The 134,000-nt window shown below is 41.8% G+C and overlaps 1 protein-coding gene, 1 long non-coding RNA gene and 1 other non-coding gene across 6 annotated transcripts; 1 reads left to right on the top strand and 2 right to left on the bottom strand.

Moving 5' to 3' along the window:
• Positions 1–14,435: 14,435 nt before the first annotated feature.
• Positions 14,436–44,530, top strand: LOC140700621 (uncharacterized). 2 transcript variants are annotated; one of them, XR_012079068.1, is made up of 7 exons: positions 14,436–14,546; positions 37,745–37,796; positions 37,911–38,045; positions 39,186–39,398; positions 41,468–41,521; positions 42,963–43,099; positions 44,397–44,530. It is a non-coding gene; the product is annotated as an uncharacterized lncRNA (long non-coding RNA). The 2 variants fall into 2 exon arrangements; XR_012079069.1 differs by lacking the exon at positions 39,186–39,398.
• On the bottom strand, positions 21,937–22,009 carry TRNAT-GGU (transfer RNA threonine (anticodon GGU)). The gene has a single exon. It is a non-coding gene; the product is annotated as a tRNA-Thr (tRNA).
• On the bottom strand, positions 39,875–77,676 carry MYSM1 (Myb like, SWIRM and MPN domains 1). Of its 3 annotated transcripts, none has more exons than XM_072974335.1 (21): positions 77,587–77,676; positions 73,837–73,912; positions 72,238–72,308; positions 70,307–70,384; positions 70,190–70,213; positions 68,977–69,055; positions 66,194–66,292; positions 63,890–64,656; positions 59,960–60,090; positions 58,717–58,820; positions 57,293–57,370; positions 55,747–55,835; positions 53,200–53,254; positions 52,774–52,824; positions 51,983–52,057; positions 51,188–51,376; positions 50,591–50,723; positions 46,368–46,473; positions 46,133–46,190; positions 44,921–45,098; positions 39,875–44,506 (listed from the first exon to the last, which is right to left on the bottom strand). In XM_072974335.1, exons 1-20 carry the CDS (start codon positions 77,649–77,651, stop codon positions 44,931–44,933), a joined length of 2,496 nt encoding a protein of 831 aa, XP_072830436.1. In that variant the 5' UTR covers positions 77,652–77,676; the 3' UTR covers positions 39,875–44,506; positions 44,921–44,930. The 3 variants fall into 3 exon arrangements, with proteins under 3 accessions (XP_072830436.1, XP_072830437.1, XP_072830438.1); XM_072974336.1 differs by having other exon boundaries at positions 44,935–45,098; XM_072974337.1 differs by lacking the exon at positions 70,190–70,213.
• Positions 77,677–134,000: the final 56,324 nt, after the last annotated feature.

The following is a 134,000-nucleotide window of genomic DNA, read 5'->3' as shown; positions in this document are numbered from 1 at the left end:
GAGAACATTTGAAGGCTGAAAATGACAACCCAAATCAATAATATCAAAGAACATAAAAGCTGGAGACGACTTTCCAAGAAAGCTGGTCTAGTAGTTCTGATCTGTTTTGAGTTATGGAATCCATTTCTGAGGAAAGTGATGGATTCTCTCCTCAAATAAAAGCAACTGTGTACAAACACTGAACTTTGTACAGTTTCCAGGGGAGGTGTCACAAGGTCCCTGAAGTTTATTCATTTCCAAGACCCTCCCACTCCCAGTTTGGAATCTCTGATACAGTTCAGTGCTTTCACCTCACTTAACAGAGACAACAGAATGACTTCTTCAAGGTCATGCAGGCAGTGAGTGGAAACATCAGGCAGTTTGGTTTTCAGAAGGAACTTAAAAACCAGCTTCCTGGGTTCAAATCCTGACTTGAGTACTTGGAGAGGAAATGTTGCCTGCCATTCCAGTAAACAACGAAGGATCCCTGCGTACAAGCCCTCAGCTACTGCAGCTGTGCCTCCCCGCCCTCAAGGAGTGCCCTGAGGGGAATTCAGGATGGAAAAACCCAGGAAGCATTCTGTGCTAGATTCTGGCCCTAGATAGTTAAGATGCATATCTAAGGAGTAATTTCAGTGGGCCCAGATTCTCGCATCTTCCCGTACAGAGAAGAGCCCTAAAATCATTAACCTGAAATGTCTGTTTTTGTGATTAGCAGCAATCTTTTAATGTTCAACTACATGTTTGTTTGGTTTTTTCCAGCAAAAACTCCTGTATCTCCCGGCTCCTCCTTTACCTCTTTGGAACAGTTCCTCAGAGCCACCTGAGAGGCTGTCTTCTGGGCTATAGTACCCAGAAAGACCCCCAAATAAAACTTAACTGTCACCTTTTAGGTTGTGCATTTACCAGCTATTTGACTTTCAATAAGCCACTTAACTTCTCCATACCTTTGTCTTCTCACCTGCAAAATGGGGATAATAGTAACCTCCTTCACCAGGTTATTATGAGGAACAGGAGTTCATCCTTGCTAAGACTTTGAGCAGGGGTTAGCAAACTATCTTTGTAAAAGGCTAGATAGTAAATATTTTGGACTTTGTGGACTAAGAAGCAAAACTCAAGGCTATTGTGGAGATATTTATAGACTTATTTAAAAATGTAAAGTATATTCTTAGTTCATAAACTGTACAAAAACAAGCCATCACACAAAAATGGGGTTTGGCCCACGAGTTTATAGTTGGCCATCCCTTAGCTGAGAGCAGCACCTGGTACACAGTAAGTGCTCATTAAATGCTAGCTTCTGCTCTGCAAACCAGGGCTCTTGCAGCTGCCTGGGTCACTTCCATGTAGCGTAAATAACAACAGGAAACAAGGTGGGCTGATAAACTCCACCAACCTGTTTGTCACAAACATGCCAAGGGTACCAGGCTGTGTAGAGCCTCCCAGCCCCTCCCTGTTGAATAGGCCTTCCCACCCATGTCCACCTTAAGTAGGCAAAGTGGCCAAAGCTCTATAATTATTTCCAGGGAAGACCCAAGTCAGGTGCCACCACGTGAGGCAGAGACAGGTGGGAGGAGCTGGCATGGGGACCGCAGGTCTTGGCTTCTGGGCAGTTCTGCCAGGTCAGCCACCTTCTGCCCACACCTGACCTCCCTTAGAGCAGCCCTGCCTAGGGCAGCTCCAGACACAAACTCAGCCATAGTCTGTGGGTTAGGAGGGACCCCGTTATCTATTCCCAATTGCTTCATTTTACCGATAGGGAAACTATGGCCCAGGCTGCGGACGTGACTTGCCCGAGATCAGGTAGCATCAAGCAGAGCTGCACTGGGATTAGAAACCTTGGTTCCGGCCTCCCAGGTCAGTGCTTTTCCCTGCCTGCCTCAGTGCAGGTTTCTGTCTTTGGCACATAATGGAAACTACCCGAGCGGTTGCCCAGTCCAGTTTTTGGTGCTCATCAGGGTGCAGCTGGATTCATCCTGGATACAGGCCTTTGCAGAGTGCATTTATCACTGGTTTATCAGCATTTCCTGATCTCCTTCTATGGGCTAGGATCTGTGCTGGGTGCAAAAGATGGAAAAAGAGTGAATTTCTGCTTTCAAGGACTTCGACTTACAATTCAGTGTGATTATTGTTACGCATTAGCTGGTTTGTGCATCTGTTCATTCATTCAACAAACATTACTGAATGTACATGTTGTAGCAGGCACTGCGGTAGATGCTGGGAATACAGAGTTAATAAAGGTGCCCCCTCGATGGAAATTCTAATCTATTTGGGGAGAGAAACAATAAACAAATATCTGTACATAGTAGTGTGCTGGTAAGTGTTTAACAACAGATTCTCCAGAAAAAAAGAAAGAGAGACAATACCATAATTTGCAGCATTTGGTGATTTTCTTGGTGTAAATAAATATTCTCCCCATGGCTAATTTTAAACCACCACCATGGCATCGCTGAACACCAGTTTGGGAGAGGTGCACAGTTGCTTCTTGCAAACTGGTGCCAGCCAACTCCAGCACAGCATTGTGTAGACACTGCTACAGATGATAAGTACCTTGAAAGGAAAGAAGCAGGTTGAAGGGATGGAGATTGAGGGAGGGCCTGCTATTTTAGATGGGCTGTTCAGGGCAGCTGAGGAGGTAAGACTTGAATGGAGACCTGAATGAGGTGAGGAAGCCAGTTATTTAGTCAATGTTTAGGAAGTGAGAATCCCAGGCAGAGGGAACAGCATGTGCAAAGGCTCTGGGTAAGGACTGTGCTTGGCCTGCTGGGGGAAGGGCATGACGGCCAGTCTGCAGTGAGCACTGGATTCCTGGGAGCTCAAAGAAGTGGTGCTTGAACCCAACAGGTATGGGGCCGTAGTGGAGGGAAAGAGTTGGTGCAGTCTTCTTAAAGAAGATGACTTTGAAGGGAATCCTGAAAGTATGGGTAATTGTTACCAGAAAGGTGGGAGTTTGGGCAGCAGTGGAAAGGGAAGGAAGTTGTGGGGTGAAAGACCGGCACAGGCCAGGGCACTGAGACAGTCAGAGAGGGACAGAACAGCACGGCTGCAGTGTCCAGAGTACAGCCAGGGCCGCACAGGTGGGTGAGAGCCACACGGTGGAGGGCCTTGGGCACTAATGACAAGTTTCCACTAAGAGACAGACATAGATGCATTTTTGATTTGGAAAGATCACTGAGGCCAGTATTTATGAAGAACACATTTGATGGGGAGAACAGGAGTCAGAGAGATGGCTCTGGAGGCTCCTGGTGCAGAATAAAAAGGATGAGGGCCTGATTTAGGACAGAGAGGAAGGGATGGATTTGAAACAGCAATCTCATGTCTCTAGTGATTTACACTAAGCCTTTGGCATGTGCCATCTTTCCTGGTCTTCACAGCAGCTCTGTGAGGGTGGGATATGGGGGGCGGTGAGTTAAAGATGGCAGCAGATCTTTGACACCCCTCCCATCTCTTCCCCTTGCATCTAGCTGCTGTGTGTCCCACTTACAACCAATAGTATGTGGCAGAAGGGACACAGAGGGAAAAGGTGGATGAAAAGCACCTTTCCCTTTCTGCCTTGAACTCTGGAAGAAGCCAACTGCCCTGTGAGAGGCTGACTACCCTAAGACCACCGTGCTGTGAAGAAGCCCCAGCTAGCCATACAAGAAGGCCAAATGGCAGGAGAGGTGCCCAACCATCCCCCAGCTATCCCAGCCTCCCAGCCCAGGTACTAGACATGTGAATGAAAAAGCCATCTTAGACATCCAGCCCCCCTGAGCCTTCAGATGACTCCAGCCCCTGCTGCCACCTGATTACAACTGCGTGAGACCCCCAGCAGGAGCCACCCAGCTGAACCAAGTCAGCACAAAACCCCAGAGGTAATAGCTGCTATTGTAAGCCTTTATGTGTGGGGATGTTTTGTCATGCAACAATAGATAACCAGAACATGCGATATCATCCGTATTTGGGTGGGGAATTGATGCTCAGAGGGATTAAGAGGACTTAACCAAAGTCACATGGCTGATAAGTGGCAGAGCCGAGCTAAACCCAGGTGTGCCGACCTTTAGACCTGCTGTTTGAACTCTTTCCTGCTGTATCATTACCACCCCTCCCACGGCCTGGGGCCAGAAAGGTCCGGGATGGAGGTGGCCAGCCATTTAAGTTCTTTTCCAGCCCAGCTAGGAGGTCCACTCATGGTGTTTATAGCAGCCCTGTTTTGTAGGAGTGAAAGAAGTGTGCCTCCCAGAACCCTGATGCCCTGAGGTGCCTCTGCCTGGATTGTCCCCGTGTTTTCCCTCTCTCCATTCGAGCCCTGCTCTCAACCAGTTGCCCCACGGGAATGAAGGAACTCACGTTTACCGAGCATCATCAGGCTCAGCACCCTTAGTAGGGTTCGTTCATACAAAACGCACAGCAAGCCTATGAGATAGGAGCAGCCTCTACTGGTGGGGAGCTGGGGCTCAAGGAGGGGAGAACCTGGCCCAGACTCACATGGCAAGTGAGTTTCAGTGCCTGGGTTCCGACCCAGGTCTGTGCACCCTACAATCTACATTCCTGTCACAGGGAAATGGAGCGAATGTTACACACAGCAGCGTGGGCTGTCACGTGGTTTGCTGGGCATGTCAGCACAGTGCCTGGTACATCATGGGTGCTTAGTACATGCTACTTCCCCTTCCCCCTCTCTCCCTCCACCCCTGCTCCATCCCAGAGACGTGTGTAACCTACCAAGGGGCAAGAGGGGTCCTTGAGTAGGAAAATAAGACAATATTCATTGAAGCTCTGTGGGGTAGGCTCATGGATTATCTAATCCTCACGAATATGCTATGAAGTAGGCACCCTGATTAGCTCAGCTTTACAGATGATGAGGTCAAGGCTTAGACAGATAAATAACTTGCTCAGGACCACGCAGCTGCTAAGTGACGACTCAGGATCCAAACCCTGGTCTATTTGACTTTGAAGTCCATGCTCTTAAACAGCAAAGGCTGCCTTCGCCCCTGAACTGGGCCTCTTACGCTGAGTGCACGCCTGGCAGGCTGCCTGATGGAGCAGGACTGGGCAGGCTGCTTACTGACGGGACTGACCTGGGGAAGGAAGGAGGTCACATTCCAGGAGGCTGAGGCAAGGCAGTGCACGCTGCACCTCAAAAGACTCACTCTTTTGGAAAAATACTAGCAGGGTTGGATACCTATGTCAAATTAAAAACAACTGAATGCACAAAAGGGATAACAAGACTGAGCAAAGGACCTCAACTATCCAAAGCCAGAGGCGTAAAGAGGGCCAATCACCCAGCATCCCAGATGGCGGGGCCTGGAAGCAGACGCCCTGGGCATTGCCCTCCAAGAACTAATTCACATCCTGCCCCTTCCCATTCCCACCCCTAAACTCCAGAGAATCAACTGGCCTGTCCTTCAGGCTGTCACCCCTCTATGTATGCCCCTTAAGCACTTATCATTTTATTAATTCAACTATCTTAGAAACTTTTTTGAGCACTGACTTTGTTCCAGGCCCTGTGCTAGGAGCAGTGAATATGGTGTTTATCACCTCCTTGGACCTTACTACCTGGTGAGGAAGCCAGACTTTAAACAAGAAATGAACATTATGATAGTGGGATACAGGGTGCTGTGGGAGCTAACGTCCCTCTTTCCTCCCTCTCTCTGTCCCTCTCTTTTCCTCATCTTCCCTTCCTTCCACAAGTACGCATTAAGCACGTACTACGTCCCAGGTCTGGTCCTGGTGCTGAGGGTAAAGCAACGGACAAGACAGAGATGACCCCTGTACTTTTGGTTTACTTTGTTCAGATTTTCTTCCTCATCGCGCTGTCTCTGATATCTCCGTCTCAGATAGAAGCCTCTATGCCTTTAACCATTGTATTATTTAAGACTTAAATTGACTGAAAATAACAAAAAAACCTCAACCAAGTTTTACAGTTAGAGGTTACACACACACACACACACACACACACACACACACACACACACAAGCCAAGAAGTCTAGAGTTGCTAATTCAGTGGTTCAAAAAGGTCAGGACCAAGGACTCCACAATTTTCTCACCACCTCTCTGGTGGTTGCAAGGTAGTTAGTATTGTTCCAGCCACTACACCTCCATTCCAGACAAGAAGTGGGAGAAAGGAAAAAAGAGGAAGTAACAGCACTCATTTTAGGAATGTGAACCTTTCCCCGAAATCACCACTAGTCTTTTGCTTATACCTCATTGGTCACAACTGCCAAATGGCCATCTCGACATGAGAGGCTGGGAAATATCTATCTATCTATCTATCTGTCTATCTATCTATCTATCTATCTATCTATCTATCTATCTATCTATCTTAGTTGTGCATTTTGCTGCCCTAAATAAAACTGCAGTTGTGTTAGGGAAACATTGACTTAGGGTTGCCCATTAGCAGAGTTTGCTGTTTTTCTGTTCCCCTAGCCTGGGATGAAGTTTCTGCCTCTCCGTGTAATTGAGATTCCATGAAAAGTACCCTCTTCCAGGAAGTCATCCTAGATTATCCCAGTGGGAATTTTCTTTAAATTCTTAAGTATGAGAAGCAATATCTTGGATGCCTGGTAACTGCCAGGTACCTCTAGGATCTATGAATAGAGATGAGTAAGATAGAATTGCTCAGTTTACTTTCAGTGTCTAAAAAGCAGACTCACATGGTTTTGTTTAGTGGGTCTAGAGTTTCTGTTTGGGGTCATAAAGAAGTTTTGACAACAGAGCATGGGGATGGCTGCACAAAGCGTAAATATAATGCCACTGAATTGCACACTTCAAAATGGTTAAAATGGCAAATTTTGTGTTACATATATTTGATGTACACACCCCAGACTCAAAAACCAAAAATGTCAACATGAGGTGGCAGATGCAAAGACAGAAAGAGGGACAGGGTGTTGGGGTGAACAGCCTCATCTACACTGCCCAGGCATCGGGTCCTGGCTCCACCACCATGTCTTGGGAAGCAGACGCTGAGATGCAGTTAGGACCATGAGGTTTCTGGAGGAGTAACCTTGTGAAAGGAAAGGGAGCGAGCAGGACTGGACAGAGGAAGCTGCTAGACTGTGAAGCAGATTGGTACAGTCTGTTCACTCAAAGGGGAGCGCTGGGTGAGAGAGCCCACTAGAGGGCTTCTACTTTGGGTGGAAATGCCAAGGTCCTTGTGCCACTAGCTCGCTCAGTCACTAGCTGGGGCCACCTTGAGAAGAGGTAAGAGCTTCAGAAAGAATAAACAAATGGAGACTGTCAACTCATCACCTCCTTGCCTCTTGGGGAGGGGTCCTTTCTTGAAGGAGAATAAATGTAGCCCATCTCTGTCTTCCGTGGGCTCTGTGAGTTATGTGACCTCGTGGTATTTATAACTTCTGTGCCTCAGTTTTCTCATTTGCAAAATAAGTATTATAATAATCATAACAATCTCACCCAGTTGTTGGGACAATATACAAGCTAGTGAATGAATATTGCGTAGAAAAACTCTGGTTCATAGTAGGTGCTCATTCAGCACTGGCTACTATTATCAATATTTCTGTACTCATGTAGAATGTACATTATGAAATAAACATGAGAAATAAATTACAAAGGATATGCTATAATAAAAGTAGACGCTCTGCTATCTCTTGCACCTCAGTTGACTGAGATTTGGGCTGGAGATACAAGTTTGGGAGTTGTTGTCATAAGGATAGAGGTGAAGTTCATGGGAATTGACAAGATCCCTCGGAAGGAGAAGAGGGCCAGTCTGCTCCTCCTCCCTCACATCCCAGATCCAATCAAGCTTTGGTTCCAACCTCTGTCTTTGGACTGGACTCTTCTTCAGCCCAGTTTTGCTGCTTGGTCATCAGCTCTCACCTGGATGATTACACCAGCCTCCTTGGTTGGTCTTCCATGCCCTCGTTTTCCTCCTTCTCTCCCATGCCACCCTCCTCTTCTTCTAATCCATCCTCCAAAATGCCCACCAATCATCTTCCCAAAACCCTAATCTGATTATGTCGATGCAATGCTTCCACTGCCCTCAAGATGGAGCCCAACTTTCCGGCTGAGTGAAGCCCTGTTTTGGCTGTGTCTTTCATGTTCAGCCTCCAGCCTACCTCTCTAGCTCATTCCTTTGTGACCTCTACTGTTACGCTACAGTCCAATCATACCCAATTATTTATAAGTCCCCAAATGCTCCCTACTATCTCAAGTCTTGAAACTTTGGTGGTTTTTCTTCACATTCAGAACAAAATTCGGACTCCTAATCATAGCTCTCTCTGAACTGGCCTGAGAACTTCCCAGCCTAATTTCCTGTCATTCTTTCCTTCCCTCTCTGCTCCAGCCACTGTGAACTAATGACTGTTCTTTCACTTGTGAAGGCAGCTCCAGACTAGAGGTTTTGCATTTCGTGTTCCTTCTGCCTCAAATGCTGTTCCTCTAGATGTCACTCATTTCAAATGGAACCCCACTGAAATCTCACCTCATCGGAATGCTCCCCTCTCACCCTATTCAGAATACTCTCTGGCCCCTTTCTTACATCCCGCTAGAGCCCCCCTCTATCTCTTTATTCAACTTTATTTGTTCTTATTGCATTTATAACTATTTGTTAATATATTACATATTTATTCTGTTGCATTTTTTTTTCTCTCTCTCTCTCTTCTTCTGTTAGAACATAAGTTTCACAAGGGCAGGGATCTCATCTGTTTTTTTCCCCTGCTGTAGCCACATTGCTTAGGTCAGTTTTTGAATTTACTAGGCACCCAATAAATATTAATTAAATGAATGAATGAATGAACACAGAAATGAGTGTTGCCATTCCTATCTGTCATTTTCCACATGGTCTGCTCCCACTCATCCTAAAGACTCATGTCAGCCACCAACTCCTCCAGCTCGTCTTCCCTAATTGTCTGCCCTGGCTGGGCTGAAGGCCCTTTATTTTTCTTCTGGGCTGGGCTCTATTACAGCCCTTCCTACCCTTTCCACTCACCCCAATCGCAGAGATTCTTGAGATCAGAAAAATTCTATTCACCTCTCAGCGCCTGACAGTAAGTAAGTTCTCTGCAGGTGTTTGTGGGATGAATAAAAGAATGAATAAATGAATTACAGCAAAAAATTAAAAAGTTGTGTACAACTCTGATGTGCAAAATAACATCATTTTGCTTGACGATAACTGATATTATTTTGCTCTTGCATCCACATTCCTAATGATGGTAGAAAATAAACCTTAAATTTGCCAATTAAAGGCAACTAAGTTTATTTTGGTTTTAATCTTTCTGCCAAATCCAGTCATTCTTGGGTTGGTAATTTAAACTGAAATCCTTTAACAGCACTGCTTCTCTCCTCATTCAAAAAGCAACTCCTTTCCTTCTTTTCCAGAATGGTGTCTGGGTGCTGGCATGAGGTTAATGCATCTCCGTGGTCATGGAGGTGGCAGGGAAGAGGATGCACATGGGGAGGGACCCTGATCCAAGAGCTCCCATAATTCTCTGTGTAATCCAGAGGGCTGTCAGGTTTGGGCACTCTGAGTGGATGTCTGTTCAGGAGTTCCTAAAACCTGTGATGGTCTGGGTGTCATCCAAACATCCCTGACCCCTGATGCTAAACGCTTTGTCCCTGCTTTACTCTCTAGTTGTGAGGTCCCTGTTCTCTGTGAAATCTAGCCCCTCACCCCCGCCCTGGGGTCCAGGAATGCTCTCTTTCTCTGTCTACCCCTGCAGCCTCTGTGATACTGCCCTTAGACACCTCCTTAGCTATTATGCTTATAATATAATGATAATGATGCCTGAATCCATGTTGTGTGGGACATGGTGCCATGCTGAACCCAAGACTTGGAATTTCCCAGAGTTAGACACTGGGAAGCAAGAAGCAAACTGTTCTGCCCTGTTGTCTCCAACCCTCTTTCACAAAACAGTTCTTGCTTCAGAGAGTTCAGCACTCAGGATGGGCTTTCTTCTTTTCTCTCTGTGTTCATGTCCCCAAAGCCTGATACCAGAGGAGCTTTCCATTACCCGTTTGTTTCTGGACGGATATCCCTTTATTTCTAGTCTCCTTTCTTTCGTCCTCTACAGCCTTTTAGTTCCAGGTGCTTTCCTCTCTTATCTTACTTGGGTAATAATCAGCATCACCCAAACATAAGATATAGGAATGTGGGCAATTCAAGAGAAAAGAAATAACTGTGGAGATAGTCTGTTCAGATGCTGAATGGGTGGATGAATGAATGGATGGGTGGATGGTTTGATGGATGGGTACTAGATGACGTGTCCCATACCATCAGGTGTTTACAAAGAGTCAAGAACTCCAAGCCAGATCTTCTGACCACTCTTTCCATTGTGTCCTTTGGATTGAAAATCCAGTTCCTCAGCTTCCCAAATTTCCAAATTCCATTCACCCTGGAAAGCTTTCTCAGAGGGTAATTATGTGCCTTGGGAACGCTGAGCTGTTCAGATGTAAAGCTACACTTTCCAAAGTACATAGAGCAATAATTTGTCCTATGGGTCTCCCAGTGCCCAGTGGTCTGTAGAACCAGTTAATTAACAGCCATATTGCAATTACAGAGAATGACAAGGAAGCAGCTTGATCAGATTTTTACTGTGAAATTCTGTTTTATTTTCTACAGTTTTGCCCTGAAGTTCTGTTTTCATTCTTAATGCAATTCCCTCTTTTCTGAAATCTTAATGCCTGAATCCAAATGCTCAATCAACACTTGGATGTCTCCTTGGTATGTCAAAATTAAACATGTCCAAAATGAACTCCTGATTTCCAGCCCCATCCACAATCCTTTCCTGGTCTTCTCCATCTAGCAGAACATTCTTCCACATCTTGGAATCATCCATGACTCTACTCTTTCTCTCATACCTCACATTCACCCCACCAGCAAATCACATCTCCTGTATCTTTGCAATGTCTCCTGAACCACCTGAGCTTCTCATCGCCTCTGTGAAAATTAATAAAGGGGAACTTCACTAAAAGGAAGTCTCAGGAGGTCAGAAGGAACTCTCACAAACACACCACTTGAAGACAATACAGAACCCAACAGGAAGAGACATATCTTGCATCTCCAGCAGGAAGTGACACTACTTTATTACTGCCAGCAGGAGGAAGAAAGATTTTCTCCTTGCTTGGCAACAGCTCAGCCAATGAGAGATTGTCACTGCTCAGCCAATGAAAAGCTGCCCTACTTTGAACTCCCAGTTCCCAGATTCTTTGCTGCTCCCAAATAAACCTGGTTTGCTCATAAAATAACTGGCTGTTGTATTGTTTTAGGTTAATACCTGCAAAGCTACTAGCTTTCTCCAAACCACCATTATCTTTGTTGGACTATTTTAACATCATCTAACTGGTCTCACTGCTTCCATTTTTGCTCACTGTATTAGTTAGTATTGAGGGAGAACAGTTCATCGCTCCAAACTATGCCTCTTTGGCATAAGGATTATTTTGGACTGGTTATTTTTAAGAAGCTGCAGACACTGGAGAAGCTCAGAAAACCAAGCAAAATTTAGCCATTTTGTAAATATCTTTGTAAGAGACATTTACATATTTTATAAGGGAAATCTCCATTTGTAAGGTGTCTTCCTCTCTGTACCTGGAAGAGAAGGATGACTCTAAATCACTAGAAACTCTTTGGCAGTGGAGAAAGTGAAAACTTAAATCTGCATGACAACCATATTCTGCTGTGCCATATCCAGCTATGCCTTTCCTGGTAACCTCCTGTGCCTGGCCCTCCCCTTCCCCGTAACATCTTTTGTCTTTATCTGAAAATGGTATTTATCTGATGGCTTGGGCCATTTTACTGAGTTGTACTCAGTTTTCCTGGGTCTCTCCCATGTATACAGGAGGTATACATGTTATTAAACTTTTTGTTTTTCTTCTGTTAATCTGTCTTTTATTACAGGGGGTGTCTCAGCCGAGAATCTAGAAAGGTAGGGAGAAAATTATTTTTTTCTCCCCTACAATTTATATATATGTGATATATATATATAATATAGTATATGGTACTATATATCATATGGTATATGATTAATATATGCACACATAATACATAGTTTATTTATTTATATATATATATAATATAAAGAGAGAGAGATATATATATAAATATAAAGAGAGAGAGAGAGAGATTTGGATACTCTAACAGAGACCCAAATAAACAGTGGCTTAAGCAAGCCGGGGTTTTGTTTCTCGCTCCTGTAGCAACTTGGGTGGAAGCAGTCCAGGACTGTGTGGCAGCCCCATGGTGTCAGGCTCCCTGTTTCTGTGGCCCCACCCTCCATAGGGTATTTCCTTCGCTCACATAACCTGATATTGCTCATCACTCTGTTCACATTCAGCTCCTCCAGCTGGGAGGAAGAAATGGAGAAGGGGAGGGCACACCCCTTTTCTTTAATTGCCTGACCCACAAACTGTGCCCACTTCCATTTAAATGCATCGGTCAGAATTTAATCAAACAGCCACACCTAGCTACCTGGGAGTCTGGGAAACATTGGCCTTGCTCTGTGCAGCCTGGTATTCAGCTAAAATCAGGGCTCTGTTGCTACAGAAATAAGGTTGACTGGATATTGGGGTTTCTGTCACACATATACCTCTATGGTCTGTTTTCCCTACAGCAGCCAAAGCGAGTGTGGTAGAGCAGCGATCCCGGCAAGTCACTCAGCAAAGGACATGATAGCACTCAATAAATATTTGTTTGGTGCTCCACTTGATAAATCCCAATCAGGCCTGGAATCCTAGTCTGTAGCAGCTGGAAGGGACCTCAGATAATATTCAGCACAATGGTTTCCAAAAATATTTTGTAACAGGGAAAAACAAACCAGACTCCGTATTGGATCTGTGTCTTTTACTTTAATCTTCGTATTCTGTTACATTTGCTACAAGTTAATCACTAAAGGGATGTTGCCTATAAGCTTATATTACACATAATGGCCCAACTCTAGGCACCCTGCCTCCCAGGTAATAAGCATTAAGCTAAAATACCTTTGTTTAGCTCACAGGAAACATGCTGACCAGGGCCACCCGTGAATGACTGTAGGAAGGAAGAAATTAACATATCCCCTCTGCAGGCTGACCGGAACCAGGAAATGTTTGATTTTATTCCCTCCCCTTTTAGTATAAAAGAAGCCTGAATTCTAACCCAGGCAAGATGGTTCTTTGCTCTTCTTCTCGCTCTGATGTCTTTCCGAATAAAGTCGTTATTCCTTGCCCCAACAACTCCTCTCTTGATTTATTGGCCTGTCGTGTAGCAAACAGTGCAAGCTAGGACTTGGTAACAATTTTAGAACAAAAAGTTTTATATAAATATGTATTTAGAGGAAGTCTCATGTAAAATGGATGGAAAGCCCAGTGCTCTGGGTTGAAATCGAGGGCAGCACAGGGATCTGTTTGCCTTCTCTTTTCTGTCTCAGTCCAAACCCAGTGCAGATTCGGAGATTCGGACTGACATCGCCAAAGCTCTTTGGACCACAGTTTGTAAACAACTGATTCTGGCAGAACAACTTCATTTTCCAGATGAGGAAACTGAGGCCCAGGGAACAACAGGAATTTCGGCTTCCTAAGTGTCTCCGTGTGTGGCAGAGAGCTGAGTGCTTCACACACGGAACTCATTTAACCACAGCAGCACTGCAAGTGAGTGCCAGCTGAGGCTGGAGGCCAAGGCTGCAGGGGGTTCCGGCTCAGGGCTCCTCAGCTGGAGTGGTGAGAGCTCCCTGCCCTCAGGGCTGGCCGCTCTCCCAGAGGGGATTCCAGAAGATTGATACTTGTAATAACCTCATGCCCTCTTTTAAAGAAATATGTATTGTACCCATGTCTCAGCACCTCCAAACTGGTGGTGCGATTTTCTTTTGGGGAGAATAGGTGAAGATGTGGGAGTCTTGGGAGGGCTTCTTATCTTGATCTAAAGTAGCTCTGAAAACTTGGGCAAGTCTCTTACTGACTTAATCATAAAATCTACTTAAATACTTGCTGTGAAGCTCGGGATGAGACGGGGTCTGCAGGCAGCAGTAGAGGGAGGTAAGGGGTGTCTTCTGCTGCGTGGGCAGCAGCTATGCCGCCCTGAGGGGTTCACCAGCTGGGTGGAGACAGAACAAGAAAGAGCTCCAAGAATCCCAGGTGCCTGGCGAGGAACAGTGTGAGTTCTGGATGTTGCAGGAGCTCTCAGAGCTAAGGCAGCAAGGGAGGTGACAGTGACATATCTGCCAGTGATGGAACAAGAGAACCTGGGGTTAGAAGGAACTTTGGGGTAACCTACACGTGGTGTAGGGCAAGACTTCTCCAATGTAAGGACATTTGAATCACCTGGGAATCTTGCTAAGAGGCAGATTCTGGCCCGAAGGCCTGGGGTGGGGTCTGAGATTTCTCCTTTTTAACAAACTTCCAGCTGAGGCTGGTAACACTTTAAGTAATAAGCATACAGGAAGTGAGACCCCACTGGTGCAGGAGTCTGTCCAGCCTGCATTCCAGCCTCTCCTCCACCCCCCCCCACCAGCAGCCGACCTCAGTCAGGGCCTCAGGCTCTTCATAAATAAGCACGTATTACCGGCTTTGCACTTAGACCTCCATCCTCTAAAATCGACCTCTTTCCTCCTTGTGGGGCAGAAGACCGGACACACTTGGTGCAGAGTGGGTCTGGGCAGAGTGGGTAAGTGATGCCCTGACCCTTTCTCTCTCCTCCTCCTCCTCCTGCCCCATATCCTACTCAGCTTCTCCTGCCTCCTGTTTGGTTTGGCTTGGTTTCAGTATCCTCACCTCTTCTCTGAAAAGCAGAGATACTACTTGCCTTTCAGGTTTGTTGGGAGAATTAAGGGTGATATTCGGTGTTCTAGGAAGCAATTCCACGCTGCCCCAACCACCCTGTTGCCCTGCCCCTCTCCCAGCCTAGGGTTTGCCCTTTGCTCTCTATCACAGGACCTCAGTGTCACCCCTGCACTGACCCTCCCCACTCCCATCCCTCCTAAGAGAGGGATCCTGGGCATCCCGTCCAGGCTCGGACCTGGGCAAGAATCTGGGCGGGGCCAAACACCGACAAAGGAACCAGTCTCCCAAGGAGTGCAACTACACCGTCAGCCTGCTTCCTGCCTAAGGCACGGGCTGCTATCAAGTCATCCAAATCCTTAACCAGTGTGATGCTGTGCTAGTGGGGAGACTCATTTCTCCTGAGTCTGTCCATCTCTGTGATGGGGGAGTTATTATTTCCCCTTGGCAGGTGAGTAATCAATCTGAGGCCGTGGCTCAGAACCACACAGCAGACAAAGGGCAAGATTCAAACCCAGACCCTGGAGATTTTCTCTCTGGCCTAGAAATGAGCTTTTTGTCTAAGAAAGGATGCAGTAGTTTGGGGTAATTTGTGGATTTGCTTACGTAGTTTAGCTGAGGTAGGAATGGTCTGAGAGTATGGAGGCAAACCAAGGCTTTGGAGGACGGATGCAAAGCTGGTTTGAATCTCAGCCCTGAGATAGTGACCTCATCTACAAAATGGAATTTAAGAAGTGCCTACCACATAGGGTTGCGGTAAGAATTAGATGTGTTGTGTGATGTCCTTTTCCCAGGGCCTGTCACATAATAAGCACCTAAACAAATCTCAACCGTGATTACTAATAATACCATTGAATCCGGGCTCTCTCTCTACCACTTCCTTGATGTGCAATCTCGGGTAAGTGACTTGGCCAGTATGAACATTGGCTGCTTCTTCTGTAAAATGGGAATACTACCTACCTCTCTCTGCTTTGGTAAGGGATGAAAAAAATCCAACATAATCGAAAGGGTCTAGCAAAATGCTTGATACTGTCAATGAAAAAAATTAATCAACAGTCGATCTAAGAGAGAAATAGAAAATTGTATCTTCCAACCTGAGGATTATAACCCAGGAGACAATCTTTTAGAAAGCTCTGAGGACTGTTCCACCCATTAGAGGTCAAAGCGGAGTTATGTAAGTTTTGAAACAAAGGGTTATATGTCACAGTCCAGATCTGCACGTAAGAAGCTGGTAGTCAGTCATCATGACCCCTTGCCAGATGGATGTTATCTCCTGAGGAGTTACTGAGTAGGAGATCATCCTGACCCTTTACAAGATTTAAGAATGTTCTCTCCTAAGGAGGTCCGGTTAATGCAGATGCACAATACACACTCAAGGGAAGGGAATTTTATTCTTAAGTTTTTCTTGTCTTGCCATGAAATATGAATTTTATTTTGTCAGATGTGGATACAACATAGTTGATCATGAGGGACATTTCTGGCTGACGTCTTGTGTTTCCTTCCTGGGAAAGAGCCAAATTAGTGTATCTTCTATATCTGGGCCTCTTGTCCTCTTTTCACTCTCCTTGCCGCTGGGGAGGAAGGTGATGAGCTCCTGGTAACTTTGGGAGAATAACTGGGCATGCTCCATACAGCTCTGCCCACAGGAGCGTATACTCTGCTGTGACTCTCCCTACCCCCCTTCCTACTGGCCCCTGGTGGCCCCTCTCCTGGGCGGGCATCTCCCCAATGCTATGGATTCTTGACAGATTCATTTGGCCCTCAAACTAAGCTTCATCCTCCAACAGAGCATCTGGCACTACTAACGGTGATATTTGGCCTGTGTTTTTATTCTTGACTTATTTCTCGTATTGTCCAGATGTGTTATTTATTGGGACTCTCTCTGGAAGGATCCCATGAAGAAAATGGTTATTCAGTCAGCCTTTAACTTAGCATCTATTGAAATCTATTACACACTGGAACTGAGCTAGAGATTAAGAAATAAATGAGAAAATGCCTGCCCCTAAGATACCTGTCATTTACTGTGGGGAAGGCGGGCATGGTGGCCGCGATGGGCAGCGTGTGAAGTGCTGTGGGAGAGACGCTTATAGGATGCCAGCAGAGCATATAGGAGAGTTCCTAGCCAAGCCAGGAGAATCTGGAGAGACTGCCCAGAGGAGGTGATGTCTAAACTGAAATTAAAAGATGAATATCTGTATGTGTTAAATGCGTACTATAGCATCACAATTTAGTATCATCATGTGCTTAATGTCCGTTTTCCCTGCTGGACTGTGAGCTCCATCAAGGCAGAAGCAGCTGTTCACCACTTTGAGCAAGTGCCTGACCCGTAGTAGGTATTCGGTAAACAATTGTCGAATAAATAAAGGCATACATCAATCAGCGAACAAGATATAATGAAATTAGAAGTCGAAGGGGCAGGGGGTAAAGGGAGCAGGGAGAGAGACCTGGAGGGTAAGTCGGGGTGCAGGGCTGCTGTCTCCACCTCTGGTCTGAGTTTCTGAGAGGTATGGGGGATGGGCTCAGAGATAATATTGGCAGGGAGGGGTGAGGGGTGGTGCTTCTAGTGCCAGGAAAGAGTGGAGGATGGAGAGTCACAGGCATGGAGAGGGATGTGTGACATCATCAACACGGTGAGGGAGGGCAGAGGACATGATCGAATCTCTGAAGGGAGTTCAAAGGTCCTGAGGAGGCAGCTCAGGAATGAGCTCCTCGAGGGCAGGCAGGACCATATAGGTCCCCCCACTTGTCTGCATCCAGCCTCCAGAGGAGGGCTTTGAAACTGACATGAGGTCGAGGTTTTAAATGAACAGGATTTCTCTGGTTTTGTACATGTTGGAAAAGTTCCATTAAAAATTTTACAAATGAAAGGTCTGCCTCTCAAAAAAACTTGATTTTTAAATAAACAGAGTTGAGATTTTAAAAACAGAAGTAGCCAGTGCTATTAGTCAAAAGTTGTTGAAAATTCAGTAATCTGGCCAAGAAGCCATTAAGGGAGCCGTTACCCAGTGAGGGCAGGGTAGCATAGTTTGGAAGCAACGCTTGGAAAAAATAAAATCATTTCACGTGTATCCCCAACAATTTGAAACTCCCTCTAAACCAGGTGCAAACTGAATTTCAATGAGCAGAGAAATCAGCAAAGAAAAAAGCATGGTAAATAGAAACACAAAATAAGATGTAAGAAAGACAGCAGAATACCTCAGTATTCAGCCATGTGATTGATTTAAGTCCTCCATTAAAAGAAGAAGCACTTGATACAGTGACCATTTTAATCTCTTTTTTCTTTTTTTAAATTGAAATAGAGTTGATTTACCATCTTGTGTTAGTTTCAGGTGTATAGCATAGTGTTTCAGTTATATGTATTTATACATATTCTTTTTCATTATAGGTTATTACAAGATATTGAATGTAGTTCCCTGTGCTACACAGTAGGACCTTGTTGTTTGTCTATTTTGCATATAGTAATTTGTATCTGCTAATCCCAAACTCCTAACTTATTCTTTCCCCCACTTCCCCTATGATAACCGTCAGTTTGTTTTCTATGTCTGTGAGTCTGTTTCTGTTTTGTAAATAAGTTCATTTGTATTATTTTTTTCAAGATTCCACATGTAAGTGATATCATATGATATTTATCTTTCTCTGTCTGACTTCACTTAGTATGATAATCTCCAGGTCCATCCATATTGCTGCAAATGGCATTATTTTTTTCCTTCCTATGGCTGAGTAGTATTCCATTATATAAATATACCACAACTTCTTTATCCAGTCATCTGTCAATGGACATTTAGGTTGCTTCTATGTCTTGGCTATTGTAAATAGTGCTACTATGAATATAAGGGTGCATTCTTTTAGAATTAGAGTTTCCTCCAGATATATGCCCAAGAGTGGGATTGCTGGCGTTTTTATATCTTAAAATGCTTTCTTTTCTGGGCTCCCACACCCACCCTCTCCCGGTGTTCTTCCCACCTCACTGGCTGCTCTTTCTCACTGTCTTTCTCTCCATGAATCTCATCCTCCAGTTCTTGAGTTACTGCAGTTCCCCCATGGCTAATCCTCCCATCTCTTCTATCTCATCTGTACCCTCTCTAGCCTCCTAGCTTTAAATAAAATCTTACAAGTCCAGATTTACATCTTTAGCTCACACCTCTTCCTTGAGTTTCAGACATATTTATCCATCTTACTTGATATGTGCACAGTTATCTAATAAGCCCATCAAAACTGGTAGAAACAGCCTCTTGAAAATTTGCACCTGTCCATGTTCTTCCCAAGTCTTCCCCACCCAATAGACAGCACCACTGTTTTCTCAGATGCTTAAGCCCAAAGCCATGCAGTTATTCTTAGCATCTCTCTTTTTCTCTTGTGATTCTAGTCCATGCCTACCCCTTAAACCCATTTCCTATGATTCTCTTATGATTCACCTGAGTCACCCTATTCCAGTCACATTGGTCTTCTTTCTGCTATTCCTAGAACATATCAAGCTTGTGTACACCTCAGGACCTTTGCACATGTTCCCCCCCTCTGCTTTGTGGCCTGCTCCCTCACTTCCTCCTCAGAGGGTTCTTGCCTGACTCCCGTAAATAAGACAGAGCTTTCCTCCCCATGCCACTCTCTATGCCTTCGCCCAGCTTTCACATTTCCTTAACACTTTCCGCAACCTCAAATGAAATTTCACGCATATTTGTTAACTGGTTTTTCAGTCATTTCTTCCAATGACAATGTAAGCTTCATGAAGGCTGGGACTTTGTCTTATTCACTGTCAGCTCCTAAGTCACTGCAACAATGCCTGGCCCAGAGAAGATATGCCAGTCAGTGTTGTTCAGATGATGGATGCGTGGACAAATAAGTCAACGAATGAAAGGAGGCAGACCTGTTAGGAGCTGGAGAAATGGTCCAGGAGAGAAATAATAAGGGGCTCAATCAGGGCGGGGTAGCAGTGGTGGAGAAGGGAGGGAAGGTAAGGGAGATTAAGGCCCCTTGGGAGAAGTCATCAACTCAAAGTGTCTGGCCTGGGTGACTGGGCATTGGTGCCATATTCCTAAACAGAAAGCTGTCTTGCAGGCAGTTGGGCTCATCCATTCCTTCATTTATGTGTATACCTGGACCAACCACCTGTTTCACACATAAGATGCCTAAAAGCCAAACTGATGAGAGGATTTTCCTGGATGCACACAACAAATTGCTTAAATTTGAGGATTCATTAAAAATATATATACAGCTCTGCTAGGGAACCCAGTTTTCTTGATTTCGCCATTGCCCTAAGAGTCAGTTTTCAAAGGATTCAGCGTGTGAATATCGGTTAAGAAACTGCTCAGAGGCCTCCCAGTTCCCGGTGGTGAACCTCCCTTTTTGGGCCCCATGGGGGTGAGGCCGCGTTCTCTCCTCCTGGCTTTCCTGCTGTCTGACCTCGGTTTCTTCCCCAGGAGCAAATGGGCTGCGGAAGCTATGGGTGTGTTAGGATGTGTATCTCAATAATGACGGCCCAGAACTTTGGAAAAGCAAAAGGCTCAGTGAATTATTGTTATTAGTCCTTCTTCAGAAGTGTGAAGAAAGGGATGCTATCTCATGGGGAAGTGTGGGCTGCACCAGGTAAATTGTCAGAGATGCTGAGGTAAGCTCTATGTAGAAGTGATCATTAGCAACTGACAAGCCCATTTCTTTAGTACGCAGTTTACATAGTGCTTGAAAATACATTGTGCATTGTGGCCCCCCAGCTACACTTTGAAGCAGACGTTTTTATCGTTCTGAATTTACAGAAAAACTGAAGATGAGAGTCATTAAAATAACATCCCTAAATGCCATACCCAATAATTTACAGAACTGAATTCAAATCTGTGTCTTCTGATTTCTAATCTTGGGCACTTTTCTCTAGACCAGCAACCATCAGAACTGGACTGTCTAAATAGGACTCACTTGTGGAGTTTGTTAAAAATACAGATTTCTAGGATCTATCCTTAAAAAGTTCTGATTCAATAGGTTTTTGAAGCCCCCAACTCAATGTTATTACACACCTATCTTAGTGCGCTCGGGCTGCTGCAACAAAATACTGTACACTGGGTGGCTAATACAACATTTATTTCTCACGATTCTGGAGGTCGGGAAGTCCAAGTTCAAGGTGCCATTGGATTTGGTTCCTGGTGAGACCTCCTTCCTTGTAGACATGACCTTTGTGCATGTGTATGGAGAGAGATATCTTTTTCTTCTTATAAGGGCATTAATCCCCTCATGAGGCTCTGACCCTCATGACCTCATCTAAACTGAATTACCCCCCAAAGACCCCCACCCTCAAATACCATCATATTGGTGGTTAGACCTCAACATATGAATCTGGGGAGTGGGGACAAATATTCAGCCCGTAACAACACCCTATAAAATGTCCTGCGCAGCCAGGATGACAACCGATTCCCTACTATGTATCATGCACTATGCCAAATAACAGGGCCACAACAAGGGACAAGATAGTACAGGGAACAGATCTGATGTGGTTTCTACCTTAGAGAACGTTTAGTTTCTTAGGTGAGACAAACATACACAGTAATCACAAATAAATAGATATTTAAAAATTGATTAAAAACATAGGGACAGAATAAAAGGAGGTGATTAGAAAGTTAAAATACCTGACTTTGAGAGGGACAACAGGGAAATTTCTTGTAAGAAGATGACACTTAAGAGGGGATCCAAGAGGGTGAGATGGATCTGCTTAGGGCAGAGAGAAGGTAATACGCCCGTGGTCTGAGGCAGAAAGAACGTGGTGTGTAGCAGAAGTTGGAAGAAGACCAGTGTGGCTGAAGGCGATGGGCAAAGGGAATGAAACAAGGCAATCGCAGTGGGTGGAAACCAGGTAATCCAGGGCTTTGTGGACCATGGCAAGGGGCTGAGACTTTCAAGTATAATGGGAAGCCCACTGAGGATTTCATGTAGGAAAATGCATTCTCATTTTTTAGGCCTAATTTTAGGAATTCTAAGAGTTCCCCAAGCTAGGTTAAATCCTTTTTTTTGGGTGGTGGGGAGGGGTTGCTGTTTTAGCACCTTATGAAGTTATACTATTGATCACACTGAGTCATTGTCTGTTTATGCTTTTTCCCCAAAAACAACCACAAAAAATCTCGAGAGTAGAGTTCCTGCCTTACTGATTTCAGATCTTTGGACAGGGCCTTGGTTCCAATCCACATTTGTTAAATAAATGCATTAGTATGTAATGCTTTGTTTATACTTGTTTAACTTCAGGGGTGTGAAGTACCTTACTAGGAAGACCCATCCTACTACTTTTTTTACCCCCTTAATGGAGGTACTGGGGATTGAACCCAGGACCTCATGCACACCAAGCATGCGCTCTAACCACTGAGCTATACTCCCCACCCCTCAAACCATCCTGCTATTGGCCAAGTGAAGACATGCATGGCATCCAGAGCATAATGTAAATAGGAAACTTACACCCCTTACTGCCAAGTTCCTTTTTAAAGGACATGCTCCAGCAAAACTAGGGCCAGGAAAAGATATGAAATCCAGGCAATGGAGGATTTACCCAGGAGAGCAGCAAGAGAACCCCCCAGGTGGCAGTTGTGTGCTTGGCCTCGAGAGCAACCATCTAGTGCAGAGCAGGAGGACAGAAACTCCCAGAGAGAAAGAGAAAGAAGTAATGAGAGAAATAGAGTATCCAATATGAGAATGTTTGAACAGGAGAATCAAAAAATAGGTAGATGGAAGATCCAATGAAGAGTTTAAGAAAATCATGGAACTGTTCACATGTAAACCCTGATTTCCAGTTTTACTTAAACTATGGGGCAGATGGGGGAAGGAGGGCGTCATTATAAGAATGCTAAGAGCTTGGATCATAATAGAAGGTCAATAGATGATGTCTAAATTTGACAAACGGGAAACAGTAAAATATTTGTTAAATAGTAAAATATATTAGATAGAAAAATATATCTAGTAAAACAGTACAGTGCTAGCAAAATATATACAAATAGAAAAAATATTTGTTAAACAGTAAAAAAAATACAGTAACACATTGTTTAGAAATACAGAGGTAACGGTCTGGTAAATTAGCTTAATGAGCTATATGAGGTTTTCACTGGAATATGGAACCAAGGAAGAAAGGCTTGCTGTGTTTCATTAGAAGCCTCATGGTGCTCTTTTTTTCCCCCACACATGATCTATCCTATTTTTCACTCATGATCTGTATTATCCCACAGTATAAATGACCTTAATTCATTTAATCTCTGTTATATTTCTACAGGGTCATTTATCATCATTGTATCGTTCTGATCCGGATAGCAACCCTTCTGGCAGAGCTATTATTATCCTGGCTTGTAGAGATGAAAAACAAGGGCTTAGGCAGTTAATTCTTTGGTATCAGCCAATAACCCTACAAGAGAGGCTTGACAGGAAGTACTCACTGTCCAGAAACATCACCCAAGACTCCAAATAGGGCCCCTCCCTGGGCCTTGACCTTGGCCGTGGGGAGCTGCTCGCTGCTTCCCAAGGAGAGCAGGGAGCAATGCCTGGTGAGGCAGGGACACAAAGGCCCATCCACTTAGCCTCAATCTGACGGCGTCCCAGAGCCCTCCCCGTGGCAAGTTCTCCGGAGTGTCTACTGAGAGCTCAGAGGCAGTCCCGCTGAGGCTCGGCTCCTCTGCCCAGCCCTGCTGTCCTCCTTTTCTTCCAGGGATCTCTCCTGAGAGCACGTCCCTGTCGGTCCTCAGCACGCACTCAGGCTCACAGTGCGTCTCCAGGGAACTTAGACTACGATGCTCCTGTTTCGGAATTTAGATGCGTGCGTTGTTTAAACGGTTCTCCCTACACGCTCTGTCTTTACCTTGTTACATAGCATTTACCAATATGTGATATATATTTATCTATCCATTACTTGCCTTCCTCTGTCCCCCAGAGCATAGGCTCCATGTAAACACAGACTTTGTTTTACTCCCTCTTGGCTTTCCAGCACCTCAGACAGTGCCCACCACTATTTAATAATAAAGAACTGCTAAATTAATTGAATAAAGAAATCCTTTGAGAACTGTGGAGGCAGCAGAGAGAAGTGGATAAGATCACGCTGTTTGGTAGCAGACAGACTATTCTAGTTCAACCCAGTTACCAGGGGTAACTTTGGGCAAAATTCTTGACACAGCTTAGCCTTAAGTTCCTCATCTATAAAATAAGGCAAGTAAGTAATAAGGCAGTAGGTGAGGCCCTCCCTCCCAGGGTTTCTGAAACAATGCATGTAAAACCCTTAGAGTAGTGTCTGTACCAAAGTTAGCTGTCAAATCTGTTAGATAATGACAATTCTGAACTGACCTTTCAAAAAAAGATAATTACAAAAATCACAATTCCGAATTAAGACCATTGGGCTAAAGTACTGGGGAGAAATACAATCAGGCAGTAATTACCTCTCTAACCTGCTACAGGAATATTTTGCCTAATTACAATGTAGATTTCCTTAGCTGGTTCTGCAACATTCAGTCCAGAACCTAAGAAGCCCATTGGACAAATTACCACCTTGTGCTCACTGGGCACAGAGCCCTTCATCTGAGCAACCGGAGTGCTCAGGGCATATCATCATCATTTGTAGCAGCCTGTGATGGCAGGTGTCATTTGGGAAACTTGGGAAGTTGAAGAACTGGTTTTAAAGATCAGAGGTGCAGAAGTAAGAATATGGAAAGAGGTTTAGATTTGAGCCCTTGTTGTTTCATCTGCTAGCTATGTCATCTTGAACAGGGGACTTATCCATCTATCCATTCATCCATCCATTCAATTTTTTTTATTATCTTTTTTTTTAAATTTTGAAGGGAGGTAATTGGGCTTTTATTTATTACTTACTTTTTAATGGAGGTGCTGGGGATGGAACCCAGGACCTTGTGCTTGCTAGGCATGCACTCTACCACTGAGCTACACCCTCTCTCCCCCACTCAATATTTAGTAAGCACTTACTATGTGACATTCATTCTGCTAGACCCTACAGTTAGGGCTGAGTAATTTCAGTCCTCAAGGAAGCACACCCTCTAGTGGCAAAGAGAGAAAACAACAATTCCTATCTGAGTAGCAAGCTTGGGGGCTCAGTAAAACACGCTGTATGTGGGACTTATTCCTGTGTTGGGACCAGGGAAGTCAGGTGAAACTTGATGGAGAAGCCGATGCTAAGTCAGTCAGGTGGAAAGAGCAGGAACAAAATTCCAGGCAGAAAGAACAAAACACGAATAGGGATGGAGTCTGGAGAGCTGGGGCACATTAGTGAGCTCTGAATAGCTGAGTAAGACTGGGACACAGACTACAAGTTAGGGAATGAGGCGTGATAAGTCCAGAATGGAGAGCTGAGTTGAAAACAGAAGCAGCCATGATAAGCTAAGAAATTTGGAAGTTTTCCTAATGATAACGGGGCATTGAATGGTTTAAAGGAAAACAGGGACACCATCAGATTGGTGTTTATGAAGACCATGGTGTCAGCACTGCGATGTGTGGTCTAGGAGGGAGGGAATTAGAGCTGGTTGGAGTAGGAGTGAGATTGGCAAGACAGGAGGTCGAAATAGCATCCAGGTTAAGGCATTAGCCCAGGAGAGGCCATCAGGGCCTGAACTAACACAGGAAGAGAGGTCTGGAGAAGAGGGGCTGAGAGACACAGCACGGGGAGGAAACTTCATAGACAGACGGCGTGTGGGAAGGAGGGAGAGGAGGAATGTAGGCTGTCTTGAAAGTTTTTGCCTAACCAACTAGGTAGGTGGTGGTGTCATGAACTAAGATGGGCAATTCTGAAGGATAAGCAGGTTCTGGTTTGGATCAATGGGGAATGGGAGCTCAGTGAGTTCCTTTTTGGATACATGGGGTTTGGAACGTTCATGGGTCATCCAGGCTGTCTGAAACATGGTTTGGAAGGCAGAAAAGCAGTTTGGACTAGAAATGTTTCCTCACCTACAAAAAGGAAAACAATACTTTTCTTTATGGGTACTCTGAGGAGTAAATGGCACAATGGATGTGAGAGTTTGTTGTAAATTAGAACTTTGCCGTTGTACGAGATTGGATAGTTACTCACGGGCAACTCAGTTTTAATGGCCTCAGCTTCATATTTACTGAAAAGACATTTGCTGTGTGCCTGCCATGTACCAGGTACTGGGATGGGGGAACCATAAAATATAAAATTTTCTTTATCCAGGACCTCTCATAGTCTGGAAAAAGAATATTAACTGTAAAATGAAACAGATGAAAAGCTGGCTATCATGGAGGTGTGAGAGTGTTTCTCCCAGCTCCAGAGGGAGTGTCCAGCAGGTTCTCCCTGCGCACAGAGACGTGAGAGCAAGGGCTCTCCCTGCTACGCCTCCTCTCCCCTGACGGGTGTCTGAGATCCCCCCCTAGGTCTCTGGGGCTTATATTTCTCCACGCAGTAAATCCTTGTGTGCTCATAAAAGATGTACAGTCAACCCTTGTTATTAATGGATTCCATATTTGGGAATTTTCCTGCTCACTAAAATGTATTTGTAACTCCAAGAGCAACATTCCAGGTGCTTTTGGGTCATTCGCAGATACATATAGAGCAGCGAAAAATCTGAGTCGCCCAAACTGCACGTTCTCAGCTGAGGTTGAACAAGCTGAGGCTCTGCCTTCTTGTTTCAGCTCATGTTATAAACAAGTGTCCCTTTTGTCGTCTACATAGTGCCATATTGTTTATATTTCTGTGTTTGTCATGGGTGATTTTCGCTGTCCGAAACGGCCCCGGGTGTAGCGCTGAAGTGCTGCATTTTCCCTACGTGCAAGGAACTGCGACGTGCCTGATGGAGACAGTGCGTGTGCTAGATAAGCTCAGATCAGGCGTGAGCTACAGTCCTACAGGCTGTGCGTTCGCTGTTCATGAAGCAACTGTTTCTTTTAAATACTTTATTTAAAACAGAAACACACATACAACAGGGTTATGTATTGACTGGTTGATGAAGAGTTTGTGACCAGCGGCTTGTAGGAACCCAACCCTGCATTTCCCCGAGGAGTGACGATTCAGCATCCGCTAATTCAGTGTTCATGGAAACTTTATACATCGTGACTACTATGAATAATGGGATTAATGGTACTGCTTATCCTCCACAAGGTGGAATCCAAGTCCTTGTCCCCAGTTTCTTTCCCTGGGAGAGAAATTACTACCTGTGAAGCAGTATATAACTGGGTGGTGACATTTTCTCAGGCTCCCTGAAGGTCTGAGTGAGCCAAGATGTATGTGTACTTCTCGCTTTCTTTATCTGGTGCTGATCTTCACTGCCCGAGGCTCCCACTGAGTTGCCCCCACCTCTGCTTCCTACCAGTCAAGGTTAGTAGCGTTGCACGTGGGTACTGAGACCCTGGGACATTGGAGTGTTTGCCCCCCAAGACTGCCATCTCCCACATCTTCACTGTCCCTCCTGACCTGCTTCCCTCTGTGCTCCAAGTGAGTGAGGATGACAAGTCCTCAACTTATGCTTGGGGGCTGTTCTGGCCTCAGCTTTGTCAGGACCCACCTGCATTCGATCACATGGGGTCCTTCCGCCTGTACGTTCTCCTGTGAGCATTCATCTCATGTTGTGGGTCACCTCAGCTCCTTTTGTCTCCTTGCCCTCCAGAGGCATGAACCCCGGTGTGGTCCCTATCCTCCCTTATGTGAAATGTGTGTCAAACTATTAAGCTCTTACGTGGTGGATACCAGTTTTACATTGTGCTTTTCTCTCATGGAGGCAAGACTTAGCTTCCTCCTCTTCCCATTTCTTAAGTTTTAGCAATGGAAATAACTTGGGCTTCTGTCTGATTAACCCTAGATCAGAAGGTTCCAAAAAGAGTAGCCATTGGCCACACCGGGTCCAAGAGGAACTCATTCTCAAACTCTGGGTCTTGCATCCTTGGCCAGTGCTCTCTGTACCAAGGATGCCAATAGTCTCAATGTTTAATATTGGTTACTCTCAGTAATTGGAGGGAATTTCTTATAGTGACCTGAGAGAAGAGGCTTTCTTCCAGTCAGGTCAGGAAAAGTTTCTGACTCTGAACACCAAACTACCTACCACCTAGGGTGTCAGTCAGCGCTAGTCTAGATTTCTCCCTAGTTACCTACATTAAGAAGGTTGTGATGGGTTCACAGAAAACTTTCCTTGGTCCCATCTCCAGCAACTCATGGGCTGCTTCATTAGAAGCAGCGTCCTAGCATATCTCACATCTGTGTTGCTCTAGAGATTAAGACTGGAGACCAAAGGAATTTTCAATAGTTGCAGAAAACACACACACACGTGCACAAACACTCACACACACAATATCATTTTATAGCAGAACATTAAGACCAATTCTTTTCAAAAACAAGGTTTTCTGTTATTATCCCCTTTTGCCCTCAAAATTTTATTGAAGGTCCTAGCCAGCATGGTAAGCTAAGTAAAGAAATAAGAGGTATAAGAATTAGAAAGAAAGAAAAAAGTGTCACAATTTGAAGATGGCATGATTTTCTAAAACCCAGGAAAATCTATAAATTATTAGAATTAATGAGAGAACTTATCAAGGTTTGTATATATAAATCCATATATGAAAGTCATAATTGCATTTCTGTATACCAGCATCAAACACTTGATTATAATTTAAAAAATGAAATTTACAAAAATGTCAAAAATTAAGATACTGAAGAAAGATATATTATTCACACATATTAGTACTAAAATGTATGTAAGATCTTTATGGATAAAAGTATAAAGCTTAATCATAATATTTTAACAAAACTGATATTAAGGTTGCTGTAGTAAAGATAGGGACACACACCAACTTCATGGATAAGAATACTTAATATTCTGAAGATGTCAATTCTCCTTAACATCTTCTGTAGATTCAAAGCAATTTCACTCAAACTCTGAAAAGGTGGTTGTTATTTTTTCGTGAGACTTTTCAAGCTGATTCTAGGAATCACATGGTTTATTAGAGGATCAAGTTTAGCCAAGACAATCTTGGGGGAGAAAAAAAAAAAGAGGAGTAGAACTTGCTGCACCAACCATCAGGAATTATAAAGCTCTAAAACCAAAGTGGTGAGGAATTGTCACAGGAGTAGACCAACTAATGGAACAGAATAGTGAGCCCCCAATAGAGCCAGGCGCATGTGGGAGTTTGTACATGACAGTGGTGGCATTATGAATCAGTGGGAAGGTGGGGAGGGTATAGTGCCGAAGTGGAGCACATGCTTAGCATGCATGAGGTTCTGGGTTTGATCCCCAGCACCTCTATATAAATAAATTAATTAATTAAAAACTTAATTAATCCCCTGAAAATTAAAATTAAAATTAAATTTAAAAAATCGTGGGAAAAGGATGGACCATTCAATAAACGGGTTGAGACAATTATCTATACATATGGAAAAATTGCTACACAAAAATATTTTCTTGTAGAAAACATAAGAATGTATTTTTATGGCCTCAGTGTAGGAAATCAGCTTTTTCCACCTAAACCACATGTGATAAGGTAAATAATAAAATTATTTTCATTTTCATTGTAAGTGGCATATGTAAATTTGTATATGTAAAAATTATAGATGTGAAGAAGGATAAGAAAATTAACAGAGAAACCAGAGAGGGAGGTGATTTTGCCATGCAGATAACCAACAAATGGTCTCTGCTTAGTCCATATATAAAGAACTCCTACAAATCAATAAGAAAAGCCAGACAACCTCACAGGAGAATAGGCAAGAGATACGAACAAGTAATTCCCAGACAGGAATATGCCACCACCCTCCACAGAGACAAAAAGATCCTCGAGTTCACTAGCCACCAAAGAAATTATAATTAAAACAACAATGAAATGCCCTTTCCTTCCACCTGACTGGCAACCATTGAAGAGTCTGGCAGTACCTGGGCAGGTGTGGAGGAGCAGGTGCTCTGATGCAAGGCTGGCAGGAGTGCCGAGGGGTAATGCAACTTTGCAGAGAAGTTTGGTGACACCGCTAAGCGTGGAGCTGCCTGCACCTCTGACCCCACAGTTCCACCTCTCCAGGCACACACCCTAGAGACTCTCGCCTGTGCTCATGGAGATCTGTAAAAAGATATTTATAGAAGCACTGTTTAAAATAGCAAAAAATTGGACGTGAACTACATATCTATAAAAAGAGAAGAATAAGTGTGGAATGCTTGTACGATGAGAGGCTGTTAAGATGGATAAAAATAAATCAACACATCACACTATGGGAAAAAAAATCTATAAACCATCAATAGGAGAGTGTCCTAGTTCAGAGTCCCAGGAAAACAGACTCCAGTTCTCTGAGGTTTGTGTGTGGGAGGTTTACTGGGAAGTGCTCTGTGGACCGATACTTGGAGGAGTGAGGCGGGCATAGTTGATTGGAGATTGGAAATCTGCTCAGAGGACTTAGCCAGTCCCAGGAGCATCTCTGGAGCTGGCATGGCTCTACCGTGTGTTGTCTTGGTTGTCCAAGGGCTCTGGATGTCTGTGCTTCTGTATCCAGCAGTCTTGGATCCAGGCTGCCCCCAGGAAAGTGGTGCAGACTGGGGCCAGGCAGCTTCTTTCTGTAGAGGGCAATTCCTGTGTGAGACTCCCTTGTCCTATAGCTGGGGAGATTGGTGTCTCCAGTGTGAAGGGAAATCTGGCTGTGCACCATGGTATCCACAGGGAGAAAATCAGTTCCCGAGTCAAGGAGAGGGGATATTATTAGAATTTTCAGATATTGATAGAGGTTTTCCAGGAGGGTGAGGGAGAGAAGGCTCTTCTGACAAGGATACAACATACGCAACACACCAAGCTATGAAAAGCTTTTAGATGACCTGTTACAGTTAAATGTTTCAATCCTATTGTCTTTTTGAAAAAAAACTTACTAAATGGAAGTGCTGGGGGTTGAACCCAAGACCTCATGTGTGCTAAGCATGCGCTCTACCACTGAGCTGTACCCTCCCCCCACAACCCTACTGTCTTAAAGGAGCTCTTAATATACTATGGATATTAATCATTTATTTGAATTGCAAATATTTCCTTTCAAAGTTTTGCTTCCATTTTTAGTTTAGGTTTTTGATTTGGTTGAACATGTCAGTCTTTCTTCTTTTGGCTTCTGGTTTTTGTGCTTTGCCTAAAAGGCGAGCATTATAAGAACATTCTCCTGTGTTTTCTTGGGCGGTATATTTCTACTCATAACCTAGACCCAGCTTCCTGGTGAAGACCAAGGTAGTGAGATCACCGTCTGCTCCTACCTGAGTCCCTTCTTTATCCCCATCTGGTTGGATGGACCGAAATTGGGAACGACTGCCCCCTTCAGGTGAGGCCCCCTTTCTAGACAGAGGTGCCTTCTGCTGGATTGTGGACCGTCTCTCCCCGCTTCTGTTCCCAGCCCTTTTCCTCCCTGGAACAGTGGAGAGCTGACAGCTTAACCTCTCAGACTCTGGGAGTTCCACGTGCTAGTTAGGCTCTGCCATTCAGGTGTTCTGGAGACCTGGCAGGTGAAAGTAAGGGGAAAGCCATCTCCCTGCATCTTCGGGGATGTTTTTGTTGCAAGTGTGGAGATTTATCTGCCTCCCGGTGTCCGTCCATGGCTGCCAAGTGCTCCTTCATTGGCTTCCCGATCCCTGGGTGGACCCTGCCATGGCCTCCCAGCCCTCAGAGGCAGCAGAAGCAGCAGTGGTGGGATTTCAATTCCAGCAGGTCCTAGCTGTGGCCTCAGAGGTCCTAGCAACCTTGACTAATCACCCAGTGGTCCTTCCTGAACACCTGGGCTGGAACCCACACCGTCACCCCCTTTCTCGTGGTTTTGTAAGCATTTGATTTCCTGCGCCAAATCCCCTCTTGCACAAAACACCCACAGTGGTTTCTGTTTCCCCACACTGAAACTTGACTGATACGGCATTTAAGGAATATTACATCACTAACAATGCCTGCTTCATTCCAGGAACTATTCCAAGCACTTTGCATGCATTAATTCATTTAATCCTTGCAACAACCTTAGGGGTTAGGCACTCTTAGTTCCTGAGATGCAGGATGCTTGCCCGAGGTCATACCCCTAGTGAGTGCTGGCGGTGGGTTTAAACCCGGGCAGTGCTGGCATGAAGCCGCAGGAAGAGCCACAAGGTGTGTCTTTCTTAGATGCCTTGTCTGTTTCTCCGACCTGACCCTAGGATTCCCTGGCCCCTCACTGTCTTTAACATTTTAAAAGCACTTTATTTTAATGACTAATAGAGAACCAGCACGATCCATTAGACAATGTAATCTCACTATTACGGCTCATATCCAGTCTCCTCCAAATTTACATTGCAAAACTGGCTAAGCCAGCTTTCCATGGGGCCTTCCCCAGATCAGGTCCACACTGGGCAACAGGATGATGTGTCTGTTGCCATCGGGGAGACAGCATCAAGCTTTTAAGCACCCTGGAAAGCTGACAGAAAGACAGGCCAGCTCTGGGCTTAGCCTAAGGGTGGAGGTCCGTTTGAGGGTAAATCTGGGGCAGCTGTCTAGGTGAGACGTGCTTCTTCCTCTTCCTCCTGAGTCCTCACCTCAAGCCTCCCGAGGTGGAGATGATGCTGGCTCCTCGAACGTTGGTCTTGAATGTGCCTGGGTAAAGCAGCTCTTTGGTTCTGGATAGGAGGTGGTGGGGGTCTCGAGAAATGCCGCAGGGCATATCAGAGACGATTGGCAGCAGGTAACAGGCATCTAAGTACCAGGTGTGTGCTCTGGCTCGGATGTCAGGTGTTGGTGGAAGGCCCAAAAATATCTGGACCTGGAAGTGTGTCTAGGTCACCTGGCGCTAGAATTGGGGTGTAAGGTGGGACATTTCCCACTGGACGGTTATTGGGGTTGAGGTGTGAGTCAGGGGAATTTGTGGCTGGGCTGACTGAAGGCTGAAGGTGCCAGAGCGCAGGACATCCCATGTCTCACCCACCCCTATGGAAGTCTGACGAGCTCCCAAATACAGGGACGGGCTGCGCCAGGGGGAGGGGCGGCACAGTGTCAACTGGCTCCAGTTTCCAAGGTCAGGGGCACCGGGGGCCTTGGGTCAGGCCCTGGTTACACTGCACACCCAACTGGTCACTCTGGAAATTCAGTCTTTCCTCTTGTGTCCCACGGTCATGGCGCAAATGTGAATCCCTCCCTTAAGAACGGAGCCATGTAAACTCTGGGTGATCAACACTGAACCTGGTTCTGGTCTCTGACTGATTCCAGATCTCTGCCCATGTTCCCCCTGCCCTCCCATCTCTCTGAATTCCTGCCTCACTCTCCAATCTGTTGACAGGTTGCAAGTTCTTTTAAGTCCACCCCCAAAATGTTCCCCTTTTTCTCTCTTTCTTTCACAATTATAAAATTAATATGTGCTGATTGAAGGGGATTGAAGAAATATGGACAAGCATGGTGGACTCGGGGTTAAAGATGAAAGTTAGATGTGCACGGTTAACCTCCAGTCCCTCCTGGAGCATCTGGAAATCACAGCAAGGTGGTGGTGGTGGTGAGTTTGTACTGACAGATGTGATGGAGTGGGTAAATGGGAGATGCCTGACTTAGCAGACCCGAGAAAGTCAGGGGATGCAAGAAATGACTGTGTTACCCTGTAGAACCTCTCCTACCCTTCAAGGCTCAGGAGTTTACAGCACCCAGCACATCTGGAAGTGTAGATGAAGATGGGGCTAGAAAGCTGAGGGCTGGGAAAACGTAGGTTTAAGAAGCAGTAATCCATTCCGCCCTTCCCCAGTGCCTCCCTGCATCCTTGGCAGGAAGCTCCCCAACCCCACTGGGTCCCTGTCTGTTTGGTGTCTGGAGTGGGAAAAGCAGAACTTCACTGGCCTGGGGGAAAACAGGAGAAGTAAGTGAAAGTTGACCCTCTTTCTTTTAGGACCCTCACTTTTTCTCCTGCTTGGCTCCCCAGGGCTCTGGGAGTCAGGCTTGACAACGAGAGGTTGGAAGGGACCCTGGACATGACCAGGGAGCTGGGAGGGCCTAGAGCCCCAGGGGGCCTCCTCCCTTTACCACCTCAGTTCTGCTTTATCTGGCTTGTGTTTTGTTTTGTTCTATTTTTGAGACAAAATTCACATACCATAAAAGTCACCATTATAAAGTATGGTTTTGGGTATGTTCAGTGGCTTTTAGTATATTCACAGTCATTATCCTCGCTACCTAAGTCTAGAATATTGTCTTCACGCCAGAAAGAAGCCTGTACCCATTCCAGTCCCTCCCCATTCCTTCCTCCTCCAGCCCCTCGTGGTCACTCATCTACTTTCTTTCTCTATTGTTTGCCTGCTCGGGACATCTCATATTCGTGGGCTGTGATTGGCTTCCTTCCCTGAGCACAACAGTTTCCAAGGCTCAGCCATGTGGCAGCCTGTCACTACCTCGTTCCTTCTGACAGCTGGGTATCATTCCATTGTACGCATAGACCATGTTTTGTTTATCCAGTTTCCAGCTGATGGCCAACTGGCTGTTTCTACTTTTTGGCTATTCTCTGTTTGAAAGATAATACATGGTTTATCATCTGTCCTAATAGCTTGGTTTTTAGGTAAGCTTTTTTTTAAACAGAGCTCTCTAGCTAAATAAAGGCCTGAACATCACTGACTCAGTGGAAACTCTTCATTGTAGGATCCGAAGATGGTGGCTCTTGATGGCTTGAATCCCTTTTCATGAGGATCACAAATACACCTCTCTCTCAAATAGCACCTGACACCCTCACAATCTGACCCCCTTTCTCCTTCTTGTGTCATCGTGTGTGTGCCCCCTCACCCACAGCCCGTACCAGCCTCATGGAAACCTTCGCTTCACCCCATGTGGGCACTGTCTTCTCTCATCACTCTACCTCTGCTCCCCCGGTACCTTCTGCCCAGAATGCCTTCCTCGACTGTCCCAATCCTGCTCTCCAATTTCCAGAGAAATCTTTTGCTTGGAAATCCAGGGTTCGCTCCTCCTACATGGCCTGGCCCCTCAGCAAAACTAAATAAACCCTGCCTGCTACACAGAGCCTTGTAAGATGCACAGCTGGGTTCTGCATCTGAGGGCCAGGAGAGAGGGCTGTTGCACACCTAAACCTTGGGGGTACGGGTTGGGGCGGAGGGTGGGCGTGGCAGGATCCTTTTCCTTCTGCAACAATGAAAAAAGCCCTTCAGTCTTGCAAAGATCTGTTTTTTGTTTTTGTTATTCTGTCTTTTTTGTTATAGTTGTTCTTTCTCCCAAGGAGGAGAGGACAGTCCATTCTGGGTCCAGGGAGTCAGATCAGCCCAGAGCACACTCTGCCCTCCCTTTGCCTCTGGGGCTGTGCGGACTCCTTGGATGAAAAGATCGTGCCATTCTAGAGCGTCTCTCAAAGTGGAGGAAAGGCTTGGCTGTGAACTGGCACTGCCTCGCCAGCTCCACTTGGCCAGGTCTGAGGATGATGCCCATGGGGTCCCTGTTTGCACGACAGAGAAACACCACTTGCCCAAAGAATATGGAGCCTGTTTCACTGCCTGACCTCAAATTACCGAGGCCCCTTGGTCATCTTAAAATGGATGTGACTTCATTGCCTGCTGTTTCATTTTGAGTTGCTTTCTCCATGAGTAGGTGCCGTGGAAGAGAACACAAGGTGATGGATCAAAATGTTTGAGCACCCTCACCCTGTGCGCACTTCCAGTGATGAAAACACTCAGGATGCAAGACAGGCTTCTGAAGTCCCCTAATTACCCTAGTCCTGTCACACTTTTGATTGTAGAGTGCAATCAAGTGTGGAGTGTCATCATCTCACCTGCCTTTGTGTTTCTGAGGAAATTGCAGGAGGCTCCATCTTCTGGAGCAAACGGCCCTTGCTAATCAGTTGATTCAGGCCTCCAGAAGCTCTCCCGGCACTTACGCTAATGAGGAGATGCTGCTTCTCCCAGGCTCTCGGCTTCCGCCCGGACTCTGAGGCTCATTTTTCAGAACAAACGGTTCTGCCTCAGTTCTTAGAGGAGGAACCAAGAACATCTGGCATCTGAGTGTGGAAGAACTGATTCCCCCTGCAAAGGATCTGCCTTCTGTTTTTCTCCTTTTTGTTTCCCTTCCTTCATTCAATCCTTTATTCATTCATCAAACTGCCATTTGGTGTCTTCTTAGTCTATGCTAAGCATGATAGCAGGCACAGGGAATACAAAGTTTAAAAAGTTAGGGTCCATTTGATTCAGAAGCTCACAGTCCAGTGAGAGTGTGGAAGAAAACTAAAGAGACAAAGAAAACCCAATGTGCCTGGGGCCGTGATAGAGGTAAGATCAGGCTGTTAGAGGGGCTCAACTGAAAGGCTTTGACTCCTTCTGGAGGGGAGAGTAGAGGAGTGACGAGCAGGCTTCTAGGTAGGAGTGATGCTTGAGTTTTGAAATTTGCATAAATGAAGGCAATGGTGGGACCAGGGGAGGAGTCCCACGCGGAGGGAAGGGTGTGTACAGGCCTGTGGGGTCGAGCTGCATGTGTCTAGATTCACCAAGCAGTTCACTATGACTAGAGCAAAGGCTGCAAGTGTGTGTGTGCTGGAAGCGGGAGGAGGGTTGGTGAGAGGTGAGACTAGAAAATGGATTGGGGCACGTCACGAGGGTCTTCCAAGCTTCCATGTTGGATTTGTTGCAGAAAGCTTGGTAAGCCATTGGAGAATTTTGAGCAGAGAAATGACATGCTCAGATTTGTGCTTCATAAAAAAAGAAAATCCTTCTGGTTGTAGTATGGAGGATGAAGGGGACCTACTGGAGGCAGAGAGATGAGTTACTTTTGAAAATGCAAGGGTTTTCATGAATTCACTTCTCCCAGGCTTGGCCATCATGGGAAAGACAGAACCATGTTGGAGCAAAATTTCTATCCGTAAGGTCTATTTCTTCTGTTGTCTAAGTAACAGACTAAAAATCCCGTGGCTTTGTCTGCTGGGTTAGGTAGAGCGTGGTGCAGGATCTGTAATCTCTTTGGTTGCCCAGAGAAGGCAGGATTCCCATAAGGTGTGACCCACGAGCGCTGGGAATGGGAAGACCTCGACTTCCCAACCTGGCCCCGACTGGGTCTGTGACTTGGACAAACCACATCTCATCTCTGGGTCTTAATTCTCCCATCCAAAAATGAGGAGGTGAAACTAAGCTGTTTCTTAGCTTTCTTCCAGCTGTGAAACCAGTCACATGGTTTGCTGAGCTGATTGTAGAATCATATGGATCTCAGTTTGAATTGTTTTTGCTACATCTGACTGCATGACTTTGGATAACTTACTTAAAGACTCTAAGGCTAAGTTTAAAATAAAAATAATAAAACTTCTTGCAGGGTTGTTGTGGGGATTAAATGTGATACTGTTATGTATAGCATTTAGAGCTGTCTATAAATTGTTGGATGCTGTTACCTTCAAAATAAAATCTTCAAAAATGAAAATGGCTAACCTCAAGAGACCATGAAACAAGGAGACTCACCGAAAGATCACACAGTGTCAAGGAATTAGGCAACTGAATGTTTTATGGTGTTTTCAAAATCTCTCTGTAAGTGCAATCAACACTACTGCTCTGAGAGCACTGTGCTCATTGACTGTGATGGAGCGCCCTCTAGTGGTTTTTAGGTATAAACGTTTTCACTAAAATAAATGTAGCTCTGTGGATTTATAAGCAAACAGCGAGGATTTGGGGTTCATTAATCTTAGAGAAAGCTAATAAAGTGCCATTAATTATATCACTTCTAATAGTAATGCTTTAGTCACCTTTTCCATAAAAGTCACGTTCTGGGCATTTATTAGATCTTGCAGTCCTGAAAGATAAAATTATATTTTAAATTAAAACATAAATTATATTGAACATTTGAATTGTACATCAAATCTTCAGAGTAGTTCTTTATGCCATGAAATCAAAAATAATTTGGAATCACTCAAAAGGATGGTGCGATAGCAAAACTGGGGTTTTTCTACTTGCCTCAAATTTGACTGTGTGACTGGGCAAGTTGTTCAAGGACCTCAGTTTCTTTCTATTAGAAGTAGCATGACTCTAAGTCTAAACATTTCAAGGCCTTTTCGAACTTTAAGATTGATTTGAATGGGATATGTTATCCATTTTCTTTTAATATTAGGGCTCTGGCACAGTTTAAAGCCCATCTGAAGATGAATTTGTAACATTTTATAAAACCAACCCTGGCCATCATACCAGAGATGGCTGGTCACTAACAAAGACTCATGTTCTCCTCCAGAGTAGAATCTTGCGAAGCCACTGCCCAGTCAGCAGCCCCTCTCTGCATACAGGTGAGACCGCATGACTAATTCTTGACAAAGAAATGTGAGCAAAAATGATGCGTTGACTCTAAGCCAAGGTACACGTCAAGTGTGTGATCTTCCTCTCTTTCACCTGTCCTCAAGTGGATGACACCTGGGCTACCTGGAGTCACGAGATGACAGAGCCACATGTGAAAGGAACCTAGGTACCTGAATTACCAACTGGAATCCAGCTGCCCAGGAGAGCCACCCAAGCGGAACACCTGCAGTGCACTCTGTGTGAGTGAGAAATAAAGCTACCGTGTTAAGGCACTGATTGGGGATGTTTCATCACAGCAGCTAGCTTTAATTATCCTGACATACTCTCCAACTCCATGACGTTGCAATCTAATTGGAGATACTGCATAAAAGGAAGCTCTCTTTCTATCTACCTCTCTGGGGGTGGGCAGGGAGGATTAGGCCACTCATTGTTAATGTTTTGTGATTAGGAAGATAGTTCTGTTCTGAAAAAGGTCTTATCAAGACTTCCTTTGAACTGTTAAATTTTGTTATGCAAAGGGAATCTGATGTGGACAGTCTTCTGGTTATTGATGGTTGAAGATGTCACATTTACTGTTGAGTATATCAGGTGTTTTGGGGACAAAAGAAAGTTCAATAACCACTAATCTGTATACAATGAACTAAGCACTTAACTTGCTTTCAGAAAGTGTCCAATCCTCCTGCATTTTGAGGTGAACTTGTTAGTGGGGGAAGGTGGGAGAGGAATCGTTGATTATACCACTAACAGGTACCAGGGTTCTTAATTGATAAGGCTTGTTTTTGATAGCAGGAAATATATGGGAAGCAAAAGCAAGTGTTTTATTTAGCTATATCTCTCTGCAAATACTAACAATATTTTACTGAAGTTACTTGCATTCTATGGGAAGATAATTGAGAATCGGTGATGCAGAAACACATCAGCAACAGTAAGAAAAACCATTATTACAGTACAAATAGGATTGTGGGACAGCGCTGCTTTGGAGCCATAGGCTGAGTATGATGCAGGCCACTATCAGAAAATTACAGCAAATGCTTAATTAGCAAGACTCCATAACAGCTACACAGAGGAATAAAATTCCAATGAAATAAATGCCTCATGAAATTAGAACTCTTAGGATTTTATTATACTTTGCCACCTAAATTATTTTCGTTTAGGAGCCTGAAATCAAATTGGTTCTGTAAACAAGATGATGAACGTGGCTGTACCATGAGGAAAACTAGCTTGTGGAAACTGAATTTTTCCTGCAGATACTAACAAAATTTAAAGGGTACATAGATCTTGATCTAGCAATTCAGCATCTAAGAATCTATTCAGAGAGATATTGTGTGCAAAAAAAAATTTTAAGTTCAGCAGTTGAAACCTGATCAAATTAATTACAGCAAATCTGTACTACAGAATGCTACACACCTCCTGCCAAGAATGAATAGATGTTTATGTGCTGACATGGAAAGATGTCCTCAATGAATGAATAGAAATGGAAAATCCATACAGAAGTCTGCCCCTTGTTCTGTGGTTTTTCAATTGATAGGTTCTGCATATGCTAGAAAACAAGGCCTGGAATGTTAAAGACCAGTTAATGAGTTAATCGTAAGGTAAGGTTTTTCTCTTAAGTTCTACCTTCTGTATTCTTAGTTGACTGAATGTGAATTATCTTCGTAATTAATATCTTCGTATACTCTACCCTCTGGCCAAAGATTCACCATTCTCTAACTCTCATTCCTCACCTCCGTGCCTACACTAAGGTCACTTCTCTCTAGAACATTTTCCCCAAATGTCACTTAAGCAAACCCTGCCGGTCTGTTTAAAGGCACTCTCTGTTGAGAATTATTGCTCATTAATTTAAACACCTCTCATCTTGAAGTCCTACAGGCGTTTATCATCAGTTCCATTTTGTATCTCGGTGTCTTAGCCACCTATGTCAGCTTTTATGTGTTTCCCACTTATTAGGTAACAGGATTGTTGTGGAAAGAAACCAAGACTTACTCATCTCTGTGCCCTACAATGCTCAACAAGTGTTTGCTGAATTAATGGGGCACTGACTGCAATTCAGTGTGTATGCTGCCAATCATTTAGTAAGAGAACAAATGATTTACCACTTTATTTTCAAAATTTCATTTATACAGAATCTTCAGAATGTTTCCGTTTAATTTTCACAAGATAAAACCCAAAGCTTAAAATCAGGTATTTTATGTCACAGTTAAGAACAGGGAGGAGGGTTCAGTCATTCTGAGGAAAAGCTTTCATAACTGTACAAACATTGATATTTACAGTATTTTTAATATGGATACAGACAACATGGAATCATATTTAAATGTACAAAATAGTCTAAATCATAATATTGTATCACAGAACATTCCAAAATTCAAATTAATAAAAGAAATCCATAAACACTGATAACATTTGAGGAAAACAGCGACAGTTTTACCAATAATCATAATAAACTTATACATAAGACACAATTTACACATCAGAACTACAGATTTAAAGATATATATGACCTATCTGAATCATGCTAGAATCTAAATACTACTTTGTAATTCATAGGTTGAAGCAAATGTCCTGCGGTAACCTCTGAAACAGGAATACAAACTATAAAATCATATTTGTCATACTTAATTGCTAAGAGAGTACTCCAGGAAACCCCGAAGACATCAGATCAGGCTTCATTTTTTGTTTTTTGTCTTGGCTGAAATTAAAGTTCTTGTGAATATAGTCCTAAATATAGACAAAGGGATAAAATGAAACCACCCAGACATCATGAGTTATTTTGCCTTCTCAGATGTAGTTTGGTACAGAGGCCCTGGCATGATCACAGCTTCTCTGGGGCATTGTCACTTTCTCCTGATTTACGGGGATAACATATTTATTCTTTGCCTTGTTCCAGAAAGGATTTAAGGTAAGATTTAGAAAACATCAGAAAGCAAAAATTACAGGTTAAATGAAAAGCAGAGTTTGAGGCAACAACACACACAAAATTATTTAAGAAAAGGTCAGGAATTAAGCAAAAGCATATTACATTATTCTCCAGTGATTTTCCGGAAATATTGCAAAATATGGTATTAATTTGTAAGAAAACTATTAAACTACTGGTGCACCGGTGATGTAGATCACATTTCTTTCTTAAATTTTGTATTAACCCCGATGGAACAGATGATGATACAAATGTATGTGCTTTGTTTTTTGTGCTTGAGTGAAAAAGTTTTTCCTAAATGTCATAATGTGTGACTCTAAATTTAGTTTCCAGCTATGGCTAGAGGAAAGTATAGGTAAAAAAAAAAAAAAAAAAAACCAGCAAATTTGGGTACCCTGACATAATTTCTATGAAGAAATTCATCAAATGGATGCCCGCTGGTGACCTGAGGATGGGCAGCTACCTTCCAGGTGGTCGGCTGTCACCTGGGGCATCCTGACTGCGTCAGTTCCTCCAGATCCCTCAGCTCACTTCATCAGGACCCAGCAAGAGAAACGGGAGAAGGTGAACTGAAGAGCAGGAGGCCTGCCCAGGGTGGCCTGCTGGGCCCCGGTCTCAGCTGCTGCCCAGATGGTCTGCAGCCACGGCCCTCACCCCACTCCTGGGGTGAGGCCAGTTATGGAGAGAAAGCTGGGGCAGCATGTCAGCTTCTGGGAAATATGAATGGGTCTGTTCATCTCTATCCTTCAGGCCCTGCTTTCAAGGCATGACAGAATGAAGGACCTTGTACCTACATGCTGAGAGGTAAGAAATGGAGGGAACGGGGATGAAGTAAAGGGCTTGAGGGAAATGAAACGCAGGAAGAAAAGGCGACAGGACACGTGGCATGTGTTTCAAAACTACAGATTAAGAATCAGAACAAAATATCTACCTGAACACTAAAAGCAGCCACTAAGGCCTCTTTCTTTTAGGGATGAATGGTCCCAAGTAATACTCCTGAATGTTGGTCAGGTCAGTAAAGAACGAAGTTGAAGTCTATGGATCTGAGGCTGCAGGAATCGCAGTGTTCCTGGCCAAGCCCCCAGGGTCTGAGGGAGGCTTCCAGGGGAGAAGGCAGTGATGTCACTCCCCCGGCACCCCCTTCACAGTATGGGCAGGGCCAGCTTGTCTGCTAGGCACCACGAGGCCCACAATACTTTTAGAGACCCACAAAAATGTTTTAATTTCTTTTAAATTCATAAGAAAAAAACCCAAACTTTTAGAATGAAGTGTTTATATATAATATTAAATTCACTTTATATGAATGCAATTCTAACATGTTTTAAATTTTTATGGAAGAAGAGGCCTGAGAAGGCAAAAGTACCTAAGGCCCCTGAAAGTCATAATGCAGCTGTGAACACAGGGCCAGTGGGTCGGGGAGGGGGAAAGAGCATCTGGTCTTGTGGATCTTATTCCACTGATTTTTCTTTTTTCGAATGTTACTTTGAGGTTTGATTTTTAAAGAGAGTTAAGCCTGATGTTGGCAAACTGTGGCCATTCCCACTAGCTAAGATGGGGATGGGGGGAAGCAAACTCATTATTGTACAATATAAGAACCAAATCAGGATGAAGAGACTTGGGTGTTTTCAAGTCCTATCTCCACCCTGTAAACATTAGCAGAGGCAGGCCTTCCTCTGAGACCCTGCCTACGGAGCTTCCTGCATGACCCTGCCACTAGGTTTCCTCTGTCTTCTCCAACTGCCCCCAGCAGGCCAAGGTCGGCAATGACAGAAATGTGGGCACCTGTTGCAAAAATGTTTTAAGAACATAAGCGAAAAGGAGAATGAATGAGGGAGAAGGGGAGGAAAACATCACAGATTTTAATGTACTAATATTACATGATCCAAAAAATGGGGAAGGACTTATACTAAAATGTTAACTGTGGTTTTCTAGATAGTAGGATAGAGAGATTTTTGTTTTAAAAAAATTTTTATAAGATAAATGTACTCTATCATCCAAAAAAAAAAAAAAACCACTCAGCAAGTATTAATTTAAAAATTGTGCTCTCAAAGCTCTAAACCCTGAGCTCTCCCATCTGAGTTCCTCACAGTATGGCTTAGGTTAGTAAGTGTGGTTGGCCACCAGCATGCAGAAGACCCAGATTTGAGAACAGAACTTTTAACAATTTCCTCTCTTTTCCATTCCCAAGTTCATCCATAATATAGGAAAATGTCAATCAAGAAAGCTAATTAATACTGTTTTCCAGGCTCTGTTCCCAACGTACATGGAAGGCAGTTTATCAGAAGGACATACAAAGGAGTACAAAGGAATGAATTACTACCTTTTGCAGAATCACAGACTTTCTGCCCTTGAATTACAAGCGAAGAGCCTGAGGTCCAGAAGGTTAAGTGATTTTATCACTGTCACAACAAAGCTGGTAACAGAATTAGGGGAAAAACTCAGGGTTCCTGATTTTGGGTCTTACTGCATTTTTAACCCCAGTCTCAGAAGTAACTGCTTTGTAAGTTATGTTTCACAGTTTATCCTAAATGCATATGGAAAAATGGAAAATACTAACACTTTTCTTTAAAAACATTTGTAATTTGGGAAATGTACCATCTCAAAATGTAAGTTTCAGGTGAGCAGTCCAACAGTTAAAATGAATCATAAGATTTTAGACTTGGAATGATGCTAAGAAGATAATTTAGATGCAGTTATACAAGAATTTAGGACCCCAGAAGGAAACTATATCCCCCCAAATCACAAGGTTGGACCAAGACCCAGGTCATCCAAAACTGGCTCACTGCTCCTTCCAATACTGACTTATTTTCCTTGGATATTCATTAAACCAAAAAAGGCAGAAGTACAGAATTATACCAAGATTAGATGTAATAAAACTGTTATTAGTAAGAATGTGCGGAGAATGGATATTTGTCAATTCTAAAGTTAATAAACTCAAATCTATCAGAATAAATCAGGTAGCATGAATGCTGTCATCTGAAAATGTACTTAAATGTAAATCAAAAGTTTTAGTTTTATGATTGTTTGAAGCTGATGGAAGACCTTTCAGTATCTCAGGCTCATGCATGTGAAAATAAATTTTAAATGTCTGCAAGTCTCTGGAGCAGGGTTTGGAAGATAATGACCATCAACTTGTTTTTTGTGAGGCTCATGAGCTAAGAATGGTTTTATGTTTTTAAAGGGTTGCAAAAAAATACAGAGAAGAATGACTGATAGAGACAGTATGTGGTCTGCAAAGCCTCAGTTACTGACTAACTGCCCCTTTACATAGGAAGTTTGCTGACCTCTGCTCTGGATTCAGCAAGTATATGAAACTTGGCTGAATATATATAATATATCCCAAAAGGATTTTTTTGTTTTTAAAATTAAATCTCTGATTTATTTAAACTTTACTGTAATTTGCCTCTTTCCCCCAATAGCAGGTAGCAGGAAAAAAAAAAACAAACCTAGTTTAAGAGTTATGATTACCTGTGTTCTGGCTTCATCACACACACTAACGTCAGTGGACACATAGTTCAAGCTCATCCTTTTATGTATCTAAAACCCATACAAAATGTTTCAGACAGCTGAGAAAATGGTATATCCTATAGTAGTGCTGTTATAAACTAAAATGGAAGCAAATATCTGTAATTTAAAAATCGGTAATTTGATTCTCTCCTTTGGGTCTCTTCTCCATTAGGACTTCATCCGGATGTCTCCGCTGGCCTCCCATAGCATGTTGTTACATTTATTAAACCAGCAGTTCTCAGCCACGTTAATCACCTCAGTGACCACTCACTCACATCTCATCTGCAACCATAAACAAGCCTCATCAAAACACATGAAAAGAATGGAAGTGCTCCTAATGATACATGAGATACCCAACTGGAGTGACTAGTCTGGGGAGAAGTAAAAATTAGAGACACATTCCACGTATCCACCTTAAGACAGCAGTGAGGCCGCCGCTCTGCAGTCCCCAGGCCTGACTACTGGCCACGGCGGACCAGGCACTGGGGCAGACCCTGCTTCAACACAACACTCTGATAACCACCACGTGCAAACAAGTCCATCTCTTTCTTGTCACATGGTATATGTGGCAAAGTTTGGATTTCGTGAACTAGCAAAAAAAATGATAAAGCTGTGCCATTGTTAACTAACTGACAGTAATTTCAAGGCTATAATTTTGGAAGTAGGATCTACTGTGTCAAGATTAAAATGTCTTACTTTAAAATAATTACATTAACAATTCCTTTGGTCCCACAGTACAGTTCTCTTCGGCCACTCCATTCTCTGGCTTGCTTTTGTAATTGGAAAGGAATAAATTTTCTATTTGAGTCAAGAATTCTTCAGCAATGAAGCAATTGGTCACTTTGCTCAGAGTTTTCCTCAGACACTCCAAAAGCTAGTGGAAAAGAAAAGTTTTATATTTAAATATACAAAAAGTGTAAGAAGAAGGTCTGCATTACTATTATTATTTTAACCCTTTCCAAACCCATTTTCTAAAGCTCAAATGAGAAATGTCTTCCTTAAATGTGGCTGAGGATAAACTTGTGTTCAGTAACCGTGCAGCGGAAACATAGGAAGCCACTCTGAGGAATGTTTAGGTTATTTCCTTTCTGACTTTATCAACCTCTCAGATTGTATGAAGGATGCTTCTACTCTGGACAAATTTGTGACTCTGCTTCTTTTTTTAGTAGTTTTATTTACAAAACGAAAGAATTCTAGAGGGTAAAAGTCTATGTACACATGAGTACAGGACTCTACCATTTTAAAATCAGGATGCTAGAGGCTATTTCCTGGGAAATGTGCATACTAATCTTCTAACAGAACAAAGAAAAAGTGGCTATAACAGAAGGGGGTAAAAAATATCAAAAAAGAAACAATATATTTAGATTTTTTCTATTTCCAAATTGTTACCCCCAAAAAAGAAAAAAAAAAAAAAGGAAGATGAATGTTGCCAGTCTACCAGTCTTAATTCATTATACTCATAGATATAAAACTAGAAGTGAAATAGAAGAATTCAGGACTCTTACTTCCTACCAGAAAGTTAAATAAAGTGACCATTTAAATTTAATTGTTAGATTTATACTTCCATTCTCAAAAATGATCAACTGTGAAAGCTAAATGCAAAAAGGGTGCTTTTGAATTTAATAAAATGAGAAAAATGTTCTCCATTGTGTATAATAATAATCTAAGAAATTTTTCAGCCAGCACTGACAAATTTATTCTAAAATAGTATTATTTCTATATGCCAGCATGAGCAAAAAAACACATTACTAATTATCTCCTGGAAATTAATTTTAGAAAAGAAAAAGCAATAAAGGAAATACACAGAAAACGTATCCACAAAGTATTAGGCATCATGGGAAAACACATCCAGATGAACAGCTTTAGAATCTGTGAACAATGAAACCAATTAAAAAGAAGGCAGCTTACTTTCTGCAAACAAGTCAGGTCAGAATCCCGGTGAAAGATTTTATCCATGGGGACACTGCTGTGGGAAGCAACATGAAAACAACCCGATGAAACAAACAGTGTAAATGAATCAGTTCTGTAATAAACTATCGGTGATGCCATACATCACAATTTTAGATTTGACTTGGGTTTTCTCTAAAACCAGTTTAATGAGAAACACTACAGATGTGCAACCACCTCAAACCACAGCTCATACCTCCGGGATAGCTTGTATTTTTCTATTATCCATCTTGTCTTTTCAAACACTAATCCCCACCGAGGTTCTTCTAACATCTGTTGTACTTCAAATTTGTAAGGTAAACCTAGAAAAGCATAAAGAAGCACACTTTTACCGACTATTTCTTAAACCTCCAATCTCCCTTTAATTACTTAAAATTCCCTTCAGTGTTTTTAGTCGCAGCTTGGCACACCAGCTAAACAGCCCTTTGAACATAGTGGGCATTTATTAAATATGCATTGCCTGGCTGAACTTGGTCCAACAAGCATATTAATGCCAAGCAATTAATAAAGAAAAATAAGAGTGCCATTTGCATGACAGTTCTATGCAAGTAACTGTGACAGGTAAGATGATCACATAATTTATCATTCAAACCAAGAGACATCTTGAGTGGAAGTGGGCACTGTTAATAGTTGTGCAGAACCGCAGGCTGAAACTGGGACTGATCTAGGCAAACCAAGAAATATTCCATCTCATTGATTTTTTATTTTCCACAGAGGTTATCAAGCTTACAGCAATGCTATAAGGTAGGAAGCATTATTCCTATTTAACAGATAAAACGGGCTGAGACAAGTTGAACCTATTCCAGCTAGTAAAGCGGGAAGAGCTTGGATTTTAAACCCCAGCAGGCCTGCCTGACTTCTGAGCCCACATTCATTCCACCTCCCTATGCGTGGCTAACCTAAGACTAGACAAAGAAGAGGTTTAATTTGGGAAAGGCAGTAAGTGCACTTGAATCATGCTAAACTCTAGAGGAAATGAATCTAAGGGATGAATATCACCTACGTAAGTTAGAAGGAAAAAATACCAAAGGATGAGCTTACTTAGACACTTCTCACATATCCTTCAAAATCCCCATGTAATTTGTTATTTGTAGTATATAAAAAGCTCGGCTGATTCATCACCAAAGGCCAATTCCATAAGAATAATAGTTAACACTTACATAATTCTTACTGCCAGGCTTAAGGTGCTTTTATATATGTAAGACCACTTACATGAACTAGCTACCAGTACTGTCCCCAGTTTTTTTTTTTGGATGAGGACACCCAGTCACAGAGAGGTTAAATAACCTGTTCTTGGAAATATGGACATATGGACATATACAACTAGTAAGAGGCTGAGCCAGGATCTGAACCTAGACAGGCTGGCTCAAGTTTGTTTGTTTGTTTGTTTTTTTAATTGAAGTACTGTCAGCTACAATGTGTCAATTTCTGGTGTACAGCACAATGTCCCAGTCATGTTGAGTTTATGTTCTTAACCTTTACATTACACTGCCTCTCAACTGAGTTTCTGCCATCATAAAGCTTTTTGAGAAAACAAAATGCCAGCAAATCACAAGGCATTAGGAAAAAAAAAATCCTAACTACACTTCCTCACAATGTAAGTGTAATTTGTCAATTTACTCTAAAAAGGATCTCCCCACTAATATTTCTCAGATGTATGGAAGAAAGGGAGGGAACAGCAAGCCTGATCATAACTGATCTTTCTGCATTTCTCAATTCTCTACTTCATTTCCCCCCTCAAAGAACTTAAGAAGTGTCGCATTATGGTACACAGCTATTAAGCAAACTCCTTTTGTGATAATAATCATTTACTTGATATGTTTTGATTGCCTACTAAGCACAGACAACAGCCATAATCGTAACTATTTTAGGCCTGTTATTTACTAAGCACTCGACATACATTGCCAACAGTCTTTACAATCCCCCTGTAAGCAAGGTAATAATTTTCTCTCATTTTACAGATGTGGCAAAGGAGAACAAGAGGGTTAAGCAACCTGCCCAAGGTAAAATAACTAATGAATGTCAGAGCTGGGATCTGAGTCAGGCAAGCAACTCCTCCTCTTAATAAAAGTAAAAAATGAGACTAAAAGAGTGGTAAATGCATTTTCAGTCTGCGCTTATAAAAAAAACACGTTATATACTTCTAAGAATATTTTCTAAGTTAAAAATATGGCACTAAACCAGTAAAAACTTCCTTTTGTACTGATTATTTTTATCTACTATAACATCAGAATAAAACTAATCACTAAGTATATTTCCTGCTACAAGTAGAGAAAATAACCATTAGAGATGTTAGGTATGTAGGTTGGGTACATACCTAACAGAGGGGGGAAAAAAACGAATGAATAAATGAACAAAGGACTCAAAGTACTGTAACACAAGGTATCCCATGGCTTCTAGAAAATTTTAATTCTTGAGCCAGAGGGTTTCTAAGAGGAGCAAAGGGAAGAACCAAAGATTAAGACCTAATAAGCAGTGGTAAGGCCACACAAGGGGCAGCTCTGCCTGAGAGAGCTTTCTGCAATGATGACAGTGAAATACGGGTGTGCTGCCTGATGGTAGCTGATGCAAGCACCCAGCACTGTGCCTCTAACTTTTTGAGTGAAATTTTCCCATTTGGGGTAGTTTCTTCACAAACATGTGCTAGTCTGTATCTTGCTAAATACTAAATTTGAACCTTCTACGAATCTCTGGAGTTTGTTATCTAAGCGGCTTTCTGCTCTCTGGTACTCTGTTTTGCAAATTTAGTTGCCCTGGTCTCCCTGATCTCACCTCCTCCACCTCAACTCAGAGTCTACCAAGTTCTGGATGGGTTTCTCCTCCTTGTGCCACGCCTGGCAGCTCTTTTAAGTCAATAAACTGGGGTAATCTAGGCTCATTTCATTTGTTTCCCATCTCTCAGCAATAGTATTTCTTCACTGCCTGAGGTTATATTCTAAGTACCATTGTTTTATATATTTTGTCCAGTTTTCTGGTAGTTTCAGACAGGTCTCTGTTATTTCATTTTGGCCAGAAGTGGGATTCTAGGAACTGAATTTTAAATTTCATTTAATTTAATCAGTTGTAAGTAGCTACTTATGACCGTATTAGTCAGCATCAGAGTAGAAGTTCACTCCTAAAATCTAGCAAACTGATATTAGAACATGATTTAAATGATAACAAATTAATTGTGATTCTGCCTTTTGTAACTTCCTGTAAAATTATACTGGGGTAAAGAATGATGTATATGTGCTATGTTCAAAATGGGCATTTTAGACTAAAGTTAATGTCAGTACTATCCATCCGATAAAGACCTACAGAGCAATGACCATTTCCAAGGTACCAGGCAATTGATTAGGTGCTGCTGGGGATACAAAGTCAAGGAAGATAAAGCTTCTGCTCTTTGGGGCTCACAGTTTAGTGAGACAGGCTAAAGAGATCCATTACATTAAAAGACAAAAATGACCATGAAGGCAGCAAACAAGTGTTGCACAAAAGATAAAGCATGTAGTTCGAGGGGTCTATACCAAAGAGAGGGCATCTGGATGGCATTATTAAGAATGAGAAAGTAATTTGTTAAACATTCATTTAGTACCTATTTTATGCCAGGCCCTGTGCTAGAAACTGAGGATACAAAAGTGAGTACAAGATAATAGCTACCGTCAAGGAGCTTATGAGCTAATGGGGAAGAGGATAACGTAGACAGTATCCAGAGAGGACAGGGAATTAGAGTGGCAGTCAGGATGGAGAGAGGACATCCTAGAGATGTAACTGTCTCCTCTAATCTTTTCCTTTCCATCCACACTCCCTTCTTACACTCCCCTCCTCTTCCTAGTCTACTTTTTCCTAGACTACTTTTCCTAGTTTGCTACACTAATTCCCTATCCTGCCAGAGTGGACTGCACCACAGGTGGACATAAATCCCAAAGGAACCAAGTCAGATGGTGAGCTAACCCAACCAATTCTTTCTTGAAGTAGAACAGAAACTAAGAGATATAAAAATAGTCAGGCATTGTTAAGCTGAAACTGGGAGGTCGTGGCGAGATGGTGGTAGGGTGGTCATCATTCTTTTTATTTATTTATTTTTTTCATTTGAATGCCATCGCAGAGAAAGCCAGTCTGCATTTATCAAAAAGTTTCAAGAGAACAGAGACTTTGCCTATTTTGCTTACAGCAGTGTCTCCAGGACCTAATTTTCTCCAGGGTGTAATCCTTTTGCCTAGTGGCCCTGGTAACACAGTGGAGACTTACAGCTAGAAGGAAATCATAGAAGTTGAAATAGGGTGGCTGCACTATGGTATGCAAATAGTGACTCCCTAGTTGAGGACACAAACTTTTCTATCATATTGTTTTGTGTAGGTTAAATTCTGTGATTTATAGGAGTCAGAAAAAAAAAAAAAAGGTAGAAACAGGAGGAAGTTGTGTTTGTTGAAAACTTACGATAAGAGCCATCTGGGCTAATTTCATCACTTATAACCAGGCAGGTAATCTGAGAATAAGGTAAAGGATTATTTCGATTATAAGGACTAACAATCATTCCAATGAACTTTGCACCACCTCTGGAGAAGTAACTCTACAATTAAAAAAAAAAAAGTATAATTAGTTTCAACTACATATATTTAAAAGTATTTACCCATACCAACATTTTAAACATCTAACAGAGGAAATGGGAATGCAAATCTGTGTTAAAAATTTTACATCTAAACAACTAAATTAAATGTCTTTTACATTCATTCCATACCCTAAATTTTTCAGGCCCAAACACGTTCAATCCAACCCAAAAAGATCACCCAGCCTAGTTCTAGTTGTTCTCACCATCTTTAAAGGTGCTGGGAAGAATCATCACTGTTTCTTTGATGGTTTGTCTATATTAAGCAAAAGAGCTGATTTTCTAAATGTTTAAAGAAATATATATTACTCTTGTAATCACTTGCTAGAAATGGTAGAAGTATATTTATTTAATAGAAAACAGTGAGAGAGGAGAGAATGAATGTGCAATTATGTACAGAATATACATACAAAGACCTAAAAACACACCTGGTATTTGGCTTGAGTGTCAATATCTCGTAAGGAAGGATTAGGGTCAAAGGCAGGATGAGAATGATACCATCCAATAACACTGTAGCCCCTGACAGCCAAGGTCTCCGAGGCCTGTGTCTGTGAGACAGGGTCCATCTCACACTGCAGTCCTGTACTCAGGCTGTTGCACGGTTCTGCTGCACAGACCTGTAAACGATTAATCCTTACTTGATTACACTGAAATCCTGTTATTTCTATACTTCATTGTTTTAGTCCCTCATACACAGATACAGAAACTTTTTAAAGCCAAGCCTTTTATTTGCCTATATGAGAGGCAGCCTTTAACCTGTAAATGAAGTACTCTCCAAAAGTGTGACTGCATGCTAGGAACTCAAAATCTATTTTTCTACTCAAACAAGTTAAGTGTTAGTTTTCCAGGTCAGCCCATATAATATCTGTACTAACACAGTCTTTCCATGACGCCTATTATTTATGATAATAATTACTAGAGAATGTGTACACCAAGTTTCAGCTGTAAGCACAGGTTTCCCGGCCCCTTAGGAAGTGAAGGTTTTTACTGGTGAAGGCAATGAGGAACCAAGGCCTGGCAGCATTCCCTCTTTCTCAGTGGTAAAAGGAAACAGGTGCTCAATATATGGAATGTTTAGTCACCTCTAGGAATATATAACTTTCTACATTTGCATATTCTCATTAATATCATAAAGTCTATGTGTTAATTATATCCACTGAAATCTATAAAAATATTTGGTATGGCAGACTAAATAACTTAAAACATTTTAAGAGAGAACTTACTTCAACTATCTTATCAACTTCAGAGTATCTTCCTCCTAAAAGACCAATCACTTCTGCCATAGAAACGTGAGCATGCTGAAAGACATACAAGACAGACTTAGCCCAAACACACAAACCCACCTGACAAAAAATCAGAACAAAAGTCACTTATCAGAGGAGAGGCGTTTACAAATATGGTAATTATGCTTTTCTAAAATAAAGTAGCGTAGTAGAGGAACCAGATGCCAGGCTCAGCACTTAGGGACTTAAGATTTTAGATCTATCTTCCCTGCCGGCTGAGAAGCTTTGGACCAAACATTCAAACACTCTAAGATGCCATTTTTTTACTTATAAAATTGAAGATACCATTTGCTCTCCCTACTGAGAAAAGGTATCATAAGGACACAGAGTAAAAGTCACGCTGGGTCCACCACAGAAAAACACCATAAACGCGTGCACATACGACTATTGGAGGTCTTGGGAGCTTAGTGCAAAACAAGGAGCCTCCAAACTAAGAGCTGAGCTTTCCTGCAGTTATCTAGAAGGCAGCAGACAAGGATACCAGGAAATTAAAATAGGGTTAATGATATAAACAGTCTGCAAAAACTCACATTAATTTATTTTCTCTAAAATATGGAAACATGCAATTGTTTGGCTTTTCTCCAAAAGAAAAGACTTATTTTTAGATTCCTTGTAAAAGAGGATAGTTAAGATCCAAAATACACGTCTTCCATACTCTCTCTTATGCCTGCAATAAAAATACACAAGAATAGAAATCAGAATAACTAAGTAACACATTATAATATCCTTACCAAATCCATTATTAAAAGTGCTTCTGAAGCCACTTTCACCTGAAATGGCTCCTGAAATATAAAAAAAAAAAAAATGGGGGAGCATAAAAATAGAGATTTTGTTCTTCCCAACTGGAATGTCCACCCTTTCCTCCTTTATCCATCACACCAAGTTCCCACCACCAATCAAGGCTCAGCACAAACCAGACTTTAAAATAAACAAACAAACAAATACATAAATATTTATATATAAAATAAAAACCCAAGCATGGAGAAGTTCTTTCTCATTTTCGATCTATGCCACTCATCTGACCATTTGTGTACCTTGCCTTGTCCAACCTTTCATATATACATGCCTTGCATACACAGAAATAGAAGAAATGTTTCATGTCTTTGGGGAGGACAGGAGGACATTATTTGTGGTCATTCAGGGTGCATAAGTAGTACCTGCTTTTCTTCACTGAAAACACTACAAGGTATCAGTTGGAAAGGATCAAATGAGCTGAAAAAGGAAAAAGAAAAAAAAATCATTCCTAATATAATCTCAATAACAAATAATCAAGAAAATGCATTTATTTACAAATTTGAAAATGGTTATCAATAATCTAAACCTAAATTCTGCCTGAGTGAGAAAAGTATTAAAGAAGGAGAATTTCTTAGGATAGCCCATACAACCCTTTTGAAGGAAGCACTATTCTTTTGGATTTGATTAAAAATTAGGGAAATGACAGAGCTTTGGGAGAAACTAATTCTGTTGTCTTAATTTCTTTTAATACCCAAAGAGAACACTGAAAGCAGGTTTCAAAAGTTCAGTGAAAATGTAACCCTGACATAAGATAGGAAAGAAAGTTCAAGAAAGACGGAAGTTGCTCAAAAACACTCTGTCAGCACAATAATGTGTTCAGCATAGAGCAGGGACTAAGTATTTGTTGAATGAATAAATGCCAAACAGTTCTGTTACAGAAATTAATATATATCAAAAGTTCTATGATAAACTCATCTTTTAAAATGAAAAAGTATAAAAAGATGGAAGGAGGGACACCTAAACAAGGTTAGATATAAACGCATGTGTAAATCTGAAAGAAATGTTAGAAAAGCTTTGACCAGTAAAGAACTGAGGTTTGAGAAAGAATATTTTAAAAGTGTTTTTAGGCTATGTTCAGAGAGAAAACAAACGAGGAATATATTCATGTTAACAACTGGAAAAGAGCAGAAATGTTTAGTTCCTATTCTACCAGAGACTTAAGAGCTAGGAGAGCAGACACTTTGTTTTGCTGAAAACTGTATTCCCAGTGCCTGTAACAGTGCCTGACACTAGCAGGCTTTCAAAAAGTGTTTGCTGAATGAAGATCTTCAAGTTAGAAAGTGCTTAATCAATGCAAATAAAAAGAAACAAAAGGCCAAGATAGATGAGAAAATAGAAAGAGAGCATATGCATCCCAGAGCACTCTGAAGAGCCGGGATACGAAACCACTGTCAACCATTCTGAGGAGCTGTAGAGAATGGGAAATTACTGGAGGACTAGGAATAGGCAATTATTGGGCCTGTGTTCAAAACACTCAAAAAGCAGCAGAGGAATTAAATGTTAAATATTGGAAACATTCTAGAAAATATTATTGAACAGCTGATTTGTGAACCTTTAGCAAGTGAAGAGGTGACTACTAAGAATAGTAATGGGTTCATGACAATACATGTCATGATAAGTCCATTAAACTGCATTTTTGACAGGAATGATCTGCCAGAAACTGGCAGACTCATAAAGACTCAAATATACTGTTACTGAACGTAAGCAAGACATCTGCTATGATTACTCTTCTGCTTAAGATGAAGAAATATGGGTTAATTGTGGTAATACATAGCTGACTGAACAATGAAGTCTGAAGTTTACATTTACCTCAGTTAAACCTTTTAATCAGTAACCAATGATGGAAAAGGCAAGTTGACTGAAATGTTGATGATGTAAAGCTACGAAGGCTAATGTAAGACAAGTGGACGTGGATTCAAAAAAAACCCAACAAACTGGAAGAATGACTTGAAAATTACAATGTCTCACACTTAGACTCAGAAAATTGAACGTCTGGACACAAGATGAGGAGTCCTAGCTTATGGAAACTTTTTTTTTTATAGTTTATCTCATTTAATTTATCCTCACAACTGTAAGCTTTGATTTTTATTTTAGAGAAGTGATATATAATGTAATGGTTAGGCATTTAAAGCCTTAATGCTTGGGTTAAATCACACCAGCATCACTAACAAGTGTGGGCAAGTTACACAACTTCTTTGTGCCTCTGTTTCCTCATCTATAAAATGGGAATGATCATACTAACTTCTGCATACAACTGTTATGAGGATTACATGAGTTAATATATGTGAAACATAACTGACAGTGTTAACTACTATAATTACTTTATAAATGAGGACCCAAGGCTTATAAAGGCTTTATGTAACTTACCCAAGGACACTCAACTGGTTGAATGTCAGGGCACTTTTCAACTGAAATTAACCAAGTGTCATTTCTGGATATCTTGTTTTAAAAGGGACACTGACAAAACTATAGTCTATTTTGTGGGTCACGTGCAGGAAGTGTGTCTAGAAAAATCAAGGCATTTAACTTACTTGGTGACCCTTAATGTTACAAGCTATAGATTTTAGATTATTTAAAAAAAAAAATCTTGCTAACCAACTAAAGAGAAAGCTAGTCATTTCATGAGGTTACCTGTTCACAATGTCTAGGAAGTTAGATGTGGTCATAAACAAGGCGCATTCCAACGTATGTTGGATCCTATATTCACTGAACATAAACAAATTAAAACTTTTGTCCCAGGTCTCCCAAATTAATAATCACTGAAATAAAAACTTCAAAAAATTTCAGCAGTATTTGTAAACTTAATGTGAACAATATAATGTTGCAATATCAGATACTCCTTCCATATATTTCCTAATCATTTATGGTAAATTAAAAATAAATCACACTTATATAATCTAACACTATACCTTTTTGTTGGTCTTGGCACTTTTGAAGATTTACCAGGTTTACATTTTTCCTCTTCTCTTCTTCTTGCCAACTCCTCAGCAGAAAGATGCTGAAAAAAAAAACACCCGTTGATCAACCACTGCAAGGCAGAATTAATAAAGACACAACACAGCATAAAGATACAGAGCACAGGTTCTGCAGAGAATGCCTGGCTCTGCTACTTACTAGCTACGTCACCCTGGTCAATATATTACTAAAGTTTACTGTGTTTCAGTTTTCCTCATCTTTAAAATGGGAACGATGCTAGTAATAACAACAATGTCATGGTGTTATTGTGAAGATTAACTGAGTTAATATTTGTAAAATACTGATAATAGTGCCCAACATAGTAAGTTCCATATAAATATAAAATGAGTCTCTTTCATTTCATTTCTACTACCAATCTTGCACTCTAGTCCAAATGAACTATATCTCTTTTCCAGAATATGTCTCATATTTTCCCATGTCTGTACCTTTGCTGATGCTACTCCTTCAGCCTGGCATTCCCTCATCTACTTTTCCACATTTTGAGATTCTCCTGCTCATCTTTCAAGTCACAGATGAAACACCACAACTTTGAAAATTTTCATACCCTTTTGGAGGACCTTATATTTCTTGGGACCAATCTCATGGAACTTACCACAGGCTTTATCTCTCCTAGTAGAAATGTAAGTTCCCTCTAGGCAGGAACCATGTGTTACTAATTGTTGTGTCTAGAAGAATGCTCAGGTGTGAGGTTGGGGGCAGGGAACGGAGAAGAGAAAAATAAGGGAACTGACATTTATTGAGTAGCTGGTACATGCAAGGCTTATTGAGTACTGAGAATTAGGATCTTCATGTATTTTATTTCATTTATTTCACTTAATTCTCACAGTAATCTTTCAGGAAGGTATTATTATCCACGCTTTATAAATAAAAACCTAGGATTTGGTGCAGTTATGGAGGATAACAAACCCAGAAAGTACACATTCACATATTCTTTCCATCTGAGTGCAATGGCTGTTCATAAATCACATATACACAGAACGCACGTGTGTGTGTGCGCGCGCACACGTGTGCACATGTGTGAACATGTACACACACACATTCACTGCCTATATTTCTTTTTAGGAACGTAATTTTCATTAGTAGATGTAATACTTGAATATTTTTAATTCAACTTATGTCAAATGCTTGGGACAATATTTTTAATTAGTGTATCAAAACATCATTCGACGACTGTTCACTGAAATGAAGAGGGTATACCAACTCTCTGGCACCCTGGCCGATATCCTAGAGCCAGAGATCAGAATGTAGAGACAGATAATCAGAGTTCTGAAAATGAGCCCAAGTCCTAGCTAACTGCACCATCAACACCTTGTACTTTGTTGTTTATTGGTGATTTCTAGGCAAATTAACGTGGGAAAGAGACACACACACACACACACACACACACACACACATATAATATATGTGACATTATGATATATGAACATATACTGACAAAGCAACTTTCACTCTTGAGCCACTTGAAAGGCTCAAAGTTACCTCAAACGTCTGTCCTTCTAAGTCTTTTGCGTCACACCAATTTCCCCATGGATCTCGGACCCTACGTCTCCTTGTACGCTGCGATGAAATTAAAATAAAGCAAAAGGTAACAAGATTAGCTTGGAGAAATCACAGCACATTAATACACAAAACCAACCAAAATAATTTTCTAAATATCAATTTCTCCATTAAAATAGTGTAAACCCTGATCAGTAATGCTTGACTACATTTTATTAATTTATGTTCAATAGTTAGCACTCCACAGAAATAAATCAGTGATGATTTTCTAAATTTTACTTTGATTTCTTCTTTAATTTTCATTTCCTTTCACCATCTGGGAGTTATCACTCCAGGACAAAAAATATTTTTTTAGAGCAAAAAGGACCACCAAGAAAATGACTGTGGTAGAAAACTTAAAGAACACACAGCAAGAGGTGTAATATTGAAAACTAGAAATAAAATAATTATATCTCAGGCATAGAAAGGAAAAGATTGCCCAGTTAATACAAATAGTAAAAAATTATAAAGTTGGTTACTGGATTAGTAAAATCCAGTTTTACAAACATCAGTTCTGAAGCCTTTAAACTTCACCGGCTGCCAGAAGCCAGCGTATGACCAGCACCACTCCCAGCAACTACATATGAAAACATCCTTTCTTAATAAAGTAAACTAGTTAGAAATGGTTTTTCAGTCTAAATATTCTGAGATAAGTATCTACTCTATCATCTATACTTTTTTCCAGCATCGTACCTATTACCAATTTCACCTATTTTATTAGTAAAGCCAGTAAGACCACAATATGACTCTGCCTTTTAGGAGACTTGTTGGATCACTTACTTTTAAAATAAGATGCATACATTTAAAAATCTTGTAAAACTCCCTAACCTCAAGAATTTAAAAATAAAGGCTAAAATATTTTGAGTTATTCCAAAAAGCTGAATCTTCCAGTAAACTTTAAGCAAACAAAAAACAAATAAAGGAGAAAAAAAGAGCTTGATTGTTTAGTTTTAGAAGATACATTAGACATAGAAATCAAGACCAAGCAGTCTTGGGGGTGGGGTATGTAAAGCTAAGTGGTAGAGTGCATGCTTAGCATGCACGAGGTCCTCGGTTCAACCCCCAGAACCTCCATTTAAAACCAATAAACAAACCAAGCAGTCTAAGACCACTTTAGTGAAACATCATACTTCTGTGTAAAGTTTGTAAGTGAATTTTGAGGTTGTTTTGGGGTTTTTTTGGTCTTATAAACCAAAATGAAACTGAATGGAAACCAGAAAAGTAAATGGCTCGGATGAAACACAAGAGAAGACATGTCCTTCCACTAAACGGCCATTTGTTAAACAGGTGAAAAGAAGTAGGCACGCCTTCCTTAGGAGGGGAGGGAGCACTCTGGTGAGACCATTTAGGGAGAGGTGGCGGCTTACCATAGACTGCAGACGCTGGGCGAGTTGGTACGCTTCTACCGCATCTTTTCTGTCTCTGATTCGTACTTTATCGACTGGTTGTGGCCTGTTGTATATGGCCTGTTCTATTGGAGTCCAAGAAAAACAAAACAATCCATTATTTTATGGAACTCATTTGTTAAACAGAAAGACACATCTACACTGACTACTAATTGTAAGCCAATTTCTAAGTTTTTTTTTTTTTATATCTGAGCTTCTATCTTATTCCAAAATACACATTTGATGTGCTACTTGGTAGTTCTCACATAAAAGTAAAGCTATTCTAACAAAGAAATCTCAATAAAACACTTAGGAAACGGGTCAGTTGTTTAATTTCTAATTAAATGTTAAGCCCACTTTGCTAATTTTGGAAGTCTAATACAGAAAACATGATTTCATTTTTCTTACAGCGGAGAAGGAAACGATGACTCCTTAGTTTTCCTGTAAAGCCAGTCCTGATATACAATATGCTTTGGGCAAAAAGACACCAAAATAAAGGACAGATCCCAGGGCAGGCTGTAAATTCTATCTATCACTACATGAAGTGAAATAATCTCTGACAGGAAGTTTTCTGGTTGTCTTTTCATAGACACAGAATACAGAGTATACTTCTCTCAAACCATGAGTTACAAGATACTAATTACCTTATCACTTTGCAACTATAACTATTACCTTTCTTCAAAGTTCTCTGTCATGTTAATTCAATAAAAGGGGAGAATACATTTTAAATTATGCATATTCATTAACTTTAAATTTGAGAAAAACTAGGGTGAAAGAAATTTTCTATGATGAGAAAAATATTTTGGTACTTTTATTACACTTAAGTGTACAGGCTCATAAATTATTTTACTTAAACATGGCTAGCCAGTATTTCTAGCATTAATACAGTATTTCCAGATTAAATGGGCTTTGATTAGACTTTTCATAAAATTACTTTTCTGGACAAAGAACAGCATTCTTAAATCATTTCTACTACTTAGACTGAATATTTTTTCCTTTAAAATCACACCACCAATTTTCACAGTAGGTTAAAGGGAAATATCATTTAATCAACGGAAATCTGTTTTGCAACAAAATCTCAACAATACATTTATTCCATAATGTTACAGCATCTTTCTATATTCTGTATCTACCATTAAGTCTACTTGAATTCACAAAGGAATTAATGGGTGCTGTAAGGATAAAAAATGTCGAGTAAAAGATGTTGTTGGGTTTTTATTTTTACCACATCCAAAATTGATTGCTCCTATCAACTCGAGGTATGTATGAATCCGTCCAATACAATTAACATCCCCACAGTTCTTCAGGCCAGGACGCACTGAGGTCTTATTTAAGTATTTCGGTTTGCATATCTCCCTAATTAAGAGATGGAAGTACAATTATTTTGGATAAATAAAAACATGAAAGAAGATTTCTGGGGGAAATTTTTAATATCCAAAATATTTTTTAAATGTACACCCTCTCAATACATAAATGTGTAGTAAAGACAATGCGAATACATAATACCCGAATGTACTTTTTTCCTGAAGTATCTGTAAACGAAACAGTAAATTACAAGTATCATTTCTCCCCCAATATTAAATTCAATAGATTCCAGTTACCACAGGACTTTGAAGTTAGAAGCTTATTTATCTATAGATCCAAGTGCAAGTCTGAATCTCTGAATGAAAAGGGCACTTTCCTTATACGTTGAAAGTATTTAGTATTAGACACTCCAATTTTTAATACATTATTTTAGGTTCTCGTACTTTTACTTTGTTGGACAGCATCTTTTAATTATGAGCTACCTTATAAATGCTTAAAAGTTTTATGTTAATTTTTAATCGTTATACCAACAAATACTAAGTGCTTATTCTTAGTAGAAAACAAAAATAGATATTATAGAACATTCTAAAGGAATCAAAAAGTACCCAAAGACTATGAAAGGAATGAGAGGTTTACATAATAAATTAAACACATTATTTACTAAATATACTTAATGCACCATGCTAGATGGTACAACACAGAGTCTGAGTAACAGAGAACTAAATAATAGTAACAAACAATTACTGAGTGCTTATGCCAGATGCTGTACTGAGGTTACACATAACTCTACAAAGTAGATTTTATTATTCTTATTTTAGAGATGAGGAAACAAGAAGGTGAGAGGGATTAAAGCACTTACTTCGGGAAGTGACTGTATTCAAACACAGACCTTATAAACCAAGTATTCAGATATATCATATAACACAGGTACTTGTTAATCTTTATTTTATTCTACAAATATTTATTCTGTGTCCTACGCACCAGGCATTGTTCTAGGCACTAAGGATACCGAGATGAATCTCAGGTTCCCGAATGTACAGACCTTACAGTCTAACAGTCAGTAAATTAATGAGTAATACATACTCTATCGTCAGGTAGCAGTAAGTGCTAGGAAGACAAAGTAAGAAGGAAAAGGGGAGAGAGTAGGACAAAAAGGCACAGATTATTTTAGACAGGGTGTTTAGGCAAGGCCTAAGCAGAAACCAAATTTAAAATCATAAATTCTGTCAAAGTTCTGGGAGGTTAAAAAGTAATCTGAGATGCAGGAGAGTGTCAGAAGTTCCATTAAAAAGGTGAGTTTTAGTTGGTCTTGAGAGAAGAGGAAACAAACTGCAAATGAAGGCAAGAAAGCAGGAATGGGCATGATACAGCCGGCTACCAAAAAGCTGCAGGAATACAATAAACTGTATGATCTAATTCAAAATTACCCAAATCAAAAAGCTTTAAACAGAGTACTAGCACAGCACTGAGCAAATGGTAAGGCCTCTAGAAGTATCTTTTCATAGCATAATTATTTATTCTTTCAATCTGCCTCTGTATTCCAAGCATTGTTCTAAGAGACACAACAATGCACTATGTACTAGGGACGTAACAATGAACAAACCAGACAGAAGTCTGCCCTCGTGGAGCTTACATTATCATGGGGGGTGGGGACAATACAAAAATAAACATATAACATTTTCAGTGGTAGTAACTTCTATACAGTACATAAAATGCAGGGTAAGAGAATGAGAAGGGGGAGATATGTGAGCTACTTTAGGCACAGGGTTGTCAGAAAAGGCCTCTAATTTCCCTTGAGCAGAACTGAATGAGAAGAGGAAGCAAGATTCACCAAGAGCTGGTAGGCGGACAAGCATCCAAGGCAGAGTGAAAAGTCAGTCAAGGCCGAGCTGGAAGTGTGAAAATAATGGGTCAAGACTACAGACTCTGGACTCCCCTTCACCTAATGTGACCTGGAACAGGTCCCTTCTCCTCTCTGAACCTCATTTTTCTCATCTGTAAAATGAGGACAAGGTTGTCAAGAAGACCAGAGATGATTTAAATATAAGGCATGGCATTGGTAAGCATTCAGTAATGATATTGGTTACTATTCTAATAAAGAATTCCGCTAATCAGGGAGTCAACTGCATGTGCTTTCATGGAAAGGATCTTTTAGCTATGAACAAATCTAGTAAGACTTTTTTTTTTTAAACATTTAACTCTTCCTTCGTTTGTTTTTTGTAACACCACCTCCAGTCTCCAAATACTGTCTTCTATTTCTGAAGAGAATAGATTTGAGTTCCTGCTCAAAACATTCCTTTTTGCTTTCACACAGTTCTGCTAAATCATTATACTGAAATAGCAATATTTAACTGGTTTCATGAACTAAGGCAAATGACATTAGGAAACTAATACCATATAATTTATGCCAGCTATATAAATTATTCTGCCTCATAAATCCAAAATTCAAAGCAACAAGTGAAATTTGATTAAAGTAACATTAAGTAGTCACTGATGATTTATATAGGTATTTTTGAGTTAGTTATTATTTTGAAGCCTTTTAATTTTGGACATTCATGCTCTTATTTCTAAAAACAAAATTAGACTACCAATAGAGTTCTAATTTAATCTGTCTTTCTTAACAGTGTGAATTAGGCAATGTTGAATAATAGAGCAATTTATAGAGTTGAGACTTGCAATGAAGTCCTTCTTTTGTCAGTAGCTGGTTGTATAATCAAAGGCAGGTCCCTAAAATTCTCCTGATCCCAACATCATTCTATCAAATAGAGAAAATACCACCTGCCTATTTCATGGGATTGTTGTGAGGGATCAGATGAGATAAAAGAGCTCCCTGCAAACTGTAAAACAATTATGCAAATATCAGGAGTTGTTTCTCATAGGTATTTTTCACTTTGATACCACCCTTACCTAGAATTCTCCCAATCTCAACAATCTGCAAGCTAACCAAGAGTCAAGAACAAGAAAAAAAAAACCCTTTCTTTTAGAGTAGGGTTACCTTTAGATGTCAAAATACTTAATATTATGTGGGTAAAATGAAGGTTAGTGATATAATAAGCCTGGTTATTTGTTTTCCTTTGGTAATCTTCCTAGGTTATAGCAGAGGCCCTCTGTAAAGATGGCTCTACATAATTCTGTAGCTCCTGAAGCAGTAACAATTATAAACATTAATGATATCTTAATTAAACTACTAGGAAAAATTCAAATTACCTTCAGAGCACTCAGGCTAATAAGGTAGGAATTTTTTTTGGTTTGTTCCCCATCTGTTACTAAATAATTCAAATAAAAGGCACTAACAATTTGGAGGTAAATTTCACGTATCAAAAAATTCCTATATCCTGATGAAGCTGGATGAATGAATTAGTAACACATTATATGTCACAAGTTCAAAGTTCAAAACATTTAAAGCAGATATTTGGGAAGATTTCTGAAATCTAGCCACATTTAATCATACTATCCTTGCCACCAAAGTTTTCTGTCTGTGCACTTCAAAGTACATCATAAACTAGGAAAGACATTCTCCCCCTTTCCCAGAGCAGTAGTGTTTTCTGTATCTTTCTGACTTCGTCCTAAGAAGCTGCTTCTTGAGGCAATCCTCCACCCCTTTTCTTCCAGTACAAAGACTCTTAAAGGACAGACAGATGGGTTAAGATAGCTATAGATGACAATATTTACCAAAGCTTTCCAAAGGCTTCACTATGGGAAATTTTAAGCTTTGCCTATTGAAATAAATTAACACGCTAAAGCTCTCTGGAACACTAAATGTAAAATACTACATTCTGCATAGGCCTAATTAAATACTCTAGAATATCATAAGTCTTAAAATGGCATATAAAATATACTTTCTCCTTACCACTGATCCAAAATATAATTCCTAATTTTCAAATAGCGTTCTGGTGTTTTAGCTTGGCGCCCCTCAAAAAACTCAGGAATGGCTTGTTTTTCTTCTTCTTGAATGATATTTCTATCTATTTCTACTTCTTGTTCTGGTGGTTTAAGCTCTTCTTCCTCATGGCTCTCCTCCATTTGGCAGGAATGAAAAAGCAATTCATTATCACTCAGGTCTTTCTGAACTCCACAAGGCTCTGGAGAAAGCAACTGCCTGGCATCATCTGTTATTCCGTTTCCATCATGCTTATCACAGGTTTTTGTCGGTTCATTACATTTCTGATCATTTAATTCAACTGATTTTTGGTCACCAGTGCTCTGATTTTCAGTCCAAAATGTAACTTCTGAGCTTGAAAGTGATTCCATTTCACTTTCTTTTATATTCTGAAGACATTCCTTGGAAGATTTAGAAATGGGCTCTTCCCGGCTGTCAGGAGCAATGAATTCTCCTTGACTGGTTTCATGACTTGTACTATTACGGATGTCTAAGAAGAGATCACTGCTAAGATTCTTTTGGGGAGTTTGAGAAGTCAACTCATCTGCCTCATCTGTGATGTCCACTTCTTCATCATCAGATAACTTTTCAATTTTTACAGCATTCAAGTTGGGATCAGCACGTCCCCTTAAACCTGATTGTGTCCACGCCTTTGTGCCTTCACCTTCATTTTTCACCTGAAAATCACTGATGTGCTTCTGATTTGGTGTTTCCTTTTCTGGAGCATCTAATTTTACCTTATTAAAAATCAAAATAAAACCCCCATAATATTAACATTTTAAAATTTAATCACTGGCACAAAAAATAGGATAAATACAAAGTTACTAAACTGAGTACATGTCAATGGTATATTACACCTTTACTGTGCTATTCTTTAAAGGGTTTACAACTGCATTTTAAATGTAAAAAGATCATCATTGTATCTGAGGTTAACTGGCTTACTATGTAGAAGGGAAGTAAAGGGTAGCAGGAGAGAGAAGGAGATTTGGACATATAGCCTGAAATAGCCTTTACTAACAACCTTGCTATTTAAGTTTCCTGTTTTTATCTTAAAAATGTAGATAAAATCTTGCATTATTTTATTATATTAATGCTTCTTTTAATATTAAAACATATTCTTTCACCTCAAGTCTTTGAGTAAAACTGACACTCCAAGATGCCCCGCATTTTCTGGTCTAAGAAGAATGGGAACAGGAATAACTAAATTAAGCGTATTCTGTTCCATAATGCCTTCACCTTGGCGAACTATCTTGAAAATATTTTTGCTGCTTAAAAGAGGGAGCAGATGATTGATCTATGATGAATCCATTCCATTACTTACTTCCTATGCCCAAATGACACTAAGTTAGATAAATCTTGTATACAGGGTAAAACCCATTACAGTTGACCCTTGAACACTGCAGGAGTTGGGGTGTCAACTGTCCACACACTGGAAAATCTGCACGAAACCTATAGCTGGCCCTTCGTATACACGGCTCCTCAGTATCTGCAGTTCCCCCAATCTGCAATTCCACATCCACGAATTCTGCAGTACTGCAGTTATTTACTATTGAAAGAAATCTGCACATAAGTGGACCTGCTCAGTTCAAACTCATGTTGCTCAAAGGTCAACTGTATTTACATTAAAAGAAAACCCCAAATTTCACTTAAGACACTTTGAAATTCTACCTAATTATGTTGCCAGAACTCAAGCAGAACATATTAGAGTAATTCTAAATATCAAAACAACATGGTGTAAATATAGTACAAATACTTGAAAGACTAAAGAACTAGTCTATAAACCTTTCTGAACACTACAATTTATTAAAATTGTCAGACAATTCTTCACAACAATTGTACAAGTTATACTGCTACTGAAAATATTTTACAATCACATTAGCATTTATGGTCCCTAATCTCTAATCATTCTTAAAAGTTTAATATAAATATTTAAAATTTTCCAGGAAACAATGCCCTCTAAGGTTTTCTCCTTGGAATACTACTTTGCGTTATAAGATGTTTTGGAACAATTAATATTTCGTCCTTATATTTAACTGCATGAAATTATGTGGATTAATATAATACCTATTTAATAGTAATACTCAATACATTCAGGATACACTTTGAGATTGTTGAAGACAAACATTTATAAGGTACTTTGTTATGAGTATAAAATACTTTCTCTAGAAAAACTTTGAACATTAAGGCTTTAATGCCTGAATTAAAGAAGTATGTTTTGCTTACTAATTTTATTTATTTTAAATATTATCACTAGGATATTTATATTTTGCTTACCTTATTTTTAAAGTATTGTCTGGCATAACTCTTCACTTGTAAAACAGTGCGACTTCCAATCAGCTTTGCAATTTTGGTCCACCTTCGGCCAAACTTAGCCTATGTTATCAAAATGGAAAAGAAATTGCTTTTGATTAACTAAATATTCAAAACAACTGCCACATTAAAAAAAAAAAAAAACCAGAACAACTCATCTTTATTTTCTAAAGCACACAATGAAGCCTCATATATGGTTAAGACTTAAAATCAAAGCCCACATTCTTCTTTTGGAATCTTGATTTCTAGAAACAGACCAAGATGAATTAGAAATTTGTTTTCTTTTTATAGCTATCTAAATGAAGACCCATCACTTCTATGCATGCCTAACAGTATGTATTAGTATTGAACATTATGATGTTCCAAATCTAAGAAAACTTAAAAAAAAAGTGCCTGAAAGGCAGGCATATTTTCCAGTTACAGAATCAACTGAGTATGTTCTGACACTAATTTCAAAATATATTGCATCTGATTCCAGATTCCATCTGTTACAATATCCATTACATGTTCCATAGCAGATACTTTTACACTATACAGATATCACTGACTTACAAAAGTGAATCACAAATGAAGCAATCCACAACTGACACCTCCCTACACCCCTCCACTGTCAAAGGCTGTGTACCTGCTATCACTGAAGCTATGGAGGGACAAACTGAGAACTTAAGGGAGCTCAGGTGTATTCTGAAGAAAAGAATGCAATATAATTTTAAAGCTAGATGGGATTTCCAGGTATCAAGTCTATTATTTGATACATGAGTCTCCTTTATATCTCCAACACAAGATACTATTCCTCACAGAAGCGCAACAATCCTAATTTTTTTTAAGAATTCTTAAAACTATTGAAATAATGATTAAAAAAAAAGCCCCACAATAACTCAGGGAAGTTGACCCCAGGGCCAGACTTACAGGCCAGGCAGTCGTGACTTGTGGTAGCAAGTCTTCAAAGATCTGACCTAAATGATAAACCTTAATTTATATACTTACTTCTAGTAGTCATTAGAAACTCTTAAAACTGAAAGTACTTCTGGGAAAATTATTAGTAAATATAAATTAATTATTTAAGATTGCTCTTAACTAACACCTGGCTGAGATCAACTTACTTTAGAATTAGTTATCTGTGTTGTGTGATGAAAGAAAATAGGTAACCTGGTAGCATGAAGCACTTATGGAGACAGGAAAGATCTGGATGAAGTGTGACTAGTTAGGACAGCAGGGGCCTGGGCACTATGAAAACTGGAGAGGGGATACTGACAAGAGGAGCAAGGAAAACATTCACCAGTTTCAAAACAGAGCAAAGGGACAAGACAGAGAAGGAAAAATCTTCATCATTCAGTACTACGTTATTTCCTTCTCTCAAGCCTGAGAGAATTCAGTCTACAAGCAAATGATATCAACAGGTTATCAAGGTTGGGAATACAACCAACGGTTCCATGTATTTTTGTGGGGAAACATTCTAAGTATAAAATATCTGTTTACACATATAGAGGTATCTACGTATGTTCATACATAAATACACATTTGCTTTATACAGGGACAAAATATCTCTGGAAGGACACACAAGGAACAGATGACAATGGTTACCTCAAGGCAAAGAGCACTAAAGGCTGAGACAGGAGTCAAAGAGAGACAACACCCTAAACTTTAGGTACCGTTTGAATTTTGAACCATGCAGTTACAGTCCCTGTAACTACCAACAATGTCAACAACAATAACCAAAAAATTTACAACCCATTTGTGTGTGTATGTACATTCTGGTTTTTGGTAAGGGATAAAAACTCAAAGTAGTCAGCAATCTTAAATAAATGACTGGTTAATTAGATTATATAAATGACAATCATGCAACAGAGCATCATTAATATAAAAAACATCAACAAACAGGAGAAAAATCTCAAAGAGATAAAACCTTCAAGAGAGTTTATGTATTTATATAAAACACCACAAAACATATAGCTTATTTCCTGTCATTTGTAAAAATATTAACAATGTTTCCATTTGCATCATGATTCCTATGCAAATATTACATAAATATTCTATATATGTAATATACAAATATATAATTTCAAAATTAATTAGTGTAATACTGGGTAACATGTACCTTAAAAAAAGACAGAATCTACTATTGACAGTTAAAAATTTGACTCCTTTATTATTGACTCCTACTGACTCCTTTACATTCAGGAGTACATTTATAATTAGAAACTGGCATCCATATTTTTTCCATTATGCAACTTGCAGCCATTTAAATAGATCTCTGTGAAACATTCATGCAAAACAAATGTTTCTGGTCTTCAATTATATCCATTGAAATATTTAGACTGTGCGCACAATGCCAAATATCTAAATTTAAAAAAACTCAGCTGATCACCCAGACAGTTCCAAATATGTTTTTTTCCAAGAGAAAACATCAGGTAACTAAATAATTTTGCCTTTTAATCTGGGTAGTTGGTACCATGTATACAGATATAGCTCAATTTCTTGGGCTTTATTAATACCAAAAAAAAGGTAAAAAAATATCTAAAATATTGATCTAAATTTATTTTAGTATTTTAGTAACTTAGATATGAGTTAAAAGGAATTCTCATTTACTACACTACAAACATCACTCTAACTACAGAAAAACTATAGGTGTGATCATTGTAATTAGAAAGAAATGTCTAGTCTGTATAAATTAATTTAACCTTATAATTCTATCAATATTTGCTTCCAGAATTATTTTACTATAAATTAAAAATTGCTCTATTTACCAGCCCTTGTTCAAACAGCTCTTTTTCTTCTATCGTCCACTTTACTGAGTAACTGGCTGGTTTTGTAGGAGAGTGTACCCTGAGGGGAAAAAGAGGAATTGCAAAAAAATTTCTGAAATGGAACATTCCATATTTACGCAGCTAAAGGTTATAGATAGCCATAGGCTAAATTCAATACTCTGAGTCTAAGAATTAAAAAGAAGAAGAAGAAGGCTGCAGCCTGTACCTGGGGGAACAGATTTACCCTGTCTTATATACTTCTCTAGCTCAGGACAGGAGCCCCCAAATATATAATCTTTGGGTCTGAGTGAAGGTAACACTAAAAGACATCAAAGGAAGTCAATGTGTTAACAAATAAATAGGCTCCCTTAGACGGGAAACAAAGCAGCACATGTTAGTACATTTCTAAATCCTGAGAGGTATATAAGAGTTTAAAGTGGCTCCAGACGTATTATCTCTCTGATTCTTCCATGTAAATCTATGTAAATATCAAGCCAGAAAAGAAGTAAAAATACTACAGCATTACATTTACTGCTTTTGAAATGCAGGACTTCAAGAAATTAAAAATAAAATAGTGATGAAATTCAACAATTTAACTCAAGCAAACTGTTAATCTTTTCATTGACTTCATTTTTTGGTTGCTGTTGTTTGTTCAGCAAAATGCAAAAGCCAAAGTCTGCTCGGTGCTCAAACTCTTGGCAATTGTAAATCCGCAAATCTACTCTTTATGGGATTATAAACATGCCAAGTTTAGAAACACGAAATAACATCAAATTTCCTTCAATTATAGGGAAAGGATGTTTATAAAACAGTTAATTCTTAATTTCTCTAGATCATTTTTGAAACAAATTCAAATTAAATTTTTGTTTGAAATGGCTGAAAATTAACTGACAGGCCAATGGAAATCAAGTCAATTCCTAATATATTAGCGAGCAGCTTTAAAAAAATTTCCCAACAAATCACTAGAAAACCATCTTTTCCATAATCTAATGGAATTGACTGTGTAAGGCCATAAAAAAATTCCAACAAATAAATAACATCATAAAATTACCTTGTAACATTCCAATATCTGTATAAGAAATAGTGATTTAAATTTCTGTATAACCCAAGGTCAAGAGGGCTCTTCCACAGGCCAACTATAATTTATTGCTTAATCTTCCCATAATTTTTAACTAACCAAGAAGATGTTGAAGTATAAAATGTAAGTACATACATGATTTTTGCTGTTTTCTGCAGACTGCACCACATGAAAAAAGAAAATAAGGAAGCTGGTGAAGAAGTTTTTAAAAATACAATTCAGACTTTTAAAAGTATTATAAATTGATTTTACCTCTTCATGTATTTTTTATCATCTTCCTTGTGATCAAGCCAGAATTTTTCTGGAAGTGACTTTTTGGATAAATAATACCTGTGTAACTATTAAAGAAATATTTAAAACAATAATAAAGTCATATAATTCTTATGTGACTTATATACAGTAGCATTCATATTCTTAAGAAAGTCACATTTGAATTCTAGCTAAACCAATTTCTCAAGACTTTCCAGGTCTGCGAAAATTATGATGAAAACCTTTACACCTCACAGGGTTGTTATATAGATTAAATATTACCTGTGAAGTCACACAAACACAGTGCCTTGCACAAAATGTGAGCTACATAAGTGCTAGTTTCTCTTATCTTCCCTATCAGAAGTGGCTAAGATATATCCTCAATGTCTTATTTAAATCTTTTTTTCCTAATACATATGGGGAATGTAACAGATGAATCTGACTGATTGCCCAGGGAAACTTCAGAGTATGTGTTTTCACACTTCTAAAGGTAACAGGATTCTGAATGCAGGGTTGTTCTCTACCCTAATAAAAATAACAGACACGTAGGTCAAATCTATCAGGGAGCCATTCTCTAAGACTTCTTAACACTGGCCTATACTGCAATACTCTCAGATGAGTCTGAAGATATTCTTCACTTAACAAATATTGACTGTGTATCGTGTACACCAGGCACTATGCTAGGTGCTGGGTGCCGAGGACAAAGATACAAGAAAACATCATCCTTGTCCTCCAAGAGTTCACATAACTTTTACTGTCATCATTTTGTTTCCAAATCTGGAAGTGAACCAGGGACAACCTAATAAGTACTCATTAACCTAGAACTGCACTGTTCAATACATTAGCCAATAGCCACATGTGTAGCTACTGAGTACTTGAAATGTGGTTAGTATAAACTGAAATGTACTATAATACAAAATATATATTGAGATTCAAAGAGTACAAAACAAAGAATGTAAAATATCTCAATGTTTATATATCGATTAAATGTTGAAGTAATATTTTAAATATACTGTTAAATAAAATTATTAAAATTAATTTCACCTGTTTCAAATGTGGCTATTAGAAAACTAAGTAAGATCTCTATGCCTTGCACTATTTTTCTATTTAGAAGCAATCATCTTGGCTATAACCACAATGTTAGAGAATAAAAAAGCCTACAAAGGGTTAACCTTGATAATTAAGGGTATAACGACACCCTGAAAACAACACAGCAATAACGAAGAATAAAGAGAACAGAAATTCTGGCTTAAAAAGCAGGTAAAACTCCACGAAGCACAGATGAGCTAAAAGTAAACCACTACTTATTAGACTAGTGTCAATAATCTTTATACATCATAAAATCAGAAACATTTTGTTCAGTCTTTTCATTTTACATAGAAAAAAAGAGTCCCAAAAAAGTTTAGAAAGTTAAAAATCACAAATAGATGAAAGTAATAAGGACAAGAAGCCAGTGGCTGAACTGTGAATAACGATCTACAATTTCTGAGGGAAAAAATCTTCATTCTGTAGTTTTGTACTTTTTACTTAGATTCTTCCCACTGAACACCTGTAAAATGGTAAGAGAACTTTTACACATTCTACTTGTGTCCTTGGACAAATTAACATCTCTGGGTTTCAGCTTATATAACTGTAAATGGAGGTTTGGACTAAATGATTTGAACTTGGACTAAAGATTCTAGCTGATTTAAAACACTCTATAACTTCTACTCAGTATTAAGATAGTATAAATAACTGGTTGACAACAGAAACTCAAAAACATTAAATCAGATCTCAGACTCAGCAGTAAAACAGAATGGTAGGTAACACATTATATACTAGCAGTCTGGGGCCAGATAAAACTATCTAGTAACTAACATGGTCTCTTATAAGTTTTGCATTTATAGATTTTTAACCCTGAAATCTTTACTTTCTTCACAATCATTAAAGGATACTCTTCTTCCAACAACATTTTCTCAATGACAGCTCTGTTCTCTTCACTGATGGTGCTATCCAGAGTCCAAGGCTATTAAAAAAGGGAAGAATACATTTTTTTTAATTTACTGATTTTGATATTATCATGTTTTATTAAATGAAAATTCATAATACAATGATTACAAATAATAAAGCTACTATTTACTGAGCACAAAGACATATCTTTGATTCCCATGATAATGCTACGATAGGCATGATTACTTCACAGATGCATCCACGATGCATTCACTAACGTTTCAAGTGGAAGAGACTCGAGCCTTGGATTTCAACATTCAGGTTCCTACCCATGATAAAGTAAAGATGTCTATCATGTATGAGGAACTATTAGGTTATTAGGTATTTTGCTAGATACTGCATCCATTTCTAAAACTTACAATTCTTTTTGTTTTCTCCCTTAAGCCACAATTTCTCTTTAAATAAACAAACAAAACTTAAAACTTTTTAGCTCAGGTCTCTTCTCCTAGCTCTATCTAGACTGTTATAACCAACCACCCACTCAGAATTTCCACCTGGATATCTAACAGGATTCTCAGACTTAACATACTCAAAAGAGAACTCAGCATCACATACCTTCACCTGCTTCTTCCCCAGCCTTCCCAACTTTGTAAACAGCACTATTAGTCACCAAGCTATTCTGACTAGAAACCCAGCAATCATCTTGGTTCTATCCCTTTCCCTCAATCCCCACAGCCAGTATACCAAGCAATTCTACCTCTAGCACATAATTCAAATCTGCCAACTTCTGCCACAACCTCAGGCCAAGCAACCAACAAATTCTGCTCAGGTTACTACCACTGTTTCCTAGCTAGTCTAATTACCCTCTTGCTTCCTACAAGTATGAGAGTTGTTTGTTGCCTTCCAACCTTGTCACAGATGTCACCCCCACCCCCTCTTTCCCACTATATCCTAGACACTGGGTTTCAACGAGAGACTTTACGCTATTCTTTCTGCCTAAAATGTTTTTCCTCAACTCTTTACATATCTACTCTCATTATTTTCAACTTAAATGTCCCCTTCTTAGTTTCCCTCACTGACAAGTTTAAAGTCGGTTCCCCACCCTGTTACTCCTGGTCAGCATCGTGCTTATGTCCTTCATGATCTATAATTAGTCTACTTGTTTACCACCTGACTCCCTTTAGAATGTAAGCTTCCTGAGAGCAGGACCGTGTCTGTCTTGATTACAGCTGTATCCCCCAAGCTTGGCCTAGTGGCTGGCACATACTAAGTACTCAATAAATAATCACTAAATAAAGAAATGAACCATGCAACAATCCCCATTTTTTTAGATGAACAAACTGAAGTTAACAATTTTGATAAGTAGAGCCCCAATTCATACCTAAATCTAGCTGGCTCCAAAGCTGTTTCCCAAGAATCCATTTTTCAAAGTCAAAAGAAGAATAAGCCCCTTCTATTTTTAAAGTAAGAAAAAGGTTTCAATATATTACCCCTGTGGCTGCTGAGAACTAGCACCAAGTTTGTTTGTTTGTTTGTTTTAAAAAAGAGGTACTCTGGGCAATAAGTAATATCTTAATGCATTGATGTTTTCATAAAATACTTACAATAAGACCATTCTCAGTTCTCCATGATGAATCAAGATAGTGATCTTGTAAAACAGATGCTGTATTTTCATCACTTCTGTAATAATTAAGAAAATGGGTATAAAAGTGAGATTATACCACTTAATGACTATTATTACACAACATAGTGACTGGCAGGTTTCAGATGTTAAGCAAATATTTAGCTCCCTTCTCCTCTTAACAGATTTAATATTGCTGATGCCTGCTCTACCTCTGCTCTGTGAAATATATAGTGGCTTTAAGCCTCCCTATGGCAACTGCTAAACATTAAGTCTGTTCACTTCTTTTGTTTCCAAAGAATAAACAGTTTCACATGGGAAAACATACCCCAAAGCAGCAACCACAACATGCTCTGCAGCTATGAACCAACACTTCAGAGTTCTTTTGATGCATTTGGATGTGTACACAGGAATTCAATTTTACAATTAATTCTTTTAGTTACATCTAAAGGATAAAAGCCATCCTTCAACAGCACCACCCTTAAAAGGAAAAAAAAAAAACCCCAAGAATAGATGGAAGAACCAAAAGAAAATACTCGGACACTACAGTGAAGAGATAAGAAATCTGATGTTTTAATAACACATACAAAAAAAACTTGGGTTATTTGGGGGGGGCGGTTTCTATGCCCACAGGGGATTAAACTTTGTTAATTCTCATTCCCTTCACTAATAAGAACTCTCTAAAATCACAATGTTCACTTCATACGCAAAAAGTTGAATAGTTAAGCTTGGGGAGGCTTAATCTATGATAAAATGAAATTTAATATTTGCTTCTGTACGTTTTGAAGTTAAAGTTTCTGAGTTATTGACTTTCCCTAGACCTAATTTAGTGGTAAGAATTTGTACCTCTTAGATTGCAAAAATCTATCTACAGGTTTACCTCCATATGGCATATATATATATATATATATATATATATATATATATATATATATATATAAAGGTTTACTGTGTGCCTCATCCAATAAGAATGTTAGTTCTATGAGAGTAAGAATTTAGTTTTGATAACTGCTGTATACACAGGGCTTGGCATATAAAAGATAATCAACATTTGCTGAATCACTGAATGAACAAGGTAGATGAGACATATATCACACAGGTCTCCAGGAGTTAAGGAATAAAGATTTTATCATAAAGCCAATTGAAGATTGAAGGGAATAACATGATCAGATCTGGATGTGAGAAAATACTACTCTAACTGCAAAAAAGAATAGAAGGGAGCCAAGAGGACAAGGAGCAATTAAGAGGGAGTGTGATTATATAAATACTAGAGAGAGGTGACAGTAACTTAGACCTCAAGAACAAGCAGTGTGAACAGGAAGTGAACACATTTGAGAGGAAGTGAACACATTTGAGAGGATCCTCAGAATCAATACATTCTTGACAATTGATAAGAAGAGAGGTAAGGAAAAAAGGATAAAGTCTAGGTCTGTGCCTTGCATGACTGGGTGGATGGTGTCACTTACTAAACTAGGGAACCTGGAGAAGCAGGTTGGGTGGTGAAAGTTTATAAACTGAGAATGAAGTGCTCGTGGAACAACATCCAAGGGCAGATAGAGTCAGAGAACTGGATAAATGGATCTGAAGCTCAGGAGAGAGATTTGGGTTGGTAACGGATTTGGAAACATCAGCATGTATTAGGGAATTTAAAAACTAATTTCTATAGGTCAAAAATGGCTAAACATTGGCAAAATCTCATATGGTCTAACCTAACAGACAGAAATTTAAGTCCTGAGAGACAGACTGTGTGGTCAGTGACAAGTCTTATGACAAAATCCCTTGGAACTATGACTTAAAGAACAAGCAGAAAGAGAATGAGAAAGAATGGTAGGAGAAGTAGAAGGGAAACCAAAATATTTCAATGCCATCTTCTAACTTTGGTAACTAGCATTGAGCAAGGACTTGAAAGTGTTTTCAATTAATCCTCCAGGGTTCCACAAAGGTTATCATCAGCTGTAACTACACAATTCAGGGAGCACCTAAGTGTTTATTCACATTAAATTCCATGTGATTAGAACCCCAACACCAGAGTTCACCAGAATATAAAGTTAATAATGTGCCTTGGAGCTGTGTAAGGCAATGGCTCTGACCATCAGGAACCAGTAATCTTTGTTATTGGTTGCATGAGACTAAGACGATCACAGGTACCACCAACACACCTAAGGCTCAAGCAGAAAAATTAAAGAGAAAGGAAAGGATAAAAAGGGAGAAAAATAAAATGCAACCAGAAAATAAAGAAGAACCTATGGAAAAAGGATAGAGCCAATGCTCTGAGAAGATGACCTTAGTGCTTCTAAGGCCAACTCATTTCTCTCTGGACTGAAGAATATCTCCCACTTAGTTTATAGACTTGTTGTGAAAGGTAAATTAAATCATGCATATAAGAGCACTTGGTCAAGATTAACTTAGTCTACACAAATGTGAACAATGACTGTTACTAAAGGCTCCCTATTCATTTGTATAACTTTGGACTGTTTTGCCCAAAGATCTGAGGGAGAATGTCTATATGAACTTAATTATTTCTCATTTTTCAGTGCTTCGGAGTTCAGGAGAACTTTAAATCCATTATTTTAGCCCTTCGTAGGCAATGTTAGTACTCTTCTCCACTTCTCCCTATTGATAGATTGGACCATGTGAAATTGCTATTTTATAGGTCAAAAACAGTCTAAGATTGGCAATTTTACATGGTTCAACCTAGAAATTTCTAATGAAGTTCTTCATAGTTACAAGCAACATAGCTGGCTGAGTTTAGAACTGAGGTCTTCTGATTCCTGACCAGTATAGGCCTGAAAGGAGATTCTGAAAGCATATTTTAAAAATAATATGTATTAATTTCTTTCTCGGTAAGCAAGGAGTCAAAGGGCTAGATCTCTCTCAAGCTGGAGGTTGCTGTTTAAAACCACACTGGCCTGCTCTGCTTAACTGGTACGAAAGAAACTGTGACGCCTCACTGGGTCCTCGCAATACCATCCCTGAGGTTAACGGGATGGTAAAGAACACATTTACAGAGCACCTGCCTTATTCTAAAGCACATCCCATGATTATTTCATTAGATCTTCACAATAACTGCATGAGGTACAAAACATGACTGTCAGCATATACATGAGCTGCCTGAAGGTTAGACAAAGTAAACGTCTGGCCCAAGGTCACACTGCCAGTAACTGGTAGTGCCAGCCAACACATAAGGAGAACCCAGAGCTGTCCAACCCTAAAGTCCTGCTTCTTTAAGTCACGCTGCCTCTCGGGAAGTTTTTCACAACTACACCTATGTGTCGGAGGAAACCAGTGGCTGGTAGGGATAAAACGACACGCCCAAGGTCACACGGCTTGCAAGTGATGGAACAGGAATCCGTAAGCTCGGGTCCCGTCCAGGGGCCGTCCTTGTTCTAGTTATTGTTGGGCGGCGGCAAGGGAGCGGATTCTACGGTGGCAGTAATGCAAGAAGGAATCTAATTGCTAAAGAGTGTGCAATGTGCCAGGCGCGGCGGGCACCCCACAGCATCCCGGTAAAAGGTGAAGGAGCCCTCCGACACTGGCCTCTGTACCCGCCCGCTGGGCTCAGGAGGGGCCGGCAGGCGGGATGGGCGCGGCGTCTCCCTGGCCGCCCGGAGACCTGGCCCAGCGGATGGTCTTCCGCTCCCTTGGCCCTTGCCAGAACCGCGGCCTTTCTAGGGTACTCTCCTCGCATCCGCGCCCATCCCCGTCTCTGCAAGACCCGGTCTCCACGCCTCACCCAGACTGTGCCGCCGCCGGCACCACGTCCCCTTCAACGTCCACATCCGCCTCTTCAGCCGCCATGATAGGACCTGACCCCAGCCGTCCTCCCGAGAGATCCCGCGAGAGGTGGAGGCCCTGAAGGCGGGGCCGTGTGCATCACGGGGCGGGGTTGAAGCGTCGGGCAGTCCCTCCCATGCCGGGAAGCGGGGCTTTCAGAGGATAGATGTCAAGGAGGCCTGGGGCTTGGTCCTTTGACGTGTAAGGACCTTGGCAAGTGGCCCAGGCTTGGGTTTTGAAGAGATTATGCTCTTGGATAAATTCTTTGGCGCTTCACGTCTCTCACTTGTAAAATGGGGATAAAAGTGCTGAAAAGATCAAGCAAGACCTTCTTTGAACCGTAAAGATTTCTTATCTGCTGGTTTGGTTCCTTCCTTCCTTCCTTCCTTCCTTCCTTCCTTCCTTCCTTCCTTCCTTCCTTCCTTCCTTCCTTCCTTCCTTCCTCCCTTCCTCCCTTCCTTCCTTCCTTCCTTCCTTCCTTCCTTCCTTCCCTCTCTCTCTCTCTCTTTCTCTAGAAAAGGGTTATTCAGCACTTATTGAAGTGCTGAACAATATCTGTTTTAAAATTAAAGAAACATTAAGAATATAACTTACGATTGCACATTTTATTTTGTAGCAATCTTTACAATTAATTAAAAAAAATCACTCTTTTGCCCAGGGATCTTCACAATAACACAGTGAAGTAAGCAGAATTGGTATCATGAGTCATGCTTTACAGATGAGGAAACTGAGTCTCAGAAAGCTGAAATGACTAACAAAAAGGATAGACAGCTAGTCAGAGACAGAGCTGGGACCAGAATCCAGGCCTTTTTGACTCTTTACTGAAGTTCAGTCTCTACAAATCATGTTGTTAGGGAGGTGAATGATAAACACCATTTCTCTCAAAGAATTATGGCCTCTGAAGAAATTAGATATTGAGCTTATGTATTCTTCTGCCTTAGCATTGATCACTCATGTTACTGTAACTGTTCCTCACTTGTCTGCCTCCACTGGACTATGAATTCATTCAGCACAAAGACTGTATTTGCTGGTCCTTGCACTAGTCCTTATACTATGAGCATTCTACATGGTGTCCAGCACGCAGTAGGTGCTCATAAATATTGAACTGATGAATTAATCAGTTAATGGAGCAAGTTCACTTCCCACACTATTCTGAGTTTATCCCATCTCACCTTTGTGCTCAAGCCATAAGGTGAGCTGTACTATGAATGTGATGGTAGAAGATAGAATGTTTTGTAGAGAGGGAGATCCAGTGCTCAGAGACTGAATAGTGCCCCCTCCTTAGGGCATGCTGAGGGTGATTTTCCTGTTGCCAAAGGGCTTATCTAGTGACCAGTCCCAGTGGTAACTGGCATGCCTGGCACGGAACAGGCATTCTAAGATATTTGTTGGATGTAATTTATAGCAAGGTTAGAAAGATGAACATGGCTACATAGTCAAAAGAAATGTAGAATACAGATGACTTTCATTAATCTTTACATACCATGCTGGATGGCAATCCTGATAGTGAGACAGGAAGGAAAGGGGCAGGGTACAACCATCAAAAGAAAAATAAAGCAGTTAGCACCAAGATGGTAGAAAATTCAACTCCCAACAGACCTTGAGGCCCAGGATGGTGGGAGGTTTGCCTTCCAGGAGACCTTGAGCTTTATTATACACTCATTGTAATATATTTGCATGCTAAATAGCACTCCCACAGGCACCATGAGAGTTCAGAGGCTGACCATAAAAGGTAAAAAAGTGGGTGGTGGCCCAATTCCTGGGAATCCCCACCCCTTCCGCAAAGTAGTTGAAGTAATCCTCCCACTTGTTAGCATGTGAATTTGCTGAGCCCATTAAAAACTACTCCACACCTTATGGCCACTCTCCCTTCTGAGTGAGACGGCCCGCACTCTGTCTATGGAGTGTGTATCTACTTTTATTTTAAACTAAGCACCCAACCCCACACCTTGTGACCTTTCTCTTGCCTTCTGAGACAGCCTGCACTCTGTCTATGGAGTATGTATCTCTCCGAATAAATCTACTTTTACTCAATTGTGGCTTTCTCTTGAATTATTTCCTGCACAAAGCCAAGGCTTCACACTTGGTGGGGCAGATCCCAGGGATTCACCTGAGACCTGGGACACGGCCATCCTCTCATCCCACATTTTCCTGTATCAGTAGTACTATCTGGATAAATGTGATATCAAATGCCTTCCAGACCATGACACAGAAGACCATGTGGACAGCACCTCCTGCAACACAGAACTGAAGGCTGTCTGGCTCAGTGCCAGGCATCAATAGCATTAAAATATATGCAGCAGGAAGGAAAGTCCTGTACAGAATTTGAATATACCTCAAAGCCTTAGATGTAAAGGCCTCCCTAAATAGGGGGACTAGTCTGAAGCTTCCCTATTCATACCCCACACTATGCTCCAGGTTTGCTGGCTTTATGTGAAACAGATTCCGTAAGAGTCTAGCCCAACCCTACTTGATGGGGCTATAATCCCACAGTTGGGTAGACTCTTGAGGCCTGGTCTACTATTCAAAATTCCCTGTTCTAGAGGTCTGCAACTCTTCAAATTGTCTAAAGACCCATTTTCTCACCAAGTAGTTTGAAAGCAGAATGAAAAATTCAGAATTCCAAATTCACAAATACTTACACTCCTGCTGTGGTCGATATGGGGGAAATGACATTGAACAAGACGGACTCAGTCACTGCTCTCATAAAATCTATCAAACATGCTATTTCAATATGCTGTAGTAAGTTCTATGATGGAGGACTTACAAGTGCTGCAGGATCACAGAGGAGGGGCACTTATCCTAGGATAAATACTCTCCTGTACCATGTTTTTATAGAGGATATTGATCAGTTAAAATTTGAGAGTAATGCTCTAGTCTCTGGGAAATACCAAATAGAAGACCCTGTGTCAAATGTGGAGAAAGAACCAACGGAAAAAGCTTACAAGGAATAGTGCTTGATACTTACACATAGCTTAAAGACAAGATCAGAAGAGGTCAAACTGTTTTCAAGTAAACTTAACTGCATACCCCCTCCACAAAAAAAAAAAAAAGGGAAAAAAGCTCAAGAGTGGTAACTGCATCATAAATATGTAAGATTTTTTTCTTAGTATTTAGGTCTCTTTAAAAGAGAACATACTGCTTACACAAAATTAATCACAATGTATTGTGAGATTTACAGCACATGTAAAAGTAAAATATATGACAATAATAATATATAGTTTCAAAAGAGAGAGATGCAAGTACAGGCATACCTCCAAGTTATCACAAGTTCTGTTCCAGACCACCACAATAAAGCGAGTATCACAATAAAGTGAGCCACGTGAATGTTTTTATTTCCCAGTGCTTATAAAAGTTAACTTTGCACTATATTGTAGTCTGTTAAGTGTGCAATAGCTTTATGTCTCAAAAGACACAATGTACGTAACTTCATTAAAAAATACTAAACAGAAAGACCCAATTACAATAGTAATATTACTGATTACTGATCACAGATCACCATGACAAATATTTAATAATACTGAAAAAGTTTGAAGTATCATAAGAATTACAAAAATGTGATAAAGAGACATAAAGTGAGTAAATGCTGTTGGAAAAATGGAGCTGATAGACTTCCAGGGTTGCAACAAGCCTTCAATTTGTGAAGAAATGCAATGTGCAAAGTGCAATAGAATGAAGTATATGCCTGTGTGTTCTAGTAAGATTATCATATAATGTGAAGTGGTGTAATGTCACTTGAACATTTCATCACTGTGATATATTAAGGTTGTATAGTATAAACCCTGAAGTAATCACTACAATAACAAAGTTTGAATGTTAACAATGAAACTTTGTTTGTGTGTTACTTGTATTATTATTTTTTAAAGTAATAAAAGGAGAGTGTTTGCTAACTTGCTAAGCAACATAGAACTAGGAGCTAGGAATGAGTGGAGCAGGAATTAAAATCAAAGCCAGCTTCAAATGTAGTATGATTTTTCCCACACCTGATTGTCTTTCTACAGATTTTCTTTGACTTACAATGTTTCGACTTAAGATTTTTTGACTTTACCATGGTGTGAAAGTGACACACGTTCAGTAGAAACCATACTTGAAATTCTGAGTTTTTGTCTTTTCCTGGGCTAGCGATATGATGCGTGGTTAAGATGTTCTCTCATGATGCTGAGCAGTGGTAACAAGCCACAGCTCCCAGCTGACCATGCAATTACAAGTGCAGACAACTGATACACTTAAAACCATTCCACACCCAGACAACCATTCTGTTTTTCACTTTGAGTATGGTGTTCAGCAAATTACATGAGATAGTCAACACTTTATTATCAAATCGACTTTGGGTTAGAAGAATTTTTGCCCAGCAGTAGGCTAATGTAAGTGTTCTGAGCACATGTAAGGTTGGTGAGGCCAGCTATGATGTTCAGTGGTTTAGGTGTGTTCAGCACCTTCTCCACTTATGAAGGGTGTATCAGGATGAAACCCTATCATAAGTCAAGGAAGGTATGTAGTTTATGTAAGTGTCAGATGTGAATGTTTTCAGCTCTGGAGGCTACAGAGATTTGCCCCTCAACTTGTAAGTAAAGAACATCAGACTGTCTTCAGAGTTAAACAGTGAGATTACCTCATCAGAGCAGAGATATCAAGTAAGTGTAAAGAAATGGAAGGAATTTCAGCCCTGGATGAAATTACACATTTAGATTTACAGTGGTAAATGCTGTTACTGCCTTTCCAAGCAGTGTCCAAGAAGAAGGAAGCTGGAGTATTATAGATTTCCAGTTTAAGTGGGGATGGAGAAAGAGTCTAGTGTTTTCCATCCCATTGTCTAGACCACCTGTACTGTGATAAGGCAAGCACAAGAGGAGGGACTTGGTTTGTTCATTGCTTTATTCCTATGGCCCATGAGTGCTGGCTGCACAGCAGACACTCAAGAAATATCTGTCGAATAAATGGTCATGAAAGGCCATGACTACAGCATAAACTCATTCCACTGGAAACGTACTTAACTCTCCTTGTTCTGACTCTACACTCAGAAAGCAACCTTCATATTTTCTGAATTATCTTCCCACAGACACAAGAGATTAGACTTATGATACATTGAAGCGTGCTCAAGACAGCCTTTTACCTGTCCTGGGCAGCCATTCCACTGTCATACTTTTCCACATCACTTTCTTACTAATTTTGTACAATGAATAGAGGGTGAAATGACCAATTTTACCTGAGATATCTCTACATCTTCATATTATGTTGAAAGGAAAGCCTTCAGGTGATCATCTATTTGGACTTTTTCCATCAAAATAAACTCATATTGATTGGTAGTCCCTTTACAGTTTAATTATTTATTTAAAAATACATAATATCAATATAGGAAAGTTCATTTTAATTCATCACGATGCTTTGTCTTCCCGTAAACTGAGTGAATGGCAGAATAATTTTAGTTGGGAAGGGGAGGAAGATGAGTTCCAGACAGAGAGGGTGGATCAGAGCTAATATGATCACCTGTTATACCCCAGATACCGTATTAGGCAGGACCTCCCAGGAATCCTGGAGAATAAATATTATCTCTTTCATTTTAGAGGTGAGGAAACCAACAATCAGATACAGTTACATGGCTGAGTACCAGAGCTGGGATTCCAATCCAAGTCTTTCTCACTCTATACTTATCTATTATATTTTCATTTACAACAGAAAAAATAGGGTATTTTGCAATACTATGTGAACTGATATTTTGTCATTTGGTTTAAGAACAAACCACAATCAGGTATTTCTGATTTCTTTGAGGTGCTTAAGTCTAAAAATGAGTAGAAAGTATATTCTGAAGGCTGGGAACTTGTCTTGGTTTTACAAATTCCTTTTCTGTCCCCCATTAATAGGCTCTATTTCCTTTGCTAATCCTGAAACAGAATTAGCAGGAGGTGCCACACCTGTAAATCCTCCTAAATGTTGCTAGAGGAACAGTCAATTAAGTGTCTGTCTCGTATTTCAGCTACATTGTGTTTGAATTCATTGGAGACACAGTTTATTCATTTCATTTCCCCCTATTTCTGGTGAAAAAAGATCACTGTATTTTTATTGAAAAAGCAAAGCATGATGGCAATATCAATCTGCAAAAAGCTGGCATGTTAGGATTCATGCTAATTAGCTCAGATTTGTAAAGTGCTTTAGAAGCAGGAAGTGTCATACAACTGCTCACTAATGTTATTATTACATTATGATCCAAACTGTCAGCTAAATGATTGCCAGGGATTCAAAAGAGTTCCCATTTTAAAAATAAAATGGCCAGTGAGCGGGGAGGAAAACCACTTTATCTAAATAGAGGTGAGATAATAGATGAATGTAGACATAGAATTATAGGCTACACTTGGCAAGCATTGGGTATGACTTGAATTGTTCCAGGAAAGCAAGCTGCATTTTATTTTATTTTCCCTCCCCAATTCCCTGAAATCACATAAGGTAGCTACTGAAAAAGCTGTTCTCAATATGTTGTAAGGAAAGCCTGCCAATGTACTTCTTGCATTTTAATTACAGTAATGCTACATCCATCTGACATTATTCGGAAGGGAAAGAAAAGATGCCAACATTAATGAGCTCCTACTGTGCGCCAGGCATTTTATGTACATTATTTCTTTACAGCCCTTTGAGATAAGGACTTGTTATTTCCATTTGCAGATGTGGTAACTGAAGTTCAGAATAGTTAAGCACTTTACCCAAGGAAATGTAGCTTATCATCTTTCATTACATCAGGATTTCTTAGATTGGGTACCTAGAAGAGCATCATTCAGAATTGCATCTTTCCTTCTTGGCAGCCCCCAGTGGAAAGATCATTGCCTTTTCCTCAACAGCTCCAGGAGGATGAGTGTGGTTGGCCAGGCTTGGGTCACAGAAGCCAGGTGGGCTGAGTTCCACCAGCACCACAAAGAATAAGGAGGAGTGGTGGTTCCCCAAGCAAAGTAAGAGTTTCGTTTCCAGAGAGAGGAGGAATGGCTGCTGGGTAGGTAAAATAGCAGATGCCCACTCTACTGTTCCAGGCTGCACTTCCCCTCTGTTCCCTCAAGCCTCTGGTGCAGTCTGTCAACCACTAACCTCCTGTTAGTATTGCATTGAGACAATTACTCAGCCCCTCCTGACTCTTCCTTCTTCATTTGTAAAATGACCTAAGAAATAGTCTCTTCTGGGGTAAAATTCTTTCATCATGTCCTTGTTCATCTCACAGACATTTAGTGAATATTGTCATGGGCAAAATGAGGGGATGGGAGTGTTGGAGTTTGCACGGGTTTGTATATGGCTGGCTGGCTAGTTAAATATGGGCCACAAACAAAATATGCCCTCTGCCTCAAATCCTCACCTTTTCCGCCATCACCAGCCCATCTACATGCTCAGGGACACCCTCCCTCCCTTCCCCCTTTCCCTTCCTCCCTCCATCCCTCCTTCTCCTCCTCCCTCCCTCCCTCTCTCTGAGGGGCTGGTCCTAACTGAGCTCTGGTCTTCTGCTGCCATTTTGAAACTCTGGCTCACGATTGCCAGATCTGATTTTTCTTTTAAGACAAGCTGAAAACTGAGATTAATTTGTGAAAATGAATTCAAGTTTTTAAAAAACACTATTGAAGCAGGGGGAGGGTATAGCTCGGTGCTAAAGTGTGTGCTTGGCATTCACGAGGTCCTGAGTGCAAGCCCCAGTACCTCCATTAAAAAAATGAATAAATAAACCTAATTACCGCCCCCCAAAAAACAAACAAAAATTGGGAAACACTATTGAACCTCCGATTTGTGACCATCGCCCTAAAGCCTTCTCTCCTACGATATGTAATACTTCAGTCTTCTTTTTTTTTTTCCACAACTGCCTATCCTGCTATTAAAGGCTTCTTAAGGGCAGGGGAAATGCTTCTATTTTACTTCTTATCCACAACATGTAGCACAATGCCTGGTACACAGTAAGCACCAGAGTTTTGTTTTAACTGAAAACAAAAAACTTATTTTATAAACACATGATCAATGGATATTTTAAATATGAAACATACATAGTAAATGAATTACGCTCCTGGCCAAAATACACAACCCAAAAGAGAATGGGAAAATTATAAACCTAAATAGATTCCCAAAGTCCCTTTCAATTATTGCCTGCATGTTTATTTAGAGTCTATACTGTTGGGGGGAAATGAGGGGAGGCTGAAGACAAATAACTCAGTGGAGGAAGATAGTTCATTGTGTAATGATTTTAAAGGACTATTTAAGATCAAATGTAACCTGGTGCTCTCATATCTGTAACTCCCACATGGTAGAATCCACATGCACAAAATCCAGTCCAGTGTCTTTCCCTTCATTGTCCAGGTAGCTCCATTTCTGAAAAGTCAGCTTTAGTGTTATCTCCTCACTTAATATCTTCCTGACCATCCACATACAAACAGTCCCTCCTCAGCAACCCCTACAGCCATAGTGCACACTTGTGTCAGACTGCCATCTCTCTGGCCTGTTGGTGACCCTGCCTGTGTCCACACTAGCCTGGGGCCTCTTTGAGGACCAGGATCACATCTAAGCTATCCATGCCTAGCACTTAGTAGGTGCCCAGTCCATGTTTGGAGAATGTGTGAACAGCATGTCCTCGCCATTATAAAGCATGTTATTACCTCTAGAGCTTCAAGATATTCAGTTCAATTCAGTAGGTGTTTATTGAGCACCTACTATGTGCCTGGCACTGTCCTGAATACTTGGGATATGTCAATGAATAAAAAAGACAAAGTTCCCCACCTTGGAACTCACATCCTAACAGAGAAGGAGAGAAAATAAACATTAAACATAATAAATTCTTTGTGTATTTGTTAGAGGTGATTGAGTGCTACGGAAAAAGGACAAACAGAGCAGGATAAGGGGCCCAAGAGTCCGGAGTGGTGGAGGGTTGCAGGATTAAACACGGGGCCTTGTTGGAAAGGTGGCAATTGACCAGAATCTTGCAAAACTGAGGGAGTTGCCCAGCTGCTGTTGGGAGAAAGGGTCCAGGTGGAAGAAACTGCTGGTGCAAATGCTCCAGGTGGGAGTGTGCCTATGGAGGCCAGCGTGGAGGAAAGTGAACGAAGGGGAGAGTGGTGGGAGAGGAGGCCAGACAGGTAATAGGACCACATTTGTAGAGCTTTAGGTGCCATTATAGGACTATAATGAGAACTTATATATATAGGACTATATATAAGAACATTAGTTCTTATTCTTCGTGAATCTGGGAGTCACTGCAGGGATTTCGTGAGATTAAAGATAGATTTTAGCAATCTGAGTTCACTGAGATTTACTTAGGATTATATACTGAGTGGTTATAATGTATTTAATGTTTCTTAAGAAACATGACATGTGTCAGATTTCTTAAGATGAAAATCCTACCGAATATAACTGATTCTTTTGTCAAAAATAACTCCTTTTACCCAGGATCATAGATGGTCACATTTTTGTCTCTGCTGACTTTGTTTTCAGTCCACCTGACTTATTTTTCCTTTTTCACACTGCCTCCTAAGGTCTCATTTGAACAGTCATATCAACTGCTTGAGAAATAGACCAGTTGCCATAAAATTTCCTATTAATTTAAAATGTGTGTTTTTACTCCATTGAGGGGTCCTAAGTCTATATGCGGTATGCTGGTTACTCTTTTGGGTTCAGTAGCCACTGAGGTGAACAATATCTTGCCATCACTGATAAGAAGTTCATACTCAATATAGAAACAGATCATTACAAAGCAACAGGACAAATGCTATGAGGCAGAGGTCTGTGCCTGGAACCATGGAGGTCCGATGGGGCAAGGCTAATTCTGTGCACACTAGGAAATTGACCTCTTCTGCACAGCCTCTCATTCTCTCAGCCCACCTTTTACTCGAGTTGTTTCCATGACAACCAGCATCACACAGGTATAACCGGATAGCACCTTGCACCTCTCACTTTCTGTACCAGGGCTTCTCTGACTCACGCACAGTCTGGGAAAGCAAGGATGTTAACATTCCATAAGGCAACTGGTGACCAATGGGGAGCAGGAAGTGATGAATAAAGTCCCCTCTCTTCCATCCCACAGGTAACAGTTCTGAAGTGCATTCTGGGCAGATCCTCCAATGATCCTGCAGGCGGGAGCCCCCATTGCCCACAGGAGGGAACACAGCCATAACTTACCCTTCTAGTGACTTTCTCTTCTTCGCTGTTTAACTCTTTTCAGTCCTCCTTCATAGTCCTTGAGACTGCTTCTCAAGTAAATTACCCTCTTCAAGCCCTCGTCTCAAGCACTTTCTTTCTGAAGAAGCCCAAGCTAAGACAGTGGTGTTAGACCTGGGTTTTGAAAGTTGAGCATGAGTTTTCCAAGTTCCAGAGATGGGGAAAGTGCATTCCAGGCAAAAGGAGAAAGTAGGAAAAGAGACAAGGAGGCGTGAACAGTACAAGCCACATCTTCCGATTTGCAGAAACCTGCTGTTGCTGAAGCATGGGGTGTATGGAGGGTGTGAGAAGAAAATCAGTAAGGGGAAGGTTTGCTGATTGAGAAATACCAATCTGACATACCAAGCTGAGTATATTGAAAAATGTTCCCCCATATTTGTTTTTCATTCTAAGCATCTACATTATTCTTCATCTCTGGGGAATCAATGGCCCATGGACTGGATAATAACTTTCAACCATGCAATCAAGACAAAATTAAATATTTGAAAGAAAGACTAAATTCTGGAAAATAAAGCTGCTCTTAGCATGTGTATTATCTATAGATGTGTAAAACAATTTACAGTCATCTTATTGTGACCAAAAGAGGGGGATCCCCCCAAATTTCAAGGAAGTACATGGAAATGAGTTGTGTAATATTCATTGTTACTAATTAAAGTTAGTAAAATGGCAGTTTACTTTCATTGTTTTATTATTATGAGCAAAAAGTTTATATAAGTGCTTCTGTGTAACCATTCCTACTTTATTTACTCTTTTTGTTGTTGTTGGAGGTACTGGGGATTGAACCCAGGACCTCCTGCATGCTAAGTCTACACTCTACTACTGAGCCATTGCCCTCCTCCCCGTCTTACTTACTCATTAGGACTTAAATTCTTCAACTACAAATACTCTTCCAGGGAGGAGTGGTACATTTACATTTAAAAGGGAATTTCGAACCTCTTTATTTTAGTACTATCTATGTTCTGGTTTATACAGTAATTACCGTATTTCATCAAATCTTAACTTCATTATACTGGATAGTAAGTCATTCCCTTTTTTATGTGCCTTTAAGAAAATAGCGCTGCCAATTACGTGTTGACATGCTGTCAATTGGAAGATGCACCCCGATTTCAGAGATTTGAGAAAATAGGTGGCTTAAAATAGATACCTGCAATTTCATTTCCCCCACCTGATTGTGAGCTCTCAGGGAGGCAGGAATTTGATTTGTTCAGCTTCGACTTTTTCTCCCACTGGTAAAATTCTTGGTACATGAATGGTTGATATGTGTTCACCAAGTGTTTGTCAAATTAAAATAAGCAGATCTCCATTTATTTTCACTCATTTTGACACAGCTTTTAATATCCTACCTCAGAACAGGACATTTCATGAGAATTTCATCATCCATCTCAGAACCCTGCATAATATAATAAAACAGACTTACTGCTATTCAGCATCAACAAAAATATCGTATTACCCGTCTTTGTGTTTATACCCATTTGGGAACTTGAAGTGTGTGGATTTTCCACACTGTTTTCTGTATGCTTGTCTTCATGCCAAAGGTCATATTCCATCACATTTATAAGAAAACCAAGGCCTTCTTCTTTTTTTTTTTAATCATTGTTCATAGGTAAATGCGTTAGTAAAAATAATTTTGAAAGTATGAGTGTTGTGTTATTTACAGGAGAGGGTGTGTTTGGAAGGCCACATGCGGTTCCTAACCCTCTAACCCTTTGAAAGGATTTACTTGAGAAGAAAAAAAATGGGCATAAAGGAATTATTCATACATATTTTCTGTGGTTTTCATTTAAGGCAGGAAAGGATTTTTTTTTTCAAGGTTTTCCACGCTTTTATTTGATTTAATTTCATGCTCACTGAAGCCCGTTTCCATCACAGTCACCGACACCTTGAACTTGCTGTGATTTTCCTCTGTTAGGCAGTCCGGATGATATTTAGTGAGATTCTTGGCGTCTAAGTCCCATGTCTTGGAAACAGACCTCACTGCATTAGTGAAGATTCCAGGACATTCTTTTTACTGATCCGACTAAGCCTTTGAAAATATACTATGACCACTAGGATTTTTCAGCCTTAGTCTGGACCTGGCATAAAAGGAACTGGACACCTTGGAAGGCTCTGATGCCTGGGGAGCAGTGGTTACACCTCATTAGCCCCAGAGCAGGGGCTCCTTTCCCCTCCTTTCCCTTGTGGTCTGCATCTTCCCATCCCGGCCCAGGGCCAGACTGCCTGCGCCTCCGGAGGGCAGCGCAGTCACCGGAGGTGCTCCTGGGAGAGCACAGACAGACGCACACCCAAGCTCACATGCCTGCTGCAGGGATTTCGTCTTTATTTTTGTTTTGTCTGCTCACGGCTTGTCCTGACTTTAGAGCTTAGGTGGGTTCTCTGAGTGGGAAAGGTGATGTTTGCCAGGTGAACAGTGAATGGAGGAGTGGAAGGTGAGCAGGTGAGAATGATGGTTTTGCATTTACTCTTGTGGTGCATTGGAAAATACTTGTCCTTACTGAGTGTCAGTTTCATCATCTGGAAAGGTGGGAGAGAATCCCTACCTCGAGGGCTGTGGGAGGATGAAATGACGTGAAACAAAGTGAAATAAAGATCATGTAAATGGAAAGGCTTAGCCCAGGGTGTGGCGCATAGTAGGCACTTAACAAGTGTTATACTTCCTCGGGCAGCAGTTGTTCTTGGTTTTGGTTGACCTGCAAACACACTGCGTCTGGTTTTGACCATAACGTCTGCTGTAGGTCTGTGTTCAGAAGAGCCCCTCCTTCAAATGGGCACTAGCTTGCCTAAGAGGTGCAGCTAAGAATATCACGGGGGACCTGGCCTTTGCTGCCTGCTCGGGGAGGAGAGCTCTGTGGTTTCTGGTCATCACGGCCCTTTGTGGTCAGTTACAGCTTGAGATGACTGTCATGGTCTTGCCGTTCACTGTATTATATCTGAGATCGTACAGCCCTGCTCACGTCTTCCCCACTAAATGAGTAGGACAGACAGACTCTAAAGCTGCAGAGCTATTTAAACACAAAATCTGGGGTCTAGTCATTCCCATTCATGCAAGCAAGAAGGTTTAAAATCACACAAGAGAGATTCAAGGGGAAAAACACAGGCATTTCTGTCCTTGGCAAACACCGGTGGCTCATGCTTTATTAGTCTGATTTTCTTAAATGACCTTTACTTCCAGAAGAATTCATTGCTGAGAGGGAGTATCTGGTCAGGAATCTGCCAGTGTGAAAGTGCCTGGCAGCAGGTTTGGAGTTCAGACAGCTGAGAGCTCAAAGGCAGCCCTAATGTGTGCTTGTCTTGGAGAGACTGCCTCTACTATATCGCTGAGCTCCACCCCAGGACCTGGAGGGGAAGAAATCCCTGTATGCATCTGTCTCCTTCCCTGCAGACAATATATCCCAGCAAAGCGGTAGGTCTCCGTTCATTACCCCGCATCTTCTCTCTTTCTTTATTTTCCCTCCCCTTTCTTTCCCCTTCTTCATCTTTCGCCTGACTCCCTTCATTGGATAAAATCTGAAACGAAGTGTCAACTCAGAAGGCATAGTTCTCTGTCTTCAACTCTCTCTTTTTTTAAGTGGGAGCCTATTTCTTTCCTTTAAAAAAATTTTTTTTATTAAAGTGTAGTTGATTTACAGTGTTAATTTCATGTGTACAGCAAAGTGATTTGGTTATACATATACATACATATATATCTGTCTTCAGCTCTTATGAACTGTGTGTCCTGGAAAAAGTCACTTACAGTTTTGAATCTTTTTTTGTTCCCTATCTTGAAAATGGGAAAACTGTATTTCTCACGTAGCCAATGAATTTGTAGATTTATTTATTAATCAGGTACTAAACACCTTTGGACGCTAGGTCTGGGACTAAAGATACAGGGGATGTGGATACAAAGATGATTAAAATATGGTCCCTATCACTGGGTGTTCGCACTAGAATGGAGAAAGCTACTCGGCTCACAGTGTTGTTTCAAGAATTCAATAAAATGACGCAGTTGAAAGTATTCTGTAAACTAAAGAGCTCAGTATGAAAAGTAAGGTATTTAGAAAAGTAAGGTATTGATGCTTCTGACTTTCTTTTAGTAAATTCTAAAAGGTTTGATTTCTGCCATCAAAATATCTTCCTTGGATTTGACCTCAATTTCAAGATAAAAGTCCTGTTGGAACTTGTGGGATGAAGAACACATAGCCATTATCTTAGATATGATGGACATTTGATGTCTACTGCAGAGACCTAAAGTAAAAGAGCTTAAATACTGCAAAAGTATCTTTCTTTCTCATGTAACAACAAAGACCAGGGCTGATGTGGCAGCTCCTCCCTGGTCACTGGGCAATGCTCCCTAAGATACTGCCCTTCTTGGGGTCTTTCAGCACAGCAGCATCCAAAGTGGCTCCCAGCATTATAGCTGAATGTCAGGAAGCAAGGCAGAGGTGAGAGGCAAAGAGCGGGGCACATCTTTTCCCTTTGAGAAGTTGCCCACTCCTTCTAAGTCTCTTGAACCAAAATTTAGAGTTAATTGACTTTGGCTACTTTCAGGGGAGGCTGGGAAATGAAGCCTTTATCCTGGGCATCTGTCACATCCTAGATCCAATCTGTCAAATGTGTCCAGAATCCAGCCCCTTCTCACCATTTCTCTGCTCTCACTGTGGTCCAAGCCACCATCATTCTCCTTTGGATGAATGCAACAGCCGCCTGACTACCTTGCCTGCTTCGACTCTTGTCCTCCCAGAAGCCTTCACTCGACACTTCTTTTAGAAGTCAGACTTTTAATTTCTTTCCTCAAAACTCTCCAGTGGTCAGTAAGGCTCTCCAGGATGAGATTCTTGTTACCTGTGACTTCTTCCCTCCTCCCTCACCCACTCCAGCCACACTTGCTCCCTTGCTGGTCCTTAGGACAGCAGGCACACTCTTGTTGATTACTCTTTTACTGGCCATTCCCTCAGCCTGGAAGGCTCTCCAGCTCAGATATTCACATGACTTATTCCCTCACCTCCTTCAAGACTGTGCTCTCAAGTTACCTTCTCATAGAGGTCTACCATCCATGACTACCTTATTTAAAATTGCAATCCCCATTTCCTTCCTCTGCATGTCTATTTTTCATATTAGGTACATTCAACTATTGGTATACTTGACTTACTTGTTATCTTTACTATTCTTGTGTATCTTCCTTTGCTAGAAAGACAGCTCCATGAACACAGGGATTTTTATCTTAAAAAAAAAAAAAACCAGATACATCTCAGCACCTAGAACAGTGCCTGGTACCTAACAGATACTCAATCAGTATTTGTTGAATATAAAGTTGAACGAAGAGATGGAGTCAAACCCAGTTCTGAAATTTGAGTGCTGGACCCATGGCACCTGAAGCTAGATCAGTTCTTGACTTTTCAGTTCCACAGGTCAATAGATTCATTTTAAAAATTGATTTAAGAAGAACTCTTTAATAAAAAAAATAAATTTCTTCTATATAGCACAGTGAACTATATTCAATACCTTGTAGTAACCTTTAATGAAAAAGAATATGAAAACAAATATATGTTATATATATGTATGACTGTGACATTATGCTGTACACCAGAAACTGACACATTGTAACTGACTACACTTCAATAAAAAAAAAGAAAAGAAAAGAAGAACTGTTTATTTAACTAAATCAATTCCAGTTGGGTTTTGTTATTTATAAGAAAAGATCCCTGACCTCCAGAGGGAGCTAATATAAGGTGAGAAATCACGGAAGACTTCTCTGAGGAAGTGACATTTCAGCTGACTCTGGAAGGATGAATAGGAACTGGCCAAGCCAGGATCAGGAAAGGGAATGGGCAGTGCAGGGAGAGTTTTCCAGGCTGATAGGTGGTGGGAGCCCCGGGGGCAAGCAGACATTGAAAGCTGTCTATTGAGACTGAAATATGATGAGATGGAGGATGGTGTGAGATGAAACCAAGGGGTGGGCTGAGGCCAGATCATAGGAGGGCCTTGGAAGCATCAGGGAAGATTTTTAATGATATTCTGAGGGCAATTGAAAGCCATTTATGGGTTTTAAGCAGGAAAGTGACGTGATCTAGCATATTTAGATTTAGATCACTTTCGGTATGGGATGGTTAATGGATTGTGTTATGCATGTGTATGTGTGCGTGTATGTGTATATTTTGGGGAGAGTATTGTGAAAGCGGGGTAAAGCAGGGAATCCGGATGAGATATGATAGCTATTTGGACATGAGCAGTAGCAATAGAGAGCAGCAGATAAAACTGAGATACATTTTGGATGTCTAATCAACAAGACTTGGTGACAGATTGGCTGTGGGGGTGAGGACGAGGGAGGTACCAGGAATAATCCCTAGGTTTTTGGCTTGAGCAATGCAAGGAAGGCAGGTGCCACTTGCTGAGATGTGAAGACTGGAGCTGGAGCAGGCTGAGGAAGAAGCCTGCGGTCAGAGGCAGCCTGGCCTGATGCAAGATGCTTCTTGGCTGAGTATTAACCATAATTTCTACCACAGTTAGACATTGATTTATTGTGAATATGTTGGGCAAGCAATTCATTGCAGCACATGAAAATTCCTTTTCCGTGTAGGAAAAGTGAAGACAGCACTATCTTTGCTCTGTTTTTCTCTGCAGATGCTGTGGTTGAGGTAAATGTCCTCAAAGCGAGAACATGGTCCCAGTCAAGTGGTGTGCCATGCGGGGATCATGGTGCTAGGGGCAGTGATGGCTCTTAGAGGCGTATTCCAGGAATAGTTAGTGCACCCCTTGCTGGGGAAGTTAAAGAAGGCCTCCAGCATCAAATGGGGAATTGGATTAGATGTTCCTTGTGGTCTTTCCAGCCTGGGAGTTCTGTGATTCAGTGGGTCAGCCAAGAAGGGTAACAGAAAGCAAAAGCTGGAAAGGATGAAGGAGGCCCCTGGGGTGAAACAAGTTACTAAATGGTTTCTAAGAATTCATTCACATCTTTAAAGGATTTACTCCCTTAGGGCAGCCTGGACTTTTGAGCCACCTCTGTAGACTTACTGTCTTCCCAGTATCAAAATAGGAATATATAAATGGAGGTTACGATTTTGCAATAGTTAACATCTTTTTGGAGTCTAAATTTAGGATGAGGGCAAGGAAGAATATAAAGGTTACAGCTTTTGGAACTTAAAAGTGGGAGTTGTAGAGCCAGACAGACTGAAGTTTGAACCCACTCTGTTAATGTAGAAGCTAATAACGCTGTAATCACCATGCTGTATATTAGCTCCCCAGAACCTGTTAATCTTATAACTGAAAGTTCGTACCCTTTGACCAATATCCCCCATTTTCCCCACCCCTACCCCCAGCCCCTGGGAACTACCATCCTACTCTCTGCTTCTCTGAGTTTGGCCTTTTCAGATTCCAGATATAAGTGATTTCATACAATAGTTGTCTTTCTCTGACTTATTTCACTCAGTATAATGCCCTCAAGTTTCATCCAAGTTGTGACAAATAGCAGGATTTCCTTAGTTCTCATGGTTGAATAATTGTGTGTGTGTGTGTGTGTGTGTGTGTGTATCACATTTTCTTTATCCATTCATCTGTTGATGGACACTTAGGTTGTTTTCACATATTGGCTACTGTGACTAATACTGCAATGAACATAAGAGTGAAGACATCTCTTGGAGATCTTGCTTTCATTTCCTATATACCTAGAAGTTGGAATTGCTGAATTACATGGTAGTTCTACTTTTAATTTTTTTGAGGAATCTCATACTGTCTTCCATAGTGGCTGCATCAGTTTACATTCCCACCAACAGTGCACAAGGGTTCCCTTTTCCTCACATCCTCGCCAACACTTGAAATCTGTCTTTTTGATGCTAGCCATTCTAACAGGTGTGAGGTGATACCTCACTGTGATTTGCATTTCTATGATGATTAGTGATGTTGAGCACCTTTTCATGTACATGTTGGTCATTTGTATGTCTGTTTTGGAAAGATGTCTATTTAGTTTCTCTGCACATTTTTAAGTTGGGTTGTTTATCTTTTTGCTATTGAATTGTACGAGTTCTTTATGTATTTGGATATTAACCCCTTATCAGACATATGATCTGAAAATATTCTCTTCTGTTCTGTAGGGTACCTTTTCATCTTGTTGATTATTTCTTCAGCTGGGCAGAGGTTTTTTAGTTTGATATAGTCCCACTTACCTATTTTTGCTTTTACTGTGTGTTGCATGTTGCTTTTTGTGTCATGTCCAGGAAATTACTGCCAAGGAGTTTTTTTCTCTGTTTTCCTCCAGGAGTTCTACAGTTTCAGGTCTTATGCTTAACTCTTTAATCCATTTTGATTTCATTTTTGTGAGTGGTGTAAGTTAGGGGACCAATTTCATTCTTCGGTATGTGGTTATATCACTAATTTTCACACGTTTTCTTCACCTCTAAAAGAAACCCCACTCCCCGACAGTTACTCTTCTGAGCCCTGGGCAGCCACTAATCTATTTTCTGTCTCTATAGATTTGCCTCTTCTGGGTATTTCATGTATATGCAATCATACAATACATGGTCCTTTGTGATCGACTTCTTTCACTTAGCATCATGTTTTCAAAGTTCATCCATGTTGTAGCATGAATCGATACGTCATTCCTTTTTATTGCCAAATAATTTTCTATTGTATTTAAGTTTGTCTATTCATTCTTCAGCTGATGGACACTTGGGTTGTTTCCATTTTTTTGTTATTATGAAAGATGCTGCTATCAACATTTGTGTACAGGTTTGTCTCTATTATTCTAAATTCTGTGTGAATATATTTTGGCATAATATTCATGGACAGTATAAACTAGGGTTTACCTAATGGTTTCCGTATTTTGGAGCATTTAGGTTGTTTTCAGTGTTTTTTTTTCCCTGCTATTTGAAATATTTGAAGTCTAAAGTCTACTTTAACGGTTATGTCCTGGCTGTTATATTTGTATTTATGGTGTTCTCATGATTAATATAATTACATCCAGCAACTTACCAACCACAATCATAATTGCTTTAGCTTATTTGTGAGTTTGAGAAAATTAAACACATTATTAGCAATATGGGCAGGAGTTCCATGCCAGCAAGGCAGGTTAGGAAGAGCAAGGTAAGAACCTCCTTAATACCTAATCATTTACTCTACTGAATGTCAGAGCTGTAAGGGAGCTTGGTCCCTCTGCAATGCCAGTCCCAACGTTCCCCACTATTGCTTCTGGACCAGCTGAGTCAAAGAGAAGGAGATGACAATGTCAGATCTAGACTGGAGAAAGTAGCCTTTACCTGAAGCCAAACTGGCTTTCTCTTACTTACTTACCCAATCACAGTTAAGATCAGCAAGGCAAGACCCCTGCCAAGAAATAGCCACTCACTTCACAGAGGAGGAGAATGTTCACAGGTCACCAAAGGGGAAATAAGGGCAGGTCGTGTGTGAACAGTGACTCTGAGTACCTTACCCCTGGGCAGTGCAGATTTGTAGGCTGATTAATGGAAATGAAACTATTGGCAAATCACCATCATTAATAAGTTAGTAAGGGACAAAAAGGCCAGAAATTTTACTCTAGCAGAATGTTCTGTTTATCTACTGAGGCTTCACAAACCATCTTAAAATGAAGTGGCTAAGACAACAACATAGCATTTTTCTCTTAGAATTCTGCTGTTGACAGACTATTGGAAGAACCAGAGAAATAAATAATAGGTTAACTTTTTTACCTTGAAAGTTTTATTATCAAGTGAAAATTTAGGGACAAGACTACCATCCCACTGAAATTGTCCTCAGCTCCAAAATTCCTCTCCAAGTCAGCTTCTCAGGAATTCTCGTCTTGCCTTAATGTGGATATCCAAATCTTGGAAACCATCCAAATCTCCAGTTCCTCATTCTGACTCTTTAACCAGCTTTCATCTTGAAATGTCCTGTGGGATGGGGAAAATGACTCTTCTTATGCCCGAGCTCAACATCTTTTCGAGCAACACTTGTGCCTCTCCTGAAGGAGGGTGGAGGGGACATGAAGAGAAATTAATTGGTACATCTGTTCTCACGTCTGCTCCTGAGCAGCCTGTGATCACAAACAACTCATTTGGGGGCACATCAATCTCTCCCCCAAGAGGTACCACCCCCACACCATTTGTGGACCGCACACTCCGGTGTGTGAATCACCACCCAGGATGAGCGACTGTTGACTCACGGCTTCGAAGAGCTTCCTATTGAAACAGCATTTGCCCTAGAGCCTTGGAAAGAGAACAAAACAACCTCTGAAGGAAATGAACACCATCCCTTTGTCAACTGTGAGGCTGTTACAGCTGGAAATGGGCTTCGCTTCCTACAGGGAGCAGCATCCAAGTTTCTGCAGGGCTCCCGAGGTCCAGACCCACCGCAGTTTGCTGAATCTTCCCAGCAGTGCTACTCAGGGCTCTCTGAGACCTAATTATTGAGCAGAGACGTTTATTGAGCATTTACTATATGCCAGACCCTATACAAAATAATCCACATATACTGTTTTATTTTATTCGCAAAACAAACAATAATATAAAGTAGATGCTATTATGATGTTCATTTTACAATTGATTTAAACTGAGGCATTGAGGGATTAGGAACCTATCAAAAGTCAGAGAGCTAGGAAGTGGAAGAGTCAAGGCAATTTGGCCCCAGAGGCATTTGCGCTCACGTGCTGAGCCTTAGCGAACATTCAGCGTCAGGGCAGGACCTCATCATCCTGTGGGAGTGTTTTCTGACATTCATTGAATACCTGCTTTGGCCTCAGTTATGCTACAGAGTGATGCAAAGATCCTGGCATCACACCTGGTGTAAGGTCCTCGACCTTTGATAGCATCTGTATGCTCATCTTGCGATGAGGACTGGATGTCTCCTTACAGAGTCTGGGGGAAGACCAGGGAGATAATGTATCGAAAGCACCTCATACAGGTTCATGGTAGATACCTAACATATGGTATTCAGCCATCTTCCCCCATTAAAACACATGAAAAACTCAAAGGATGTGTAGTTGTGTGAACAAGAGAGACACATAACAGACACAGAGATTAGAATTCTAACGGAAGTGTTATGGAGCCAGATGTGGGTCTGCTTGCCCATGCTCAGTAAAATCCATCTACTGAAATCGCAGCAGAAAATGGGTGACTTTAGAGGATGCCTGGAAGTTGCAGACACCAGAAAAACCTTATGCCTTCCACCTGCCAAAGACCAAGACAACGGCTTCTGCTTCTCTTCTGTCTTTCAAATACATGCCTGCCTCTCACCCAGATTCTGTGTTATGGGCTGAACTGGGACTCTTCCCAAATTCCTATGTTGAAGTCCTCAGCCCTAGTACCTCAGAATGTGAGTAATAGGAGATAGGGCCACTGAAGAGATACTGGAGGAAAAATGGGTAGGACTTCACCTAACACGACTGGTGCTCTTCTGTAAGAAGAGATTAAGACACAGACACACACAACAGGAAGACCATGTGAAGACATGGGGAGAAAGTGGTCATCCAAAAGCCAAGGAGAGAGGCTTATTTTGACCTCAGACTCCAGCCTCCACACCTGTGAGAAGATAAATTTCCGTAATTTAAACCACCCAGTCTATGGGACTTTGTTATGGTGGCCCTAGAAACCTAACACACTCTGGGAATAGGGATTTTATAAGACATAGTCGCTAGGCTTCCGGCCGCCCTGTTGTAACATGGAGAACTCAAAAGGGCAAGAATGGCACTGAGTTGCCAAGAGACTCTCTGGCACTGGCCTCAATTGGCATCAAGTGCTTTGCACATTATCTCATTTAATTTAATCCTCATATCTACCAACTTAATGTAATTCTCACAGCCACACTATGAGGCTCGGAGAAGTTACTTTCCTGAGGTTTTCCAGCGGGTCACTAGAGTGGGACCCTGGATCTGACCCCTGAGGGGGCTCTCTCATCACTACATGCCTGGCTGCATATGCACTTCCCCTCACCAGCCCACACGGGGAACATCTACTGATCTTTAAATCTGCATCTCTTCCTCTGTTTCTTTTTATCAGCTCTCCTATTCCCCACCCATTGCCAACCTCCTTCCTCCCACAGAGCACACCGTTTCCTCCTTTATTCCCCGAAATCGGTGTCTCGTATGGACTTCTACCCTGGTACCAGAACAGTATCAAAAACTGGAAATGGCCACTGATAGGAGAAAGAATAAGTAAACGATGTTGTATTTACTCAGTATAATATTATAAAATTATAATTATACAATTCAATATATGATTATAGTGAAAAACTTGTATAAATTTTAAAGAGAGATTTCTTCTGAGTAATCTTGAGGGAAAAATCGAGATTTGGTGTAATTATATGTGCTTAAAGAAATAAAATAAAATCCTCCACTGAAGGAAAAAAATGGAGGAAATACTCTTAACTGTGGTTATCTTTGGGTGCTTATTTTCCCCCTCAGTCTTATTGCTTATGTTTTGCATCATAATTAACTACCAGGAAAATGAATTTGTCCTATAATGGACTTTTGAAAAATCTATGACCTGCACTAAAGATTTCTGCTTGTAACCCCTTAAGTTCTGCTGAGGGACACAGTTCAGAAGAATTCTCTGTGACTGGGAGAGAAAAGGCCACAGTATCACTGAAGCATCAAGAAGACGGAGGCTCAGGAGAGAAAGCCAATGACCAAGGGACTTTAGTTCCTTGTTTCTCTCCTTTTATGGAGGACAGGATAAGAGGCAGTTCCTGGGGATCTTTCCAGAACAGATTGGCAATGTGGACATATCCATGGAGCCTAGCTAGGCTCGGAAGAAACGAAGGTGGCCAAACCCATCCCCATCTCCCGGAAGCCTTCTCACTCCTCTTGGATAAGCCTAGCAGTAAGGAGTTCACAGATTTGACCCCGCTGCCTCCCACCTGCCCGTAGTCAGTCAGAGAGTTTGGTCCAAATCTATTTCTTTGCCGGCCCTGTCCTGTTGGATGGGTTCCACCGGAGCAAGGCTAGCTCTTCACATGAGCCGCTCCACTACTATTTAACCATATGAATCTTTTCTCTGGATTCAACTTAGGAAGCCGGAAATGGTGTTTGTTTTGCTCCTGGCTGTATCCTGAGCACATGACACAGAGCAAACACTCAGTAAATATTGTAGAATAAGCGAACAATTGAATGAGTGAATAAATCAATCTTCACCCTCTGGTGTGGTTCCTGGACCTCTCATCACTTTTTTTTGTTTGTTTCATCCAACATAGTAATGTTCCCATTCAAATGTAGAGCTCAGGAATCTACCACAATAGTGCTGGGATGGTGGGAGTAGGGCACCATTCACAGGAACCATAGCGTCCCTCATTGAGAATTTTCTATCTGTATAATGTAACTCAGGATCTTCAGAGCTGTTGACAAAGCCTCTTATGTTAAAAAAAAAATCTGGGCTATATTTTTAGGGTTTGGAGCAACTGTTATAAATCTCAGCAGCTCTGTGGCCCCTATTTTGACCACTCAAGACGTTGTGCAATGTAATGGAAAAGGCATAGGACTAGGAGTTAAAAGACCTGGGTTTTGCATTCAATCCTTGTTGCAAACATGGTGTTTTTATCCCTGTTTTATGAATAGGGAAATTGAGGCTTAGAGGAGCTAAGCAACTGGCCTAAGCTTGTCTCTGTCATTTAATTGCCAAGGAATTTCGAGCTGGTCACTCAGACTCTCTGTGCTTCATTTTCCTTATCTGTTGGATGAGGATAATAATACCTGCCTCGGACAGTTATTGGGAGGATTTATTAAAAGACTGTGGTGAAAGTAACTATTAAAACTTGTAAATTTACAATACATTATTTAAAGGCTCTGATTTTCCACAACACAGTCTGGAGACCTAGACTCCAATTTCCTCTCTTTTGTCTGTGCATTCCAGATTGCTGTCAGTTGATGTAACAAATGTTTTCTTCCTTTCTCTAATCCTGGACTTTTTTTATAGATGAAGAGTAATTACTCCCAAATGGATACATGAAAGCCCAATTTCTGCCTAACATACATCAAACCATCCATAAATATGCATTTAGATTTTATTTATTATTCTTCATTAGATCTATATCAAGCAAAAACAAACAAATCCAGTCTTTTCAAGTACTAGATGATCTCAGCACCAGAGGCGGATTTCTGCATTAGTCTTCCAGCAGGGGGCACTGTTTCTCTATAAAGTAGATGCTCCTCTTTCAAATACAGTCGTCAGATTTTGGAGGGGGACCCCAGAAATAAATGCGTACCAAAATACTAGGAATTAGTACTAGGGAAGATGCCATTTGGGTTTACTTCCTAAAGAGAATTTTCAGTTTGGGCAGAAATGCCAATGATGGTGTTCTGCCACATTGGGTCAGGCACCCTTGCTTAGAAATCACAGAAGGTGACAGCACGTCTTAGGCCATTTAGTCCACAGGTCACAAAGAAGCAGCCTGCGGGCCAAATTCAGTTCAAATTCAGGTTTGTTTTTTCTGCATTATTATTATTGTTATTATTAGACTTAACACTTAGATTAAGTAGGAGATTGCACACAAAATGATGACTTCTTATCATTTCTTTAAAAACAAATCGGATCGCACAGCTCTGAGCCTGGGTGCATCCACGGTGACAACTGGCTGGAGTTCAATCAATTCTGACCCTTTTGGACACGGCATGGGCTTGCTACTTCCCCACGGTCCCCCTCCAGCCTGCCCCATTGGTGGACATCCTCAACCTAGACCCCAAAGCACCTGCGTTTGTGACCCGCAGATTCTGGGGCACTTTCTTCATGTTACAGATGAGAAAAACAGGGTCTAGAAATAGGAAGTGCTTTGTTCAAGGTCACAGTACAAGTGAGGCTCTGAGACCAGGCTAGACTCCAGTCCTTCCAACATAGAGGGTTACAGGGTTTCTCAAAAATGAAGCTTGGTCCTGACTCCTGCCCATACTTTAAGCCGGAAGTTTCAGCCCTTTCCTCCTCTCTCAGGAGGCTGAGGTTCCCCAGCAGATGGGAGGGGGACACAGGGAGGTCCGAGACAGAGGAGGATGCAGGGAGAGGCTTTGGGGGACAGAAAGCGAGGAGCAGCCCAGTTTTGTTTCTCAGACTCCCGATTTCTTCTGCAGATGGACAGGCCTTGAAAGTACAGAGCCAGAGAGACTTAGTTCCTGAAAATTTCTGGGTCTTTGTTTCTTCATCTGTAAAATGGAAAGGCTATTTGTGGAGGTTGTATGAAAGGTACTCATTCTATGAGCAGAGCACATGTGATCCATTCGATTGGGACTGCCTGTCGGATATCAGCCCTGAGGGCACAGCTATGCCTGGAACACGGGGCAACCTCAGTAGATGGAGGCAATTACCGAGGAGAATCAAGAGAGACAGGATCTTTGTTACCCAGTCCAGACTCTGTGCCTGGAGGAGCCCCAACCCCTCCACATTCCAATAGCTCTCTTCCTAAACCAGTAGTTTTCACACTGGCTGCGCATTAAAATATCCTGGAGGCCTTTTTATACATCCTGATCCCCAGACTGCCTCCCAGACCAAGTGAACAGAATTTCTAGGGGTGGGATCCTGCCATCCATGCTGTTTAAAGGGACCTACATCACTCCACTGTGCAGCACAGGTGAAAATCTGCCTTCAGTCCTCTCCCTGCCCTGCCACAGCTGAGCCTCTGCCTTAGCTGAGCAAGCCTTACCTGAGATCCACCCTGCGTATGCACGTGCCGACCACCCTACCCCTGCTCTTGGATTCAGGACAGATTAATTAAACCCCTCTGGGCCTTGGTTGCCTTATTAGGATCACAGGGGTGTAGGGGAGACAGTCGATAGCCTACCAGCATCCATTATCTCCCTCTTCTCTCCAAGAAGAAGGTTATGTTTGAAAACTGACCAGCTCCAAGGGTAGCCCTGTTTGGCCCAAGGGCTATTCAGCTTTTGGTTTACGAATGAGTCTATGGACCCAACTCTTTTAAATAAGATGTGAGAGGAGGCTTCTAGGAAAAGTTCTCTTGCTCCGGAGAAGAACACAAAGAGCGCTGGGTGGCATGTTGATCTGACACTTGGACCTGCTGTCACCATCTCATGACAGCCTGAGGATGAAGGCAACCCAGGGGCATAGCATTGAAAGATGGATTTTGGTTAACTGGAGTTTTTAGAAGATTAAGTCACAAGGACAATGAGTAGAAAACTAACATTTACTGAGTCCCTGTCATGTAGGTTCCAGACCCTCTAGTTTGATGGGTTGATTCATGTAATTCTGACAACTGTGGGCTGGCATTATAAAGCACTCAGCCTATGGAATTAGATCTCTGGATTTTAATTTTAGATCCAACATTTAGACAAATGCTTTGCACTGTCTAAACCTCAGTTTTCTCATCTGTGAAATGAGAATAATGGAATGAACACATCGTGAGATTGTTGGAGGGATTAAATGAAACAATGCATGCAGATAATCTAGGACAACATTAGGATGCTACGAAAACCAGGTGTTACATATTTTTTTAATCAATTCTGTTTGCAGAGTCATTATTATTATTAATCAACTCTGTAAGGCAGGTTATTATTATTATCATCATCATTATCTTCATCCACTTCTTACATATGAATAAAATGAGAATAACAAAGCCCACTGATTTGCTCAAGATCCCACAACATATAAGTGGTAGATCTGGGGATGAAACCCAAGAACTCTTACTCCTAACCTCCCACATGTGCCTTTCCTCTCCTCTCCTGCTTGCCATCCTCAGTTAAGGGAATCCCAATATTCCCCTGCAGTGAGTGGTGCACGTGGAATTCTTCCACGAACACAGGTTTGCAAGCAAGCCCGGTGAAAAGGAGAAGCAGGACCTGCCTGGGGCATGGATACGACTGAGTAGCAGTGAAAGACGAGGAACCCCTTTCAGCAGGACACTTAAAAGGTTTGCAAATTACTAATAACAAATCAAAATCGTAAGAACCTGGACTCTTGGGGTTCAAAGAATCCGTTTGGAATCAGATCACCCAACCCCAGCAGGTGCTGGAATTCCAGCTTGCCTACCCCTTGAGATAAGGGGCTTTCTACTTCCCAGAGTGGGCCAGTCCTCATTCTTAAAAGTTAAGACCATTTGTTGAGATGACATTTGCCTCCCTTGAACTTCCACGTATTGGTTCTAACTATAGTCTTTGGGGAAGAAGAGAACAACTCTCATTCTTTTGCTAGATGGCAGGCAGCCCTCTGGAAGCACGGGGATGACAGCTCATTTCACCCTGAGTGTTCTTCTCACCTCCAAGTTACCTGCTCCCCCAGGTTTCTCAACAGGTCCTCAGACAAGACAGTTTCCAGTCCCAATACCACCCTGTTCCTTATTAATAGAGGGACACAGAAGTGGAATCAACACTTATGGAAGGATTTTCCAACAATCACAGCCATTCAGCAATGGATCAGGGGTCGATTTAAAGATCATTGCTTATATGTAAATTATACCTAAAAAATTGGGTTGGGGTGAACTATTACTCTACACAATGGGCATCTGTTGTTTTTATTTGTCCAACATCCATGCTATTTCCTTTGGGACTAGGATTAAAATTCACTTGGGTGAATGATCAAAGTCTTTTGAGTACAGACTGGCTAGAACAGTTAGCGAGGTGCCCTGCTCCCCTCTAGCCATGCAGAAACACGTCCCCTGCTGGGCTGACCAGACCTTCCCTTCCTAATTGGTCATGTGAGTGGTTTGAGCTCACAGGTTGTCACAGGGGCTTCTGGACCAGTTCCTGCAAAAACCTGTGGAACAGCTTGCTTCCTCTTCCTGTGTTTCGAAGCCTGGTTCCCAGTGTTCCTTTTGATATTTTGCCTCATATTTTTTCCCCAAATTCCTTTTGGTGTATGTTAACCAAATGTACTTTCTGTTGCTTACAAGTAAAGACTCCTGATTTACTTGTAACATGATGGAATATTAATTTTAAAAGTCTCAAAGCATAAAGAGGAAAATAAATGTAGACTTGACTTTACATTATTTTCCTTATTGTGTATGCTATATGTATTCTATATGTTATGTATGTAAGATGAATATTTTTAATTTTTTTAATTAAATATTTATTGGAAAATGACATGAGCACATTGTAGAAATTTTGGAAAAAAACAGAAAATTACGTATTACATGTTACATATGTAAAATTACGGCTTGGCTGCTAGAAGTGTGAGTCTCTTCCCTGGGGCAGAGTTGACACCATTCCACATTAGCCTGGCTTCTTGGTTACCTTTCGGTCTGTTTTTATTTCACTGGGAATGTGGGCCAGTGCTTATTTTCACAGCCAAATTAATTAATGAGAAAACCCTCAGACTTTCCATTTATCACTTCCAAACACCCACTTTGGATGAGTCAGCTGCCATTTGAACAATATAGGATAATTTTCAAATTAATTAAAACAAGGCAACAATACGCCCCATTTCTTACTCAAGTATCTCCAAGGGATTCTGACTTCATTAATCTTTGGACCACCACTCTCAAACAGAGCAAGGACATTAATCATGTCTCCCAGTGGGGGAGGGACAGAACCCAGAGAGTGAGTGGTTTGTCAGTTACAGAGAAGCGCTGGGGTGACTGGGACTGGATCCAGCCTGCAGACTTTCTCATTTTTCTTTATCCACCAGACAATCAATCAGCCATATTAGTGGATACCTATTATGTGCTAGTTGTTTTACAAGTACTTAGTGAAGGCGAAATACAAACAACTCTGGGAGCTAGCTCCCATCCCCTTACTGTCCAAGTAGCGAGGAGAGACATATATGTAAGGAAATAAACCCAGAGATAAGAGTGTGATGTTCGTTAAGTATAAAGCAGCTGCTGATTTGTTCTCTGAACACAGTATGAAATCACATTTCTCAACATTTGTACTTTTTCTCTGCTTCTGCAAATGTGCTTAGTATCTGCTATGCACAAGGCATGTTCACATATGTCTCCCCTCTTAATGGTCACGACAACCCAGTGAAGGAGGCACTCTCACGTTCACGCTGTAGATGAGGGTAGAAGGTCACCTAGCCTGGAGTCCTTTCCTTTCTCTTTCTCCATGCTCTTCCGGGTTCTTTTTGGGCACTGCCATGGCCCAGTCAGCCCAGCGTTCAGGTGTCCCGTGTCTCTCTCTTAGCTCAGCTCTCTCTCCCTCTCCTGACCTTGAAAGTCACATTCAAGTTACCTTGGGCATCTCCACTTAGATGACCTGCAGGCATGTGGAACTCAGCAAAGCTTAGACCAAAGCCATCTTGTTTCCTCCCCCAAACCTCTTCTGCCTATTTTGTTTCTAATCCAAGTTAGCAGTGCCATCCACTGACACCTCAGCCAGAATCCTGAGAATGAAGCTTGATGCCTCTCTCTGCTGCACGGACTCCCCTCATTCAATCAGCCATCGTTTCTACTGCCTACATTTATTTCAAAACTATCCCCATCTCTCCATCTCCATGACTTTGGCCCTGGTCCAGGCTCTCATCTTTTAACTTCTGCTTACTGCATCAGCCTATGCCCTCTTCTCCAATATCCACCCTTCTCCAATCCATCTTCCATGCTACAGCCAATGGGACTTTTAATTTTTTTTAAATTGAGGTATAGTCAGTTTACAATGTTTGTCAATTTCTATTGTACAGCACAGTGATTCAGTTATATATATATGTATGTGTGTGTGTATATATATATATATATATATATACATATATATATATATTCCTTTTCATATTCTTTTTCATTACAGGCTATTACAAGGTATTGAATATAGTTTCCTGTGTTATACAGTAAGACCTTGCTGTTTATCTATTTTATATATAGTAGTTAGTATTTTCAAATCCCTAATTCCCAATTTTTTTTCCCTCCACCCACCTTCCCCATCCTGGTAACCAATGGGGTTTTTTTTAATACATGCAAATATGATCATGCTCTTCAACTGGTTTGAAATTATTCAATGGCTCCCCAGTGCTCTGGATATAAAAGCCAGCTTTCTAACCATAATATAAAGGTCCCTGAGGATCTGATTTCAGCCTCCCTCCCAACTTCTTCCTTTCGCTCTGACTCTGTTTTCAGCCTGTGATTCTCACTCCCCTCTCACTAGCAAAGTTCCATTCTTCGGTCAAGATCCAACTCAAGGGTTATCTCCACTACAGGATGCTTTCCCTGACTGCTAAGATGGGAAAATCTTGGGGTGGGGGAGAGTGAGATTAAGTATGTATTTCCCTGACACCTTCCCTGTTTGGTCACCCTGGTCTGGCTTTGACCCTCATCCGTCAGTCACTATTCCTTTCAAGGTGACCTTCTCTGCACAACTCTTCCCTTTCAGGCCCTTGTGGACAATTCCTTCCCTTATTCTTTTGGACCCAGGGCGGTAACTGCAGCACCGCTGCTGGTCCTGGGTTCCTGCGCTGCCCCTGTGAGTCCCTACGTCCCACCTGCTCCTTGCAAACAAAGGACCCCTTTGTAAATAAACTCCCCTGGAATTTTCCTGTTCTGTGTCCTCTAGGGACCCTCTCTGATCCACCAATATTTTGCAAACAGAATCATCTTTTCCTCTGTTACCACTTCAAAGCTGTATTATCTTCATTCTGATTGATCTTGCATTGGCCTTGGTTTGTAAGTCTCTAGCTTAAAGCTGGGGCGAACAGCTTTTCCACCGTATTTATTAAGAGAGAAAAAAGTATAAAAATCCACTATTTTGATTTCCAGTATATAGGTCTTATCACAAGAATCGTAACAAACTGCCTGTGTCCCTCTCTCTCCCCGTTAGACTGTGAACTCCCTGGGGGCAGGGACTGGATTTTCTTCAGCAGCCTTCCTCAAAGCACAGCACGGGGCCTGGAATGTCTCAGCCGCTCAGTAAATGTTCAGTGAATGAATAAAGCACTGGGAAGTGCTTCATAAATATTCGTAGGATAAATGAACTGGGGAAAGAGCTGGTGCCCCACATTTCAAAGCCCCAGAGATTGCAGTTGTTAACAAGTGAGCCCCTTTTCCCCTCTTGTCCTCGTGCCAGGAGACTGGACCGTTATTTTGCCAGGCTTGGGAATTTCCTGAAAGGAGTTAAAAATATCTTTCTGACCCAGAGCACCTTTGGAACACACACTCAGAAGGCAGATGCAGGAGGCGCACCAGGGACCAAGCTCTCACCGCCCCCTCACCCCCGTTTCCCTCCCTTCCCATCACACCCCTTCAGATTCGACAACTCGGTAGGAAACCAATTTGCTGTTAATCGAGAGGGAGTTTTATTTACTCTGTTGAAAGAATTGAAAAGCAGTCATTTTTATGAGTCCCCCAGCTGCGTCTCCCATCGTGGAAGAAATACAATTAGGCGTCTTCCTATGGCTGAATGCAGACAGCTACAGCCTCATTATTCATTCTGGGAGGAAGCAGGCCCTTATAATGAGCAGAGGGGAAATGCACTGACCCCTCATTTGTAAAGGGAACAAATCTTAGTTTCTGGAATGACACCGGCACTGCCACCATCAAAACAAAGGCTTTTTAGTTTTCCTTGCTTACATAATAGGGGCGATAGCTTTAGGAGCCTAGCAGGGGCAGTCATATGGTGCAGGGGCAAGACCGTGGGCTCTGCTTCAGGCCAGCCTGGGTTCAAACCTGTCTCTGCTTCTTATCAGCTGTGGACAGAGGGCATGTTCTTATCTGTAAATTGGAAATAGGCATAGAACAGCTTCTGGTAGTTAGGATTAGAGATGAAATGCCTACTCGTGGTATACAGCACCCATTGTGACACGTCTGGCCCCTGCCTACCTCACCGGCTACATCTCCCATCACCCCTCCTCCCCAACCCTCAAAGCTGACATCTCTGCTGCAGCCAGACTGAACTCTTCACGGTTCCTAGGACTTGCCACACTTCTCCCCACTTCCCTGACTTTGTGCACATGTCCTCTTGGCCTGAGTCACGTGTCCTCTTGGCCTGAGTCACAGGCCCTCACTTCCCTCGATCATCCGGCACACATTTTTCCTTAGTAGCGATGGCTCCTCTGTGAAACGGGCCCCTCACTCCCTCCCCTGGGCAGACACAGCATGGCCCCCGTTTCCACCACCCTTGGTGCATTCCCCACTCTAGGATGTTGCCCTACACTGAGATGGACGTGTCGGCTTCGGCATCTGTCCTAAGCATCAGTCCATAAGCTCCTTAAAGAGCAAGAACTGGGGGCTCTCACTTCTTTATGCCTAGTGATGGCACAGCACTGGGCAGAGGTGATGATCAATCAATGATTTACTGAATGAATGAAGACTTAGTTAAAACATCTATCACCCTGTATGGATGTGGCGGAAGCTGTTGACCGGTTAAAGTGAAAGCATTTTCAACCTTCCCCCAACTTGCCCACTCCCACTACAGAGACACCCGGCTGCTAGGGACTTTGGGAGAGCCCTGTCATCCAGTTTTGGCCAATGAGCGATTGGAGAAAGTCTGTTGGGGGTACTTTGTGTTTCTTTCACTTGTCTTTAGGCATCCTAATTGGATCTTGATACAGTGTGTTCAACTCTAAAGGCTGATTCCCCTTCACACAGCCTCGAGCAAAGTATGGCTTTGGAAGTCAGACAAAGGAGGGCCTGAATTTAGTCTTCATTACTGTGTGTCCCATAACCAGCATGGTCTGATGGTGCAGAATACTGACCTGGGCGGTAGAGGGAAAGGACTCAAGTGCTTTTTAAAGTTGTTTGACCTTGAGCAAAAAAACCCTAATCTTCCAGTGTCTTCGTTTCTTCATCTGTAAAATCTACCTCATAGGGTGAAATGAGTTAAGGAATATAAAGTACTTTGAATAAAGTGTGACACATCCCTAGGACCATATTGGTGTCAGCACTAGTTTAATTACAAATACTAGTTGTGTAACCTTAGGCAATTGCATGTGCTCTGAGATTTGCTGTGCACATCTCTACAATGGGGTTTAGAAATGCCAACTTTGCAGATTATGGTGAGGAAGGTAATTCATGGACGCAGAGCACCAGAGGCGGCCCCTGGCATGAGGCCACAGCTGTGCAAAGGGAGAAGAAAGATTACGCTGAGCTCTGGAGCTGGGATGTCTGCGAATGCTGGACGGATGGTGCTCTCACCCTCACTGCCTGGTACCCTTCTCCTTTCCTCCTGCCGCAGGAGAGCAGTCCCTCCTGGATGAGGCTGGTTGCTGCCCCTGAGCTCTGAACCCCTTTCCCTCTTCTCAGGGATGTTGTGCTATTGATTCAGCTCCTGTGCCTTCAGCCTTCACTCCTCTCCAAAAGCATTTAAATAGACTCCTGTTTCTTCCACCTGAGAACAGATACCACATCGTTAAAAAAAAGAAAATCAGCTTTAATCCAACACTCGCCCTAGTGCTGTTCCCACTCCTTCCATTATTTCCCAGTCAAACTCTTCACAGTGTTTGTCTATACAGCCTATTTCTCCTTCCTCACCTCCTACTCACTCCTCCTGATGGTGCAGCCTTTAAAAAGTAGGTTGAGTATTTGGAGTCTGGAAAGAATAAGGTAAAAGATCCAAGGGCAAGGGAGATTTTCATCCTGAAAAGGGGGCCTGGAGAGAAGGGTTAGAAAGAAAAGGTGGTGATGGAGACTCGGGTGAATGAGCAATGGAGTTGCCCTGGCCCCTGTTGGCCTTCAGTGCCTGACTTACAATCGAGGATCATGGCTCGTCGAATTCCCTTGCCAACTCCAATCAAAGACAAAGAGACGTAGGTTGAGAGAGGATCAGGGTCAGCGCATCGACCATTTGCAGGACTTGCCGTGGTCCAGGCTATGACCTGGCTGAGCATGTTGAAGACTTGGTCCTCATAATCACAGCCTTGTACACAGGTGTCATCACCCTGTTTACAGATAAAAACTTAGGACTTGGTAGAAACGAGGCTGGCTCTGCTGCTTCCTGATTCGACGGGGGACTTGGGTGACCTTCTTAAGCTCCCTGGGCTATCGTTTCCCGTCTATAAAATATCAGGGCTAGACTGAAAGGGCTAAAGGTTCATTTCAAACTGAACTCTCTTGTGCCTAATATTTGCTAGTCATCTTCTCCCAAATTCCAACCCTTAGTGTCAGCTCTGCATATTGGAGCAACAGAAAACAGGTTATTTCAGTTTGAGGAATGGAAATAAAATGGGTGGAGAAGGAACTGGATGGTCTGTAACTGCCATTCTGTTCTCTTTTCCCTAGGTTGCTCTAGTGAGCCTTTTAAAATACTTTTCAGCTTCTTCTAAAATTTAAAATCTAGGATGCTGGAATCAGATGATCCAGTATTGGTCGCAGTATTGGTCGCAGTATTGGTCGCAGCATTTACTAGTTGTGTGATCTTGAGTTCATCCCACTTCTGAGCCTCAGTTCTCTCATCTGTAGAAGGGGGTGCTCCCAGGATTGTTGAGACGAGTAAGCAGGAAGGAGTGTGTGAAGCCATTTGACACATAGTAGGTGCTCAATACATGGCCATGATGATGATTTGTTTTAGAAAATGTTTGTTTAATCTGGTGCATGATCAAGTGACACAGAGAAGATGCTAGGAAATGCTTATAGGTGTTAAATTTGGGATTTGTAAGTGTTGCAAAGCATCGTCTTCATGGCATCCTTGTGCTCCTGTTAAAAGTCATGGCTTAGTCCAATCTTCTGGTGTCCTGAACAGTCGCAGGAGACAGCTTGGTGAAGGTAGGAGGATTTGGGGTGTGTCTTCAGCAACAAGTGAGGAGAGGTGCTGAGCGGGTAGTTTTGAGCAGTAGGCTCGAGGAGTGACAGCAGAGGGGGAGTGATGCCGAAATGACAATATTAGAGCACACAGAATAAGTCACAGCTGCCAGGTCACGCAACTTGAGAACTGCTTCAGAACAGCCAACTCTTCCACGTTGTTGCTAAGAGACTGGGTGGGGGCGGTATTCATGCCTCTAATAAAAGGGAGGGGAAAAACCAAAGATATGAACTTCAGATTTTACAAATGAGTTTATGGACTTGTATTCACTGAACGCTAGAGACTTTGAAGACGGTTCACGTGTTATAGCAGGATGTGTCAAGCCCCTACCGCATGCCAGGAGGGCTCTCTGCCCTGGAGAGGCAGCGCAGACAAAGTCCTTGACCTCCTGAAGCTTCTGCTGGGTTCAGGCTTCTCCTTTACAGCTGCGGTTCCAGGAGGGGGCAACTGCCTAAGGGCTTGGGGCCACCTACTGGCAGACTGACCTTAAAATCTGGGCTTTCGTACCCTAGACCAGGACGTTTTCCATCCACTACATTTTACAAAAGAGATTCATCTGCAGAAGATTTTAATGTTAACTGAGACTTCGGCACTTCAGTTAGATACATAAAGGTCTTCGCTGGAGAGGTCTCTGGAAATGAATCCAAAAAAACTCATGTTTCCTTAATTTCAAGTGTCTCACTGAGAACTGTTATATGCATTCAGAGCCCCTGTCCTGTGTTATCACACCCAGTTGAATGAGACTAGAGGATTTGAGTGGAAATGGTGGGGGAATAAAATGAGGGGGAAGATTTGGGCATCTCATAACTGCTGAGAATTAGCAAGACATGGAAGTCCAGAGGTCTGGGTCCTGGCCTACCTATGACTTTCACCTCTCTGGGTTTCGGTTTTTCCACCTGTAAAATGAAAGATTGGATTAGAATGTCTCCAAATTCTTCTCCAGATCTAAATTCCGTAATAAATCACCCTACAATGCCATGCAGGCCCAGAGGACCCAAGGTGTGATTCCAGAAGGGGGCCGTGGTCCGAGGATGGAGTCTTGAGCATCAGTCAGCCCTCCCTCTGCGCCCGTGTCCTGAGCACGTGTCCTGAGGGCCAGTGACCAGCTGCTCCCATGTCTGCACCGGAGATGTGTGCCTCAGGGATGGCAGGGACTGTGTCCCATTCACGTGTGCCTCTCTCTCCAGGACACAGCGATGTACCAGGCCACAGTAGGCATCTCACACATGTTTGTAGAAGTGACTTTCAGTTGAAGCAGATTTGGAAAGGGATTTTGAAAAAAGCTGCGGAAGAGAAATGATTCCAAAGGCCGCTGTGACAGAGACCTGGACTTGGGTCACGATAGTAAGCGGAGGGTCTGATGTTCAGGCCCAGGGCGGCCTGACTCCTAAGCCGGCATCACAGCCCCCGCCCCCATCCTGATGCACATTCGAAATGGTGGCTCGGGGTCGCTGGAGGTTACATGTACAAGCTCGGGAGTCAGGCTGTCTGGGCTCAGATCCCAGCTCCGCCACTTGACGCTCTGTAACAGGTATTTTAACCTTTTCGTACCTCTGTTTCTTCATCTGTAGAGCAGCGATCATAATGGTGCCTCGCTCCAAGGATAGCTGGAGGAAGATGTGTGAGACGGTGCATGTAAAGCCTGCAGCATAGAGGCTGGCAGTTGACAAAAGCTCCCTGAACGCTGTGGTTGCTGCTGCTGTTGTTACTGGTGGTGGTGGTGGTGGTGGTGATAGTAGTAATCGTATAGCAGCAGTGGCAGTAGTACTGGCCACGCGCGGGGCTAGGAGCTGGGCGGCACGCAGACCCAGGCTTTGCTCCCGTGGAGGCCCCTGCCTATATTGCTGCAGTTCATTAGAGACCAGAGATGGGCTGTAACTCTCCAACCAAAGCAATCGGAGAGGTCTTGGTGAGAGCAACTTTGTATATTAACCCAACTGGAGGAGAAACCATCCGGGACTGCGTGAAGAAGAGGCAGCAACACTGCCCAGCTGAAAAGTGTTAGGTGCTAAGGGGGCAACCGTTGAGAAAATGATAAACTCTCCACTCTATCTCCACATGTGTGAGGAAAATCTGAGCCAGTGGGGATTTGACAACAAAAATTAGATTTTTACAGTAATCTGATTTCAGCCTCTCAACCGAAAGAGTAAATCATGTCAGAGGTGGAGGGGTCCTTAACTGACTGGTAAGTCTGCTGTTTTACAGATGAGTAACTGGAGGCCAGAGGGGGCCTCGTGACCACCCAGAGGTCTCTGATCTGGTTGCTGGCAGAGTCGGGTCTATAACCGCCCCTGCCCTCCTCCTGCAGCTCCACAGGTCACAGGACCCCTGAGAGCGGGAGGTTATTCGCGACTTGCTCAAGGTCACACAGTTGGAAAGCAACAAAGCTGAGAAGCCTTCCTCTCTCCCTTTCTTTCACTCAACACCTCCTGAGGACATCTGGCCCCAAGCCCGACACAGCACACAGGTGGCTTTCAATGAAAACCTATGAGAACACAATGAATTTCGAAGTAGCTAAGAGCATGGGAGTCTGACAGACAGGGGTTCCCATCCTGGACCACTGACTACTGGTGTGACCGCTGAAGCTTAGTTTGTGTAAAGTGGAGGAGATGACACCTCCCTCCCAGGCTGTTTCTGTTGGGGGTGATTTGAAGGTTTTCTGATGAACCTAAATTAGAGGCAGGATGGGAGTGTCCAACACACCAAAGTCTCTCATTGTCCCACTTGATCTGCTGCTCCGAGCAACAGACAGTGTTCCTCCCTTTTCTTGGTTGAAATACCATGCTTATCCTCGAGAACATACAGCCTTCTGACTGTACAGTGTGTGTTTGCATTCCCCACCGGAACTGTGGTATGTGTTTTGCAGCCTCCTGAATAGACAGGACAGTTCATTACACAAATCAGTCTGTGCCGGTTTGTATTTTTGCCCTTAGCGCTGCTGCAGCCGCGTTCAGGCAGGGTCCAATGCCTGATGCTGCCTGCCAGACCCACAGACCTTTCCTGGGGCTGGCACAAGTCTCAGCCAGCAGAGCCTGCACGGAGACACGGGGGAAAGGCTTCTGGTGCGAACTTGCTGTGAGTCACGGACACAGTGATGCACTGGATGGAGAGCCAGGAGATGCTGGCATCAGATGCCCCTCAGAAACTCTGGCTATTTTGCAGCCTGGAGCAAAGCTGGGAGTTTTGGGACCCTAGAGGCAGCATCTCTGCTTTCCAAAAAGGAAGCTGTAGTGCCGTGAGCTCCATCACGTGCACAGTGGCTGCCTCCAGACCCAATGCCCCTCTCATTACTCACCGGAAGTGAGTATGAACAGTTCAAACAGGAAGATGACTCGCTCCACCAACAAGAGGCAGAAAGCCTTTCCAAGGAAATGATTTGCAGTGTTTAAATATTCTATTTCTTAGTCTGCTTTTCCTCTGCTGTATCTGTTGCAAATTGACCCAGTGGTAGCATCCTCTGAATACCTGGGAGAATTTTTAATTGGTACCCACGCTGGTTACAAAACTTCATGTGCAACTCCTGCTCCCTTTAGGCTTCTGTGGCATTTGCTCTGGAGAAGATGAGTTTGTCACAGCAGTGGGAAGTAACACAATGAGCAGGCTGCTTTTATAATTGGGGGTGAACAAACATAACAAAAAATAACAGCTCACAGTTGTCGGGGGTGAGGCTTGAGTATAAGGCATTGCGGATCCCTAGCTTGCCTGAATGAGCAGGCGGACGAAGCTGGGTGAAGGCAGGATGGGGGATGGACCTTGGCCCCACTCAAGTCAGCTTAGGAGCAGGGCAGCCTGGGAGACCCGACAGAGCAGCCAAGGGAGTGGGTTAGTTTGCTTCTCATTCTCAGAGGTAGATTTGTCTGGAGTCGGGGGGAGCCAGGCAGGGATTTGTCACCTCTGTCCTCATACCGCAGGTGTCCTACAGCAAAGACAGACTCCGGAACCCAGCCCCGAGGGAAGGGAGCTGAGACAGGTCAGCCCTGGTTCCAGGCCATCAACCTATGGGCTGGGACAACAACAGGCACTGGGCTCAGGGAAGGAGCACTTAGCAGAAGCTCACCTGCCAGGATTGGGGAAGGCAGCACGGTGTCACCTGGAGCATATGACTTTGGACTTGGGGCGCTGTCAAATCGAATCTCAGGTTTGGTACCTACTAGCTGTGTGACCTTGGGGAGGTCACTTCACTTCTCAGGGCACATCTGCAAAACCACTCCTAGAGAGGCAGCAGAGTAACCGAGATCCTCGACAGACAGACTTGGATTCCAGGCCCATCACGTGGGAATCGTAAGTTACTTAACTTCTGTATTTATATTCTGAAAGTCTCAGTCTCTCCATCTGTGGAAAGGAGTTAAGAGGACCTCCTCTTATCTGACAGATCTGGTGTGAGGATTAATCGAATCATGGCAGGTAAAATACTCAGCCTTAGGCTCAGAACACAGGAAGCACTCCAGGAATGGTAGCTATTAATTGGTCCTGGGGCGTCGGGTCCTGGTCGGATTGGCAGGGAAGGCACAGGAAATGAGGCTCTGTGGTATGTGTGTGGGCAGTGGTGACAGTTTAGGGGGTGTCCTAGAGCTGACCATAGCTTTCCAGTCAGTCTGAGCTTGGTGTCATGCGCTAGATGAGGTGATGCTCGGTCCTACCTACGTTCCCCGATTCTGGCTCTCAGCACATGCTGTAAGCTCTGCTTGGTGGGCTGAGGAGGTGAATGAGGGCACGCTGAGGTGGGCTTGCCTCAAGGACTGGGGTCTGCGGACTGGGTGCGCAGGGCTGAGGCTCAGAAAGCGCTTATCCCGAACACGGACTCCTTTAACTGGAGTCCTGCTGCTCGCTCCACTGACACGCTCCCTACCTGAAGGAACAGAGGTCCCGAGAGGTTCCCTAAATGGGAGCCAGTGCTGTGCAGGGCCCTGGTCATAAGGCAAAGCCACACTCCGTCCCTGCGACCACAGTGCTACAGCGCCCACCCCCATCCCAGCCATCACAGGGGTCTGCTGTGTCCAGCCCCGGAGGGGAGGCAAGAATCACTGGCCCTGTCTCTGCCCTGACTCGGGCGGTGATAGTAGTTCTGGGCATGTGGTAACAGCGACTAGTACTGAATCCTCCCTAAGGGTGCTAAGTGCTTTACACATCAATCTAGTTTTTCCAAAGAAAAACACTGTACATAGGATTTATTGTGTCCATTTTACAGGGGAGAAAAGGAAGGTTTAGTGAGGTTGTTTAAGGACAGATACAGCTGGAGGAAGAGCTGGGATTTGAGTCCCTTATCGGCAGCCTTTTCGTTCTTCATGCCGTCCCCGCTCCCTCCCTGCAGTGGTTTATCACGCAGTCAGCTTAAGCCTGATTACACACAGCAGACAAGGAACTGTGCACCGAAGGATCTGGGTATTAATTTCCTACTCCAGTCTCACTAAGCTACTGACGAACTCCTCAGCGGTTAGATGTGACTAATGGAATTGTTCCTGCTCTGGTGTGATTTGCATTCATCCCTTGATTACACAAAAACTCTAATGACCAGAGTGGATAATGGCGCAAGCAGTGCTCTCTTCCAAACGCTACTGTAGCTAGCATTCAGTCTCTCACTCTCTTTCTTTCTTTCTTTCTTTCTTTCTTTCTTTCTTTCTTTCTTTCTTTCTTTCTTTCTTTCTTTCTTTCTTTCTTTCTGTTTGAATAGTTGTTTGTGCTCTTTGCCAATTTTTCTGTTGAGTTATAAGAACACTTCACATATTAAGGAAATTAGTCCTATTTACTTGTCATATATGTTAGAAATATCTTTTCCTATTTCGCCAATGACCTACTGAGTGCCTATATAGTACTTGGTGGGGGGTGCATAAAATAGTTTTGTGTTATTTTTAGGAAAAGTGTTCTGACTCCAAGAGAAAAAGTAAATCATTTGTGTGTACGAATCTTATGGGCCTTTTACTTTATTTTCTATTCTCTTCCACCAATTTGTTGTTCTAATATTTCCCAGTTCCAAACTGTAATATTTATAACTTTACCATTTGTTTTAGTATCTGGTAGTGCATATCTACCACTGTTGTCCCTTTTCAGCTTTTACCTGTCTTCTCGTCCATATTTATTTTTTCTTTAAAAAATTATGCGTACGACACACCCTTTTATAGAAAAATGAGAACAAGGACCTACTGTATAGCACAGGGAACTATATTCAATTTCTTGTATAACGTATAATGAAAAAGAATCTGAAAATATATGTATATATACATGTATGTATATGTATAACTGAATTGCTTTGCTGTACACCTGAAACTAGCATTGTAAATCAACTACACTTCAATAAAAAATAGAATTAAAAGTTAAATAGAATTTTAAAAACGCACTTCATAAGACATAAATGTATCAAGAAACAATGATTGTTACATGGTAAAGAAAGCAATTAAAAGGAAGTTTAAAAAAAGAATAATGAGAAATCTAGATAACTATAAAAATAAAATTAAGAAAATGAATAATAATACATCCAGAAGTTACTGACATTAATTTCTTGGAGTATCTCATTCCAATATTTTCCTATGTACAAACAGACATGCTCACACATCTTTTTTCTAACAAAATTCAGATCATGATTGAGTAGCAAATGTATTATCTGAAATCTGTATGTCCATTGACTAAGCAGTATGCTCATTGCTTAAAATACCATGTTTTATTTAGCCATTCCTCTATTGTTGAGCATGCAAGTTATTTCTAATTTTTCACTCCAACTATTCATGCTTATTTCTGTCTGGGTGTGAATCCTATGCACATTTCTCTAGCAAGATGATCAACAGCTGGTCTGAGATATTCTCCAGCACCTTGGGGTTGGGTTTGTGATGTCCACATCAGCTCATCAGTATCTGCTCCAAGACGCCCTCCTCCCCCAAAGTGCCTTCAGACTTGCTCTGGGTGTATAGGAAATACTCGTTGTGGAGGAAGTTGGCACTGTGGTTAAGAACACGAGCTTCAGAATCAGACAGAACCGTGTGAATTTGGAGAAGTTGCCTAAACTCTGAGTCTGTACAATGTGGACATCAATAGCTACTCTGAAGATTACAGTGGGGATTAAATGTGATTATACCTGTAAAGTCCTTAGCATTATGCCCAGCACACAGTAAGATGTTCAACAAACGACATCTATACAAACATTGGAGGGGTCCAACTACTTAACTGCATCTGCCCCCCCTCACCCTTGTGAATTTTGCTGCTTGGCCGTCCGGGAATTGGGTTGCTGCTTAATGAGTCATATCTTTAGCAGCCTTGTTATGTAAGCTACATTTCCAGAACTAGGGGCATTTGCATCACCTGAGCCTCTCAGAATCTGTAGAAACCCAGGCCCCGCCCAAGACCTATTCAGTCAAAGTCTGCATTTTAAGAAGATGCCCAGGTGATATGCATGCCCACTAAATTTCGAGAAGATTCTAGGTATCCAGGGAATTGTTGGTGGTTGGGATATGGGGAGGGCAGGGCACAGGAGCATGTGGCAACTCTAGTCTGAATTCTCTAGCCAGGAATTTGAATTCTTTTGATCTCAAACCTATCACTCAGTAGCAATGTGCTCTTCACAAAGCTCCAGTGACATTTACCACCATGGCGTGGTGGAGGTCACGCCATCTTCAGATTTAGACAGAGTTTGGCTTCCATCCAACTTTGTTATCTAGAGGGCTTATTATTAACCAGGAAACCTTGTGACAAATCATTTCAACTTTCTGAGCCCAGTTCTTCCATCTGTAAAATGTTATTAGAGATAATGTGTTATTAGAGATAATGACCAATAAAGTATTTGAGAAGCCTGGCACATCGTCGGGGTATAAAAAGTATTTCGACTCCAAAGACCTGAGTTTGGATCTCAGCTCCACAACCCACTGGACCAGTCACTTCCTCTCTGGGATTTGAGTTCCATCACTTGAAAAATGGATGTTCAGTTCAAATGACCCCTGAGGTTTCTCTCTGCTCTAAAACATGATAACTCCAAGGCATATCTCTGTACAATATTTGAATCCTAATGGTAACTCTTGGTTAGAAAAGAGACTCCCACCATCCTGACATATCATCTAAACTGCCTTTCAATCAGGGGATCTGAAAAGAGGATGGGTTTTCTATGTATCGATGCATGTTTTCAGTCAGTTCAAAAAAGAGACTCAAGGAAAGTGCTGACAGTTATTAAACTGAATTTCTATATCATATGGACTTATTCCTAGATGATTATATGGTGGGTACTGAGATGTCCCAGGCTGGATTTTGGAGTATTTGGGGCACATGTCTGAAACTGGAAGTTCTCTCATTTGAAATAGAAAGCTATTGAGATCATCTGAACTGAAAATGCTTGATAGGGAGAAGAGAAACAAAAACCTGACTTTTCACAATGGAATCTCAATAAATGATAGACAGTTAGTTGATTTAAAGTAACTGAAAATATCTTAAATAATCCCTTCCTCCAGCTTTTTTTGAAGAAAATATAGGATTTGGAAAGTCAGAATACACTCAACCTAACAGTCTATACCCCTGAGCGGGAGAGAGAGAGAGAGCTGTTTCCAGCATGATTTATTATCCATTTGTGCTTTCATTCATTCACCAAAATTTATTTGTGCACCGCTATAAATAAACACTAGGCTAGGTGTTGGGAGATGGGGAATCAGGGGAGAAATACTTTAGACAGTTACAGTGTGCTCTAAGAGATGAGACAGATACCCAGATATCTCTAGTGCAAGATAAAAACAATCATCAGAAAGAGACTTGGTGAAATGCTTTGAAAGTATAGGGAAGAGAGAGATTATTTCTGGAGACTGGCACACTTGAGAAATGACTTCTTCGCAGATGTAGCATCTAATCTGGGCCTTGAATGATTGGATGCTATCCATTGATACAGCAATTATTTGCTAGGAACCCGTTAACCACAGTGCCTCATAGAAGATGCATTCAGAGCTGGCTAGTTATGAGCGAGATGTTCGTCATTACTAACTTGCTATGATTTGCTCTTCTGCCTCTTCGTTTTATGCCACTGGTGTGGGGAAGTTAGACTTGCAAATTTCTTGGGGGATTATCAGAACTGGTCATTGCTCAGTGTTGGTTCCTCCCAGCCAGACAGATGTGCACTCATTCAAACATATATTTATCAGCTAAAGACTGTGTGCCAGACACTGCGCTGAGGAGTTAGAAACACAATGATGAGCCCAGGCAGTGTGTTTGTTATGCACCTTGCATCCTGGCTGGAGACAGAGACAGTGTCAGATACACGTGGAATTGTAACTGATGAGAGCAGAGAAGGGAAGACGGCCCCCGGTGCCGAGGGACTGATCATCAGGGCTGCTGGTCAGTATGGGGCATCATGGAAGAGCTTGCTGAGGTGTAATGCTTGACCCTTGACACACTCGAAGTGTGAATAGAAGCTAACAGGCATAAGGGAGAAGGACTAGGGCTCTAGGAAGCGGGAGCAGCAGAGGCACTAGAGAGAAAGCAGCGGAAAGGAAGCTGATGAGAGATGAAGTTGGAGGCACAGGGAGGCAATGGATGGTATAGGAGGCCCAGCCAAAGAATTTTTGTCTTTATCCTGCGAATCATGAGAAGCCACTGAAAATTTCCAGGGGGTGGTCAAATTTATATTTCGAAAAGATTCTCAAATTTGCAAGCTCTCTTTCTCCAACTTGTTGAGTTTACATACCTTCTGGCTGTGACAATGGGAATAAACAGAAAGCAGAGAGGAACAGACGCAGGAGGAGGCTGGTTAGGAAACTAGTGTCGCGGTTCAGAAGAAAGATGACAGGCGGGGTGGTGATGGAGAGACAAATAGGAGCTAAAGCAATGGTGTGGTGGTTAGAACACGGGAGGTGAAGGTGAGAGAAGGGTCAAGGGTATCTCCTAGGTTCCTCCCTGGCGTGCATAATTGGATAGATGGAGTACCATTCACTGAAATAAATCAACAGTGCTGCCATACATGGTTGTGCATTGCACAGAGCATCCAGTTGAGTGGGGAAGGCAGGGGCTGAGGGTCCACGCCGCTTGCCAAGCCACGCATCCCTATTCAGGGCTACGTCTACCCAGGTTGGAGAAACACTTTTAGAATTTGCGACAAGGAGCCATTCATTTAGCAAAATTAAAAGATAATTAAACATTTTAACTCGGCCCTGCAGGCATCCAGGCAAGGTTGGGGTGCTAAGAGGTGGGGAGGCAGTTAGAGGTGGTAAAGCCAGGAGCAGAGGACCTGGATGGTGGAGGCAGGGGCTGGAGAGGCTGGTGAGAAGCTGAGAGGGTGCAATGAACCCTGAGTCCCGTTTATTTATCCTGGAGTGGCTGTCTCTGGCCTTTCCTGGACTCCTGACCCACAGGGACGGACCCTGCCTATGGCTCACCCTTCCTGTTATTTTGAGGTTTTTGTTGGATGCCTTTGACGAAAGTAGATATGAAAACCAGAGCAGAAGTGGTTTAAGAACCATCTAGCTCTGCTCTCTTATTGTATAGCTGAGAACACTAAGACCCAGGGAAATGGAATGCTTTGTCTCCTGTCCCCATGCTGGGACTAGATCCTCAGTTTCCTTACTCATCACATCTGGCTGATCTTCCCTCTAAAGAGAAATAAACTGGGCTTTTGCAGGCAGCAAGGCACACCTGAAAGAGTACAGGTATTGGCTAGGATCAGCAGAGATTTGGGGCCCCACTTGCCATTTCTTTGCTGTGTGATCTTGGGCAAGTTACTTAATCTCTCTGAGCATCATTTTCTCTACCTGTAAGATGGAGATAAAAACACTTTGAAGTGGGGTTATGAGAATTCATGTGAAGCCTCTGGGATGGTATCTAATCACAAGCCATGCTCCAGACCTCATTCTTCACTTCTGATGTCTTCTCTGGCCCCTGTCTCTTCACCTCCCCCTTCTCTGTTCCTTAGAGTTTGGCGGGGATCTGCAGAAAACGTATTTCTCTGTAAGGTCTTTGTATAGCACTCCATAAATTCAGCTTATCAAATAAACACAATGTTGAGAAATGACTCTACATTTCCCACCTAACTTTCATTTGGGGGTTCTGATCCCAAAGATGCAAATGGCAATTAAACCCTGGCCCTGAAACCAGCCTTATCCTTTTCCCCAACAATGAGTCTGCATGGATTTCAGGAAGCTGCATGTGAAAATAACACCTTGGAACCAGGAACAAAAGGAACTGGAAGGCTTCTGTAGGAAGCATAATGTAAAAGCCAGTTTTGAAGAGGGTGGAGGGTGGGTGCTCAAAAAAAAAAAAAAAAGCGATGTCAGGCAGGGTTTTGTTTTTTCTTTCAAAATGATTTTTGATGGCCCATGGTTACTTTCATTTGTTCCCTGACTTTGAGAGGCTGACAAATAGCAGTCTTATTTTGAATATCTATTGTTACTCCTGAGGTTTTATGCAGAGTAGAAAGGATTGTTTTGTACAACTTCTCCTGGACAAGTGGAAGCTGTACTCTCGCTACAGATGATTCATCCGGGAGAAACGGTGTATAAACAAGGCTGCCTGCTTGGAAAGCGGATGGGAGGGCGAGATATTTCAGAAGGGCTTTCAGTCCCATGCCAGCTAACCATCAAAGCTAGCTCTTAAAACAGCAGGGGTGCTGTGGAATGGAGACTTCAGAAAGTTTTAAAATCTGATATCTCCTCGTTAATATCAAAGAAAACATTTATTCAGTCTCTAAGACTAGTTACTCTCTCATGGTGATGGTGTAGCAATAGGTTGATGCAATCTCAAACCTTGTTAGCATCAGGCTGAAGGGCTGCTGGCTCTGGAAGAGGAGACAGCTGAGGGAGATAAGGCAAGAGAAGCACCCAGGGCACACGATTTAAGGAGGCACTGACTCTCAGGGTCATACAGGTGCAGGGTCAGCACTTGCACGACCCAGAGAGTCGATGCCTCCTTAAATCGTGCACCCTGGGTCATTCTCCTGCCTCGTCCTAGTCCAGGCTCTAGGACTGAGTTAGAATCAAGGCTCCATCGTTTATTAGTGGTATAGCCTCAGAGACTCAGTTTGGATTAGTCTGGCTCTCACAGAAACCCCCCAAACCACAGTGGCTTTAACAGATAGGAGCTTACATCTCTAATACATAAAATTCTAGGACAACACAGTCCAGGGCTTGCATAATGTCTCTCTTCCATAAAGCCATCAGAACCGAAGTCTCTTCTAGCACATTGTCCTGCCATTCCTGGGGTATGGTTCTCAGGATACAAAATGATAGCGTCCAAGGTCCGGGATGGAGACATTCATGTTCCAGGAGGCAGGATAGAGGAACGTGCATGAACCATGTGAATGTATTGATAATTTTTTTATTAAGTAAAATTATATTACAAAAATCTATTAAAAAAACCCAAATAATGCAAAAATAAAATCTTTTTTTTTGATTGCTAAATAACCTACCATTGTTACTTCTATCAATCCCACTCCATATTTCCAACGTGAGGATCAAGTTCATTACAATTGGGCCACAGTCTTGCTTTTTACAACGGAAATGTTTCCAGGAGGAAACATTCTTATGTATCCCCATGAAATGTCCCTAAAGCCACAGCTTTGGGGATGAGAGAACTATCCAGGGTGGAGAGGAAGACAACGATTGTATTTGCCTGCCCCGTATCCATTCTGGATTCTGGTAGTCAAACCCCAATTTTGCAGGTCCTATTGTTTGTAGATGTGATGAAAACTATCAGTTGGATGACAGGTATTGGGGGGGGGTAGAAATGTAACTCAAGCTAGGACAATAGCATCTCTCTCTTCCAGAAATGTATCTCTTGAGTAGAGAGAAAAAGCACAGAAGCATGATTGGGGACCATAAACTCCAACAGAGGCATGGAGTTTCAGACGAAGTCCCTCAGCTGGTCTGGACTCTGTCCCGTCTGAAGCCTAACTCTGCAACAATTCCTTTAAATCTTGTTCGTGATGCCCCATATTCTTCCAGTAAACCTCTTCTACTTAAGGTATTGTCTGTTTCTGTTGTTTGCAACCAAGAAGCCTAATTGACATGAGCAGTTAGTTATTCAGTTTTCTACCTAAAGATTTGGAATTTACAAGTTCATCTCCATTTTTGGTTAATCTAGCCGTTTCTTCTCCAGCATCTTCCAGATGGGGCCACTAATGCTTCTAGCCACAAGTTTAGCCCTGCCTGTTTCTGAGCCAGCACCAAAGTGGGAATCGAAGCATCTCAGTTTTCTACTGGGTGGGTTTTGGAGACTAAATAGGCCTGGTTTTGTCCTCAGGACAGACCAACAGAATAGTGAGTGAGTTGTATGCAGAACACCAGAGAGGAAGTCCCAGCAGTCCGGCAGGCTGAGGAATTACCTACAAGGCACCATTCCAAGGAGGAAAGAGGGCCCTGTGCCATGCAGATTTTACAAAACAAGGAGCGTTGCCTGCCTTATTCCCTATTATATCCCTAGGACTAAAAGCTATGTCTAGCCACGGTAAGCACTCAGTAAATACATGCTGAAGCAAGGAATGAAAATGCAATAGCATTAAGAAGGGCTGCGATTTGTGGTGGCAGGAACCAAGTGAATTGGTGAGGACCTCGCAGAGATGGAAAGAGAAATCAGTGACTAGTGCATGCACACCCGGAGTTGAGAGTACAGAGAGGCTGGATTCTAAAGCTGCCAACCAGAGCAGTCACTGTGATGCTTTTCAGCTTTCCACAAGTCTTTTTAAAGTTTGCCTCTTTGCTAATTATATTTCTTAATCAAAGGCAACCCAGGACAACCTGGAGCTACCACGTTTGGCTTCTTCCTCCAACTCCAGTGTCCCAGCTCCCTGGGACCGAGCCAACCAGAGTGATATTCTGCCTTGCTTCCTCCCCTTGACTGCTGAGCATTTCCCTTGTCCTCATCCTTAACCCAGGGTCTCGGGCTCCAGTCCTCTGTTTTGCTTTTCCCAAATCCTCCTCAGGAAGACTAGAGACTTGCTCCATTTTCTTGACAGGTCCTTGAGGTGCTGCCAGCAAAGATCAGGCTTCCTAAATGACAACCTGCTTAATAAAAACAGTAATGGCAATATCTAAAATGTATTGGACTCGTACATTGCATATTATTATTTTGGCATAGATGGCTAGCTGCCCACCCAACGTTCATCCTTGCATTCACAAATGTTAAGGCTACATTTTTCAGATTTCCTCGCAACTTGAAATGGCCAAATAAATATATATGGAAGTTTCTGGGTGAGCTTCTGAGAAAAGCTCTTTAAAGCTAATGGGGTGCCTTTTATTGCCCTGAAGTTTTCCCCCTTCATCTTGGCTGGGATGTGGACTTGACAGCTGGAGAGCACCTTGTAACCATGGAGAGATTTTTAAGGATGGAAGCCATATGCAAACAATGATGAAGCAGATAGGAAGGAGCCCATGCTTCTGAGGAGAGAGAGCTGCCACACCACCTCTTTTCAGACTACGCGGACAACAGAGAAAATAAATGTCTAACATTTTTAAAGTGACTATTAGACTATTATCTGGCTGTTCTACTTCACACAATAGGATATAATCCCGATTGACTTAATTATTTTAATTATTACCCCACAAGGCAGGCATAGATGGTGTTCCCCAATTACCTATACGCTCCTCTGCATTTCTCAGTTTCCTTTGCAGTTGGCTTGGGGCTAGGCATGTAATTTTGACCAATAGGCTCTGGGTAGAAATGACATATTTCACTTTTGCACTAAGGCACTTAAGAGCCAGTTTGCCTTCTCCTCTCTCTCTCTCCTGCCACAGTAACACTAAAAGCCACACAATGAGAAGGTGGTGTCACAAGATAGAAGGAAACGGGATCCTGAGTCACTGGGATTTAGACGAGCTCCTACTTTTAAAAAAATTTTTATTGAAGGATGATTGATTTATAATGTTAGTTTCAGGTGTACAGCAAAGTGATTCAGCCACACACACACACACATATATATATACACATACATATATATTTTTTCTTTTCAGATTCTTTTCCAATATATGTTATTATAAGATATTGAATATAGTTCCCTGTGCTATACAGTAAGTCCTTGTAGTTTATCTACTATATATATTGTTACACGTGGAAGAGCGCCTATTAACCTGCCTTTGGGTGAGACTTTGGGAACAGAGAAGTCAACTTTTGTTTCATGAAGTCACTGATATTTCAGTGTTTACTTGTTACTACAGCATCGGTTAACCTATCTGGACAAATACACCTCATTTTATGAATGAAAAAATTTAATCTTTCAAACCTTTCAGCAATTAAATAACTTGCCCCAATCAAAGGGGCTACTTAGTGACCAAGTTTATCCAACTTTACAGTAGCTGAGCTCTGTGGTCTCCATCTTCTCCTTGGTATTAGCCATCATGGGCATCCCTCACCCTGCTGGCTCCCTGCCATTTGCTTCTACTCAGGTTATTCCTCCTGTCTGTCTGCATCTCTCGCTTTGGCCTGCACAAGCTACAATGCCGCATTGCCCAAGTCTTAAGCTATGATACTGAATCAGAGAATTACGTCTCATATTGTAATTCTGTCTTGGAATTTATTTTGAGTCTTGGCTGGTGGAGTTGGCCAATACTGAAAATGGCTGCTTAGCATCTAGCTTCTGTTTGGTCTTTGGCTAAAACAAAAGAATTAGAAATTAATTTCCATCACCAGGCTTGTAGTATTTTCTGCTTTCTTTCCTGAGCACAGTGAAGAAAAAAAAAATGAGATGTGACCATAATACTGTATCTGAATCATTCAGCTTGGTGGGTAGGAGCAACTTGCTCAAAAGGAAAACTCATGTATTTAACAGATGTTATGCTGCAGGGGCCCTGATAGATTCTGGGAATGCAAAAAGAATTTTATAACACGACCCTTACTTTAAAGAAGTCCCCAATCTAACGACCCATATAAGTAAATAAGATGCAAAATAGTGTGATAAACCCAAGAGAATCAATGTGTATCAGATACAGTGATGACACAAATGAGAACGCCTGCAGTGGTCTGGATTCCCACGTGAATGGGTTTTAGTGTTATGGTTGGAAGACTTTTTCAGAGATCGCTGAATATTGAAGGTCATGCTAACTGTTTTCCATAAATCAACTCTCCATACCTCCTTCCCTGCCATGCTTTACAACTGTTACATCTATTCCAAGGAAGAGTAAACTGTTGTTCAGTGAAGGAAAGAGACTTACCTAAGGTCACACAGGTAGGATTTTAACCCATTTCTGTCCAACTCGAGAACATCGCATCTTCCCCAGTCTGGTCCCTCTGGGAAGACAGCGGGGTCTATTTCCACAACTTCCACTGCCTAATCAAATGAATTTCCCGAGCCAAGCCCTCCACCGCTCCATCGCAGCTTGGGCTTCTTGGAAATTCGGTGCTGGTCCTCAAGGCCTCCCAAACCTGCTGAGCCTTATTCTTCATTCTGAAATTAGAGCTGCCCTGTAAACAGTTATCTGGCCCTGGCTTCCTGGACTCCGGCTGGTGGGGCAAGAGCTCTTCCAGCACACGTGCTTCCCTATTCTGTAAAAGATGAGTTTAGACGGGGTCCCCTTGAAGGCGGACGACGCCCAAACTTCTGTCCCAGCCGAATTTGTTGACTGGGCTCTTTCTAATCCTTTACACCCAGGGAAGCAGGGAGCACTGCGTGTGCCCTCTGGCGCCATCTACCGGCACTGTTGGAGCCTGCTGGCGGCCTCTGGAGAGTTGTGATGTATTCCGCGGTTAATTGAATGAATCCTGCCTCTTCATTAGCAGATTCTTTTTTTCTACACGGACTAGAGGGTGACCAATTAGTAAAAAGAGTAAATGCAAATACATGATCTTACTTTAAAGAGGCCAGCGTCTCCTCTTTCCTTTCCCACCCCACCCATTGTGACATTCCATCGTCTTCCATTCTTTCTTCCTTCAAAAAAAAACATATATATATACATATATATATTTTATTATATAGCGATCAGGGCATGTGGCACACAGCCGCACACCTGAGTAAACAGAGGGGCTGACTGCTTTGCTGGCGTAATGAAAAACACTGGTTTTGAGCTCATTACTGTGATTCCACAATGGGCACCAAATCCCACTTAAGACCCACCCAGGAAGTCTTCAAAGGGCATTGTCCCAGGTCTGTGCCTGGCCAGCGTGCCGCCTCTCTGAGGCTTTGCAAAGGAATAACCCAAGTTCAGAGACCCAGACCTGTCAGATCAAAACCAGGCTTGGCCTCCAGACCTTGAAACAAGTCACAACAGTGAACCCGACTCATCCATTTTCATAATATGGCCTGTTCTCATTACAAAATGGAGCAGAGCCTCTCAGACGGGCACTGGCTGCTACATTTGATATATTAGGGAGAATCCTGACTCCTTCCAGGTTTCTGTCGGTCTGTTTCAAATCCAAATGGCTTGGCTGAGTGTGGTTTTTAGTTATTTTTTCCTTTGAAATGGAATTCAAAACAGCAGGGGCATAAAGCCCAGATATGAATGGGAAAGAAAATAAAAAGGTCCCTGGAGTTTTCTGCTCACCTTCCATGTTAAGGAAAAGGAATATGCAGGCATTGTAAACTACACTGTCTGTCAAAATACCACGCAGGGAAGGGGAGACAGCTGAGCTGTTGGGATTTTACAATATTTTCCATGCTTTTAGTTTTCTTTAGAGACTCTTTGATGGAGGAGTTAGGAGCTCAACTTTTGGAGCCAGATCTCGCTCCTGCCTCTTACAGTCATGGGGCTTAGCCTTTTTCTGTAACCACTCCAAGTCTCAGTTTCCTTACCTGGGAGCAAGCCTGCGGTAGTTATATGATAGGGCTAGTATGAGGTTGAAACAAGGTGATGCAGAAGGCATTTCCTACGGGCCTGGGCACATCCCCAAAGCTTCATAACCAGCTACAGTCAGGATCAGTCTCTCGCAGCGGGGAATCAGAGCTTCTGCCCTGAGAATGAAGTGTGTGACTTTCAGATAAAGCCTGGGTCCTCTCTGCTCACTGTCATCTAGCCTCTCGGATTAAGACTTGGAGTTAGGTGCTATATGTGGACATGCTGCATTAACTGCACTCCTTCTGATCCACCTGTCCACGGACTCCTCCTCGCCCCGCCCCTCCCACTGAGGGAACCGTGAATTCTAACCACGCTGGTCTTCTCGCTACTTCTAACAGGTGCGTGCTCTTGCCCAAGACAGAAATGCTTTCCTCCCAACCCATCCCATGTGCCTGACTAATTCCTCCAGGTCTCAGTTTAAAAGTCACTTCCTTGGAGAGGCTTTCCCTGATGACCAGACTGAGGCCAGCCCCGCCCTGCCCCTCCACTAATGTTCTGGTCCTGACTTCCCAGTCTCTGCAGAGATACTGCTTGCACATCTTCTCTGCAGCACTTTGCAAAGGGCTGGGCTGATAAAGTGATTGTCATCATTTATTTAATCATTTGTTTGGTGTCTTTTCTCTTTGCCTGACAATAAATGGGCAGGAACTCTGTCCATTTTGTCCATGAATAGTTGATACTAGACTGATGAGCCCTGAGTCCTACTTACCTTATTCCCTGATGTCCTCTCTCCCTGGAACATCATCTCCCCATTTTTCTGTCAAATTCCCACTCATCTCTTTTTTTATTTTTATTTTTTTATCAAAGTATAGATGATCAACAATGTTGTGTTAGTTTCTGGTGTACAGAAGAATGATTCAGTTATACATATATATTCTTTTTCATATTCTTTTCCATTATAGGCTATTACAAGATAGTGAATGTAGCTCCCTGTGCTACGTAGTAGGACCTTGTTGTTTATCTATTTTATACATAGTAGTTTGTATCAGCTAATCCCAAACTCCTAATTTATCCCTCCTCCCTTCCCAATTTGGTAACCATGAATTTGTTTTCTATGTCTTTGAGTCTATTTCTGTTTTGTAAGTAAGCTCATTTGCATAATTTTTTTTAGATTCCACACTTAAGTGATATCATATAATATTTGTCTTTGTCTGATTTACTTCACTTAGTATGATAATGCCTAGGTCCATCCATGTTGCTGCAAATGGTAGTATTTCATTCTTTTTATGGCTGAGTAGTATTCCATTGTATATGTATATGTGTGTGTGTGTATAATACATATATCACATCTTCTTTATCTAGTCATCTGTCGATGGATGTTTAGGTTGCTTCCTAGTCTTGGTTATTGTAAATGGTGCTGCCATGAACACTGTGGTGCATGAATCTTTTTGAATTAGAGCTTCCTCCAGATACATGCCCAGGAGTGGGATTGCTGGATCATAGCACTCATCTCTTTCAGTACACTATTCCAAATCACTCCTTAGTGAAGCCATTGCTGAACTCCCTTAGGTAGGGGGTACTTGTTCCCAAAGTACATTGTATTCACCTCTGTCATGGCAATTATATACTGAATGCTACCCACTTTTGATAGTAGGATCAATGTTCTACAAAGCTTCTCATCTTCAGTGCCTGGATTAAAGAGGTCTTCAGTAAACACAGGGTGAGCGAATAGAGTCACACTGCCTTTTGAGAGAGTGACAATCATTCAATCCCATATTGCTATCCTCGGGTGGAAAGATTTTAAGACTATTTATGCCAAGAATTGTTTAGTATGTTACCTCCTAGCCAGGTCTTAAGCCACTTGGTAGACATTCATCAGCCTTCCTTGCTATTTCATGCTTGTAACACTGGATTTATCATTCTCTTCTTATGCTTAGAATCAGTTCTAAGAACTTTCAGAGATCCTTCTCACATTCTGGTTCCTGGAGATAAAGATCTTTGATTCATTGTAGGAAGAAAAAAGAATAATTGTATATTGGAGTCTCCTTTTTCAAGATTCAAGCATGGTAATAATCGATTTTATGTTTTTTGCTACTTTTACTACTTCAACAATGTGGAAATCATGGTGTAGAAACTGATATTGATAAAGTGCAATGAGCAGGCGAGTAGAGAAAAACACGGACCAGAAGGAGAGGTACTTGGTGGACTTCTTGATGTTTCAGAATCTTGCTTGGAGAATCTTTGACTCTATTTTAATTGGCTTCGATGAGTCAGGTATTTTACAGTAAAGATCACAGCAGCAAGGAATATTTATAAATAATTATTTTTAGGGAGTACTTTTACATATGTTATTTCATTGAATACATCCCTCCTGAGCATTTTCCACCCAAAGAAGTACATTTGTGATGATGTATACCTGGAGCCCCCAACTCATTAGAAGAGACCACATTGTGGATCATGACTGCTGACCTGGTTTTTGAAGGGGAGTAGATGGCCCTCTATTCCTGGTCTGGGAAATTTGATAATAATAACAACAGTAATCTGACCTCCAGCATCCACCCCATCACAGGTCCTGATTGTCCTTTGTGGGTCTCCTTCTCCTTCACTCTCTTCTCTGGTCATGTGATTTGATGGGACTCCCCCAGACCTTGGTTTTAAAGGTGGGCACTTGACCAAACCTAATCCAGTCTAGTATGTCCCCTGTCATCCCTCAGGCATGGTGATTGGCTCAGGGACGTATATGAGACCCAATCAGATCAATGAAACTCCATCCTGGGAGAATATGAGGAACTGCTATAGGTATCTTATTCCTATGACAGAGGGTGGGAGCTGCTGGACACTCTTACGTGAAGACTGAAAATGATGCTAACTCTTCCCACAGCGAGCTGAGTGACGGAGACAAATCAAAGCCTCAGGATACCACTTGAGCCCTGTCTCCAGCAAGGTCTAGAGATACCTCTACTGATAGCTTTCCAATGATATATTCCACTAAAATGCCTCTTTTATTGAGCAGAATTTTCTGTAGCTTGCAACCATAGAAATTCTGATAAGTTTATGATTTGCCAGCACTGGGCACTGGGCTGAGCCCTCCTGAGTAGATTAGGTAATTTAATCCTTACAGCAACCCTAGGGGAGTAGGTATTATTATCTGCATTTCATAGGTGATGAAATTGAGGCTTAGAGAAATTCGCCACCTTCCTACTCATGGGTGGGAGATGTTGGAGGTGGGATAAGGATTCAGGTCTTAGCTCTGCACTGTTTCCTGGACACAGGAACGTGGCCGGAGGGTACCATCCATCAGGCACCATGCACTTCTCGCCCTCCCCTCCCAACACTCCTCACCTGCTCCTTCATTTTGCCGTCCTTCTTCTCTCTTCCCCGGCTCTCCCACACCTTAACTTCGAGGCTCCCTGGAGATGAACATTAGCCCCTTCACCCAGCAAGTTCTGGGGGCCCAGGCTCAGCCATTCCCTGGTCCATGGCTGGGTACTGGCTGAGATGACCCCTGTGTAGCCCTTCTGGCTGCTTTGCTATGAAGTCATGGATCTTCCCTGGGTGCCAGTGATTGCTTCTTCCTTTCCTGGCCCAGAGCCACTCTCGGAGGCTCATTTGACAGCACCCAGGGCAACCCAGGCTGAGAGGCAGTCTGCTTGGATAAGGCATTTCACCGTTTGGGCATTCGTGTGCAGCTGGCTCGGTTGGAAACCCTGCCTCTTCCTGACTTCACTTCCTGAATGTGCTGACAGGCCTCTAAGCCAAGCCAAACAGGTTCCCAATGCCGTGCCTGCCGAGTATTCCCCTGCGAGTGCAGCTGGGGAAACAAAACTTTTCTCCAGCCTGCAGAGAGGACCTGCCAGCCCTTATATGACCAAGAAGCAGGTCCTGCGAGACCTCGTTGAATCTTAATGGGAAACGTTTTCATTTCAGCTGGGGGGGGGGGTGTGTGCGCGCGTGCGCACATTTGCGGTGGCTTGGGCAGGGAGGTGGGATTCCTGATAATTTCTTCTTAAA

Source organism: Vicugna pacos, chromosome 13 (assembly GCF_048564905.1).
Source record: "Vicugna pacos chromosome 13, VicPac4, whole genome shotgun sequence".
Lineage (NCBI taxonomy): Eukaryota > Metazoa > Chordata > Mammalia > Artiodactyla > Camelidae > Vicugna > Vicugna pacos.
Note: the sequence above shows the minus strand (reverse complement) of the source record. Positions and strands in the feature narration are given on the sequence as shown.

What these genes read in the sequence shown, in the direction of transcription:
- MYSM1 (XM_072974335.1), bottom strand. Translation starts at nt 77,651, where the DNA reads ATGGCGGCTGAAGAGGCGGATGTGGACGTTGAAGGGGACGTGGTGCCG. An exon ending in CCGGCGGCGGCACAGTCTGG is followed by an intron (nt 73,913 to 77,586) that starts GTGAGGCGTGGA and finishes TAATTATTACAG; the next exon opens with AAGTGATGAAAATACAGCAT. An exon ending in TAGAAGGACAGACGTTTGAG is followed by an intron (nt 55,836 to 57,292) that starts GTAACTTTGAGC and finishes TTTTTTTTTCAG; the next exon opens with CATCTTTCTGCTGAGGAGTT.